This window comes from Phacochoerus africanus, chromosome 13, assembly GCF_016906955.1.
Source record: "Phacochoerus africanus isolate WHEZ1 chromosome 13, ROS_Pafr_v1, whole genome shotgun sequence".
Classification (NCBI taxonomy): domain Eukaryota; kingdom Metazoa; phylum Chordata; class Mammalia; order Artiodactyla; family Suidae; genus Phacochoerus; species Phacochoerus africanus.
This window is the reverse complement of record NC_062556.1, coordinates 3,179,416-3,322,389: the sequence shown is the minus strand read 5'-3', so window position 1 is coordinate 3,322,389 and position 142,974 is coordinate 3,179,416. Positions and strand designations below refer to the sequence as shown.

At 50.0% G+C, this 142,974-nt stretch overlaps 2 protein-coding genes across 5 annotated transcripts; one reads left to right on the top strand and one right to left on the bottom strand.

Moving 5' to 3' along the window:
- Window positions 1-58,792: 58,792 nt before the first annotated feature.
- NUP58 (nucleoporin 58) lies at window positions 58,793-93,353 on the bottom strand. 2 transcript variants are annotated; one of them, XM_047755626.1, is made up of 16 exons: window positions 93,100-93,353; window positions 87,978-88,120; window positions 87,008-87,043; window positions 83,999-84,145; window positions 83,262-83,399; window positions 81,038-81,148; window positions 77,577-77,601; window positions 76,404-76,469; window positions 75,672-75,846; window positions 75,085-75,164; window positions 72,696-72,814; window positions 72,002-72,084; window positions 69,255-69,456; window positions 63,859-63,957; window positions 62,218-62,313; window positions 58,793-60,976 (listed from the first exon to the last, which is right to left on the bottom strand). In XM_047755626.1, exons 1-16 carry the CDS (start codon window positions 93,204-93,206, stop codon window positions 60,807-60,809), a joined length of 1,797 nt encoding a protein of 598 aa, XP_047611582.1. In that variant the 5' UTR covers window positions 93,207-93,353; the 3' UTR covers window positions 58,793-60,806. The 2 variants fall into 2 exon arrangements, with proteins under 2 accessions (XP_047611582.1, XP_047611583.1); XM_047755627.1 differs by lacking the exon at window positions 87,008-87,043 and having other exon boundaries at window positions 93,100-93,351.
- A 7,851-nt stretch (window positions 93,354-101,204) lies between these two features.
- On the top strand, window positions 101,205-130,101 carry MTMR6 (myotubularin related protein 6). Of its 3 annotated transcripts, XM_047755837.1 has the most exons (15): window positions 101,205-101,367; window positions 108,193-108,309; window positions 109,102-109,264; window positions 110,133-110,290; window positions 110,482-110,610; window positions 114,959-115,093; window positions 115,727-115,840; window positions 117,221-117,353; window positions 118,127-118,236; window positions 118,926-119,051; window positions 121,942-121,991; window positions 122,716-122,916; window positions 124,744-124,875; window positions 124,988-125,114; window positions 127,958-130,101. In XM_047755837.1, exons 1-15 carry the CDS (start codon window positions 101,344-101,346, stop codon window positions 128,219-128,221), a joined length of 1,983 nt encoding a protein of 660 aa, XP_047611793.1. In that variant the 5' UTR covers window positions 101,205-101,343; the 3' UTR covers window positions 128,222-130,101. The 3 variants fall into 3 exon arrangements, with proteins under 3 accessions (XP_047611793.1, XP_047611791.1, XP_047611792.1); XM_047755835.1 differs by lacking the exon at window positions 115,727-115,840 and having other exon boundaries at window positions 101,206-101,367; XM_047755836.1 differs by lacking the exons at window positions 101,205-101,367; window positions 109,102-109,264; window positions 115,727-115,840.
- The last annotated feature ends 12,873 nt before the right edge of the window (window positions 130,102-142,974 follow it).

The window sequence follows — 142,974 nt, the reverse complement described above, 5'->3', positions numbered from 1 at the left end:
ACACAGGGTTACTTCCGGGGTGATGAAAAGTCCCGCAACTAGATGGTGGTGACGGGTGCATGACTTGCAATATAGCAAGACCCAATGAACTGTACCTATTAAAAGGGTAAATGTATGCAGGTTTCACTCAGAAATAACAAGCATGCACTTTTCTCTAAGTAAGCTATACTTACACTTCAATAACAACTTAAAAGTGCCACAAGCATTTGTCTAAGAAGCACCTCATACTACATTAGAAGCAATCAAGCTAGAGCTAAACTGCATCTCAGATACACTCAGGTTTTCCAGCACTCGGAGGGCGGGGAAAAAATCAATCTCTCTTTTGTGATGACTGCAAGGGCTGTCCTCCCAAAGCAAAAGTCACCGATAAGACCTATCTAGACAACACGTGTGAAATCAATGGTGTCGAGGTCTTGTGGCCCCAAGGCTTTATTATCAAAATTATAAAGAAAGATTAGATATATAAATACAGACGCTTGTATCATATATAATGAGTGTACATGATGTATTGTATGTAATACACATATACATGTATTTACACACACACACGTGCCCACTTTGTACAATACCTCTTCAGAAGGAATACACACGTGTGTGAGGAGAAGCTCCGCTCCCCAGGTCCCTCGTCCAACCAGTAAGCAGCCCACCTTCACCGTGAGCTGCCCCCTCACTGTCCCCAACGATCCTGTCCAGCCACTGCTCATCCCTCACGCCCCTGCAGTGGCCTTCCGCCACCACCCTCAGAACCTGCTCTCCCCAAGACCAGGGATGACCCCCCGCCACCGAATCCAGCCTCCACACTCCGGTCCCTACAAAACCTCCTGCAGCACTGCCTCCAGAACATCGCCCACGTTTTGCAGGGACCCTGCGTGGGCTCCTGGGAACCCCGTGCCCAAGTTGTTCTCATGCCCGTATGTCCTTCCTCTCTCCCACGAGCACCCCCGACGCCCCCCCCCACGTGAGCCCCAAGCTTCCTCCTCCCCCGCCTTCTAGTCCCAGGACTCTGTCCTCCACGCAAGCCCCCATCTCCACCTGGGGGCCCCTTCCTTCTCCGCCTCACTCCAGAGGGCGGGATCCTTCCTCAGTCTCCCGCGTAACTCGACTCACACGCCACAAGCACCACAGCCGCCGCTGATTTCTGCCTCTCAGGAGACTCACTGGCCTCCCCTCCAAAAGCCCGGCCCCTCCTCCAGGGCCCGTACCCCAGTCAGGACCCCCAACACCTGCGGACACCTGCCCAGAGCCGCCCCTGGCATGAAGAACATCCATCATCCAGCTGTTCTGTCCCTCCCTGGGGGCAATCGCCATCGCCGGATTTGGGGGAACCCCCCTCCTGGACGAGACTGTTCCTCCACCTGCCAGGGACAACTGGGCAATGTCCCTTTGTGGACCCAAAGCAGCCTTCTGATCTTTAAAGACCACGCCACAGGATCTTAAGTGCTAGTCACCCGCTTGTGTCTCTCCCACAAGAGACTGAGATCGCAAGAGAGAGATGTTGCCCGTTCTGAATCCGACCCAACCAGCACACAGCAGATGCTCAGTCCTCTTGCACCGAAAGAGCCAATCAACACCAAGAAGCAGCGTTGTGACAGTGGCACCAGCAGACAGGACTCAGTGGGAGGAAGGGGTCAGGAGCCAAGGTGCTTCCTGAGTGTCCCCCACACAGAACCAGTTAGATCTGCCAGCTCCCTTGTTCCACTCTTCATTCGGTTAATACCCTTGTTATGGTGGGGTGTTTTTGGTTTTGTTTTGTTTTGTTTTTGCTTTTTATGGCCACACCCACGGCATATGGAGGTTCTCAGGCTAGCAGGTTAATCGAAGCTACAGCTGCTGGCCTACACCACAGCCACAGCAACGCAGGATCTGAGCCTCGTCTTTGACCTACACCACAGCTCACGGCCACGCTGGATCCTTAACCCACTGAGTGAGGCCAGGGATCGAACCCACAACCTCATGGATATTAGCCAGGTTCATTACTGCTGAGCCACAATGGGAACGCCTACACTGTTTTTTTAGAGCAGTTTTAGGTTTACAAGAAAGTGAGCAAAAGGCAGAGACAGTTCCCATACATGCACTCACATTTGCTGTTTCCTAGTAACGGCTTGAATTGGCGGGTGTATATGTTACAGCTGATGAACAGAAACTGATCCATTGACCAGAGTCCATCATTCACACTGGGGCTGACTCTTGTGTTGTACATTCTATGGATTGGGCCAAATGCCTGATGCTGTGTACCCACCACCGCAGCATCACACAGAGTGGTTCGCTGCTCTAAGAATCCTGGGTTCCCTCTATTCATCTCCTCCCCACAACTCCCAAATCCCAAGACCCATGGATGTTTCTCCTGCCTCCATAATTTTGCCTTTTCGACGATGTCATATAGTTGCAGTCATACAGTTTGCAGTCCTTTCAGATGGGCTTCTTAGTAATGTGCATTTAGGGTCCCTCCCTACCTTTAGGTGGCTTGATAGCGCATTTCTTTTTACAGCTGAGAAAATATTCCACTGTCTGGATGAACCACGGTTTATCCATTCGCCTGCTGAAGGGCATTTGGAGTGCTGCCAGGTTTTGACAGCAATATTAAAAAGCTGCCATCAGCATTCATGTACAGGTTTGGGGATAGACATGAGCGGGGGTTTTTTGTCTTTTTGTCTTTTTTTTTTTTTTTTTTAAATGCACCCACAGCACATGGATGTTCCCAGGCTAGGGGTGGAATCGATGCTGTTGCTGCAGACCACCGCCACAGCCACAGCCACACAGGAGCCAAGACGAGTCTGCAACCTACACAGCTCATGGCAACACCAATCCTTAATCCACGGAGCAAGGCCAGGGATTGAATGTGCGTCCTCATGGATACCAGTCAGGTTCATTACCACCAAGCCACAACGGCAACTCCCAAGACCTAAGTTTTAAACTCACTTGGGTTAACGCTAAGGGCGGGAGTGCCGGATCCCATGGGAAGAGTGCGTTTACCTTGAGAGACACTGGCTGCAGTCCAGCCAAGGGGCTGCACCGTTTTGCATGCCCAGCAGCAGCGACTGAGCGTTCCTGCTGCTCCACAGCCTCACCAGCAGTTGACGATGTCAGTGGTTTGGGTTTTAGCCACCTGACAGGTGTGTAGTGATCCTGTTTTAGCTTGCAGTTCCTTAGCGACACGTGGGACGTCATTTCATACGCTTATTTGCTGTCTGCTTATCTTCTTGGGTGAGCTACCTATCAGATCTTCTGCCCATTTATTACTTTGACTGTATTCTTCTCATTGAATTTTAAGGATTCATCGTCCAGTTGAGAGATCTACGCCAAACAGCTGAGGGACCAACAAGCACAGAAAGCCATGCTCAACCTAACAGCAGTCACAACGCATCCGTGACAGCGAGGACCACGGATCTGACCCCCTTTAGCTGTGCACAGCCTCCAACAGCCGGGGACACTCAGTGGGCCTAGGGCTGTGTGGAAATGGCCACCCTCACAGATTCTCACAAACACATACACACTCGTACGGCCTTTCGAGAAAACCAACATGGGGAGTTCCCACCATGGCACAGTGGATTAAGAATCCTACTGCGGCGGCTCGGGTGGTTGCGGAGGTGTGGGTTCCATCCCCTGCCAAGCGCCGTTGAGTTAATGGATCAAGCATTGCCACAGCTGCAGCTCAGATTCCATCTGGGCAAGAGCACGTCCACAGGCACAGGTGCGGCCATCAAATTAAGAAACAACAATAACAACCAAAAAAAAATGGAAGTAATCGGCAAAATTCAAAACTCAATTCCCCCTTGGACTCTATCATACAAAAATATTAAGTGTGCACAGAAACACGTGGCCAAGGCTCACTCGGTGTGCTTTGTAAAAACCAGCCTTCCCCACAATTACCCAACGAGAGAACCATTTAGCCATCTTTATACATACTATGGGATATAATATACCATGAAAAAATTGAGTAGATGTTTACAGATAAGATATCACGGACAAATTAAGAGGAAAAAGTTGCAGATGGGGTAACCCGATCCAATTAACATCAGAAGAAGAAAAACAAAGGCTGACCGCATGTCAAGAGGCACAGAGACATCCTGCAGGTGAAGCTGACCAGCACAGTCAGAGGCGGGAGGGCAATGCTGAGCCCCTGCTGGGGCAGGGGTGTCAAAGAGGAAGCAGGAGGTCAACGCCAGTCTGACCTGCACCACGATTATTAGGGGGAGTTTCTGATAACATTCTAGCGTCTTTTAAGTTTTTTTTTAAGCTGCAGAGTCGGCAGGATGTTTCCTGACAGACGCCTACGATGCGGAGAAGGACTCTGACTCACTGGTCCGACTGGGGACATTTTTAAAGTCTCTGAGTGGCGTATGTCACCCGACTAAGCACTTTCCAGCCCCACTTGCATCCTCAGATGAGGTATGAACAACAAGTCAGTGCTCGCACATTAAGCATCCCTTCCTCTCTTGAGCCAAGGCTTATGCCAAAGCCCATTGTAAAGCCGAATGCAGGCTCTCCCAGAACCTGCAGGGGTGCTTTAAGCCTGTAAGGAATTCCTCACCTCACTCTTGACTCAGAAGAGTTTTGCCTGGTGAGTAACACCATGGTGGAGGAACAAGCCAGAAAAGGACAATGGCCGCTTCCTCGTCCCCGAAAACCTCAAGTCAAGGTTTAAGCCCCACACCTGTTTTTTATCAAGTCCCAGCTGCTGCTCAGTGTCTGTACTTTGTAACTGATGGGGCTGGAGGGCGGACGTAACGAGAACGAGTTTTCAATCCCACATGATATGGAAAAAATGGTGAGCGATTTAGAGAGAGCACAAAAAGATGCAAATCCCCTCAAAAAGACTGAGTCTGATGTTGTCTTTGTCAGCCCTGCCAGACCCCAGGGTCCAGCACTAAACACCCACACAGCTGCTTCATCTCAGATGTCCAGAGCACCAAAGAGCCGGCGATGGAACCCCACGGGCGCTTTCTTTGCCCTGCTGTGTATCGCCAGCTCTGTGCACTTAAAAAGTGCTAATTAAGGGAGTTCCCGTCGTGGCGCAGTGGTTAACGAATCCGACTAGGAACCATGAGGTGGCGGGTTCGGCCCCTGCCCTTGCTCAGTGGGTTAACGATCCGGCGTTGCCGTGAGCTGTGGTGTAGGTTGCAGACGCGGCTCGGATCCCGCGTTGCTGTGGCTCTGGCGTAGGCCGGTGGCTACAGCTCTGATTCGACCCCTAGCCTGGGAACCTCCATATGCCGCGGGAGCGGCCCAAGAAATAGCAACAACAACAACAAAAGACAAAAAAAAAAAAGTGCTAATTACCTCGGTAATTTTTAGGTCTACTCCTCCTTTAAAAGGTGATGAGGAGAGACCCAGAAGTTACTGTGAAATACGTTAACAAATGTAAAAAGAACCATCGCCGAGCCCAACCCCCACAGCGAGGAATGAGGCTCTGGATGGACCTGAAAACAGAATGCACTGCCAGGCAGTCACTGCCTCGCCAGACCTTAGAGGGGACATTCCACGTGACGTTAACAGGACCTGCACACATGTGACACCAAAGTGATGAGAAGCAACCTTTCCTCAAGAATGGGAGGTCTTGGAGTTCCCGTTGTGGCTCAGCAGTTAAGGAACCTGACTAGCATCCATGAGGATACAGGTTCAATCCCTGGCCTCGCTCAGTGGGTTAAGGATCCTGCGTTGCCGTGAGCTGTGGTGTGGGCCTGCAGCTACAGCTCTGATTAGACCCCTGGAAACCTCCACGTGCCGTGGGTGCGCCCCCCCAAAAAAAGACCAAAAAGTGAGGTCTCCACCTGAAGTTTTCTCACACTTTACAGGACAGGCAAAATACCTGACATTTCATATTCAGTCATGAACTTGAGGCAAAAGTGATGGAAACAAAGGGAGGGCACAGCTTAAATAAAATAACCCCAGGGATGTAATGGAAAGATAAACAGTGTCTGTGCAGAGGGGTCTGCAGCTCACCCAGCCAAGCCTTCAAACTGAAATGCATCCTTTCAAGTTCGAGCTCTACGAAGACAAGCTCAAGAGTCCCACGGTCGTGATCCTTGAAGCGTAACACTTGATAAAGAAAATGTGAAGCCCATTTCAGTTACCGCCCCGAACGTTCCTCGGTAACTCACAACACGGCATCAAAAGCATGTCTAGGGTTCAACGTCATACTCTTCGGCGCATCACACTGCGGCGAAAACAACGAGAGAGGCGTACCTTCCCGCAAAGCCGGGTCCTCGCGCAGCCCCGCCCACCCCGCTTTATCCTGCTCTCTGATTGGCCACTCGCCCCAGCTGGGGTCCTACCGGAACCAACCCTCTTCCCCGCTGAATCCTTCCCAAGTGATTCTGTGCAAACCGTCCCTGGGAGGAATCTCCCTTGGCCCTGTCCCCATCCTCAAAACGAGTCAGGTTCGGGATGCTCCCAAGCTTTAGGGTGAAGGCTGTGGCTGGGATGGTTTATCTCGAGAAACCCTGTGATAGAAAACCCTAGGGCCCTGGTATGATGATTTACGCGCGCCCCACCCCCACCCCAGGCAGAAGCGGGCGGACACACACACACACACACACACACACACGCTGCGCGTTACCGCTGATGATCCTTTCTAGAACTATTTACGCACCTGTTTCCATTCTTTGCTCGCCGTCAACTGGCAGCAGGATCCTAGCGGAGATGGCCCTTAATTTGGATTGTTGAGAAGTGAGAGAGAGCCAGGGCCCTTTGCCGGCCACCTACAGCCGTCATCACTTACTGACCCTCCTTCTCTTCCCAGGTCTCGGCTGTATTTCACCCCTGCAGAATTCCCTCCCCGTTAAGCTTGTGCTCCCGATTAAACACAACGGTCCTAAAGCAAGTGATCCTGTCTTCATTTCCCCGGAGGCGGCACAGGATCAATGCTTGCACTAAACTTATCGCCGTCGATGGAAGAAAACCGCCTCACTGGCGGTTCCTGTTGACTTGCAGCCTGCCTGCACACAGCGCAGGCTCTGTAACCGGGGCCTCGGAGCGCCTGGTGACAGGCGCCTTGGGTGGTCCAAATCACCAGCCTTCCACCTCGCGGCAAGACCGCCACCTCGCCTCCCACGGCCTCTGAGCTCTGAACGGACGGCGACTCAGAACAAGCATCCGGCAGAGGGAGGCGCTCTCAGGAGGCCGGTCAATTGACCTCCCCTCCCTGGCACCGAGCAAAATGTCTGTTTTGCCTCCTTGCGCCTTCATTTCAATAATCCTGATTCTGAAAGTGTCGGTCCTCTGGATTATGCTTTGAACCGATTATAACAGGCGGTTAAGGATCGGGAGAAGCCACAGCTGTGGTGCAGCTCACAACTGCCGCCTGGATCTGATCCCTGGCCTGGGAATTTCATATGCTTCCAAGCAGCCAAAAGAAAGAAAAAAATATTATGATAATAAAATGGGATATCTGTGAATGTGTTTGTATGCTATGAAAGCAAATATTATTACTAAGCTTTAAATTCTCCCTGGAACAAACTTGAACGTGGGTTGATGAATAAATGAATCAATCAATGAAAAGTTATCCAGAGTCCGAGAAGATGATAAAATCCATAACTATATTGATGAAAGAATTCTGTGACAGATGGTATATCGTCATACACCTGTCTCGTCTAATAGACGAAAAAACTGAGTGACAAAATGTCGACAGAGATGGACAAAGAAAGCACATGAAAATATGTGACTAATTGTTAGAGAAGTACAAATTAAAACTGCGACGCGGAGTTCCCGTGTGGCGCAGTGATTAACGAATCCGACTAGGAACCATGAGGTTGCGGGTTCGCTCCCTGGCCTTGCTCAGTGGGTTGACGATCCGGCGTTGCCGTGAGCTGGGGTGTAGGTCACAGACACAGCTCGGATCCCGCGTTGCTGTGGCTCTGGCTTAGGCCGGTGGCTACAGCTCCGATTCAACCCCTAGCCTGGGAACCTCCATATGCCGCCTGAGCGGCCCGGAGAAATAGCAAAAAGACAAAAAAAAAAAAACTGCGACAATGTATCGCCTCACGCCAGTCAGAATGGCCATCGTCAATAAACAAGATGTCAGAATGGCCATCTATAAACAAGTGCCGGAGCAGATGTGGAGAGAAGGGAGCCCTCTGACACGGCTGCCGGGAATGTCAGCTGGTACAACCACTATGGAAAACAGTATGGAGCTTCCTCAAAAACTAAATATAGAACTACCATATGATCCAGCAATCCCACTCCTGGGCATCTATCCAGAGAAAACCATCATTGGAAGAGATACACACACGCCTACATTCACTGCAGCACTATTTACAATAGCCCTGGAAGGAACCTAAATGTCCACTGACAGAGGAGTGGATCAAGAAGATGTGGTACTCATTCATAATGGACTATTACTCAGCCATAAAAAAGAATGAACCAATGTCATTTGCAGCAACATGGATGAGCCTAGAGAAGTTAGAGAAGGACACTACGTGAAGTTAGAGAAAGACAAATACCATGTGATGTCACTCATATGTGGGATCTAGTTTAAATGACCCAAAAGAACTTATTTATAAGACGGAAACAAACCCACAGATTTTGAAATAAAACTTACAGTTACCATAGGGCAAACCATGGTAGGGAGGGCTAAATTAGGAGGATGGGATTAAAATATACACATGACTATACAGAAAATAGGTAACTAACAAGGCTCTATGGTACAGCACAGGGAGGTCCACTCCGTGTTTGGCAATAACCTATACGGGGAAAAAAGAATGGATATAGGTACATGTATAAATGACTCACTTTGCTGTACACCTGATATTAAGACGCCTGAGGTGGTGCAGCTAGGGGTCGAATCGGAGCTGCAGCTGATAGCCCATGCCACGGCCATGCTACCACCAGACCTGAGCGGTGTCTGCGACCTACACCACACCTCACGGCAACGCCGGATCCGTAACCCACTGAACGAGGTCAGGAATCGACCCTGTGTCCTCATAGATCCTAGTCAGATTCGTTTCTGATGAGCCACAATGGGAACTCCAAAACAAATGTTTTAAACGTCAGTATAACTTGGCCAAGATCACGGAGCTAGAATGTGACAAAATCTTGCCCAGACCAAGACGGCAGGACCCCGGGCCAGGCATCTGGGAGGTGGGGGAGGAAGGTCACTAGGTGATCAGGGCACCCAGAAGACAGAGAGCCGCTTACACCAGCAGGGGGAGGGAAGGGAATGCTGGGTCCAGCTTAAACTGCGAAAGACAACTCACACCTGCCTCCAGAAACGGCCACAACTACATGGAAAACGGAGCACAGAAGGTCCCAAGGGACCAAGACGTGATCTCGAGACACGTGGACAGGCGCCAAATGCCCCGCCTTTGTGATGACAGTACCGGTAAAGGCCATCACTTCGTCTGGAATCCAGGGTGGTCCAAGTTGGGGGCCCCGTGGTGGCCCCACGCAGGAGGGGTGCCCCCAGACCTCACATGGCGGCAAGGAACACAGGTCACAGGGACATAGCACGGCCCTGGGAGCTGCTGCTCTCAAGGTCTTTGACTTGTATGTATCTCCCGGGAAGAAGCCAGGGCTTCTAGCGTCTCCCACGAATAAAAGGACACAGTGAAGTGACAAGAAACCATTCAGCCACTCATCGTAAATATCAGTGAAGTCAGCCACTCTGCGAGAATGACTGACAGCTCGTGCTCTTCCTGGGCAATTTAAATCACGAGATGCAAGCAGTTCAGCAAAGAACGACCGTGGTGGCCCCCCAAGGGGGCTGGCATCTGCCCACTTTGAGAGGATGGGGGTGGGGGATAAGCCAGACCCTAAGATTTCGGGAAAGGCGGTAAGCAGACAGCAGATGCCCAGAGTCCGCGCACAGTCTCAGCTTGCTGCCATGGATTCGGGGTAACCATATAACCGAGCTGGGCCCTGGGGGGGGTTCCCGGGCACAAAAGCCTTTCTGGGTCCCCCATTTCTTGTTGTTAGGAAACGGGCCTCATTCAGCCTCCATGCCCTTCCCTGAGCTCCAAGGGGCAGGTTTTGGGCATTGCTGATCATGGAAGGGGGGGGTGGGGGGCAGAGACCAGGGAGGAGCCGTCAACAAACAGCAGCGCAGCCTTGGGGCAGGGTCCTGGTTCCCCCTCAAGGGATGCAGTCATGATGGAGGCATCCTCTGCACCTCAGAGAAAAGTGCTCGTCCTTCTGCTGCTTCTAGAAATGAGCAGCTTAAATACTTTAAAACGGAACAGCTGGGAGCCCCACCTTGTGCGCCCCCCTGGCTTCATTGCCCCCTAAACACAATCACCTGCGCGCTGAAGATGAGGCGCCCGGAGCACAATGGCCTGTGGGTTAAAGATGAAAAGCACAGGACGTTTTTTCAGGAACATTCCTAGTTTGTTCAAATCTCTGATCAATATGCCCTTTTCACAAGTACTGTTATTCTAGGCAATAACCCAGAAGCCCACCGCCAGGCTCACGCCGAGATCCCCTGACACCAGCTTCCATGACTAAGATTCCCCCAAAGGAAGAAAGACGCATGTCTGCCCCAAGCCTGAGTCTTATCTGAAACCCTGTTTTTCTTTTAGACGATACAACTCCCTGCAGTTCTTCCCCAAGGGGGGGCAGGGCCTTTAAGGCATGAGCCTGCTGGGGCCTCCTTTGCCTGGCAAAGCAATCGAGTTATTTTTTCTCCTTCACCCAAAACTCAGTCTGCACATTTCATTTCGGCACAAGTGGACAAAGGCTGAGTTTTGCAACAATAAGAGGAAGGCCCCGGAGCTCTCCCATCACAGACCTGCCCCGGATTCTTCGAGAGATCATCTGAAATCTGTAGATGAACTTTTATAAGAGACATGGGGCTCAGCTGGGGATGGGGGAGGCAGGGCAGCACAGACAAACCCAGAGAGGGAAAACTCTCACGTTTTACCATCTGCAGGTGGCCAGTGACCTTCCAGGCCCAGCACGCAGCAAAGCTCCAGGCTTTAATTGGAATTTGCATCGTGGTGATACAATCTCAGGGTATCCCAATCCCTCCTTTCACAAATACTGATTTCCTGCAGCAGATACGGTGACCAAAACCTGATGCTGAGTTCCCGCTATGGAGCAACAGGATCTTCGGCATCTCCAGAGGGCTGGGTGGGTGGATCCCCGGTCCAGCAGAGTGGGCTGGATCCTGAGTTGCCCCAGCCGAGGCGTAGGTTGCAACTACGGCTGGGATCTGATCCCTGGCCCGGCAACTCCATATGCCGCAGAGTGGCCAAAAAAAAAAAAAAGATAAGGAAAAAAGGGGCGGGGCAAATAACAAACAAAGGCATGTATCATACATTCAGGGAAGGGCAATAAAGGCTTAAGAGTGAGCCGGGAGTTCAATCTCAGATGCAGGAAATGAGCCAGCCCTACGAGGACAGAGCACCTCAACGGGGGGGGGGGGGGGGGGGGGGGGGGCATTTGAAAATCAGTGGGGAAGCACAGGCTGCAGGTGCAGGCCGAGAGCAGGAGGCTGGCAGAGGCGCCCGTTGGGTCCCCAGGGTCCGACCATCAAGGACTTGCACCTGTGCTGAGCTTTCGACTCAACTGCAAACAGGACTAAAAAGACGTGTTCATATTTGAGCCGGAATGTACAGTTTAAGAGCATCTGCTCCCCCAGAAACCATTCATATTTATCATCCCCTCAAACGACAAAATACCACGCTCTTTTGCTTCTTCCCTGAAAGTTTCAACTCTGTAGGCTCTCCTGCTTAATTATTCAGTGTCTGCTTGACATGCCCGGGGCCACTAAGCGCTGATGAAAGCAGCAAATGAAGAGAGAAAATGACAACCGGGTAGTGGTGAGGGCACAAGAGCAGGGATTAGATAAAAAGAAACCAAGGGCAATTCTCCAAGAACAAAATGGACAGGAAGTAAATTAACCACAAGCCAGCATGTAATTCAGCATGTTCTGTGGTCTGAGACGCTGCCGCAAGGAATTAACATAGGATTAGGGTCATTAAGATGTAGGCAGCGTCGATTAGCTAGATGAAGCCATCATAATTTACGGGGAAAAGACACGTGAGATGATTCCAGGGACTGATGAACTCAGACATTTCCCATCATGTCCTGGGGTAAAGAACGGCCGGCTTCATCTCCTAAGGCTCATTATCTTAACGCCTATAGGCTAATGCAACTGGGAGTTCTGTTTAGAAAATACAGTCCTGGAGTTCCCATCGTGGCACAGTGGTCAACAAATCCGACTAGGAGCCATGAGGTTACGGGTTTGGTCCCTGCCCTGGCTCAGTGGGTTAAGGATCCAGCATGGCGGTGAGCTGTGGTGTAGGTCGCAGATGCGGCATGGACCCTGCGTTGCTGTGGCTGTGGTGTAGGCCGGCAGCTGCAGCTCTGATTGGACTCCTAGCCTGGGAACCTCCATATGCTGCGGGAGTGGTCCTAGAAAAGGCAAAAAGACAGGAAAAAAAAAAAGAAAAGAAAAGAAAATACAGTCCTTCGAGAAGACAGTCAGGGCCTCGAGTCTTGGGTCCCGCTCACAGCTCCGGTGTCCGACAAACCATTGGGTGTCCGTGGATCTCAGCGTCTCAGGTTGAAAATGAAACTGGGGCACAGGTCCCACTCAGCCTCCGTCTCTCCAACAAGTCTGCTCTCCGGTCACAGCCCAGATAGATTTTAGCTTAAATAAGAATCAGTAATAGTAACCAGACCCAGCTGTAAACACAGATGATCCCATTACCAAACCAGGTGGTACGTCCTTTGCAGAATGAGCTGAGGTCCCACGGCCCCTGTCCTAAGCCATCCAGCAGCCACCTGGCCAGCAGCATCGTGGACAGTGAGTTCTAAGCGCTGCCCTCCTTAAGTGGATCCCTTTGGCCTCTAACACACGGAGCCCAGCCCGTGGCTGCGGAAGGCAGGTGATCTCTGAACCATCAAATCATGCCTCCACAGGAAACAGAGTCTTTTTTTTCTTCTTTTTGGCAGCCCCGTGGCACATGGAGTTCCCAGGCCAGGGATCAGATCTGAGCCGCAGTTTCAGCCTAAGCCACAGCGGTGGCAACACCGGATCCCTCACCCACTGCACTGGGCTGGGGATTGAACCTGCGTTCCGGCGCTCCCAAGATGCCACCAATCGCATTGCACCACAGCGGGAACTCCAGAAGTGGCGTCATTACTATGAGAGAAACCCCATTAACCACTCTCCAGTGCCTGAAAACTGTGACTTAAGCTATAGTTTTTGGACAGTAAACAATTTCTTACTTTTGGGTCCTGCTTTATAGACATGGACCAGCCTGCAGGTGCCGTCAGGTAAACTGCTGCCTGTCATTAACTAAATCCCTGAAGGGCGCATGCAGGGACTCAGCCATTCCCTGTTCCAATCAGCTTGCCATCCCGATCTGCCCTGCCGTGGGGTAGCCGTCTGCCCTCGCAGTGCACCCTGACCCCACCCCAAGCCTGCTCAAGTACATGGTCAGTTTACAAAGGAGCCCATATTTTAAGTCAGGCCGCTCCAACGTGCCCCACCAACTTGCTAGATAGAAATCCACGTGGTCATTTTGGCCTCAGGCCAAAAGAGAGAATTCCAGGAGTTCCCACTGTGGTGGGACTGGATGGGTGGTGTCTCTGCAGCACTGGGACAGAGGTTCAATCCCCAGCCCGGCACAGTGGGTTAAGGATCCAGTGTTGCCACAGCTGCAGTGTAGGTTGCAACTGCGGCTCGGATTTGATCCCTTGCCCAGGAAGGAGAAAATTCTAGGTGGACACAAACTGCTTTTTATTCATACAGCACAAGGAGGAAAAGAGTTTTGTTAAGAAGATTTATGGGTTTTTTTCACCACTTGTTGTTAAATGTTTCAAAAGAGAAGGTAAAAGTGACCAGAACCCCACCATTCTCAGAAATGGAGTGGAACCAACGCCTCACCCCCTGTATCCCCTCCTAGGGTCGGGCCCTTCTCTTACAGTGTAGACACACACAGAGACACACACACACACTTTTCTTGCGTAAGAGAGAGTCACAATAGCACAGCCTGGGGGCAGGATCCTGGTTCCCCGTCAAGGGATAAACATAAAGACATAAGCATCTTACACGCATAAGAGAAAAGTTACACTCCCTGTGCTTCTACTCCTCCCTGCTTTACGCATAAGAAAATCAGGAAGGAGAAGGCTAAGGGACTTGTCCAACATCACGAGGCTGACGAGTGGGGAAGCCGGTGTCCCCCAGTCCTGGCCGCCTCTCCTGAGCCCTTTACCAGGTGCCACCACATCCTCCCCGCGGCTGACCAGGACACCGCGTGAGCTACACAGGGGGAAAACCTTCACCTTGGCAAATGAAATCTTCTTTCTTGAAACGTATGAATAGCATGAAGCGAAGAGGGTTTTTTTTTTTTTTAATATGTTTGACAACATTAAAAATAAGCCACTAGAGAGTTCCCATTGTGGCTCATCAGGTTAAGAACCCAACTAGTATCCATGAGGATGCGGGTTGGACCCCTGGCTGCACTCAGTAGGTTAAGGATCCTGTGTGGCTGCGGCTGTGGTGTAGGCTGGCAGCTGTAGCTTGATTCGACCCCTAGGCCAGGAACTTCCATGTGGTTCGGACACAGCCCCCCGCCAAAAAAAGACTAATAATAACAATAAGCCGTTATCTGTGGGATCACTGACCCATGGGCAGCACTCCGGGAAGACAGGGTCACCGGGAAGCAGAGAGGCCAAGAGCAGAGCCCAAGAGCTGGACGGACCTCAAGGGACCCCGACATGAAGGTGTGAACAGCCAGAAGAATGGTCTGGGAGCGGCCAGGGAACCTCGGGAACACACCGCAGGCCCAGGACAGGGTCAAAGCCAGGCCCAGGGATTTCCCCAGGTGGAATTCCTAGGGGGAAGTTAGCTCGGTCGGCGACAGGGATAAGGCCACAGCAGGGCTCATCAGTGGCAGAGAACCTCCTTCTGGTCCTGCCTGAAGGCTCAGCAGACCACACCCCACCTGGCGCCCCCGCTCAGTGGAGATGCTGAAAACCTGCGTGATTTAACGCCACCTGCCACTCGAGGATACCGATCCCTTTGCGTCATTTAGAACTACGTTATTCCACCCACGGGTATTTCCTGAGAGCCTCCTATGTGCCAGGAGTCTCTGAGAACTCACGGGAGGAGAAGACACGGGCTTTGAGTTCAACGAAGTCAAAACCCAGCGGGAGACGAGTCCTCTCGTGACACAGCGGGTCGAGGATCCAGCGTTGTCACTGCTATGGCGTGGACTACTGCTGTGGTGGGGGTCCCACGCCTGGCCTGGGAACGTCCACATGCCTCGGGCATGGGCACACACACACACACACACACACACACAAAAAAATCCAGTGGAAGAGACGGGAGCGTAAATAAACACAGGACCATGACAGCTCCCTAGAAATAGACCATGGCGCCCCCGGACTTTTCAGAAAAGTTAAGTCCACACTGATGAGAAGAAAGAGGAGGCACTTTCCACAGCACAAGGCATCTGGCCCAGGTCTTGAAAGCAAAGTGAATTCGGGACTCAGAAACCAGAGGGAAGATCGGCAAAAACGGAGAAACCACACGAAGCCAGTCTGCATAGACTCGCCTGCACTTGAAAGGGCTCCGAGGGCAGGAAGCTGGCAGAGGCCGCACACAAGCCCCACCACACACAACATCGCATTTATTCTGGAAAAGCGCTGCCGCTGGACGGCCGCTTCGGCCCCTGCTACTCGCCGGAAAGCGATGAGGCGCTGGTGCAACAGGAAAACTCTGCTGCCCCTGCGGGCAAACGTAGAGGCCTGTGGTCCTTCCCGAAGAGAAGCAGGACACCCCGTTTCCTTGGCGAGGGTTCATTTTCTGCTTAATGTGGAAGCTGTTTCCCCCCGTTACCCTCTGACCCAGAGGCAGGACCCCACTGGAGGAGGCAGAGACTTCTGTCTCTTTCTGAAGGTCAGGATTTATCCTGATGAGAACCCCAAAGACAACCTTATCAGTCCCCTGACTCGTCGTTTCCATTTCCTCGGCCGGGTCATCAATTGCCACCGTCTCCGTCTTACTTCTGCTTAGCGGTTTGCCAGGGGATTTGGACGTTTTCAGCTTAGCTCTCGGGTCCTGGATGCCGGAGAGCTTGTCTTTTTGGTTTTGAATTTTTCACGCCCTACAGCGATCACACTCAGATAGATGCACCAGGTTCCCAGTTTCCGTCACCCTCTCCTTTCCCCCCAAAGGAAAGGAGGCCCAGGCAGATTCCTTTTCTGTAAACAGACACGGCAGACACTGTCACTAAGCCCGCAGACATCGAGTCAGTACCCCAGTAGGCAGCGTGTATCAGGCCAGCGAAGGGATGAAAGCCAGCTGGCCTAGCCGGTGGGGTTATTTCCAGAAACTGGTGTTTGCAGAAAAAGGAGAGCTTTACAGGAATATCAGAATAGAAAAGAGCAGACACGGTACAGGCAGAGCACAGAAAAATAACAAAAGACAGATTCTCAAATAACAATTTCGTAACACGATATCGGCATTTGCAAACTATAATTGCAGATGCTAAAATCAAGGCATCACAACAACGCTTTATGAAAGCGTTATCATTCTTTGCATGTCTTCAGAAAGCCCATTATTTCTATATTTAAGCTGTTGCCTGTGCGACACTCCGAGAGGGCCAGAGCACTGTTCTGCATCTATAAGCAGAAATGAAATGATTAGGCATAAAATCAGTTTCCTTGACTCTCTGGTGAAGGAACTAAGAGAGTCGTCTCAAAGCCAGAGAGCAATGAGGATTCCCTAATTAAAGTCTTTTATTTTTGCCTTTTTAGGGCCACACCGGCAGCATATGGAGGTTCCCAGGCTAGGGGTCTAATCAGAGCTTCAGCGGCCAGCCTACACCACAGCCACAGCCCCGCCAGATCCGAGCCACGTCTGTGACCTACACCGCAGCTCCTGGCAAGGCCGGATCCTTAACCCACTGAGTGAGGCCAGGGATCTGAACCCGCATCCACATGGTTCCTAGTCGGATTCGTTTCCGCTGAGCCAAGACAGGAACTCCTTAAACAGTCTTTTAAAATGAGGCCAAGATTGTGGTGTAGGCTGGCGGCTGCCGCTCCGATTCAGCTCCTAGCCTGGGAACGTCCATATGCCACAGGTGCGGCCCTAAAAAGGAAAAACATAAAAAATATAAATATAAAAAGAAGACAATAACGTAAAATAAGGCCAAGATTATTGGGGGAGAGAGAAGAGTTTGAGGCAAGCACTTAGTATAGATGACCCCAAAAGAGGCCTCCTTAATGAGATGCTAATGCAGTAATGCCTGGAGACGGTTACTTTGCTGCCTCGCAAACCCGGCTGCCGGGGAAGTACCTTCTGCAGAAGCCCGAGAACAATGTCTTTCGGCAGGATGGACCCGCGGCCACCGCCGCCGCCACCGCCTGTGATCCTGCCGGGAAACAGGGCCTCCCTAGGGAGCAGGGCCTTGACCGCTCTCACCCTGCCCCGCAGGAAGCTGCGGGGCTGCGCCGACTGCCGGGCCCCGATCACACTCGTGAACTAAGGCGAGGGGGGCCCGCTGGCGCCAGCGGGGACATGACCTTTGGTCACAAGCGCCACCAGCGGCACGTCAGCAAAGGAGAGCGATGGCACCAGCGACGTCTGTGGCAGCTCCCACCACCCGGGCACAGCGCTCTCCTGGGACAGAGGCCACAGGACCCCTCTCCAGCTGAATCCGCTTCCTGCCAGGCCTTTCCATCACTTCCCCGCTGTGAAATGTCTTAGCAGCCGCTACCGCATTCCTCGTAAGGCCCTTGCAGAAGCCTCCTCTGGATGAAATCAGCCCTGCTTCCCGATCCCGTCCACTCCCCCAGACCTCAGTAGGGACAGTCCCGGGGCAGAAGAAGCCTTTCTCACTCCTCGTTAACTCCGCTGGGAATCTGGGATCCACGTTCCCAATTCAGACTCTGTTAATATTATCACAGCTGATTCGAACTGCACTTTCTAAAATACAGAAAGTTAAAAGCATTTGTTTTTTTTTTCTTTTTTTTTTTTTTTGGCCAAGCCCACGGCATGCAGAAGTTCCTGGGCCAGAGACCGAACCTGTGCCACAGCAGCGACAGCACCAGGTCCTTAACCCACTGAACCACCAGGGAGCTCCCAAGCTGGACTTTTTAAATCTTGTTTGGTGGATTTTAACTCTTGGTAATGAGCAAGGTTCTTCACAGGGAGCCCAACACTCAGCTGCACTCTCTTCCTCAGGAGACTGGGCCCAGGATGGGAAGGAAGCCCAGTGATGAGGCACTAGATCCACCTTCCTGGAGTTCCCGCTGCGGCTCAGCAGGTTAGGAACCCGACTAGCATCCAAGAGGATGTGGGTTCCATCCCTGGCCTCATTCAGTAAGTTAAGGATCCGGTGTTGCTGTGGCTGTGGTGTAGGCTGGCAGCTGCAGCTCCCATTCGATCCCTGGCCTGGGAACTTCCATAAGCTGCAAGTGCGGACCTAAAAAGCAAAAAAACAAAAACAAAAAAACAAAAACAAAAACAAAAAAACAAAAAAAACCCAGGAGTTCCCATCGTGGTGCAGCGGAAATGAATTTGACTAGGAACCATGAGGTTGCGGGTTCGATCCCTGGCCTCAATCAAGTGGGTTAAGGATCTGGCGTTGTGGTGAGCTGTGGTGTAGGTTGAAGACGCAGCTTGGATCCTGTGTTGCTGTGGCTGTGGTGTAGACCAGCGGCTACAGCTCCAATTAGACCCCTAGCCTGGGAACCTCCATATGCTGCACCTGGTGCAGCCCTGAAATAACAACAACAACAAAAAATCTTCCTGCTTCCCTGCTCTCTGCAGCCCAGCATCCTGTCCCCTCGAGCCCTCAACTGAGCTGCCCACGGGGCTCCAGTCCTCTCAGAAGTATGTGGGTTCTCACAGGGGTCCCAGAGCTGGAACATGGTGACACAGACCGAGCCGCTCCTGTAGCCAGGCTGCTGCCTGGGTCCCTGACACAGGCCTGGTCTGGACCTCAGGGTCCCCCAGACTCCCGGGAAGAAGGACATGGCCTTATCACAGTGGGACCAGTTCCTGAGCTGTCCAGGTGCGACCAGGCAGACCAGCCGGCAAGAATGAGCCAGAATCGCCTGTCAAGGCACAGAAATCCCCATGGACGTCTCGCTGAATGGAGCCCTTGTACGATTTGTGAAGCGTTCTGGGTGGTGAGCACAACTCGGGCTGCCCCCAAAGGCAGGGCTCCCTCGGTCCTAGGGTGGGAAGAAGAGCGATGTGGCGGAGGAGAGGGAGTCAGCCAGCCACTGAGGCTCGGCTTCTTCCTCGCCACGGGGACCAGGGCCAGAGGGGGTCCCCCCGCCCTTAATCCACAGCGGGAAACCCTGACCTGAACCGCCAAGGCCACGGGAACCTGAAACGTCCATGGGAGTTTGACCACTGCCGTCGGAGGAGGCGGCCTTTCCTTCAGGCTCTCTTTTATTAGCAGGTGTTCAGTGCCAAATTTGCCCCTGCCAATTTTTCGGTTCCCCATCTCACTGAAGCTGTGCTCCTCACCCACGTGGGTGCCTGCCTCAGAAGCCTGAGCAGCTGGCTTGCCTCCCCCACACCAAATCAAATCGAATCGAATCGAGTTTCTCCTGGGAGCACCACTTCCTTCCGCCCCAGGATTCCACCGCCCCCCCCCCAATTCCTCTCCTGTTAACCCTTTCCTAGACATAATCCCTCTCATCTCCAAGCCATTCCCCGCAGTGGAACCAGAGGCAAAACTCTCTAGTGCAAATCCCACTGCGGCACCTTAAAATCCCTCAAGGTGTCCTCCACCACCTTGGAGGTCAAGTTCAAACTGTTGAAGGAGGCTGGGCTTTCTGGCTCCCCAGACAGGTCAAGTCCAGCCCCCTCACCCTCCCACCTTAGGCTGTAGGCTCACTCCCCACCCAGCAGCACGTTCTCAGGACTTCATCGGCACCTGCACACAGCACGCACTCAGCCCGCCGCATCCCATCTGATGGATGAGAACACAAACGAGAGGCCCCCTCCATCCCTTGTGCTCCAAGGATGTGTCATCTGTGACAACTACACTGACAGCTTCCATGCAAATCACAGCATCACGCACATGAACGCCCCCAATTTCAAGTTCCCTACCCTCTAAACACCTGACCTGCAGTGAGTCACGGCCACAGCTCCCAAATGACTCAAATCCGTGGGCAATGGTTCCTTAAAGATAAATATGTTAGAAAAATATATTTCCAGACCGTATGTTCCCGTTGGACTCTGGGGGAACATGGTGGCCCCTCCTACAGAGGAACCCCCCCCCCACCTCACTATAGAGAAAGCTGGCCCCGAAAGAAGCATCTGGAAGCAGAGGAGCTGAAAACTTCCAGGTCACCCAGAAAGTTGCCGGCAAAGGTGGAGGTAGAATTTACAGCCCATGCGACTCAATCTGAATTCTGTCTGGAGAGGGTTTTTTCCAGATTTTCTCCAGCACAAGCTGATGCTGTGCGGGCACAGCCTGGTTCAGCCAGTCTCTTCCAGCTCAATGTTAGCAACGAAATAAACTTTCCTACGGGACAAGAACCCTCTCACCAAGGAAGGCTTCAAATTCCAAGGCCCTGATTTCCACTAGTCTTTTTTTTTCAAGGGCTGCACCTGTGGCATATGGAAGCTCCCAGGCTAGGGATCAGATCAGAGCTGCAGCTGCCGGCCTACACCACAGCCACAGCAAAGCCGCATCCAAGACACCCCTGTGACCTAGCCGCAGCTTGAGGCCACACCAGATCCTTAAACCAGTGATCGAGGCCAGAGATCAAACCCGCATCCTCGCGGATACTATGTCGGGTTCTTAACCCACTGAGCCACAATGGGAACTCCTCCGTCAGAGAGTGAACTGGTGCCCAACCAGATTCAGCAGCCCCTCCTGAAAGGCAGAGAAAGAATGAGATTAAGCCAGTAACTCCTGGGCTTGTTTTTGATGAAAACCTGGGAGCCAGCAAGGAAGACAAGCTACACTTAAAGGGCACTTGAACTCATTCCTGTCCTTTCAGGCACATAGAAAGTCACGCCCCCAACACACTGAGGCCCCACGGCCACGCCACCTGCTCAGGGCCGATGACCTGGTTCTCCCACGTGGGTCTGCAGCTTCCCCCTCCCAACCCAAAAGCACTTCTCTCTGTCACTCACAATCTAGCCTAAATTATATTCACTGCTAAAAAAAAAGGATAGCTTGAAGCAGGAGAATAGAGACGAAAAATGGTTATTTGGGGAGAAAACAGCTTTTGGCTGCCACTTAAAGGAAACAAGGGCCTCTCTACTACAGCCTGAGCAAGCAGTTAATTAATAACTGGCCCTTTTTTTTCAGATGTATAAGCTGACGGGTATAAGCACTTGCTGTAGCAGAACAGGCTGAAACTGTGTGAGAAAATGCCCCGTCCATTACGGCATCAGGCCATTTACCAGCAGATCCTGTTTTTTGGGGTGGGGGGCGGGGTGGTCTGCCCTCGAGGCCCGTGGAAATTCCCCGGCCAGGGCCCAACCCAAGCCGCTGCAGTGACAACACTGGATCTTTAACCTGCTGTGCCACACGGGAACTCCTGCAGATCCGATTCTTTTAACACCTTCACTAAAAAGAGTAACAATCCCTTTCGTCTGCACGATGCTTAACCATCCTAAAGGGTTTTTGCATACTTTTCATTTTATCCTCAATAGTCTTCAATGCTGCCAGGCTAAGAACACATTCAAACTGTACAGAGAAGAGGAGTCTCAGGAAGGTAGGGACCCCGAGTCATTTCCCAACTGGGCATTTTCCACTGTGGGCCGGATTCATCTTTGTATAAGCCCAGTGTGGCAGGTGTTCAATGAATGGATAAAAATTCACCATTCGTGACAGCCGAAAATGTGAAAATAAAACAAGAGCCAGTAAATAATAAGCTACCCACGGTCGAACCGGGCAGTCTGAGGACCCACGTGGATTCAGGCTGTCCCCAGAATCTCACCCACAGCTTTCCAGAAAATGTATCACATTGTATGAGAAATAAGTCTATGAACATCTTGCTCCTCACCTGGATTCTCAAGGCTACGAACCAAGTCACATTCCGATTTGTGTTTCCCGAACAGTATGGAGATTCCTCAAAAACCTAAAGACGGAATTACCATATGATCCAGCAATCCCGCTCCTGGGCATCTCTCCAGAGAAAACCATGACTCAACAAGATACATGGACTCCAATGGTCACTGCAGCACTATGTACAATAGCCAAGGCATGGAAGCCACCTAAATGTCCATCGACAGAGGAGTGGGTCCAGAAGATGTGGTACATACACACAATGGAATATTACTCAGCCATTAAAAGGAAAGAAATAACGGCATTTGCAGCAACATGGATAGACCTAGAAATGATCATGCTAAGTGAAGTTAGACAGTGAGACACCAACGTCATGTGCCATCACTTACACGTGGAATCTAAAAAAAGGACCCAATGAACTTCTTTGCAGAAAAGAAACCGACGCATGGACTTCGAAAAACTTCAGGTCACCAAAGGAGACAGGGGGAGGGGGAGGGATGGGCTGGGTGTCTGGGGTGGAAAGGTAGTAAAACTGGCTTATGATGATGGTTGTACAGCTATAAATGTAATAAAATGCACTGAGTTAAAAAAATAAAAATGGAAAAATAAAAAATACGTTGGCATTCATTAAAAAAAAAAAAGAAATCTGGGGGAGGGACCAACAACAATCTAACTGGGGCTGCAGGAGGAGGGGCAGTGGGGTTGGGGGGTAGGGAGACCATACTCAACAAGGGAACCGAGACGTGAGAATTTCCCCCAAAGAGAGACATGATTCTGAGGCTGAAAGAGCTTTCAGCACTGAGCATTTCACTAATGGAAAAAAACAAAACAAAACAAAAACACAACCTACTTAGGCTATGACATCAAAATGTGAGCCCATCAAAGACAAAAATATTACAGACTAATCAAAAAGAAAAACAGCTTAGTTGCAAAAGAAGGAGAGTCAGATTGATATCGATTCTTATCAGCAAATCTGGGTAGAGGAAGAGAGTGAAGTAGTATCTTTAAAATGCTGAAGGTGGAGTTCCCGTCCTGGCTCAGTGGTTGGCGAATCCGACGAGGAACCACGAGGTCGCGGGTTCGATCCCCGGCCTCGCTCAGGGGGTTAAGGATCCGGTGTTGCCCTGAGCTGTGGTGTAGGTCAAAGACCCAGCTCGGATCCTGCATTGCCGGAGCTATGGCTATGGCATACATCAGCAGCTGTAACTCTGGTTAGACCCCTAGCCTGGGAACCTCCATATGCCACGAAGCAGCAGAAAGACAAAAATAAATAAAAATAAAGTGCTGAAGGAAAAGCATTTCAAGCCTAGAATTCTGAATTCAGCAAAACCATCCCTTCATGGTGAGGATGACATGGCAGCATTTTCAGGGGCACAAAGAATCTGTTCAGCACTCACAGGTGGTCCCTGGGAAATCCAGAAGGAAGGGAGCGTTGGTGAGCCAATAAATTCTAAGCATCCTCTCCCTGCTGCTGGAGCCAACTGGCTGATGTCGGCAAGCAGGCAGTGGGGGAGGGGAAACACGGCCACTGCGGGTCCTCCTCTCCCCTGGGGGCTCAGACTGGCCAGGAAAAGGGTCTCCATGCTGATTCATCCTAGCCGTTGTGAGGGGGGGACGATAAGCAAGTATGTGTGTTCATAATTTAAAAGCCCCCTCTGGAAGAATAAGTTTACAGGTGTAAGTTTCAAAAGGTTGAGGAAAAATATTACCAAAGAAAACTTGAAGCAACAACAGCATAATCCATGAAAGAAAATATTGATAAACTGGATGCTTTTTTAGTTAAAAACTTGCAAAGGACACTGGTAGAAAGTGAAAAGACAAGCCACAGACCAGGAGAAGAAGCCTCAAAACACACATCTCATAGAGGACTTTATTCAAAACCTACAAAGAAGGTGGAGCGCCCCTTGCGGCAGACGGAAACAAATCCGACTAGTAACCATGAGGGTGCGGGTTCGATTCCTGGCCTCGCTCATTGGGCTAAGGATCCAGCGGTGCCTCGAGCTGTGGTGTAAATGGAAGATGCGGCTCGGATCCTGTATTACAGTGGCTGTGGCGTAGGTCAGCGGCTATAGCTCAGATTGGACCCCTAGCCTGGGAACCTCCATATGCCACGGATTCTGCCCTAAAGAGCAAAGCCAAATAGGTAAATAAATACATCAATTAATTTAATTAAATACAATACACAAAGAACTCTTGAAGCGCAATGAGAAAACAAGCAACTGGATTTACAAATGGGCAGATCTGACCAGATGCTTCACCAAAGAAGGGATGGTGTATACAGATGGCGTTTAAGCACAGGAAAAGATGCTGCACATCCCAGGTCTCTGGTAAGTGCAAATTAACACGAGAAGGAGATGGAGTTCCCACCGCGGCACAGCAGGTTAGGAACCTGTGGGAAAACATCTTCCCTCGTTCTGAAGTGGCTGCACAATGGCACGTGGCTAGTACATGGTCACCTATGGGAACGGGGCTGAAAGGGGCTGGAAGAAGGATATGCACCAACTGAGAGAACACGGGGTCGACTGGCACGCGGAGTCAGGCACTTGTTTCTCAAGATGCCCCGCATTGAGAGCGATGGCCAGTTTCCCTCCTGCCCTAGAGATGAGAACAGCTGCCTAAAGGCCGCAGGGGAAGAAGCGCTTTCCCCGTGACTGTGAGCAGCCACGTCCCTGAGCCTGCTCCCGCCTCCCATTTCCAAGGAGCACAGTGAAAGCGGTGAGGCACCAGCATCTGGCTCTGGATCCTTGAGGTCCTGAGCCCCGGCCCCGGCCCCGGCCCATCTTTAAACTTTACTCTGTCTGTGTATCTTTCTTCATCGCTGTTCAACTTTTAAGCTTTGCAGGGCCCGTGCTTCACCCTCCCCTGCTTGCTGAGCTGGTCTTGGCACGAACGCAACTAGTATCCATGAGGAGGCAGGTTCAATCCCTGACCTCACTCAGTGGGTTAAGGATCCAGCGTTGCCGTGAGCTGTGGTGTAGGTCACAGATGCAGCTTGGATCCTGAGTGGCTGTGGCTGTCGTGTCGGCTGGCAGCTGCAGCTCCGATTCAACCCCTAGCCTGGAAATCTCCACATGCCACAGGTGGGGCCCTAAAAAGCAAACAACAACAACAGCAACAAGGAGCTACCACTACACATCATTAGAATGGCTAAAACCCAGTGTTCTACTGACAACGCCAAATGCTGGTGGGGCTGTGGAGCAACAGGAACTCCCGTCCACTGCTGTTGGGAAGGAAAAATGGTGCAGCCGCCTTCCAAGGCTGGCAGTTTCTTAAAAATTAGATACGCTTTTTTTTTTTTGCCTTTTCTAGGGCTGCTCCTGAGGCATATGGACGTTCCCAGGCTAGGCATCTAATCGGAGCTGTAGCTGCCAGCGACAGCCACACCCACAGCAACACGGGATCCGAGCCTCGTCTTCAACCTACACCACAGCTCACGGCAACGCCAGGTCCTTAACCCACTGAGCAAGGCCAGGGATCGAACCCACAACCTCATGGTTCCTAGTCAGATTTGCTAGCCACTGAGCCACGACAGGAACTCCAAAAATTAGATACACTCTTACCATGTGATTCAGCAACTGTGCTCTTCGGTATTGGACCAAAAGAGGTAAAAAACTCATGTCTACACAAAAACCTGCACCCAGATGTTTAGAGCAGCTTTATTCATAATTGCTGAAACTTGGCAACAACCTTCAGTAGGTTAATGGATAAATTGTGGTACATGTAGACATATGAACAGTGCTCAGAGATTTTAAAGAAAGAAGGGAAGGGAGGGAGGAAGGAAGGAAGGAAGAAAGAAAAGAAGGAAAGAAACGAACAGGAAGGAAGGAAGGAATGAGCTACCCATCGTGAAAAAGAACCTTAAATGCACATCACTAAGCAAAAGAGGCCAGTACAAAAAGGCTACATTCTGTACGATTCCAACCAAATGATATTCTGGAAAAGGCAAAACTATGGAGATCGTTCAAAAGGTCAGGGGTTGGCAGGGGCTGGGGGGAGGGGTGGGGAAGGAGTTAGCAGAGCACAGCGGGCAGTGAAAAGACTCCTAATGAGACTGTGTGATGGGTGCATATCATTACACATCCATCACCGTGCGACACTACAGCACTGAATTCAGACTTACCATAGGCGTCATCACATCCCAATGTCACCTGCTGGGTCTCCACATAACATCGCTGGCATCGCCCTGCGTATATCCTGTCAACATACCATCCTCAGAAAAGAGCCGGGATGAGGGGCTTAGGAGCACAGACTACTTCTCCAACTCCGGAGCATTTTGCCATACTCCCAGCCACGCTCAGAACGCCCCATCTCTACTGAAAGATATCATAGACTACAGACCACATCCCATAGACTGAGAGTTAAATCACTTCCCGAAAGCAAAAGATCCGCACGCCCTGATACAACGTCTCAGGCCACCACACACAGCACAATCACCAACCTGATCACCAACTCTGTATCTATTATCACAGCCCACAATTTCATCACCGCAGCTTAGAAGAAATTCCCCAAAAAACTCAAAAGTCACGAGCAACCTAAAAAGTCTAGCCCTGGTCATAAAACTCACTTTGTTTTCTCAGCAGGACTCGCTGCCACTAACTGTCTGATGATCTTTGAACGCTGCCTACTTGGATTTTCTTTTTCCTTTTCTATTTGCTTCTTCCATTTGTTTCTGGGACACTCATTTAAGCAAGTAGTACCTTATGGAGAAAACAGACACTAAGAGGGAAACTTTAAAAATGTGTTGCTTAGGAGTTCCCATTGTGGCTCAGTGGTTAATGAATCCGACTAGGAACCATGAGGTTGCAGGTTCAATCCCTGGCCTCGCTCAGTGGGTTAAGGATCCAGCGTTGCCCTGAGCTGTGGTGTAGGTTGTAGAAGCGGCTCGGATCCCGCGGTGCTGTGGCTCTGCCGTAGGCCAGTGGCTACAGCTCCGATTGGACCCCTAGCCTGGGAACCTCCATACGCCACAGGAGCGGCCCAAAAATAGGCAAAAAGACCAAAATAATAATAATAATAATAAATAAAAAATAAAATGTGTTGCTTAAAGGAGTTCCTGTTGTGGCTCGGCAGAAACAAATCCGACTAGTATCCGTGAGGATTGAGGGTTCGATCCCTGGCTTCACTCAGTGGGTTAAGGATCTGGCGCTGCCGTGAGCTGTGGTGTAGGTCACACACGCGGCTCAGATCTGGTGTGACTGTGGCTGTGGTGCAGGTTGGTGGCTACAGCTCCGATTCAACTGCTAGCCTGGAAACCTCCATACGCCATGGGTGTGTCTCTAAAAGGAAATAAAACAAAATAAAATGTGTTGCCTAAAAAAAAAACAAAAAACAGGAGTTCCCGTCATGGCGCAGTGGTTAACGAATCCGACTAGGAACCATGAGGTTGCGGGTTCGGTCCCTGCCCTTGCTCAGTGGGTTAACGATCTGGCGTTGCCGTGAGCTGTGGTGTAGGTTGCAGACGCGGCTCGGATCCCACGTTGCTGTGGCTCTGGCGTAGGCCGGTGGCTCCAGCTCCGATTCAACCCTGGCCTGGGAACCTCCATATGCCGTGGGAGCGGCCCAAGAAATAGCAAAAAAATAATAATAATAAACAGTAAGAACAACAACAAAAAATACAAAAAAAAAAAACGCAACGAGAATTAATGACTGGCCTCTGGGAAGATGATGCCCACTGGTCATGAAGGAGGGTGATGGGCCTTCTGCTTTCCCTGGACAGTGCAGCATGTGGCCAAAACATTCCTCTAAGCATTAATGGCAAGTGTATAATGTGTGAAGATCCTCCATGCAAATATCGACTGATAATATCAGACATCAAAGACTCAAGCAACTAGGTTTTGCTAGAGATTAAGTTCAAAGAAATTAAATAGGACTTTGCAGTATTACAACCCTGTTCTTTTGCAAAATTAATTCTAGGTGGGTCTCTCAGATGTGTCCAAGAGAGATTTTCACTTAATGTAAGAGGAAGTGACATAACCCTTACAAGAGCACCGTCAGAGGAGTTCCCGCTGTGGCCCAGTGAGTTAAGGACCTGGCGTTGCCTCGGCTGCAACATAGGTCACAGCTGTGGCTCGGATTCAATTCCTGGTCCAGGTACTTCCATAGGTCATGGGTGTGGCCAAAAGAAGTTAAAATTAAGTATATTAAATAAAAGAGGACACAAATGAACTTACCGAGGAAACAGAAGCAGATTCACAGACACGGAGAACAGACCTGGGGCTACCAAGGGGGAGAGGGAGGGAGTGGGATGGACCGGGAGGTTGAGATTAGCCCACGCAAACTGGTATATATGGGATGGACAAAGAAGGTTCTACTGTAAGCACAGGGAGTTATACTCAATATCCTGTCATAAACCATAATGGAGAAGAATATGAAAAATGTATATGTATCAGTATGTCTACTGCGGTGACTCAGTTATATGTACAACTTGTCACTCTGCTATACGGCAGAAATTAACCCAACACTGCAAACCAACGATACCTCAATTAGGTTATTTTTGAATTGTGTAGTTTTAAAACCAATGTTATATTTCCTCAGTGCATGAGAATAAAGAAAATAAAAAGAAAATGGAAAAAAGCATCTTAAATAAGGCTAGTCATGATGAGGCTAAAAATAGCTGATAAGAGGCCCGATCCTGCGGTGCCCTGACCTGAATAAGTCCCCCGGCAGTGCAGTGTTTCTCCTTCTGAATATGAGTGGACCTCTCTTTGACAGGAAAGAGGCTCATCTAAGCCGAAGGACAGCAAGCATCTTTGCACTGAGGACCTGCAGGGAGATTTCCCACGTCCGAACAGAGATGTGCTGCCCCCGAGTACGGTTTGCTCACCCTAGTTCTAGTACGATCACTCTTGGTCACGTGCCTCCAGCAACCCCGGGCTCTCCCGGCGGCTGACAGCTAGCAGAGAAACAGAAAACGGAGAAGCACCCAAACGCTCCGCCAAAATGTGGGACGCGTGACATCTGCTTCCTATTTGGAAGAGGCCTGCAACACCATGGAGCACGTACTTGCAAATGCACAACCTCCAAATCAAAGTTAACCCGGATTTTTAGGGTGAAAATTGGTGATATGCGGGATTTGGGTCCTTACAGAAAGACAGTGAGCGAGGCCCAGCAAGAGACTCCGGCACAGAGACATCACACACAGGGGGGACGGCGGCCTTGCGCGCTGTCTGGGTGTTTGCAGGCGCCACCAACCAGCCCCGTGTGGGTGCTCTCCAAGGTCCCGCTTCCACGACTGCCCTTGACAGTGATGGGGAGAAACTCCCAGGGCACGGATGTGACATCACTTTTATTTTTAGCCTTTCACGGTTGTTAACATTTGTTCTGGGCATTTTTCTTTCCGCCTGAGTGGGTGTAAATAATACCTGTGCGCAGTGCGGGACTGGCCGGAGGTTATATTTAGTAAATGCAAAGATGCAGGTTGGAAAGGTGCTCTGAACGCATCCTCCTGGAAATGTGTGAAGACCTTTTAGTGAGGAATTTCAGCTTAACCCATTTGTCTAGCTGGCACCTCTGTCGGATGAGGGTTTAAGATAAAACATCCATTGTACAAGCAAAATCAATGAATGATGAAACAACAGAAGCCATCGACTGAGGGGCTTACTGGCCCCTGTCGGGTAGAGGGCCTACTTTTTTATTTATTATTGTTATCATTATTATTACTATTTTGATTTTAGGCTGCACCTGCAGCATATGGAAATTCCCAGGCTAGGGGTCAAATCAGAGCTATAGTTGCCAGCCTCCACCACAGCCACAGCAACACCAGATCCGAGCCTCGTCTGTGACCTACACCACAGCTCATGGCAACGCTGGATCCTGAACCCACTGAGCGAGGCCAGGGATCGAACCTGCGTCCTCATGGATACCACTTGCGTTTGTTACTGCTGAGCCATGACGGGAACTCTGAAGCAGGAGTGCTTCTAGCAGCAGGTGACAGCCTGCAGAGACAGGAGAAGATGAAGACTCTGCCCACAGTCAGAGTGACTACTGGGTGACCACGTACAGCTGGATAACGACACAAAAAGGACCTTAAACCCTCCAATGGCGGTCACCTCCTAGTGAGGCCCCCATCATTCGATTTAGATGGGACGGTGACGACAACTGGAGGTTTTGCCAATTCTGCCGCTATGCAGGGCACGTACCTGGGCGGCGGGGGCTCCTCTGGCTGAGGTGGGCAGCCGGAGAAGGATCTGACGCGCCGTTGATGCCAGCTTGAGCACTGCCACAGTCTTGTTAACAGGCGGAGTGATTAATGTCTGAAATTCTGTACACATGGCTCGCTGATCACAACCAGCCCATGAAATACGAAATGTCCTCTCATCCTCATCAGTAAGAGAAGTACAGGAAGCTTTCAGCAGAAATCATCACAACCCCGTAAATCAACTACGCTGCAATAAAACGTCTTTAGAATTTTTAATAAATTGATTAAATAAAAAAGTAAGGGAAGCTTTTTCTTTTTTTCTTTTTTTTTCTTTTTGGCTTTTTACGGCTGCACCTGCAGCATATGGAGGTTCCCAGGCTAGGGGTCTTATCAAAGCTACAGCTACCAGCCTACACCACAGCCACGGCAATGCCAGATCCTTAACCCACTGAGCGAGGCCAGGGATCGAACCCACAACCTCATGGTTCCTAGTCCGATTCGTTTCCACTGCACCACAATGGGAACTCCTAAAGGAAGTTCTTTAATATTATAGAGATAGTAAATAACAGGGTCAAAATTAGACCAAGTCCAAAAAGACCCCACGGCAGAGCTCGGTCAGATCTTTATTTATCGGATACCCACAGGACAGACAGCACAGAAAATGCAAGAAATTAGGCCCAGTCCTTGCTTCCTCCTTAAGGGCCGGAATAGAGGATGACTGAGCTTGCGCTGATCACACAGGTCTGATGTGGGGCAGGTGGCTGGGGACGGTGGCAAGCGCCCTGGGTCTGGGAGTTGGCTGGTCCTGCCGGAAGGGGACCAGCAAGCAAGTCCCGGCTGGGGATTATTTTTGTCTTCTGTGAAATGAGGGACTTAATCCCTCTGAAATCCCTTCCAGCCTTTACCTTCGAGCTGTTCGTCCTTTCAGCTGCCCCAGTTCTCCTCATCCTCCCCTGGAAACTCGGGCCAGGTTGTCAGGGGGGGATCCAGTCCCATGTAGGATCGAGGTTGTTTGTTTGTTTTTGCCCTTTAGAGCCGCACCTGCCGCATACGGAGGTTCCCAAGCAAGGGGGTGAATTGGAGCTGCAGTTGCCGACCTACACCGCAGCCACAGCAACACTGGGTCGTAGTCACATCTGCAACCTACACCACAGCTCAGGGCAACACCAGATCCTGAACCCACTGAGCAAGGCCAGGGATCAAACCCTCATGGATACTAGTTGGGTTCTTAACCCACTGAGCCACAGTGGGAACTCCTTTTAAATTTTGATTTTTTTTTTTTTTTCTAGGATCACGTTTTAAAACAGAAGAAAACAACCACCATGAGTGAAGACCAGGAGAGGGCAGAAGAGACGGAGCGGGGAGTGTGGACCCGGAGATAAACCAGCCTCCAGTGTCCGCCCTGGGTCCGTGCACTTCCTGCCTGCTGGCTCTTCATCGCTCACCTCTTGTCCTTTAGCCACATCTAAAAACTCGGTACGACAGGAGTAAGCTTGTACCCTGGACACCGCTGACGGCCTCGGACACCGTCATCCACAGGAAACAACTCCCCTCCCTGCTGTGCACGCCGCTTGTCCCCACCGCACGCCCACAGGCACACTCACCGCTTCTCTCCTTATTCACCCGTGTGCACTGCGAGGCCGGCTCTTACAGGGTCCAGGGCACCCTCGCCCCACGGACTGGCACACAGGAGGCCCTGCACACAGATCTGCTCAAATCAACTGCTCTGGTGCCACTCTGCCTCCCTCGCTAGACTGAACGGCTCCACCCTGACCAGGCTGTAAGCTCCATAAATGCTGAAGGATCACCCCCACTAGTCTTTGCATTCCCAGCCCCTGGTAAAAGGTCTGAACACACGCAAAGTAGGTTTGGGAGGAAAGGAGACCTGACAAAAGAACAGGAGACTCTCCAGGCTAAGACGGGAGTCTGAGACAGATCGTGGGCAAGAAATATATTTATATATGTGTGTGTATATATATATTTAAATATCATATAAATATAAATATAAAAATAACTCCAGAATTATTTTACCAAACAGCATACAGCCCAGCATGCACTTTTTTTAGGATTTTTATTTTTTCCATGATAGTTGATTTGCAGTGTTCTGTCAATTTCTACCGTAAAGCAAAGTGACCCAGTCATTCATATACATACACATTCTTTTTCTCACATTATCTTCCACCGTGTTCCATCACAAGTGACTGGATATAGTTCCCAGGGCTATACAGCAGGATCCCATTGCTTATCCACTCCACATGCAATAGTTTGCATCTATGAACCCCAAACTCCCAGTCCAGCCCACTCCCTCCCCCGCCCTCTTGGCAACCACAAGCCTGTCCTCCAAGGCCAGGCATTTCCTTTCTATGGAAAGGTTCATTTGTCGGCGCACGATCTTAAAGCACTGGGACTCTTGACCCTTTCACTCCAGGCTGGTGAAAAATGAGCAGCATACTTTGCAGCAAGCACCCCAAGGTCTAAGCCCCTCTGCCCCAGACCCTACCACGACCTTCACGCAGGAGGTAACGTGGCCAGCACAAAGCTTCTTAAGCTCAGAGGCTCTGCAGGGCTACAGAAATAGGTGACGGGCGATTCTATTGCCCTGAGGGATTTTGACTCATGTCTTCCACAGGGGGTAGACTGCCACGAGACCTGAAACATGAGACTTACTGACCTCGAGACCCGAAACATGAGACTTAACTGACCTCATTTGGTCAAAAACTACGATGGTCTACTTTTTTACATGCAACTCTATATATATATTCTGAGATCATCCTAGATGCACGTGCAGGTGTAAATGACCCTGAGATTCTGGGCAGCCTTCAGCCAGTGGCCCCCCAGGGCGCCATCCTGCCAAACTACACCACAAGCCCGCAGCCCGAACACTGATGGTAAGTCTAGGCCGGGACCAGCTCCATCACAAGCATCCGCTCGCGTGGACCAGTCCTCCTCCGTCCAGCCCCTCCGCCACCCCGGCAGCCACTAATCTGGTCTTCGCTTCTCTGATTCTGTTCTTGAGCGAAGGTTGTATAAATAGGATGAGAAACTTTGGGGACGGGACTTCCAGCACTCCGCACAGCTCTGCAGAGCCACCCGAGCTGCTGGGCAGTGTTCCCTGGGGGGCGCCCACCACAATTTTGTTCCATCACCCAGTGGCTGAAGGACATCTAGTTTTTTGGCTATTATAACTCTCATAAGTAGAGCTGCTATGAGTATTGATGTACCACTTTTTGTGGGAAGAGAAGTTTCTGTTTCTCTGGAAGAAATGCTCAAGGGTATAACTGCTATTCATCACCGCCATTCTGATAGGTGTGTCATGATTTACCTTTTTTCTTTTTCTTTTTTCTTTTTCTTTTTTTTTGTGGTCACCTCTGTGGCACGTGGAAGTTCCCAGGCCAGCGTTCGCACCTGTGCCACAGCAGTGACCTGAGCCACAGCAGTGACAATGCCACATCCTTAACCCTCTGAGCCAAAAGGGAATTCTAGAAAAGGCTCTTTTAAAAACACCTGGGGAGGGAGTTTCCACTGTGCTCAGTAGGTTAAGAACCCGACTGGTATCCATGAGGATGTGGGTTCAATCCCTGGCCACACTCAGTGGGTTAAGGATCCAGCATTGCCGTGAGCTGTGGTGTAGGTTGCAGATGCTGATCGGATCCCATGTTGCTGTGGCTCTGGCATAGGCCAGCAGCTGCAGCTACAATATGACCCCTAGCCTGGAAACCTCTATATGTCGAAGGTGCAGCTTAAAAAAAAAAAAGAAAGAAAAAGAAAGAAAAAAATTTTTAATAAAATGAAATAAAAATACCCGGGGAGGAGTATGGGGCTGCAAAGAGCAAAGACATTTTTGCAGGATGGTGACGTGCCCTAAGCTTTGGGTGCTGGTCCTGCTGATGGCACTATCCTGGCTCCACAGCTCCATCAGGAGCGGAGACCAGGAGGTCTCAGGGCAGGACCTCACAGCACTCCCAGTCCCCCCGCCCCGGTCTCTCCGCTGTCATCATCGACGTCATCGTCCAAACCAACCCTAGTTCTCTAAACCCAAGCTCTCCTGTGTGCCCCGGGGAGCCCCCCCTGTCCAGGGTCCCCCCTTCCTCACACAGTGTGAAAATCCTCGAAATAGTCCCCCGTCTCTTAAAACCATCCTCTCTGTCTTCTGGAACTCGCAGCCGATCCATCAGCAAGGTCCCCTCAGCCTCCACCCTGACTTCCCTCTCTGCCTCCCCAACGACGCGGCTCCTCTCTGTGGCTCTCAGGTCACTGCCCTCCTTTCTCCCTAAAACCCGCTGGCTTTGACCTTCACACCATCCACTGTATGACTGCAACATTCACCTTAAAGCAGTCTTCTGGGACTCGTTGCCTCTGCCAGCAACCATGCCATCTGCGCCGCCTCCCCCCGCTACAAAATTCACCCCAAAGAGTTTTCTGGGGTGAATGAGTTGTTCTTACAGACATTCTGCCCCGTGATTAGACAAACTCAGCTCCTTGCAAGGTCACCTGTGTCCTCTGGATGCTGGATAAACGGGCGACTCTCTCCCAAGTCGCCCTCCACCCAGCTAAACACCAGGGCTTCCTGGGTTCCCTCCCAGCTCCCGGGCATCCTTGATGCCCCGCCCCCCACTACTGCCCTCATCTCCCTGACCTTGAAATGAGGGGCAAAGACCCCTCTCCTTTTGGCCACATCTGTACACACTGGTTACATAATCCGCTTGTTCACAAACTCAGGACTCTTCCAAGAGTACGGTCATGGGGAAAGCTGTCACACACGCCCATCCTGGGGGCTGGCCTGCTGGGCACTCCCCAACGCCCATCTCTGGTCTGGAGACCCGCCTGAGTCTCTCCACCCAGCTCAAGGGCGTGTTCAAAACCAAATTCTCCACCCACCCCCAAAAGAGAACCCTGCTCTTTCGGCTGTTTTCCACATCGCAGTAACGGGCACGACCTCCCCGTTTGGAAGATCAAAAACTTCGGAGCCCCCTCGGAGTCTCCTCTTTCACTTACGCCTCCCATCCCAACCATGAGCACCCGCTGCTGGCTCTGCCTTCAAACATATGCAGACCCCCCCCCCCTTCTACCCGGGCACCGACGTGGGGACCATCTGGCACCGGGACGGCGCCGCCCCTCCCACCGGCTCCCCGCAGTCTAGTCTCAGCGGGCGGCCCGGGATCCTTTTACTGGGACTCTCCGCCAATGAATGTGAAGGTGCCCTTTCCATCCCTCATGTCAACTGCCTGATAAGCTGTTTCCCGCTCCCGTTATTCAAACACAGAAATAGAAAAGTCACTTCTTTTTACACGCCTCGTTTCTCAAAACGAGCCAAGCGCACGAAGAATACCAGTGACTCCCAGCTCCAAACCGCAAAGCGGGCACCTTCCTGGTATCCAAGATCTACCTACCAACTTGCCAAGAGTCCTGAAATAGCACGAAACCCAATCATGCTGAGGCTCCCTGTCAATTATTCATGACTAAGGGTGTCGATAACCCACCGCGGCTCATAATCACGACATCCAGCTCAACCAGACCGTGGTTCCCAAACACGTTACATAACAAAGAAAACGCGGTGCGGCTCCGAGGCCCAACCCCGGGCTCCCGCGGGGGCCGCCGGGCGTCCCCAGGGGGTGGGGAGGGGGAGGGGCGCCGGCTAGTGTGTCGCGGCGCGCGGTCCCAGGGCGCCCCCCTCGGGTGTCCCAAAGCCTCGGAGCCCCTTGCCCGCCCACCCCCAGCTCTGCGGCAAAACTCCCGCGGCGAGGCGGGAGGGGCGAGATGCTGGTGCGCAGCATCCTCCCCCCGCACCCGCACCCACACCCCCACCCCCGGCGGACTCCTGGCCCACGGCTGCGGGGACGCGGACGGGCGATAGGGGGTGGGCAATGGGGGAACGATGACAGGCAAAGGGGGCCGGCTGCCGCCCCCGCCCGCACCTGCACCTGCCAGACGCCCGGGCTCGGACTCCCCCCCTCCCCCCCGGCCTGGGTCTCCCGGGTGTCTCGACGCCCAGCCCCCCTCCCCACCCCCGGCGCGCGGGGGAGGGGGGGAGCGGGGTGTCCTGACCGCGCCCCCGGCCCCGACCCCGCCCCGCCCGCGCCCCGCACCCCTGCTCTCACCAACGGACGCGCGGAGCCGCGACCTCCGGGGCAGGGACATCGTAAGAGCCTGGTCGGGGCCGGGGCCGTTGGGCATCGCGCCCCTGGCGGGCGCTGCGCAGGGCTGGGCGCCGGCCGGGCGGCCCGAGGGCCATGGGGGGCCCGCCGGGCGGTGCGGGGGCCTCCTGCGCGGGGCTGCGCCGTCCGTGCCGCAGCGGCGCCCAGTGCGGCGGCGCCCGGGCTGCGGGGCTGCGGGGCTGCGGACGCCGGGCGCGGGCGGAGGTGGGGCCCGGCCTCCAGGGAAGCCTCTGGAACGTCACGCAGGACGAGGCGCCTTCAGGTGCGGAGGAGGCGGGGGATGGGGGCAGCGGTGTCTTAGAGGTTCGTCCGGGAGACGGGGGACCCTTTCTGTCCGCGCCCATCTGCTGTTTGGTTTACCTGCGAGCTCTGGTCGGGAGGCGCGGGTGTGAGTGGTTCAGGAGGAGAAAATGTTTTTTATGCAGGACCATAAAAAGCCCTGACCGTAGAAGAAAAAGCTAGGAGATGGAACATCATCAGAAATAAAACTTCTGGACTTCCCTGGTGGCCTAGCAGTTAAGGATCTGGCATTGTCGCTGCTATGGTTCGGGTCCCTGACGTGGCATGGGTTCGATCCCTGGTCCAGGAACTTTTGTGTGCCACGTACTCGCAGCCAAAAGCGAGAGAGAAGAAGAAAATAATAATAAAAAGCTCGTGCTCATCAAGACACTGCTAAGAACATGAATAGACCCCTCCTCCCCCCGACAGGGAAAAGCCATTCACGACGCATCCGTCAGAGGAGGACTTGTGTCTGGGATACAGGGAGTGATAAACAACTGCAAATCACCCCTAACAAGACAAGTCTAACTTGTCCATCCTCAGGAAAATGCCCATCAGAACACAACCTAGTCCCCTTCATACCCTCTAGGACAGTGAAATAAAGATAAGCAACTCCAGAATTCAGACTTGCTGCTGAGAGTGTAAAATGTTAGAACTGCTCTGGCAACTTGTAGGTGCCGTGGCAGTTAAAGCTCCATCTTCCTTAAACTCGGACACTCCGCTTCTGGGTATTTAGCCATGAGAAGTGAACACATATTTACAAAAAAAAAAAAAAAGGTTAAGAATATGAATAGGTTTTAATTTTTGTAGTTTTGTTGATGTATAATTGATTTACAGTGCAGAGATCATTTCTGCTGTACAACAAAGCGATTCAGCTACACCGAAACACACAGCCACTCTCATTCAGACTCCTTTCCCACATGGAGGATCACAGAATATTGGGGAGAGTTCCCTGTGCTACACAGCAGGTCCCCGTTGGCCAGTCATGCCATAGACCTCAGGGTGCACGTGCCAGTCCCCAACCCCCCGTCCATCCCTCTCCCGCCACCTGTCCCCTTTGGTGACCAGAACTTTGTTTTCAAAGTCTGTGAGATGAATAGTTGCTTTATTCCTAATACCTCGAACTAGAAACAACCCAACAGGTAGATGGATAAGCGAATTACAGTAGAATCATCTAATGGGAGACGACTCAGCAGTCAAGGGGAGTAATTTACAGTCACCGATGTGCGCAATAGCACAGATCAATCTCAAAAGCTAGAGATTTTTTTTGCTACATGAAAGCCAGGCACAAAAGAGACACGGGATGGTTTCCTTAAAGGAACCAGATCAGCCCCACATCAGCAAACTAAAACTTAACTCCTATGCACCAAGCCTGGCTGCCCCAGAAAAGGAAAGCCGCCTCCACCCGTCAGGGCTTGTCTGCTCAGCAGAAGCTTCCTCACCCCCTCCAAGACTTCCCTTTGCTCCTTATAAGAGACGTAATCCCGCCTTACCCAATCAGCAGGTGCCCAGGAGAGCGTCCTTGTTCCTGCTCAGCCGGGTCTATAAAAATCTCTTGCGGAGTTCCCGTCGTGGCGCAGTGGTTAACGAACCCGACTAGGAACCATGAGGTTGCGGGTTCGATCCCTGCCCTTGCTCAGTGGGTTAACGATCCGGTATTGCCGTGAGCTGTGGTGTAGGTTGCAGACGCAGCTCGGATCCTGCGTTGCTGTGGCTCTGGCGTAGGCCGGTGGCTCCAGCTCCGATTAGACCCCTAGCCTGGGAACCTCCATATGCCGCGGGAGCGGCCCAAAGAAATAGCAAAAAGACCAAAAAAAAAAAAAAATCTCTTGCAAGATGCTCAACATCAGCCATCACCGGAGGAACGCAAGTCAAAGCCACAGCAAGGTCCTGACGGGAACTCACAGTGTTTTAAAACCCTCTTGCCTTGATCATCTCTTTGGGGTTCCTTTCCACCTGCTAGATTGGCTGCTGCCAGACTTGTGAATTGTTGAATGAAAGCCTATTCCTTTTTTTTTTTGTCTTTTTGAGGCTGTACCTGCGTCATATGGAAGTTCCCAGGCTAGAGGCAGAATGGGAGCTGCAACTGCCGGCCTACACCACAGCCATAGCAACGCCACATCTGAGCCATGACTGCCACTAACTTCCAGTGGGGGGGTGATAGTTTCCTGCCTCTATTCACTTCCGTGCCCTTCCCCAATCTGCAGACTAAAAGCTGTGATTGCCACACTTGAAGCTATGTTCCTTAGTTCGTTCCTTCCTAAATACTTCTCTGTAGAATCCCAGAGTTGCACATTACCTCAAATGAAAAAGGAATTTATTCAGTCACATACAGGACAGTGAGTGGCCTGGGCTTCAGAAAAAGCTGCACCAAACAGGTGAAACAGTATTATCAGAAAATGAATCTCTATGGAAAGATTCTCCACTAGAGAGAGCATCCACAGGGAGCACAACCCATTTTAAAACTCTGACCTTCGGAGTTCCCATCGTGGCGCAGTGGTTAGCGAATCCGACTAGGAACCATGAGGTTGCGGGTTCAGCCCCTGGCCTTGCTCGGTGGGTTGAGGATCTGGTGTTGCCATGAGCTGTGGTGTAGGTTGCAGACGCGGCTCGGATCCTACGTTGCTGTGGCTCTGGCGTAGGCCGGCGGCTACAGTTCCGATTGGACCCCTAGCTTGGGAACCTCCACATGCCGAGGGAGCGGCCCAAGACGTGGCAAAAAGACAAAAAAACAAAAAACAAAAAAACTCTGACTTTCAAAATTGTAAGATAATACATTTGTCTTATTAAACAAAAGAAAAGAAAATGAACCTGTCTTTGCTAGCTAGACAGGGTCTCTCCTACTGGTGTCCGAATAGCTGCTGGAAACCACAGACTACGTCCTCCTTATAGTCCCCCCACAGCCCTTTGGTCCTCGAGCGTGTTATTCTGCAAAGCCCTCTGGCTTTTCCTGCTCACATCACCCACCCCACCCCCTAAAGCTTGGTTTCCACGGAGACTTGCTAGGTGGCCAGCCTGGTTCCAGTGGCCACGCTATGGGGTGGGGGCCGGGGGCGGTGGTATCGCTCGCCTCTCCCCACAAACCACCTGCACGGGAGAGACGGTCGCTCGTAAAACACGACAAAGCCACAGTTTGACTCCTAAGGGTCCATGAACTTCAGAATTTACTGGAATAGGAATTTTTACTCACATTGGATGTGAGGGTGCATGTGTTTGAAGCTCTAATTACCTTTTGCTTTTAAAAATTAAAATTCTTTTTGGCTAAACCTGAGGCACGAGACGTTCCAGGGACAGGGATCAAACCTGTGCCACAGCAGTGACAATACCAGATCTCTAACCCACCACCAGGGAACTCCTACCTTTCTAAAAATTGAAGTATAGTCCATTTACATTGTTTTGGGTGTCAAGCAAAGTGATATATATGTGTGTACGTACACATATATATATTCTTTTTTTATTCTTTTCCATTATAGGCTATTGTAAGATATCAAGGAGAGTTCCCTGTGCTGTAGAGTAGGCCCTTGTTTATTTTATATATTAAGGTATCTATCTGTTAATCCCAACGTCCTTGTTTATTGCTCCCCCCCAAGCCATAATTATCTTGTTGGCTTTTAATCAGCAGAAGTGAAAGAAAATACAGATGCTTGAATAAAGTCTTTCATTTTGTTTATATAAGACGATGCTTTTTGGAGTTCCTGTCGTGGCTCAGCAGTTAACGAATCCAACTAGGAACCATGAGGTTTCGGGTTCGATCCCTGGCCTCGCTCAGTGGGTTAAGGATCCGGCGTTGCCCTGAGCTGTGGTGTAGGTTACAGACGCAGTTCGGATCCCACGTTGCTGTGGCCGTGGTGTAGGCCGGCAGCTACAGCTCCAATGAGACCCCTAGCCTGGGAACCTCCATATGCCATGAGAGAAGCCCAAGAAAAGGCAAAAAGACAAAAAACAAAAAACAAACAAACAAACAAAACTATACTTTTTGGTTTGTGCTACTGTAACTTCTCGATGTTTTTCAACTTCTGTGTTGGAAGACCCCTTCAGAGATCCAGGGAAGAACAGTAATTCTGAGTGGGGCCCATGAGACACAGGTAGACAAATAGCTCCCCTTTGGGCTCCAGTTCCTACCTGCCTTGTGATCTTGGGCAAATGACCAAACTTCCCTAACCCTGTGTTTCCTCACCCACACCGCAGAGGTGACAGTGCTTACCTCTTCGCATTGTTTTGAAAATAAACGACTATGCAAGCAAAGCTTTGAGCTTGTTGCGTGACATAGCAGCAGCAGTAAGACGTGCCATCATGGTATTATGATGAAGCCAGGTGGTTCCTGTGATGCCAGCTCTTCTGTCACGGGGCTTCATGTTAGCTGCTGGACTTCCAGCTCTGGTGGCAGGGCCGAGCTCCCTGGAGAGAGGCTTCATTTGGGGTGATGACATCTTTCTGTCCCCTGTTCAGCCCGACCACCAGCACCACCAGTGCCTGGTCACTTTCTGACCATCACCCGGTGGAAGAGCCGAAGGGCTCACTTCCTTCCATAAGATGATTTTTCCCACTGAATTGTAAAAAATGGAAAGATATCAAATACACTAAGGAAATAAAAATCAACACCCAGATGTAGTTACAGTTAACATTCTAATTCCTCTCTTCTTACGTATAATACATATATGCACACACGTGTGTATCCGAAAATAGATCACAACCTACACAGTTGTAGGTTCCCTTTGTTCACTTAACATCTTAGAGTCATTTAACATGATTTTTCAAGCCAAGCCATTAAATTTCGTTTGTTTGTTTTCTTTTCTTTTTTTGGCTTTTTTAGGGCTGCACCTGTGGCATATGGAAGTGCCCAGGCTAGGGGTCAGATTGGAGCTACAGCTGCCGGCCCGGGCCACAACCACAGCAACGCCAGAGCCAAGCTGCATCTGCGACCTACACCCCAGCTCACAGCAACGCCACATCCTTAACCCACTGAGCAAGGCCAGGGATCGAACCCGAGTCCTCACGGATGCTAGTCAGGTTCATTACCACTGAGCCACAACAGGAACTCCTGAATGAGATAAACTTCTGTTCACTTCAAACATTTTGAAAGAATACTCCTCACCATTTACCATCTCATCAAAAAGAATAAAATACCTAGGAATGAACCTACCTAAGGAAGCAAAAGACCTATGCTCTGAAAACTATTAGGTGCTAATGAAACCCTCAAAGATGACACAAATAGACGGAAAGGTGTACCATGTTCTGGGATTGGAAGAATCAATCCAAAAGGACTCCAGTGCCCAAGGCAAGCTACATATTTAACGCAATCCCTCTCAAAGTGCCAATGTCGTTTTGCACAGAACTAAAACAAAACATGTTTCAACTTGTAGGGAAACACAAAAGACCCTGAAAAGCCAAAGCCATCCTGAGAAAGAGAAATGGGGCTGGAGGAATCAGGCTCCCTGACTGCAGACTTCACTACAAAGCTACAGCAATCGGAACAGTATGGTCCTGGCACAAACACAGAAATGTAGATCAATGGAACAGGACAGAAAGCCCAGAACTAAAGCCACACACTACTGTCAACCACTCTATGACAAAGCAAAAATATCTGGTGGAGAAAAGACAGTCTCTCAATAAGTGGTGCTGGGAAAACTAGACAGCTACACGTAAAAGAATGAAATTAGAGGAGTTCCCGTCGTGGCGCAGTGGTTAACGCATCTGACTAGGAACCATGAGGCTGGGGGTTTAATCCCTGGCCTCGCTCAGTGGGTTAAGGATCTGGCATTGCCGTGAGCTGGGGTGTGGGTCGCAGACGCGACTCGGATCCTGCGTTGCTGTGGCTGTGGCGTAGGCCGGTGGCTCCAGCTCCAATTAGACCCTTAGCCCAGGAACCTCCACATGCCGATGGAGCGGCCCAAGAAACGGCAAAAAGACAAAAAAAAAAAAAGAATGAAAATAGAATACTTTCTAATACCATAGACAAAAAACCCTCAAAATGGATTAAAGACCTAAACGTAAGACCAGACACTGTAAGACTCTTAGAGGAAAAGGCAAGCAAAACACTCTCTGCATAAAACCACAGCCATGTCTTCTCAGACCCACCTCCTGGAGTGTTGACAAGAAAGACAAAAATAAACAAATGGGACCTAATTAAACTGTGCAGAGCAAAAAAAACCATAAACAAAATGAAAAGACAACCCACAAAATGGGAGAAAATATTTGCAAACGAAGTGACCGACAAGGGATTAACCTCCAAGATACACGAACAACTCCTAAAGCTCAATAGCAAAGCAAAAACAAAGCCCCGTAGAAAATCTTTAGGCAAAGGATAAATTTAATCAGAGAAACTCGAGCACATGCAGAAGCAAAGGCAAACGGTCAAAACAGGACAAAAACATAATGATTTAGTCATTAAGCAAAGTCAAGGACCTTGAGTTCCTCCTCAGGGGCTGTAGGTAATATCCTCGAGCTGTTTTGCAGACCTGAAACCCCCACCGGGTGGAAGAAGTTAATCACGTGATGACCACACTGTAGCCAGGACACCAGCTGCCACAATTCTGAGAACTGGCCTCAAGGAGATGGGAAAAAATGGACCTTGGAACTGAAGACTCCCTGTACTGAAAACATCAGGATGCTGCCAGTCAGAGCACCTGTAGCCAAGTTCAAGATGACTGTCAGCGCTGACTGCGCCGTGTCTGCCTGTGCACCCCCCCACACACACACCCCCGAACCTCTGCTTTTAAAACTCTTGCCCACTGTTCATCAGCGGGGGGGAGTCCACCTTCAGACAGGAGTCGGCCCTCCCTCTCCCCCTCCCCCGGGTTGCTGGCCTCCAAAATAAACTTCCTTGCCACCAACTCTGCTCCTTCATCGACTTCAGAGCAGCAAGCCACAGGCCCTCACTTTGGCTAAGAGTTCTCCTCTGAGACTCCTAAGTGGTCCCCTCTCTGGCCCCACCCCAATGACGGACCCACTGAGAATCTGAGCACTGCCCCAAGCTGCAGTCCCTCCAGCCCCCAGGACCCTGCCCCTCGGGGGAGGGGAGAGGGCTGGTCACCGGGAAAGAGGGAGCCTCCCGCTTTAGCCCTGAATGGAAGGGGCCCAGGGAACCCTGGGGATGGGGAAGCGGCCACCCAGTCTCAGTATTTTAGTGGAAATGAAGCCTGTGCCTCTTTCCGAGAGGATTAAATTTTACCTAGAAACAAGGGAGGTACCGTAAGACAAACCGTTTAGTCCTGTGCTGATTCATTCACTGCAGACTGCAGAGTATTCTGTTCAAGAAAAGGCACAGAAACTAAGTATAGAACTACCATTTGATACTGCAAGCCCACTCCTGGGCATCTATCTGGACAAAACTTGCATTAAAAAAGATACATGCACCCCTATGTTCACTGCAGCACTATTCACAATAGCCAAGACATGGAAACAACCTAATTGTCCAGCAACAGATGAATGGATTAACATGTAGTACATATACACAGTGGAATACTACTCAGTCATAAAAAAGAACAAAATAATGCCATTTGCAGTAACATGAATGCAACTAGAGATTCTCATACTAAGTGAAGTGAGTCAGATAGAAAAAGACAAATACCATATGGTATCACTTATATGTGGAATCTAAAATATGGCACATATGAACCTATCTACAAAGCAGAAACAGACTCATGACATAGAGAACAGACTTGTGGTTGCCAAGGGGGAAGGGGAGGGAGTGGGATGGACCGGGAGTTTGGGGTTAGTAGATGCAAACTATTGCATTTAGAATGGACAAGCAGTGAGGTCCTGCAGGGAACTGTGTTCATTCTCTTGGGATAGAACATGATGGGGGATAATATGAGAAAAAGATGAATATATATATATTTATTCTTTTTATATTCATATATGTATATATATCTGACTGGGTCCCTCTGCTGTACAGCAGAAACTGGCACAGCATATTGTAAACCAACTATGCTTTAATTTAAAAAAAGAAAAGGCGAGTTCCCAATGTGGTGCATCCTGGCAGCATGAGGATGAAGGCTCAACCTCCCAACCAGCACAGTGGGTTAAGGATCCCAAGTTGCTGCAGGTTCAGCTTCAGTCACAACTGTGGCTTGGATCTGATCCCTGGCCCAGGAAATCCGTATGCTGAGGGGCGGCCAAAAAAAAGAAAAAAAATAATAAAAGAAGAAAATAAAAAATAAACAAAAGACCCAGAAATGCGATGTGCTCTGCCTTCATGAAAGCAGAGAAATGAGACAGCATTCCTCCTTATGGCTAATCGTGTTATGATAATAAGTATTAAACAGCGATTGTCATCCTATGATAGTAAACTATTACACTGCAATTACCATGGAGAAGCTGGGGGTGGGGGAGGAGAAAGGGGGACCCTGCCCTGGGGGAGGGGTGGTCCAGCTGGTTTGTGTTCTCGGATTTGTGAATCATCTTTTTTTTTTTTTTTGACTTTTATCTTTTTAGGGCCGCACCCATGGCATATGGAGGTTCCCAGGCTAGGGGTCCAACTGGAGCTACAGCTGCTGGCCTACACCACAGCCACAGCCACACCAGATCAGAGCCACATCTGCGACCCACACCACAGCTCACAGCAATGCCGGATCCTTAACCCACTGAGCGAGGCCAGGGATCAAACCCGCAACCTCATGGGTCCTGGTTGGACTTGTTTCCACTGCGCCAAGACGGGAACTCCTGCATCATCTTTTAAATGGTCTTATTTATAATGCATGACAGACCTTATGCATTGTCACTGATAGATTCTATCTTTCCTCATGCCAAAGGAGACTCTATGTAAGTGGCTAAGCCCAGGCTTACCTCGGCTGCAGGTCAGATACAGGTGTTGCAGATTCTGTCACTCGTGTTGCTCAGGGCAAAAATACTGCTGAAATTACAGGACTCAAAAGACACAATTTTAATTGGGAAAAAAAGCTCTTACCGCTTTACACAGTCCAGAATGGCTGTCCTCAAAGAGTCTACAAACAATAAGTGCTGGAGAGGGTGTGGAGAAAAGGGAACTCCATTACACTGTTGGTGGGAATGTAATTTGGTGCAACCACTGTGGAAGACAGTAAGGAGATGCCTCAGAAAACTAAGCATAGAACTGCCATTTGACCCAGCAGTCCCACTCCTGGGCATCTCTCCAGAGAGAACCATGACTTGAAAAGATACATGCACCCCAGTGTTCAGTGCAGCACTATTTGCATTAGTCAAGACATGGAAACAACCTAAATGTCCATCGACAGAGGAGTGGATCCAGAAGATGTGGTACATATACACAAAGGAAAATTCCTCAGCCACAAGAAGGAAGGAAATAATGGCATTTGCAGCAACATGGACAGACCTAGAAATGACCCTGCTGAGAGAAGTCAGTCAGACAGCCAGACACCAACATCCAATGCTCTCACCGATGTGCGGAATCTAAAAAAAGGACGCAACGGACTTCTTTGCAGCACAGATTGTGATTCAGACTTTCAAAATGCTATGGTTTCCAAAGGAGACAGGGTGGGGGGTGGGGGGGTGCGCTGGGGGGTTGGGATGGAATTGCTATAAAATTTGGTTGTGATGATTATGGTACAACTATAAATCTCATAAAATTCATTGAGTAATTTTCTAAAAAAGCTCTTAACGCCCTTCCCTCGTGGAGAAATCTTCGTGAAAACAATACATAGGTTATGAAAAACAGAAACAGAGAAGTGAAGCTCGGGGTCTGTGGCACATTCTCCTCCCTCCCAACTGGCCCCCCAAAGGGAAGGAGGTAAAATCAGAGCCCACAGGACCCCTTCTTGGCACCCAGGCACCTGAGGTTTGGACAACTGCTTGATGGGCAGAACCCAAAGGCAGTCCTTTGGAGATGCTGAAGCTTAATGTTGGGTTTGCTTCCTCACTTCCACGGGCTAAGAATATTTTAGAAGCATTAATGTTCCTACAGCATTAACTTCTAACACTTTTTTTCTCACTTTTCCCCACTTTTTTGTTTTGAGTTTTAAGAGGAGCAACAGCGACAGATGAATGTTCGGACCGAGGCTATTCCTGAATTATTTAACCACCACGCGCGCTTGCCTGCATTTTGGCGGAGTGGCCCAGGCATGTGGGCCACCATGCAAGCCACCGCGCGCAGTGCGGGGTCAAGAAGGAAAGGCGGGCTCTGCCCGGCAGGTGCAGGTGGATGCGGGGGCGGACGCTGGAGGACAGGGACCCAAGTCGCCGCGGCAGGTGTCCGGGCTGGAGGGGGAAGTCTCAGGGGCGTCCACCGCTGCTTTGAGCCCCCTGTTTACGTAGTTCCATCGCCGTCCTCCCAAAGAGGGCGGCAAAATGCACCATTTGTGCCCCAACTTTGGAAACGAGTCGTTCCAACACGCCCAGAGATGATGGAGAAGCGAGTGCACACTTCCGGTTGCAACGTAGCCCCGGGCTGCTAAGCGTGGGTACCCAGGTGCGCAGAGCCCCACGCGCCGGTGCGCCTCCGGACAGGTGGGCCCCGCGCCCCACGTGGCTTCCCTGGGACAGCCCAGCGTGGACGCACGGCCACCCCGCTCCCTCCGGCCCCCACTCGCTGATCTGACGGCAGGAGCCTGGAGAGGCAGTGAGGACAGGGTAAAGGCACGCGAGAACAGGCGAGGGGAGGGAGGAAAGAGCGAGGGCACGGGGACCCAAGCCCTTTCCGTCCTCCCACCGCCCGCGGCGCCCGGACCCCACAGCCGCCCGGGGGCGGCACCGGCTCCCCCGCCACCCGGCCTCCCGTGTCCCACACCCACACCCTCCGATGCCCGTGCACTCCCTCGGGAGCCGGGGCCAGCCGCACCCATCCTCGCCCTCCTCCTGGCGCCTCCAAACCCGCGCGTGGACGCGCGCACACTCTCGCCTGCGCAGGTGACCCCACCCCCAGCCCGCCACCCCAGGGCCGCGCCGCCCGGGACGCCCTCTGCCCTCCTTTCCTGCCCCCCTCCCTTCCCTTGCCTCCCGCCGCGGACTTGGGTCTGCAGCCCGCACAGCCCCTCTCACCCGGGGCGTCCTCAGGGGCGCCCGCAGCTCTTTCCGGGACCCGGGGCCAAGCTCCCTAAGCAGAGCCAGGTGAGGGCAGGCCCGCGCGGCCCGCGTTACCCGGCTGCACCGCGATCTGCTCAGGGCAGGGGTGCCCAACTCGCTAGAAGCTGGAGGACGGAAAGGTTAAGGGAATAGAGATGCTCGCGGAGAAAGATGACCCTGGGAGGGACAACTGCAAATACAGCCCATGGATGACTCTGCAGCGCGCAAATCTAATAGGAGAGGCTCAATACGTGTGTGGGGGAGGGAGGGGGGGGTGGTTTCTGTTTTTCGTCTGTCTTTTTAGGGCCGCGCCCTTGTTATATGGAGGTTCCCAGGCTAGGGGCTGAATGGGACACCAGATCTGAGCCTCATCTCACAACAACGCCTGGATCCTTAACTCACTGATCGAGGCCAGGGGTTGAACCCGCTGCGGAAGAGTGGGTTCAATCCTGGACCTGGTGCAGTGGGTTAAGGATCCAGTATTGCTGCATCTGAGGTCGAAGTGGCGGCTTGGATCCAATCCCTGGCCCGGGAATTTCCATATGCCTCCGGTTTGGCCATAATTGAATCAATCAATCATCAAAGGAAAAGAGGAGAGTAAAATTTTAAAGAGTGGTCACCTCTGCGGGAAGCTGGGGAGATGGGGTCGGGTAAGGACACACATTGCTGGTGTTCCGGTTTCTAAATTAAACGGTGATTTCATGAGTGTTTAGCATTAATACTCATAACTTACACTTTTAGCTTGTACTTATTTATTATGCATGTTATTATATATCACATGCTTGTTATTACTATAGACTTATATGATACCTGCACTTATTATCCCATATAACATGCACTTGCTTTTTTTATATGTATCAAATATTGTATAATACTTTTTTTTTTTAAGGCTGCACCTGCAACATATGGAAGTTCCTGGGCTAAGGGTCAAATCAGAGCTGCAACTGAGGACAACAGAGCTGCACCACAGCCACAGCAACACTAGATCTGAGATGTGTCTGAGACCTATACTACAGTTTGCAGCAATGCTGGGTCCTTAACTTACTGAGCGAGGGAGGCCAGGGATCAAACCCACACCCTCAAGGATACTAGTCAGGTTCTTAACCTGCTGAGCCACAACAGGAACTCATATAATACATTTTTTAAATGAAAAAACAAAAAACAAAAAAAACAACAAAAAAAAAAACCGTGGGTATTCCCTGGCAGCCTAGCAGTTAAGGATTCAGTAGTCACTGCTGTGTCAGGAGTTTGATCCCCAGCCTGGGAACTTCTGCATGCCGTAGGCGTGGCCACATGATTTCTGTACAGCAGAAATCAGCACATTATAAGCTATAAATTTCCTTTTTTTGTCTTTTGTCTTTTGAGGGCTGTATCTGTGGCATATGGAGGGTACCAGGCTAGGGGTCGAATGGGAGCTGTAGCTGCCTGCCTAAACCACAGCCACACCAACACCAGATCCAAGCTGTGTCTGCAACCTACACCACAGCTCATGGCAACACCAATTGTTAACCCACTGAGCGAGGCCAGGGATCAAACCAGAAACCTCATGGTTCCTAGTTGGATTTGTTTCCACTGCGCCACGATGGGAACTCTTTATTTATTTATTTATTTATTTATTTATTTTATTTATTGTCTTTTTGCCTTTTCTAGGGCCACTCCCGCACTGTGCCACGATGGGAACTCCTTATTTATTTATTTATTTATTTATTTATTTGTCTTTTTGCCTTTTCTAGGGCCACTCCCGCAGCATATGGAGGTTCCCAGGCTAGGGGTCAAATCGGAGCTACAAAAGCAACGTGGGATCCGACACCACAGCTCATGGCAACGCCGGATCCTTAACCCACTGAGCAAGGCCAGGGATAGAACCAGCAACCTCATGGTTCCTAGTTGGATTTGTTTCCACTGCTCCACGATGGGAACTCCCTCTTTTTTATTTTTTTTTTATTAAAAAAATTTTTTTTAATGCATCCAGGAGTTTCCTTCATGGCTCAGATTGTTAGGAACCTGACACAGCATCCATGAGGATGGAGAGTCGATCCTTGGCCTCACTTGGCGGGTTAGGAATCTGACGTTGCCATGAGCTGTGGTGTAGGTCGCAGACAAGGCTCGGACCCTATGCTGCTGTGGTTGCAGTGTAGGCCGGCAGCTGTGGTTCTGATTGGACCCCTACCCTGGGAACCTCCATATGCTGCAGGTACAGCCCTAAAAAATGTCTCCAGCATCATCAAACTTCATCAGCCCACCGCCCAGACACCTCCTTTCTCAGCTGGCTCACAGGGACGGGCCCCTCTGCTCGTTCCCTATTTCTTCTTTGCCCCAGGGTCTTAACTCGGGGTTCCTACTGATTCTGTGGAAGATCACTCTAAGTGGCAGTCCGTTTAGCATCCCTGGTCCCTGTAGCATCAACATGTCCACACACACATCTCCAAATACGTATGTGGGACCAAGTCACTCCTCTCCAAACTCTCCAGACCTAAGATCTCACAGCAAAAGCCAAAGTCACCATAATGGCCTCGTCTGGTCTTTTTTTTTTCTTTTTCAGCTGCACCCACTACATATGGAAGTTCCTGGGTGGGGAATGGAATCTGAGCCGAGGCTGCAACCTACACCACAGCTGCAGCAATGCCAGATCCTTAACCCAGTGCACCACAGTGGGAACTCCATCATCTGGTCTCATTTTTTTTTTTTTTTTTGGTCTTTTTGCCATTTCTTGGGCCGCTCCTGCGGCATATGGAGGTTCCCAGGCTAGGGGTCGAATCAGAGCTGTAGCCACCGGCCTACACCACAGCCACAGCAACTCAGGATCCGAACCGCGTCTGCAACCTGCACCACAGCTCATGGCAACGCCGGATCCTTGAGCCCACAGAGCAAGGCCAGGGATTGAACCCGAAACCTCATGGTTCCTAGTCGGATTCGTTAACCACTGCGCCACGACGGGAACCCGTCATCTGGTCTCATTTGAACGCTATGAAGTTCTCCTCTGTTCCTACTCTCCTCCTCCCCTTCGTCTGGCCCATGGACGCTCTTTGAACGAGCCCATTGCCCGTGTCCCTGCTCAGCTCCCTCCATGATCACCTCCTCTGTTGACTCCAATGTCATTTCGGCGACTTTCTTCAGCTACCTGATTGAAAATTGCAGGCCCCAGCCCCAGAGGGCTCCATCCCTCTCTACCTCCTTCTTTCCATAGCACGTCTCACCACCTAACATTCTACATATCTGGCTTCCTATTTTATATAGCATCTCTATCCCCCAAGTAGAATATATGTTGATAGGCTCCCTTACCTATTCCAGCACTTAGGAAGGTGTCCGGCACATGGCAGTTGCTCAACAAATACTCGTTAACAGAATGGACATAGGAGTGGATTGTGTGACACACAGATGGTCGACACGCATGTGCAAAGAGGCTCAACACGATTAGTCATTAGGGAAATGCAAATAAAAACCAGTTCACACCCGCTAGGGTGGCTATAACGAAAAAAGAGACAGTGGTTCCCTTGGTGGCTCAGAGGCTAACGAACCCAACTAGGATCCATGAGGATGCAAGTTCGACCCCTGGCCTCGCTCAGTGCGTTAAGGATCTGGCGTTGCCGTGAGCTGTGGTGTAGGTTGCTGATGCAGCTTGGATCTGGCATTGCTGGGGCTGTGGTGTAGGCCAGCAGCTATAGCTCTGATTTGACCCCTAGCCTGGGAATTTCCGTATGCTGCGGGTGCAGCCCAAAAAAGCAAAAAAAAAAAAAAAAGGAAATAATAGCCCAAATCCCCCCAAAAAACAACCCAACCAAAAAGTCACAATAATTTGTAGTTCCCTGGTGGCCTAGCAGTTAGGGACTCAGCGTTGTCACCACTGTGGCTCAGTTTGATCCCTGGCCTGGGAACTTCTGCATGCCACAGCCAAAACAAAAACAAAAAAGAGAGAGGGAGAAAGAGACAGATAAGAACAGGATATGAAGAAATGAGAATCTTCATCTATTTGCTGGTGAGATGTACACTGGGGCAGCTACTTTGGAAAAGTCTGGCCGTTGCTACAAATATTAAATATAGTCACCATGTGACCCAACAATTCTCCCAGGTGCATACTCGAGAGGATTGGAAGCAGGCGTCCACACCAAAACCTGTGCATGAATGGCCACGGCAGCATGATTCATGACAGCCAGAGTGCAAACACACACAAAGGCCCGTGAACAGATGAATGGATAAATAGATTCTATCCACACCATGGAATATTACTCAGCAATCAAAAGGAACAGAGCACTGATACATCCTAAACGTGGATGACCCTTGAGAACACAACACCAAGTGAAAGCAGCCAGCACCTTGACATGAAAGGACCCGAATAGACAAATGTGTGGAAACACAGAGCAGGTTAACGGTTCCCCAGGCTCGGGGTGGTGGTGACAGGGGATGCGAGGTGACAGCTAATGTGTCTGGGATTTCTTTCTGGGGGTGGCAAGAATGTTCTAGAACTAGATGGTGATAGTGTGCAGCTCCGTGAACACTCTCAAAACCATTGAAATGTACCCTTCATTCAGTGTAGGGTATGTGAATTATATCTCAACAAAGCTCTTTTTTAAAAAAGAATCGAGTTGCATAAAGTTAGCAAACATTTAATTCATCTACTTGCCACCTGTATTTTGCATTAACTTTCCTGCTCCATCTGTGAGTTTCCCACAATCCCTTCCATACACTGGCTTAGACCATATGCAACTGCTTTCAGTGCTCTCAGCATCTGCGACATGATCCGTTAGGTTGTCTTTAAACATCAGGGGCAGGTTTTCTTTCCTGAATCCTAAAACCCTTGACCAAACTCACTCTAGGACCCACAGTTCTGTTGGTAAAGAATGAGAGGCACAAAATGATCATCAGAAGTTCCTTGCCAAGCAGGGAGGTGCTGATTCGATGCCTGCTCAGAATTGGATTTTTCTTCCTATTTCAGTGGTTTCTGTAACAGTGGGTTTTCGAAATCCAGTTAAAAGGTGTGATTTGTTGCCTGAGAGAAAAAGAAAAATAGTGTATTATGACGAGGGTGGCTAATGCCTATCATGCGCTCAGCTTACGTATTTAAGCCTCTGGCACACGCAAACTCCCTTGCATCAGCACCATCCACCTGCAGCGTGGACTCCCTCCCTCTGTTTTACTAAAGAGGCACAGAGATGTTCAACTTGGCCAAGGTCGTACACCTGCTTAGGGGAGCGGAGATTCTACCAAGGGGCATGGTTTGAACCGAGACAGAGAAAGGCCAGCAGTGGGTCCCCAAGGGAAAGAACCCTTTTCCCATCGCATGAGTTACTTGATTCAGAGGTATTCACGGAGTCCCACGAGATGGTAAGTACTGATGCTACAAGAACCAACCAAAACGAGACTCCTGTTCTGGGATTCCTCAGTCGCAAGTGGGAGACACACAGGCCATCAGGGAACAAAGGCATTAACATGGGCAGCCTGAGGACCAAAGTCTAAGCAGAGTGACCAGGTGGTGTAACTGGCAGGGCTGCAGGAGGCAGGAGCACGAGGAGGGGCGAGGAAGGAAGACGGCCCTGGAGGCCAACATCCCCTCCAGACCAAAGACGCAGCAGGTGCCCAAGGCAAGCAGTGTGGGGGAAGGGCCTTGGTGTGTGAGGGGACCCAAAGGGTGGAAGAAGCAGGGCCAGAGGATGTCTTTCCAGAGCCCTATCTGCATTTCCAGGAGGCAGCGAGGAATTCTGAGGATGGACCGGAGAGTCGGCCAAGGCAGGAACACCAGGTAGGAATCTGTTACAATTGATCTAGAAGCTCCCATTGTGGCTCAGGGGGTCACGAACCTGACACGGTCTCTGTGAGGATCCCTGGCCTCACTCAGTGGGTTAAGGATGTGGCAGTGCCACAAACCACAGACACAGCAACGCCGGCTCCAATTCACCCTAGTCTGGGAACTTCCAAATGCTGTGGGTATGGCCGTAAAAAGGAAGGAAAAAAAAAAGAATTGAGGTATATCCTTGGATCAAATCCTCATGCATGTGTAGGAGAAAAAAAAAATGTTTTTTTGTTTTTTTTGCTTTTTAGGGCCTCACCCACAGCACGTGGAAGCTACTGGGCTAGGGGTCTAATCAGAGCTACAGCTGCCAGCTGGAGTTCCCGTCGTGGCTCAGTGGTTAACGAATCTGACTAGGAACGATGAGGTTGCGGGTTCGATCCCTGGCCTTGCTCAGTGGGTTAAGGATCCGGCGTTGCCGTGAGCTGTGGTGTAGGTCGCAGACGCGGCTCGGATCCCGTGTTGCTGTGGCTCTGGGGTAGGCTGGCGGCTACAGCTCTGATTAGATCCCTAGCCTGGGAACCTCCACATGCCGCAAGTGCGGCCCTATAAAGAAAAAAAAAAAAAAAATTCAGAGCTACAGCTGCCAGCCTACACCACACCACGGCAACTCGGGATCGTTAATCCACTGAGCAAGGCCAGAGATTGAACATGCAACCTCATGGATCCCAGTCAGGTCTATTAACCACTGAGCCAAAAAGGGAACTCCCGAGAAAAAAAATTTTAAGAAATGAAAAAAAAAAAAAAAAATCAGCTCAGCCTTGTAAAGACATCTTCATAACGACACACATGGAGTGTTCCGGATGTGCTCACACAGGAGACTTTGCAGAACTTAAAGGTCTTCCTCTCTCTTCACCTCCCGCTGAGGTCTCACTCATTCCCAGAGATCATGTTTGAAATTCTCATACATTTTGGCAACATAAGAAAATTAAAATTTCTACACAACCAAAACAAGTAGCCATAAGTGCAGGTGAAAAGATTCACTGTGGAGGAGTTCCCTGGTGGGCTAGGGGGTTAAGGACCCACCGTTCTTACTGCTGTGGCATGTGGGTTTGATTCCTGGCCTAGGAACTTCTGTGTGCTGCAGGAGTTGCCAAAAAAAAAAAAAAAAGATTAACTGTGGAACATTTGCCATATATAAGAAAAATAATTTAAATATTAAGAATATCTAAGAACAGGAGGTCCCATCACGGCTCAGTGGAAACGAATCTGACTAGCATCCATGAGGACGTAGGTTCGATCCCTGGCCTTGCTCAGTGGGTTAAGGCTCGTTGCTGGGAGCTGTGGCATAGGTCACAGATGTGGCTCGGATCTCGAGCTGCTGTGGCTGTGGTGCAGCCCAGCACCTGAGGCTCCTATTCGACCCCCAGCCTGGGAGCTTTCATATGCCACACCTGTGGCCCTATAAAAAAAAAAAAGACTTAAAAAAAATATATAGACATATGCTATGCAGCCGTTAGACGGAATGAAGAAAAACAAGACTTAAGATGAAAAGAAACTTAGAACGTCCTCTGGACAGTGAGGTTATCCGTTGCTTTTAATTTTATCCCTTTATATTGTTCAGATTTATGACTATTTTGAATTAAACAAATGTAAATACTTCATACAAATTATAAATACTTCATACAAATAAATCACATGCACACTCATTGCCCAAAGCCACCTTCTGTTGCAATAAAGTCGTGGGTCCCCTAAGCCAGAAGAACCTCTCCTCTGTCCTCTCGAGAATGTTCTTTGTATCTTTATCTCACCACTTGAGAAAGCCTGCCCTGGAGCGCCTACTGTGGTGCAGTGGAAACGAGTCCGACTAGTGTCCGAGAGAAAGTGGGTTCAATCCCTGGCCCTGGTCAGTGGGTTGGGGATCCGGCGTGGCTGTGAGCTGTGGTGCAGGTTGTAGAAGCGGCTCGGATCCCTCGTTGCTGCGGCTGTGGTGTAGGCCCCTAGCCTGGAAACCTCCATATGCTGAGGGTGCAGCCCTAAAAAGCAAAAAAAAAGCCCTCCCTACATTATACTAATTTGCATATATAAGTTAAAGGCTTGGATTCTGAAAAAGCTGCCTAGGTGTGAATTCTGCTCCATCCACTTCCTAGCTGAGTGACCATTAAACGTGACTTAACTTCTGTGCCTGTTTCCTCATTTGTAAAAAGAAGTAAAGTATCCACCTCACAGGAGCGAAGAAAATGAGTGAAGCCGGGGAAGCTCTTAAGAGCAGGTGCCAGCCCCTCCTCAGCATTGGCGGACCACCTCCTGCCCGTACTTGCATCTTCTAAGCGCCCCCCAGCTGCTTGCTCCCAGAAAACACTAAGCGACTTGGTACCAGGGGGTGCAAAGGGGAACGAGGACAAGAACAATAAATTCTCTGCGAGTCCAAAGGGCAGCCCACCCCTCAGCACGGCAACCTCTGTGAGTCTGGGGGCTTTTTTTTTTTTGGTTTTTTTTTTTTTTTTTTTTGCTTTTTAGGGCCACACTCGTGGCATATGGAGGTTCCTAAGCTAGGGGTTGAATCGAAGCTATGGCTGCTGGGCTACACCACAGCTCACAGCAATGCTGGATCCTTAACCCACTGAGCAAGGCCAGGGATCGAACCTGCGTCCTCATGGATGGCAGTTGGGTTTGTTAACTGCTGAGCCATGAAGCGTACTCCTGGAGGCTTTTTTGATTTGACTAATGGAACAATTAGGTGGAGGAAAAATATGTGCATCGATTCAAAAACCAGTGGGAAACGGCAAACAGCCTCCGGGCCAGGACCAATCCTCCAGGAATCCAGCCCGGCCCTCGCTGCTGTCTCTGGGCGCCTGTAGCTCCCTGCCTGGTTCCGTGGCTTTCTCGGGCCATCGAGGGTGATGTCGGCAAGGCGGCAAAGGCTTTAGCGGCACTCAGCCTGAGCTTCCAGAAACCACTATCCTCCTCGGCCAAGTCCGAGCCCTCAGCCCTCACCTCGATGGGACCTGGGTGGTGCCATGCGTGTGATTTCCCGCAGGAACTGTGCCGTCTCATTCCCTCCGGGCCTCTCAGAGGTTGGGCGTGAAAACCCGTGCGCCACTTCTGCAGCACAGAAAACCCAGCCCTTGAGTAAAGGGCTGAACGTGAGCCTCGGTTCCTTCAACGTCTGCCTTCCGGGGAACTGCTGAGATGCAACCAGATGAAGCGGAGGAAGTTCTGAGTGTGCTGCCCAGAAGAGACTCCACACTCGAACAAACAAGATCCCACTGTGCGTCTGAGACTGAGATTCCACCCGACCCAGACCTCCCACAGCGGCCCAGGCCTCCGAGCCCAGGCTCGTGGTCCCGAGAAAGCCCGGTGGTGTGTGCTTGGAAGGGGCAGTGCCGCCGGGCTACCTCGCCAGCAGAACAAGGGGATGCTGCGCCCTTGTGAGGAGCAGTCAAACCCAAATGTGTCTCACACGAAAATATCCCCTTTCAAAATTTCTAAAGACTCTACTCAAATGCCCTTGCTGCCAGAAGCACTACTGAGATCAGCAGCAGGTGAGTTTGAGCTTAGTCCACATCACAAAAGCACAGGCAATCTGCATTTGTGGTGACGTAAACGACCTCCCAGAACTAGAGGAGGAGCCCCTGGGAAATAACACCCACCCGGGCACTGCGGGGAAAACCCCCAGGGACCTGACCCTCGCTGTCAAGACCCTGCTGAAACCAAAGACCTCAAGATGCACATACCATGCTGTACAGAGGAAGCTGTCAATTCTCCCCAGGTCACAATATGTTTTATTTTTACGAACCTCATCAAAATCCCAATAGGGTCCTTCACGAGGAAAATCAACCTTGATAACAGCAGGTACATTGTAAAGAGTAAGGGGCCTGGAACAGCTACCCACACAGAAACAGAACAGAACAGAAGCAAGCAGGGCAGCTTCCCTGTTTGGAAGCGCGACAAAGCAGCCGCCACCAAGGAGCGCTGGCTACCAGCGAGGGAAGGCTGGCCGCCTCCACCGGGTCAGGGGCTACACACTGGGCGCCTCAACAGAGCCTGTATCCTTCTTCCTGCCACTCGCCCTGATGCTCCTCGCTTCTCAGAGCAGGAGCGTCTAGAAAAGAAACCTGCTCAAGGAGTTCCCCTTGTGGCTCAGCAGTAACAAACCCAACTCGTATCCAGGAGGATGCAGGTTCAATACCTGGCCTCACACACAGGGTTAAGGATCCGTGAGCTGCGGTGTACGCAGGAGTCGTGGCTTGGATCCTGTGTTGCTGTGTCTGTGGTGCAGGTCGGCAAGGGCAGCTCTGATTCGACCCCTAGCCTGGGAACTTCCATATGCTGCAGGTGCAGCCCTAAAAAGACAAAAGAAAAAAAAAAGAGACAAACTTGCTCTAGATCACACAGGTTCAGGGCAGGGGTCTGAACCCAGGTGCTTCCAGGAGCCCAACCCATCTCCTAAGAAAATTAGCAGCATACCTTATCTACAAAAAAATCAAGAAAGAACTCCTTAAAAAACAACAACAACAACAAAAAAAAAACGGAGTTCCCATCGTGGCTCAGCAGTAATGAACCGACTAGGACCCATGAGGATGTGGGTTTGATCCCTGGTCTCACTCAGAGGGTTAAGGGTCCGGCACTGCCGGGAGCTGTGGTGTATGTAGGTGGCAGATGCGGCTCCCATCTCCTCGAGGACCTGGTGTAAGGATGGACACAGGACCCACCCACACACATGCAAACGGCCGGCCACCTCAGGAGAAGAGTTACAAGGGCTGAGAATCCCTGGGCTGCAGACAGGAAGCCAGGAAGTGGGGTGTCACACAGACAGCAGGAATGTCTGTTCACACAGCATTTTTGGAAGCAGTTTGATATTGAAACATACAATGTGTATGCCTTTTCCGCAACTCCTACTGCGGAATCCATCCCAGAGAGACGTCAAACGTAGGCACGAGGGCCGAGTTCAGGGAACCCGCTGCGGCGCGCGGTGTGCAGGTGCCGTGGGGAGGAGGGGGCGCAGCGGGGCCCCCCACCCGTGCGGCCCTGCGAGCGTGAGGGGTCAGCACCGGAAAGCGCGCGGCCCGGGGGCCCCCGGAGACGCCGGGGCACGACACCCGCGCGCACCCGCCAGGCCCGGACCACGGCCTGCGCACACCGCGGGGAAGCCAGGCGGCAGGGAGCTGGGAGAACAAACATGGGATGTGAGGCGACGCGCGAGAGAAAGGCGACCCCTGCGCACGTGTCAACAAGGGCCTGTTTGTACAGGGCCAGAACGGCTACACCGCGCGCCGCCCGGGAGGAGCGGGCCCGGGAGCAGCGGGCCCGGGAGGACGGGCGCGGCCCAGGCCAGCGGAGCAAGGTCCCTTCCGGTTCCCCTCAAAGGCCCTGGTGCCAGCGTTTTCATCACCTTGGGGAGACCAAAGAGCACGGGACCAAGACCTCGCTATGCTATGTACAGCCTTTCAAAAGAAAAAAAAAATGTGTAAAGCAGTGAAAACAAACCACTAAAAACCAACCAGAGGATAAGAGAGGACCAGGAAGAAAAGGACGTATTAACAACTACTGACACCTACAGAGATTCGAAGCAACCGACACAGTCGACTTTATTGTTCACCAGTGACAGGCTCTGGACAAGGCGGAGACAAATGGACACGGGGACAACACGTTCAAACTCTGTCACAGGTCATCCGTTACAAAGTCCCAGAGGTCAACACAGGAAAATGTGGAATACATAAAGAAAAAAGCAAGAAATGTAAATACCCAGGTTTTTGCAGCACAATGCAATGTCCTTTTTAAAAAAAGCTTGTTGTGACTGTGTACTTAATTCTGACAGGAATGCAAAACACAAAACCCCATGTTTTCCTACCCTTCCCCAAAACCTGGGTCTGGGAAACTGCAGTATCAGAGAGGTGCACAAAAGTAAAAACAACTCGAGTGCTCGGAAACAAAGCATTTTCCTCATTTTAATGCATCGAGGTGCAAACATTTCAGTTCCAAAAGCCAATCATCGCTATGTGCAGATAAATAAAACAGACTGGACAACACTTCTATAATCAAACCCAACTAACATTATGCTAAAAATATATGTGTGTGTGTGTGTGTGTAGATATATATATATATATATATATATATGTAATACCTATTTTAGAAAAAAAGGTGCCTTGGTGAAAATGATTCTGAAAATATTCACTTGATGCACATTATGTACAAAACCTTCGATATAAAAAAATTAAATTATTTTCAATGACATTCCATCTTCACATGCCACCTGAAGACTATACTTGAAAGATACATAGGTCGACCTGACGGTTTCCGTCCGAAGTCATGGCTAAGGCAGTTCTCCCAAGGGCGCGCTCACCTTTTCACCTGCTCTCTGGGCCACTACTCGTACGAGCATCACAGAGGCCACCTGACATGTCTACGTGTTCTTACCTGGAGCTCTCTCTTCACTGCTAAGACAGGGGATCGTTTACTGTTACTACCAAGAATATTGTCTTTTCTTAAAATATATTGTTTCTCTATTCCAAATTAAGCACTTACTTAAGACATAAAGGAAAGAGGCTGATAAGCCCCCCCCCTCTGGTGTCAGTAGCAATAGCCCTATAAGAAAGAACTCTGTGTTGGAACAGCGAGAAGTTGCCACTCACCTAACAGTGCATATCCTTCACCTGCATAGAATCGATTTGGCTTAATAAATAGCTCTTTGCCCCCAGCACACCAGCCTGGAGCTCAAACCTGCGCTTGAGGGTTCATCTCGGCTATGAAAACACGGCTCCTATGGACAAGATGAGGGCAGGTGGGGGAATGGGGTTGCTGAAAGCTGTCTGAGGGGTCTTACAGCAGCCCCCCTCGTTTGCAGGAGCTGCTGAAGGTTCGAGTGGAAACAAACACGGGAAAGACTGGGGGCAGTGAAGTTGAGCTGGTCAAATATTTACACTGGCAACCATTTCACTAACTCTTTAAGCAAACAGCTACAATGACCTGGCACCTCTAAGCTCCTCATTCTACCAGCACTGAGGGTCTGAAGCACAAAAGGTGAGAGACAGAATACCCTTAGAAAAAGGGGGACAGTCTGAGGCGAGAGCTGTAGGTCTGTAAATATGTATTCCTACGCACACACACAGCTGGGTGTGATCCTGTATATAGTTTACATACATACTCACAAGATGCCCTGCAGTGCAGGTCAAAAGGCCTTTATCAGGGAACAAACTGATTCTAGGGCAGGCCCTGGAGTTCGAACCGTCTCTGTAAGCAACAAGTGTGCATAATTCACATAATGTAAACCTCGTCAGCCCAAACACTGCGCTCCCACACGCTTAAACAGTAGTCGTTTTTTCCCATCAGCGGTGTATCACAACATTCTTACACTGAGAATCAAAGTAACGAAAAAATTCACAACTAGGTTTCAAATTCACAAGAAAAAAAGTTGTTTAGCACGGCCAACAAGAACAAAGTTCAAATTCCAGAAGTAAGGAAAAATATCAAAATTTTATAAATCTCCTGGGATGCAAATTAATGACTGCATCAACTTTAGAAAAATAGACTCAGAGAAGGAACGCTGCTACAGATCCTCGCACCACGTCAACCCACGTTTATCTCTTTCCTCTTTTGTTTCCAGCTGGGGGTTTCTTCAACTGAAGGAGCTGTCCTCCCGTCCCAAAGCCTGCAGAGGCAGGATTGGACACCCCAAATGTCAAACCAGCCGACGCCGTGATGCCAGGATTGCTGAAGTTAAACCCAGATGTACTGGAGCTGCCAAAGCCTTATGTTTGGGGAAGAAAATAGTCACATGAGAAGTTAAATCACAAAAACAAATGTAACGAGCGGGGATGAGAGAGGCACATTTCTAGCTGAAAGAACGTATACCCCACAAAAACAGCCAATCATCTTAGGGCCCTTCATTGGCAACATGGAATTTTACAGGAAATTAATTCCGCTGGCGACTAAATGGCACCGTGTCAGACAGAAGTTTAGTGACCCAGGCCAGGGAGAAAGCCTTACGCAAACGGCTGAGGTCGACAGACGAGCTCAAGCTGCAGCCACCGTCGTGCGCATGAGACAGACCAAGGTGCCTTCTCCTCTGCCCCCCAGAAACAGTCTAGCAACGTGGAGAGGAGACCCTCACCAATGCTGAACCCACCTCTGGAATCCCAAGTCCCCCCAGGAGGCCTCAACCCCCAGCTTTTAGGACAGGGGATGCATGGGAGAGGGTACCTACCGTTCTGGTTTTATAAGCCCCCCCCCCCCCCCCCCCCGCATGATTAGGCTCAAATATCGCCGAGCCGACTAGTGTGAACACAGTCCAATCCGGATGCTGCGGATTTCTATCACCTTCCGCTGCAGGAAGTACTGATTTTAAACAGTACGTAATATGAAAGGGAATTTCTTTCAAATTCCTCAATGAAATTTAACTGGAATTCCACTGTCGCTATGATGGGCATGCTATCTCTCCTTAAGCATCGCACCTTAACACAAGCCATTATTTATGTACAAACAGAGGGAAGAGTGCACGAGGAGATGGAATTGGCGCATTTCTAACTAGAACTGTCTAGAGACTACGCCTACTGCAAAAAATGAACGAAGAACCCAGTTAATCGTTTGTAAGCCTGGGAGTCTTCACATCAGACGAGCTTACAACGAAACCACCTCTCTTTAGAAGAGAAGTTACTCTCCTGAGTAATGACAAAAACTGGGTTAAAACGTTCACAGTGGGCTCATTTCATAAAACCACTCTGTGTTCAAAATAACCGCTCGTTTAAAAAGGATATGACCGTGCGTTGCATCCGCCGTGGTGAGCTGGGAGACACGTGGGACACGCCTGACCTGCAGCTCGCAGGAGAGAAAGCTAGGACTCAGCAGCAAGGCGGGTGTGCTTCGTCCAGGGGGTGGGACCTGAACCGGGTTCTTCGTGGATGATGGAAATAACAACCCTTACATACACCCGTTTAAATGAAATCATTCGCACCTTAAATGGGCCTGAAATTCAGGCCAAAACACACAAACCTGCGCTAAGACTTCCTGAGGGTTTATTGGTTGTTCCGAATCCAAATGTGGACGCCCCTGTGGTGCTGCATCCAAAACCAGAGCTAGTTCCAAATCCTAGTGGGGCACAGAGAAACACACAACGCAGGTAAAACACAGGAGAAAGGTACTGTCGGTGAAGCCCCACCACCACCGAAGGTCTAACGACGAGGGCTCAACACCGTGGCCTTACTAACGAAGCCTGCCCTGTACTCCTGCGCACGGAGGCTCCTGGAAGAACCAAATCCACCCTGGAAGAAACTGTTTCTATCTACTTAGACTGCATTTATGACCCGTGGGTCATCGGGAAAGAACAAGGCCCTTTCTCTCCCAAGGAGACTAGAAATTTTGGTGACCAAGGCAGTAGTTTAGTCAAAACGGACACAGACACATCTACTTAGGGCTAGTTCATTTGGGGGCAAAAAAGACTAAATTCATAAAAAAGCACGGCATGCACAATTTGGTCACAAACTGCCACAAGGTGAGTTTCCTCTGCTTTACATTTACAAAAACATGTTCCCTTCAGAGGTCCACCCGCGGGAAAGCTGCAGGACCACACACTAGCCAATCACTTTAATTCCCCTCACCCGAGAGTGGCCTCCTGCTAGAGCGCCCGGGGTGCAACCGTGAGACATCGAGGGGGCCGTGGTGTTTGACCTCTTAACAATACTACAGGCACAATTTCAATCAAGAAAATGTTTTCATCACGTAAATTTCAAGAGGAGGTTCTCTTAAGGACCTGAGACTTGTTTCAAGGGCTCTAAAAATGAAGTTCAAATTTTTCTTAGGCTACTTGGCAAGAGCTTATCTCAAATATTGAGGTCACGGTATTACTGCCTGCAGCTCTACGAAATAGGGCAACAAAGTGGGTTATAGACCATCGGAATGATGCTGGCTGCCTCAATCCCAGGGATTCCCAACAGAGTCTAATAAATTAAGTAACCGTAATAGCGTGCAGGCTTTCCCCTTATGGCGATGACATATTTTAACAGAAACAGAGGAATCCTATTCACTTCGTGACAAGGCACCTGTCAAAACACAATCAACCCTCAATTATCCAACCCAGAGAATCGGGAATCCATCTGTATTTAGCCTGACGTTTCGGCAGAAGACTTACCTTTTTCCTAATTTAATGCACGAAACTATCGAAATCAACCTCACCGCTTACGGAGACCAGGCCCCAAGTGCTTAGCAACGAGCAGAAGCCGTGCCGTTTCGTTTCTAATGCAATTATTTCCCCCCTTGATGTGTTCGCTTTCAGGAAAAGAGGAGGATTAGGAGGATGACTGTCCAGAAGCAGTTTCGACTCCGACTAATTTTTTTTTAGGTTCATTTAATAAAACGAAGTCGCTTTCGAGTTCACAGTCAAGCACCACTGCTTTGAAAATGTGAACACCCGACCATTTAATTTTACTACCTTTTCGTATCGACTGTTCACCGGAGACAGTAGGGTTTTTCCAGTTCTACATCTACTACTAGAATGCACGGAGGATGCCTGGAGAGTCCTTTCTGTCCAGGCAGAACCTTGACTTCCAGAAGAGCAGATCCTCCTAGAAGTTTTGACAGGCTGGTAGCAATTCAAATGTATCAGAGCCCAATCAACAGAGAAAAGTGAAAGTGTACCTCCAAGGTTTGAAGAACCTAGGCCACGTGACTGCAGGCCAGTGCCAATACCTGAGCCGAATGGCGCTCCAAAACTAACTCCCAGAGGTGGCTGTGGCCCTGGTATGAAAAAAAAATGGGGGGGAAAAAGAACAAATTTGCCTTACTCTTTCGAGATTAAAGTTTCTTCATGAAATTATTTTTAAAATGAACAGTAACTACTTTCAACAAAGTCCATTTGCTAACCACTAGCTTTCAGGATGTCTCCTCCCCAGCCTACTTTACCTGTCCCAATGGTCTGACCTACGCAACAATAGATTTTTAAGAAATTACCTTCTTCACACTAGACAATTACGAGAGGCTTACCATACTGAAAGATGAATGTTAGTTTACCTATGAAATCATCTGAAATCTTTAATGTACTGTAAATGACAGTTCTTTCAGGGGTACCTCTAGAAGGATTTTAGATCTCCCCACTTGTTCTCTGGTAAAATTAGCTGGTGTCATTGGTAAAGGTTTTGCCTTTTTTTTTTCCTTCTTAAAAGAAGCTCTTTACTGGTAGAGCCGAGTCTCGATGGATCAAGAGAGACCGACACTAACAGGCAAAACCATCACGTTACTTCCTGAGAGTTACGGACCAAAAACGAGGCGTGATTGCTTACAGGAGATGTAAATGATATGTGCAATAAATAGATAAAAAAACAAGACAATGTTTTATTTTATTAAATTTATTGTTCATTTGAAGCAAATCCATTACACAGTAACATGACAATTCCAACGCGTTCACAGAAGGTGGGAACTGAGTTCTACTGCTCAGCCGCGCGACGCCACTCGTCCGGCCCTGACGGAGTAAGACCCACGAGCAACATTGACAAAGGCACCGCTGTGCCCCTTCACACGTCCCATACATTCAAGATTTCCAGTCCCAAGTCCCTTTCCAACAGTCGGGAAAATGTACTCAGATGCGGAACGATTAGCCATCCTTTGCCCACTTGCTACTTTAAAGATTTTGGCTGAGTTTGTTTGGCAAGATTCGCATCAAACTTACTAACCTCTCTTTTTAACTACTTCTTTTAAAAACTAAGTGGAATACAAAAATCTAAAAATCTCTCGTTTGATAAATAATTTATGAAAATTATTTGATAAATTTCATAGTACAATCTTCAGCCTTGTCTTTGTCAAGCACAGTGATCAGTGCATCTCAACGTTGAGGGAACTGCCCAGGTCATATACAGACAGATAGTTAAACTTCTCAAAGAAATCAACGCCTTCAAGTTGTTCAGTGAAGAATGAGGTTTGTATATTCAAAAGGTAGTGTGAAATTATAAAGCAGTAGAAGGAAAGCGAAACTGAGGACCTGGATTCCGCTACGCGGGGACAGAAACTGGACTTTTCAAAGCATCTACCCAGAGAATAAAGACGAACTGACAGCAGCCAGAGTTCTTAACCCTACTATTAAAAAATAAATTAAGAAAGGATTTAAGTTTTTACATCCAGTTTGAGTTCAATTTCAGAATGAAACACCTGCCCAGCAGCTCTTTTGTAAAATGTTACCATAGCAAAGAGAAATGAAGCCTATTACCTTCTTATTTCTAACAAAAACAATACGTAGCAAACACACACCCAGTCTCTAAGTGTCACGTGTTACGGAGGAGGCACTGCTGGCGGAAGACCCTAGAGAACCACGCACACCACGGCCCCCAGGTCACGCGCGCGCGGCGCCGCAGGCCGGTCTGCTTCTAGGAGCAGCCCTGGCATCCTCAAGACTCGGGCCGTCGGTGACCGAGACCTCTCACAGTGACAAGCCTTTCACTGCACAACAGGTACACGACACGCTTGAGTTCTGGACCCTCACACAAATTCTGAAGGCAACATCTTTATAAAACTAGTAGGCAAATGTATAACATTTTTGTCATCGTAAAAACTCATGATAAATCTCTCCCATGCCAAAGTCTCAGCATATATTACACTCTGGCCACCAGGTCAATTAGTTTCACTCTTAGAAAGCAGAATCTTCATCCTTCAGGCAGAGGTTACGTAAACAATGCGAGAAATCGGTTTCAGACTCGGAGGAGTCAGTCATTGGTCATTCAGTGAGAGGCTCTCAGTGCCGCCAATGAAGTAGCAATGTGTCCCCGTGATTTTGGCCCAGAGGAAACCTTCGTGTAGAGTAACATTTTACAAGAGTTACTGCATCGTATATTCACACACAGCGAAACCAAGGTTAGCACTGCAATTCACTTTTTCCAGAATAAATTCTACTTTCTCAAAAGTAAAACTGCATTCACAGGAAAAGGACTAAAGTGCTAAATTTTTCTTATAATTCTCAGTGATCACTCAAAATACCTAATGTATGAGCATGGTTACTCCTAAGTCATTATTTTTAAAATAATTTTTCTTAAAAACAAACAAACAAACAAAAAGTGTCTTTTCCCCAATTTGAAAACTCTTCCTCTTACTGATTTAATGGGGAATGCTCCTTTGGTTATTAAATACAACAAAATCACAAAACCACAAAATGAAATACCTACTTGAGTTTCCTATTTAACACTACACCTTAAATGTCCAAACCTGCTTCCTCCAAAAGCCAGAAAGTAGGAATTCCTAACAAATGTCTCAGCTCTCCTTAAAAACAGCAGCTAAGTCACAGGAAAAAAGTCTTTTTATGTAAACATCAAGAACTTTTAAAAGTGTCAAAACACCAGCAAAACTTAACCCCAGTACATTAGCTTAAAACAATCCATCCTAAGGAAAGGTCACGCTGAAAAGCCTCATGTCAATGTCCTAAGCGCTCCAAGAGGCCTCGGAAGCGCTGGGGGCAGGTGTGCTCGGGATCTGCCGCCGGGTGACGCACCCACCGACTGATGCTCGCTCCCTGCGCACACGGTCCCCCATCAACTCTCCTCGGCCTTCAGAAGCAGTGACCATAAATCACACACACCTAAGCTCTACTTTATATATATATATATATATATATATTTTTTTTTTTTTTTTTTCATTACAAGACACTGAAGAAGGATCAAGAAGTCACTTAAGTCCATACTTCCACCTCCAAGAAAGACGACAAGAAAGCATCTTCGGAAGGGAGCAGCCCAAGAGGTTATACGCTTTTTTACACTAATCAAGTCAAGCATCCATATGCAAAGAGAAGCAAAACCCTGACAACGCAAACCCTGCACCGGCCAACAGCACACGAGCTCCACCCAGCTTCACATAGATGGTCTTTAAAATGTGTTACTCACACTTAAAAAGATTTCATCAAGTTACAGGACATAGAGAGTAAGTCACTGGGAACAAAGCGAGATGCAACAGAGACAGGCATTTCCCCGAGGGCCGGACCGACCTCCACGCACTCCCAAACCTCGCATAATGCTGGCCTGACCACAACAGCTAACACCCGGCCCAGGACGGCACAAGGGAAAGGGCTAGGACGCCTGGGAGAGCTTTCGGCAAACAAGAGGAAACAAGAATACAGAATGATCACTATTTAGCTTCCGAGTTCTAGAAACCCACACAACTCAAAATGAAAAACGCTGTAAGACTGTTTTGATGACTAAGCTGCAAATCCTGCCCCCTAGTTAGAAAGCTCTCCCGTGAGCCTCAGGACTACAGGGCATGTCCCAGGCAGGCAGTTTCTCCAAAGCAGGGCAAACGTTCACCACGCCTTGACGGTCGTGAGCAAAGCGCTCTTCCAGATGCTTACCCGCAATTAAGGAGATGCTCTCCCGGCTCCCGACGCCCCCCAGACAGCAAGCTGCACGTCTCCGCTGTCCACCTTTACACCCCGGGGCCTGGCACACGGGAGGCACGCGCGTCTGCAGGCTGAACACCCACCTTCACCTGCCCACAAGCCCAGAGTGGACGGTGCAAACCTATACACCTCCAGACGGCCTGCACAGGCACGCTCCTCCTAAGACACGGACACAGCTGTTGGCAGACAGGTGGGCCTGCTGTCTTTTCGGGGTACACCACGCAGACCACAGAACACAACGCACAGCAGAACGTTTCAGATAACTGACTCTTCCCAAGTCTTACTGATGAGAATGAATTCCCTTGTTGGAAGAACACTTAGCCAAATCCTACTCATCTGATCCATTGGAAGATTACCACGTGCTCTGAGAAGTAAGCTGGTACCAGAGTTGGCCTGACCGGCTGGTTCATGGTTCGCAATCCTAAGAACGGCTGACCCCCGACTGACTCTTCCCTCTGGAACTTGAGAAGGGGCCCTGCGCTCCTGCCCGTGCAAGGACTGCCACGCGTGCTTCGGCGCCCACGGTTCCAGCCAGGGAACGCAAAGGAAGTGGACAAACCCATCATCAGCCGTGGACTGACGGTCCGTCAATTCTGTCATCTCCAAACGCGAAGAGCAATTTCTCACACTGCCCAAGTTCAAAAGCTTCCCTAGCAGAGGCAGCCTGAACGCCACCTTGAGATGGATGGTTTTCGGTTTTTTGTCCTGTGATCTACCGCTGGACTAGATGGGAGTTTCAGAAAGACACACGCCACAATGTAACTAGTAAGTGCTACTCAGAAATCTACCAAAGAGTCAAGAAAAGAATCAATATCCACTAAGACTACCCCTTTCTGTCACACTTCGAGCCCAACAAAATAAGGACTAGGAAAGTCCAAGCGAGGTAACAACCTCTGAAGGACGAAGGACCAGGCTAAACACTGCAGAACCAGACCAGGACGTGGCTCTCCGGAACAGACGTTACACCGAGGACTAAACTGCCCTGCTCTCCCGTCTCTCACCAGGGAGGCTACACTCAGGGGCTCAGCCTGCAGGTCACGCTTCCGGACGCACACTCACCCGGAGCAGCGCCAAGCACGCCTTCCTGCTCGGCCAGTGCTGTGCATCCTGAAGGACGCCAACAGCTCTGAGCCGCACCTTCTTCCGAGTCTGGGTGAGAAGGCCTGCGCGGGCTCTGCTCATCATGCAAAGAAGCGCACTACCTTCGACACACCTTCAGCCAGGGAAGATACGCCGCACCCTGCCGGGGGCGGCAGGGGGTGGGGGGGTGGGGGGCTCTGCAGTGCCTGTGCAGCCAGCACCTTGGGCTGGAGCATCTCTGACTTTGAAACATCTGACACAATCACAGTTTCAGAGTCCGTTGTTGTTAGCTGTAATTCAGTAGTGAAACGCCGTGTTCTCAAGGGCAATGCTAGCAATGCAGCAAATAACATTACGTCGATTCACAATGTTCAGTATCTCATGGATGGATCATTATTGCTAAGACTCCCCTGTGGGATCGTAGGGTATGTGTTTTGTAAGTGTGTCCATCACAATTTTTAGACTGTATTGGGACAGCTAGTCATAGAAACTTCTTCAGTGCTAACACGAAAGGAAGACTTATAAAACTGCACACAAATGCCCTGCATTTTAACAGTAAGAAGCTATAACTTGAATGCATCCAGACCTGTAGCAGGCTGTTGCTGCTGGGTAAGTGTTGCAGCCATGGCAACGGCTGCTGCGTTTGGCATGTTGCTGAAAGGGGTGGGTCCAGTGGTGACTCTGGGCGCACTCTGCCACTTCTTGGCTTCTGCCCTCCTGGCTTCAAACACATCCACAGCGTCTCCCAAGAACATCTTCCTGTAGCCAAGGTACTGTTCCTTGAGCACCTACAGGCATGAAGAAAAGGTTAATCAACTCTTGTGCTAACTTTGGTATTCTGGGAATGAACATACCCGTGAAATGAGACAGCAAAGACGGATCAAAAACACTGCCAGTATCATCCACGTCCTCTAAGCTGCGACGCCAAGCGCTGAGACTGCGTGTGCGTGGAGTGGGAAGGGATGAACCCAAGAGTTCCATCACGCCTTGAGTGCTTTCCTTCCTGTTCTAGTCCTATGTTTTGACAATCAACTGCCTTAAATGTTCTGGCTTCGTGAAGCCCTCTTTAAAACAAGTTAGCTAAGGGAGTTTCCGTGTGGCGCAGTGGAAACAAATCCGACTAGGAACCATGAGGTTGCGGGTTCGGTCCCTGGCCTCGCTCAGTGGGTTAAGGATCCGGCGTTGCCGTGAGCTGTGGTGTAGGTCTCAGACACAGCTCGGATCCCGAGTTGCTGTGGCTGTGGTGTAGGCTGGCGGCTACAGCTCTGATGAGACCCCTAGCCTAGGAACCTCCATAGGCTGAGGGTGCGGCCCTTAAAAAAAAAAAGACCAAAAAAACCACAAAAAAAACCCAAGTAGATCAAAACGCCACATGAAGTCCATCCAACACAATCTGGGGCTGTTTTGTGTGAATCTGCCTCATTATTTCATGGCTATGTCACTGGAAAAGGCAGTTTCCAAACCAGAAAATTAAAAAAATATTCCCCGGGGGGGGGGGGTGGAGCACGTCTGTGTGGCAAACTGATAAAACAACCTCAAGAGGACCCTGACACTGGCTGGGGCGGGCGCGTGGACATGCGTTCTAACAGCGCCCCACTTTTGGGTGTGTTGGGAAATTTCCACAATAAAAACTGAGGGGGAGAAACATCTGCACAACACAGACCTCAAAGTGCCAACAGAGAATCGCCCTTGGCACTTTCAAAAACTAAACTAATACTTATTATAGACAAAGTTTCAAGAGAATTTAATACAAATTCCTCTTTTAATACTAAATTATTTTAAAGATTTGGTTTAGTGTTTTTTTTTTTTTAGGACTGCACATGTGGCATGTGGAGGTTCCCAGGCTAGGGGCTAAATTGGAGCTGTAGCCGCCGGCCTACACCACAGCCACAGCAACATAGGATCCAAGCCACATCTACAACCTACACCATACATAGCTCACGGCAACGCTGGATCCTTAACCCACTGAGCAAGGCCAGGGATCAAACCCACAACCTCATGGTTCCTAGTCGGATTCATTAACACTGTGCCACAACGGGAACTCCTTGGATGCTTTGAATTTTAAAGGTTTTCTGTAACCACATATAAACTCCAAGAAAGACTTAAATTCTATTTGCTTGGTGGGACAAAACGTACTCATATTTAACATCTCACCCCAATATTAAAAATTAACACACTGGAGTTCCTGTCATTGGCTCGATAGTTAACGAACCCAACTAGCATCCATGAGGACTCAGGTTCGATCCCTGGCCTTGCTCAGTGGGTTAGGGAGCTGGTGTTGCCGTGAGCTGTGGTGCAGGTTGAAGATGCGGCTCAGATCCCGAGTTACTGCAGCTGTGGTATAGGCCAGCAGCTACAGCTCCGATTCAAACCCCTAGCCTGGGAATCTCCATGTGCCACAGGTGCAGCCCTCAAAAGACCAAAAAAAAAAAAAAAACAAACAAACAAAGAAAACCAAAACAAAACAACAAAACAAAAATGTTGTACCAGGTTCAAAATATTCAGTGACAATTTTTTGTTTAATTACATAATAAATACGAACAGCTCTCTGTATTTAGAAGGGACAAATGCTATAAGCAAGTTTTTTAATGCAGGGGCCAATAAACATTTAAAACACACATAAAATTAAAGCAGTGAGAAATGATATTGCTACTAAGAACGTTTATTGTCTGTAGTACTATGTGTAGTGGTAAAGAGATGGAAGCAACCGAAATGTCCAACAAAAGACGACAGGTTAAACACCCATCGCGCAGTTAAGCCCCACAGCGAAACCCTGCACAGCCTCTAACAAGGACGTTGAAGCAGCACGGGGGTGACCGTGCCAAGCTGTTCACCACATATTGCTGAAAAGTTCAATTAAGAGGGAGTCGATGTGGGGCAGTGGAAACGAATGCGACTAGGAACCACAAGGTTGTGGGTTTGACCCCTGGCCTCGCTCAGTGGGTTAAGGATCTGGCGTTGCCATGAGCTGTGGTGTAGGTCGCAGATGTGGCTCAGATCCGGATCCTGCATTGCTGCGGCCGGCAGCTGTAGCTCCGATTCAACTCCTAGCCTGGGAACCTCCATGTGCCACAGGTGCGGCCCTAAAAGCAAAAAAGAAAGGAAGAGATGAAAAGTCAAAATAACAGATTACAGAGGATTTTCTTAAACAAAAGAGGTCTGATCTGCGGGTGTGTCTTGGCATGATTATATATGATTTTAGCTTCAGCCTTTTTAACTCACATGCCATTTTAGCTACTTCTGCCATAAGCATGAACACTTCTGTCCTGCAAATGAACAAACGCCTCACTCGGGTATGATGTCCAGGTAGGGGAACAGGCAATGAAATCTTACCTTCACGTTTTCATGAACAGACTGAAGCTGTGCAGCTAAAGCTACAAAGGTTTGATAAATTTTCTGCATAGCCATTGACAAATCTATAAAAGAAAATACATTATCACACAAACACGAATACAACACAACCAATGGTATTTTGCTATTACTCGGGTCCAATTCTTGGCACAACAGTGTGTAGGATGCAAAAACCGCACTGATCCTTCCACGGAGCGAGAAGACAGCAGGGCGGACTGAGGGGAGGCTGGGAGGCTGAGGGAGGAGCAAGGAGGGTGCGGGACGTACACGGGGACACCTCACGAGAAAGTGCCTCTGACTCACAGGGTGAAGACCTCCTCCAGGACGTCTACGGAAATTTCCCGACGGCGCCTGAAGGCGACTACTAGGAATAATCTAGAGTATCTGCCATGCAACAACAGCTTAAGCGCTCTTACTGAAAACACAAGGCTATTAAAAAATGTACCAGGAAAGGGCTTCCCGCTGTGGCACAACGGGATGGGTGGTGTCTTGCTCGGGAGCGCCAGGACACAGGTTCGATCCCCAGCCCAGGGCAGGGGGTTAGGGATCCGGCACTGTCATAGCTGGGGCTTAGGTCGCAACTGCTGCTGGGATCTGATCCCTGGCCCGGGAACTCCATATGCTCCAGGGCAGCCGAAAAAGGAAAGAAAAGCAACTGGCCGGGAAAGCGTGTTACCTTGCGGGGTGATATGTGAGCTGCTGGCCTGGCTGGCGAGGTGGTTCTCCAGTTCCTCAATCTGCTGCCTGTACTGCTGGAGCTGCACTTCAAACTGCTGCACCAAGACTCGGAAGTAGCTACGCAGAAACATTACAAAGCACATCACAGTCCAAAACTCTGTCTCCTTTGGATTCAAAACACCAACACATAAAAACTGATTCAGGTCCCCAGTTCAACAGGGCCTTTGAATCAGTCTGATAACATAACGTATCTTTAAGTGGCAGAGATGTTACTGAAACAAAATCCCAATGTGCACGTTACCGAGACATCAAAAACAGGTGCATACCCTTATTCCAATCATTAAAATCCCAATTAAGGGATAATCTACAAAATAATTTAATACTCTTCAAAAGGATCAAGGTCATCAAAGAAAAGGAAAGACTGAATCAATGCTACAGACTGGAAGAGATTACGGGAAAGTAACAAAACACAGCGTGAAAAGGATGCCAGGACAGGTAGAATATGCGCGTGGAAAAGTCAGTAAAATTTCCTGAGCTCGGCAGTTTGGTTAACACAGCGCCGATGCGCATTCACCTTCCTGAGAATGACACTGGGCGACTACCCGTTGTGCTCACAGGAGAGGAAGCAGGAAAGGAAGAGAAGGAAATCCTTTGTACTAGCCCTGCCCCAACTTCCCCGTACACCTAAATTTCAAAAGAGAAAGTTTCAAAAGTGTTCTTGTCAGTGAGATTTTACAGCCTAGTACTTACAGTTCTTATACCCAGAACCTGAAAAGACTACAGCCTCCAAAAGCACATGTAATTACGATGACTATTCTGAGAACTGTAACCAGAGACATGCTACAAAGACAGAAAGCAGACCATGCAGTCGGAACATCGCCCTGTAAGCAAGAGGGAACTGGGCAAGATTTCAGCAAGGGAAAAACCAAACACCTCGACCCATCCCAAGATGAGCTGTGGTGGCAGCATGAACAGTAAGACAGTGGGAGCGGGTCCAGCAAAGACCCTCATCCACCATCAGGGAGGGTAACACGAGTGCCACTGGCATTTCCCTACGTGTAAGAAATACACTCTAGGAGCTCCCACTGCGGCACAAGGGGATCGGCTGCACCTCTGCAGTGCTGGGATGCACGTTTGACCCCTGGCCCCGCACGGTAAGGCTGAGAATCTGGCGCTGTTGCAGCTGCGACGTAGGTCGAAACTATGGCTGCCGGGATCTGATCCCTGGCCCGGCCTCTCCACACGGCGCAAGGCAGCCAAAAAAGAAGGAAAAGGAGACAGAGCAAAAACCTACACTGCATGAGCACGGAGGGCATGATGTCTGCAAACCGCCACCTGTTCAGGGGAAGCGTGTTTATCCAGAGAACAAAACAAGCAGAGGGAAATGTTAGCGGGCAGGGCATGTGGATGTGGGAGGCAGAACTGCTTTAACCTTGAAACTTGCCTGTAAATCTGAAAAAATCTTTTAAGTTTTTTTTCAGGGCCCAGGAGTCAAACACCCCTCCGGGCACAAGCCCAGAACGTCACCTCTCCCGGCCACGGGCCCTGTTAGGCAGGCGTTGCGGACAATCAGGGACAGTGGTGTGGCGAGCATGTGACAGCCTCAGCCACGGTCCTGAGCAACAGGAACAGATACAAAAACACAGACAGGATATGTATCACGGGGCTGGGTATACAAGCTGGGTACAGATGGATTTTTCCGTTTTACTTACCTACACACTGTCATTTTTCTTTCTGAAGATTTATTATCCCAGCAAATAAAAGTTACAGAAGCAAAATAAACGGTTAAACTATATTTAGCCCTGGGTAAGGAAGGGGCTACCATAAAATTATTTTTAAATTGAAATTCCTTATGGGCAAAAACATAAATTTCTACTATCTGCAAAACTTAATCAAATGAGAGTTCTGTTGTGGCTCAGCAGAAACAAAACTGACTAGCATCCATAAGGAAGCAGGTTCGATCCCTGGCCTTGCTCAGTGGGTTAAGGATCCTGCACTGCTATGGCTGTGATGTAGGCTGGCAGCTGCAGGTCCGATTCGACCCCTAGCCTGGAAACCTCCGTATGTCACAGGTGTGGCCCTAAAAAAGCAAAAAAAAAAAGAAAAAGAAAAAAGAAAGAAAAATTAATCAAGTGGAATACACCCTCTAAGTAATACAAAATGCTACTGCATAACAAAGGTTAAAAGCTCAGATCTGATCCTTCAATAAAAGGGGGATTATATACCTTCTTAGAATTATTATGAAAATTAAATTTAAATATCCACATAAAGTGAGCGGGCTTGCTACAAAGTAAACTAAACACTTCTAGCCTGTATGTTGTTTTTACTATTCTGCCTTTTTAAAGCAAGAAATATTTGTTTAAAAAAAAAAAAATCCAATGACTTACTCAGCAGGAGCTGTATTTTCATGTTGGAGTCCAGGTGGTGTTTTCTGAGTCCTTAAAGCTATTTCAGCATTTTTTAACTCCTAATATAACAGAGATTTTAAAAGAGAAAAAAGCCAGTTAAAAATTGGGCTAAAAATACCAACTCTCGCACAGGACTGAAACTTCACCAAGGCCACTCTACGGGCTTCGTGCTGTACGGGCCTACTGTGGATGAAGCCGCTCTGCAGGCTGCTGAAAGCTCTTTCCAGGGAAGACAAACTGCACTTTCAACAAACTTCATAATAAACTGAGAATGGGCTCTACTGATCTACTAAGAAACTATGGTTTTCTGTAGGACTCATGCAGTTAAAACAGCTATTTCTATTTGAAAAAAACAAACTGGAAAAAAAAAAATCCTACAATAAAATGACAGGTGAGACAGGAGTTCCCAATGTGGCACAAGGGGTTAAGCATCCAAGTGCAGCAGCTTGGGACTGCCCTGGCCCAGAGCAGTGGGTTAGGGGATGCAGCGCTGCCACCGGCCAGGAACTTCCACATGCCATGGGTGCGGCCACAAGGTTTTTCAGAAAGGCCTTCGGCGAGCTTACCTGAGCGGTCTCTATTTTCAGCTTGTCGATGCTGAGGGTGTTTCTCTGCAGCCCACTGGCAGCCAACGACAAGAGCTGCTTCAGGGCTTTAATATCTTCTTGTACCTTGAGCATCGCTTTTGAAGACATTCTACTAATTTCTTCTTGCACCTGTTTTTGTTCCTTCACAAATTTCCTTAAAAAATAAGTAAAACTGAGTTTAAAAAATGTACCTCTGGGGAGTTCCCGTCGTGGCTCAGTGGTTAACAAATCTGACTAGGAACCATGAGGTTGTGGGTTTGATCCCTGGCCTTGCCCAGTGGGTTAAGGATCTGGCATTGCTGTGAGCTGTGGTGTAGGTCACAGACGTGGCTTAGATCCCACGCTGTGGTGTAGGCCGGCGGCAACAGCTCTGATTCAACCCCTAACCTGGGAACCTCCATGTGCCACAGGTGCGGCCCTAAAAAAGACTAAAATCAAATAAAATAAAACAGGCCATTCAGAATTTTAAGGCCAAGTGTTTCAAGACGCAAACACTAAAAATTCATTTACAGTTGACATTTTACAGCAGCGCATTTACAGAATTTCACTTCCTTTACTTCCTTAAGTCCATTGTTCTGCCTCCTACTTTCTAAGAGCATGAACCCGTGCAGCCAGGCTACAGTGTCGAGGAGCAGCAGCGACGGGGGCCCTGACACCCACCCGAGCAGCTCCGAGGACGGTTTACGGATGGAAGACACTGGACACACTTACTGCAGGTTGTCGACGTCCTGGCAGATGACAGGAGGCAGACTCTCATCCTTGAGCGCTTTGCTGTCCCTAGGGAAGATGCCACAGGGGCGTGAACACGGCTGCCCGCATCAAAAGCAGACGGCTGAGTTTTCCTAGCATGTGTGTGAAGACACAACAGAGCAAATACACCCCATTTTCAGCTTTGCTGGAGGGCTTTAAAGTTCTTTATAAAGAACAATACATGTCCTGTCCTATAAAATAACCATTCACCTGACACGGAGGCGTCTTTTCTAAGACTGGCGTCTCCTACGATACACACAGATACATGTGACCCCTTCTTTAAGAACAAAATGAGAAAAACCACAGAACGGATGAGACAGGACGCTTAAGATCCTGTCTGTACTCCAGGGCTCATGAAAGAAGGTCTGCAGAAGCCCTCGTAATGAGACGCTCAGCACACTCTATCATTCTACAACTGCACGGTGTTCCTCAACAAAAGAAGACGCGGGAGGAGCCTTAGGGCATCACAACTACCCAAGAGCAGCGGCACTGACGGTTAAGACTCGGCCCCAGGGCTGCTGCCGCTGCTGCCGGGACCTAACCCCAGGCCAAGCGCAGCCTCTCGGCTCCCTCACCCAGGCAGCGGGGCTCAACTACACCCGGGCGTTCGGGAGGCGTGAGCCTCATCACTGATTCACAAATGCTTCATTGACAGTCCTACAATGGAGAACACACGCGGCCAGAACCACCTGCAAACACTACAGGACGCACAGCGAGTCTCCGCCCCCCGGTCATCCCCGGGAGACGGAGGCTGCTGGCTCAGGAACGCATGTATCCGACAAAAGGCATCTACACATACTTTTAAAATGTGTGTCTGTAAAGAAAAGGTGCTCCGACAATAAAGGCCCATGAGTTGTTCAATACGTAATCATTTTAAAATACGTACTTCTGTATTTATTTATCACTTGTGGAGAAGCCAACGACTTCCTAGAAAGAAACTGTTAGAAACTGCCTCAAAGACCTGACCTTTCAGAGTCTCTCCAGAGCCCGTGCTTACTATTCTATTTTCAAAACTCAAGACATTTTCTTCTAAATGCATACAGGTTCCATTCACGTCCAAACATACCACCTGTTTACAATTTAACATGTGCAACTCTTTAATTAAATATGGTAAAAGTTAAATGGTAAACTTACTCTGGTCTTGTTCCTGTTTTATCACCTAGAAAATTCAAGAAGCTCTGTGTAAAAATAGGTAACTTAGCAAATGTATTTCAAACACAAGTGTTAAGTGCACACACACAGACTGAAGTACAAACAGAAATGGTTAAGGGTTTCTTAGACGGCCTCTCCACATCATGTGATGTCACGACCTGTCACAAACCCCAAACACAGAGCATGACTGAGGCGTGTTCACACACAGGTAAATGCGACGACGGAGCTGACCTGCACCTACTACGTTCAAGGGCAAGAAGCTTCCTCTTTCAACGACCTTCCTTGAAAAATGTCTTGCCCAGCGAAGAGTTTACCTCCTGAGAGCTTTATTTGACGGCTTTTTAAGAACCTATCAGCAGAGTACTAGCATACTGCAAATTACCTACATATCTTACAAAAGCAGCGAACCCTAAAGAATGAAGCTCGTTAAGGCGGGCCCAGCAGTAAGACCTATCCGGCAGTTATCACTAACAGCACGCATCTGAAAGGAGAAAAGCAAAACGCGCCTTCAGCAAAATGCCAGGGACTCACTTTCTGCTTTTCTGAAATTTACTTCTGGATACAAACGTAAGAACTCCTTACGTAACAAGGTACAGAAAATACAGAAAGCCACAAAACTTCAGCCCACCAGAACCGCCACGGTCCCTTCCAGCCTTTTTCTGCACTTACAGGTGCCCTTTAAGAGCAACCAGGACTCCGTCATATTTTAACATGTTTTCTCAGCTTGTTGTATTTTCCACGTCACTTGAAATGACTCTGAATGACCAGAGTACGATGACGCAGCGGTCTGAGAGCCTTTATGCCCACCCCCTTCCTGAGCACACGAGCATTCACCATATAAACAGTGTGACCGGCCGCAGTGACTGCCGACCTAAGGGGCTGTGCACTGCTCTGTCTGCAGGTCAAGAGGAGGAACTGCAGGTGAGGAGGGGACCAGGGACGGCACCTGCCGATGAGCAAGCTCATCACGTAAACAATTCACCGTCCCGTCCACTACAAACCAGAGTGCCTTTCCCAATCCACTCTCAAAAGCGATAAACAAAGCCTTTAAAACACTGCTGCAGGGTATGCAGGTAAAAAAGCCACTTCATTCTGATGTGAATTCATGTTTCTGATACATTAAGTAAAACATTTATTTCAAATGTTAACTAGACAAATGTATTTCTCCTTTTGTGAACTGCCTCTTCTTGGTAGTGACACTGGTTTTTCGAGGGACGCACCTGCAGAATAAGGAGGTTCCCAGGCTAGGGGACTACTCGGAGCTACAGCTGCTGGCCTACACCACAGCCACAGCAATGCAGGATCCTTAACTCACTGAACAAGGCCAGGGATTGGACCCACGTCCTCATGGATACCAGGCAGATTCATTTCTGCTGAGCCACAACAGGAACTCCCTACCTTTTACCTTGGCACATGGGGTTTCTTTCGGTTTACTTCTTTAGTAGAACTGCGATTTATTTTTCCGTGTTGTGTTTCACTGAGTCTAAGGTTTTTTTCTCCACGGTTTATCATTCCTGAAATTGGTACCCATGTTCTATAGACAATGTTTTAGATTAAATGAAATACAGTAATATAACAGAGATTTTATTTCATAAGTAATTCAACTTTTTGATGACTGATTACTGTTTTGCTTTTTTTTTTTTTGTCTTTCGTCTTTTTTTTTGTTGTTGTTGTTGCTATTTCTTGGGCCGCTCCCGCGGCATATGGAGGTTCCCAGGCTAGGGGTTGAATCGGAGCTGTAGCCACCGGCCTACGCCAGAGCCACAGCAACGCAGGATCCGAGCCGCGTCTGCAACCTACACCACAGCTCACGGCAACGCCGGATCCTTAACCCACTGAGCAAGGGCAGGGACCGAACCCGCAACCTCATGGTTCCTAGTCGGATTCGTTAACCACTGTGCCACGACGGGAACTCCCGTTTTGCTGTTTTTGATATTCTACTTTTACCATATGTTACAAGAATTTAAGTGCTCCCAAACGTGTATGGAAGCCTGCACCTATTTCTAGATGACCACGGAATGCTAACGGGTCTCCACACCGGATCCTGCCTGCCCGTACAACACCTTCACGTGGCTGTCATTTTAACGATTTTTAGGCTAATAATTAACCCTAACACAGTATCTCCTTACAATAAAACCCACGTCCAGTCTTTTAAATTCCTCTGCGGATGTGGGACACCTTCGCCGCCAGGTCAGCCGAAGTCCTTCAGGGCATCAGTGCAGAGAGCACGCGTGCACTAGCGGAGCACGGGAGCATGAGGAGCAGAGGAGACGGTGCAAAATGTAACAGCCACACACGTGGACCTATGACCCTAAAAACTTCCAGGCGAACCTGGATGGGAAAATGTCCTGAGGAATACGCAGCATGGCAAGGGCACAGAGGAAAGGGCATTCTCACACTGGCTGGAGAGTAAATACATCGGTGAAAGCATTCTGGAAAGCGACATCACAACATACACCAGCAGTCTCCAAATGTCCCTCCCTCAAAGCCTGGACTTCAGTTTACAGGTATTTGCCCGAGGAAAGAGCCAAACAGGAACACAAAGGGACGACAAAAGCCAAGCTCACTGCCTGGGTGCCGGGCCTGGCCAGTTTGGCGAACAGTAATCCCCAGGCCCAGCCCTGGGGCGGGGCGCTTCCCTCCCCTAGGACCGAGAGGACAGATAACCGGAAAATGTCATAGAGTGGTGAAGCGGGGCTGGGACCTGCAGCCCCGAGCTGACCCAAACCACCACCCGCCCCTCTCCACAAGGACGCCCGCAGCGACACTTCCCAGAGGGAAGAACGGGAGACAAACACTGAGATGCTGGCTGCCTCGACGATAACGCATCCGCTCAAAAAACTGCTATCAAGCTGCAATGAAATATTTTTAAAGAATTACTGAAGATCCCTTTGTGGCTCAGCAGTTAACAAATATGGTTAGGATCCATGAGGATGTGGATTCGATCCCTGGCCTTGTGGGTTAAGGATCTAGAATTGCCGTGAGCTGTGGTGTAGGTCGCCGATTCAGCTTGGATCCTGTGTGGCTGTGGCGATGGTGGAGGCCGGCAGCTACAGCTCCGATTTGACCCCTAGCCTGGGAACCTCCATATGCTGCAGATGCAGCCCTGAAAAGCAAAAAAAAGAATTATTGACACTGATCAAAATTTATGACACTTTACAAGAGAAGGAACAGCTACAAAGCAATGCATGTATCCTGGTCCCCATTTGAAAGCGTTTATGAACACATGCGCTGAGATGGCTCCATGAGCATAAGTCATGCAAATCTGAGTTATCTACAAAGATAAAACCTTAAATGCACACCACACACAGTATTTGTGAAATATAATGCAAATTTTTAAATAAAAACTTTACTACTGAATATTTAACTCTCAACCTCTCAGCCATGGGAATCTAAGCTCCATCGACAGGACGGGGAGAACCCAAAGTTACAACAGGACTTACTCTTTTTATCTGATGAGCTACTGAAGTCGATGCCGCCAAGGCCTTCGTTGCCTGCAGTCGAAGTAGCTGCCGTGGTTCCCAGGGTCAGGCCCAAAGCATTCTGTCCAAGGCCTGCGGACAAGCCAGCCGTCACTCACCAAGGCTTCTAGATGGTCTCTCGCACCCCACCCCCACCCCCACCCCCAAGCGCACACAAACGCTCTTGGCTGGACCCCAGGCCAGGCGCGTCCTTGACTGGGACAAGCAACAGGAAACAAGCCCAGCGCGTGCTGCGGACACACACTAACGGTCCAGCTTGGATGCGACAGCACGTGCAGCTTGGATGAGGTGACTTTTACTCACTAAAAGGGCCGGAATCTATTCCTTCACTATATATGGAAAAGTATTTGCTGTTCTTAGACCCTCTCTACCAAAGTCATTTTGGTTCGTGTATTTTTAGGGACTCTATCTTGTCTTCCAACCATGCTCTGGAATTATATACTCTTAAAATACTCTAGTACTGGATGTATTCACTGGATGGAGGAAAACAACATATTCAATATTCAGGTGAATCTTCATGTCGTATACTTTAAATATTTTACAGTTTTACTTGTCAATTCGACCGTAACAAGGCTGGGGAAACATAAATAAAACAGTCCAGTGTGAATTTCTATTCATTTCTATACCATATAAAGCAAAGAGTTTTACTATTAATGAAACTTTAAAAACTAATAATTAAAGACTTAGAGTTTGAAAATCATCAAAATTCCATATTCTCAAGTTCTTTCCATTACACGTGGAGCTGGACTGTAATTAAGTAAAGCCACCGGGTACACCAGCGAGTCAAGGAGGGGCGTCTGAAGGACCTAAGCTGTTAGAGCACGCCAGCCGGGGCTGCCGCGACAGACAAGAGGCTATGTACTTCAAACTGAAACCAAGGCAACAGCAGGATGGACTGGATACCAGCACGAGATAAATGAAAACTACATTTAAACCACGACAGTGTGTGAAAAAAAACACAGCTGAATAAACAACAATTACTGGAGTTCCTGTCGTGGCGGCTCAGTGGTACGAAACTGACTAGAATCCGTGAAGATGTGGTTTGATCCCTGGCCTCGCTCAGCAGGTTAAAGATTCTGCATGGCTGTGGCTGTGGCTGTGGCTGTGGCTGTGGTGTAGGCCGGCAGCTGCAGCTCCAATTCGACCCCTAGCCTGGAAACTATGCCATATGCTGCGGGTAAAGAGACAAAAAACAAACAAATAAAAAAACCTGTTACTAATTTTTAAAAAGTGGGTAACACCCCGAGGTTAACGTGACCTCAAATTAAGCACTGTGTGTCGGGTCAAAGAGCCTAATCGGAAAAGACCTAAAAAGCTCGGTAACGACACACAAAGCAACACTGAGTCCTCTACTATGTCTGTGTTTGGCTCTCATGGGACTCTTCAGGGAAGATGTTTAAATACTTATCCTGCAAAGAAATGCACAGCACAGTCTTCCAGCGACTTGATTAAAGACACCTCCAGAGCCTCTAAGAAAATTCGTTCTACCTGTTTTCACTCTTGCCTTCAGGGCACTCGCATGCCCTTTCCTGACATCGGCAGCAGAAAGCCACTCCCGGAATCGCTTAGCAGCTCAAACTCTCTCACGATGAATTCAGAGGCTACCTGATTCACGATCATTTGACTGCCATTTTATTTATTTATTTGTTTATGTTTTGTCTTTTTATGGCCACACCCACGGCAGATGGAGGTTCCCAGGCTAAGGGTCCAATCAGAGCTACAGCTGCCGGCCTACACCACAGCCACAGCCACGGGGGATCCAAACCGCATCTGGGATCTACACCACAGCTCACAGCAACCCTGGATCCTTAACCCACTGATTGAGAACAGGGATCAAACCTGCCTCCTCATGGATACTAGTCAGATTCGTCTCCACGGGGCCATGATGGGAACTGCTCAACTGCCATTTATGAAAAAGACAAGATTCTCTAGAACAGCTTCCTGAGTCCTTAAACAGGCCCTTCTTTGTCTCTATCTAGTCAATCAGTACTGAGAAAATGTATTTCTAAAACATCGCTCAGATATCCAATTACGTATGGAAAACTTTAATTTACAGCTGTCTTTATACTAAAAGGAAAACATCAGAGTTAAAAAGAAACACAATCTGCTCAAAAGGCCAAAATAAAGATGACATAAATTTAAATATAAACAGCTACCATTTGGGGAGTTAAGTATCGGCTATTACCTGATGCTGCTGTGTTTGTATTCTGGAAAAGCGAACCTCCCAGACCAGCCAAGGCTCCCCCTAAAGAAAGGCCTGTGGACGCAGTGGTCGTCGTAGCTGTGGTTCCACTCAAGTTATTGAGAGTAAATCCTGTGGATGCTATAAACAGTGAACTGTGAGCCTTCAAAGGGAAACATCATTTCTAAGACCATCACAGAAAATACGTAACACTCTCCAAAGAACTGATGTCATAATAAAATAGTCTGGGGAAACTCTAAACATAAACTTATGCACACTTAAGAATAAAGAGAAATAGTACCTTCCATGAGAAAGCAGGGACAGAAATAAGGGCTTTGGTTACTATTAGCACGATACAGGTGACTGAGTGCAGCCTGGAATTCTGAGACTTCAACCCAGGCCACCAACCCTACACTCAACACTGGATGACTCTCCAGCCAGGTAAGGTCCATGCAAACTTCCTGGGGCCAAAGTGGCCTTTGAAAAGCCAGCAGACGGGAAGAGTCCTCCACAGGACCTCTCCCCTGCTTTGCTGCGCAGAGACCAGCTTCCAAGAGCACGTCGGCTGTTCAGTGCTCAAGGCTGATCTTCCACCTCGGGCGCCGGAGGTCGCACTGCTCAACGATTGAGAGACCCATGATCCCGAACGGGAGGTACCTTCACCCAAGGTGCTACTCTGTTCACTAACAAGGGAGATGGGAATTCAACCAGAAACCAGCCCGCGCCGCTGGGTGTCTCACCGGCCGGAGTCGACGTCAGCGCAGAGGAGAGAGAGAGGCTGCCCGCCGAGGTAGAGGAGAGCAGCGAGAAGGGCGTGGCGGAGGCCGCGGGTTTACTGAAGCCCAGACTGAAGCCCGGCGTCGACGCGGTCGTGGTAGCTGGCGCGCCTGTTGAAAACAACCTCCCTTTACCGGGGCTGTGTATGCGTCATTCTATCCCCACAAGGCTGCCGTCCTACAGTCTGCAGACAGAACAGGGATGTGTGCGGCTGCGTGTGCACCAGACAACGACCACACACCAGCCCTGGCAAGCGCTGCCAAGACGGCCGGGGTGTAAAGAAAAGCAGGAAAACCCCATCGATGCCGCACGACCGCCACGCAACTTCCGTTCCCCCTCCAGAGTGACCTGAGGCTACTTCACACGCCTTCTCTGCTGCTTGCACTCCAGCGCCCAGCTCCTTCCCTGCTCCTCCCTGTGCTCCTCTTCCAGGCCACTGGCGTCTGTCCACCCCTGTCCTCCGCTCACTTGCTAAAACCCCAAGCACTGGTGACTTACGATGATTCAGGTGCGCGGCAAAGTGATACACACACACACAGAGCCCCCTGTGCCAGGCCGCAGGGGTTCACTGCCCACCTGTTTTAGACGCGGTAACATCTCTCTTTAAATGACACTTCCTAGGGCTCCATTCCTGAGCTCTCGCTTCCCAAGCACCTCAGTCACTTTCAGAATCTCAGCTCTAGGTCGCAGGGCTCAATCTACCCGCACAGGAGTCGCCACAGGCCTGTCTTACCTGGGTGTGTGTCCCTCTGGACGCCTACACGTTCCCCTGTTTTATAAACGTTCCTAAAGCCTCGCCACGGTCAATTCGGTTGCTCAAACCAGAAGGCACCGTCACGTCAACCTCCCCCTGTCCCCTGCGTTCTATCAGCCACCCTCAATCCTCCATCAGAGGCACCCCTGGGTTACAAGCATCCTCAGAGCCTTAGCTCAGGCCATCTCTCACTCAAGAACTATCACAGTAACTTCTTCATTTGTTTCTCTGCTATCAAGTTCCACCAACCTCTAATCTACTCTTGGAATTACCTCCGCTACTTTAAGAAAACAAGAAAATAATACACTGGAGATTTCCCTGGACTTGAAGTTTCCATCAAATCCATGCACTGTCTCTAAAACGCACGGCAAAGGCCTGGCGCCCAAACACCTCTCCCGTGTGGTCGCACGCGGCTCCTCACATGTCCTCTTCCTACCAGGCCCACCCTCGGAACCCTAAACTCCCCAAGAACAGTACTCTTCCTGCGCCCCTGCATCCTGTCACGACTGGGCTGCTGCACTTCCCCCTCCGGCCCGAATGCTTCCGCCCCCAGGGCACCCTGCTCCCCTCTGCCTTCCCTGCCCCTCTCGGAGCCTGTACCAGGCGACACCCCATCCCTCACCCACCAGCCTGCTCCTGGCCTCACCAGGACCGCCCTCACCGCAGCCCCACCCACCACATTCCCGAAGTTCAAGGCATCACAGAGACCAAGGCCAGTCAGGAAGCAGCACCTGCTCAAAACAATCCACGAAAAACTGTCTGAATGACCGGTGTTTGGGCTTCTCTGAAAGCACCGAGAAAAAAGCAGCCAGACATTATGCCTCTGGGTTGCCGCTGCCACAAGTGGAAGTCCCTGCCTGAGTCACGTGCTGTGGAAATGGATACAGGTTCTAAAGGCTCAGCAGAGGATCCAACGGCTCACCCTCCCAACTAACGCTGGCCGAACTTTGGTGGTAAACAGACGTGTAACAAGCAAGCGGCGTCCCAGGGAAACAATCCCCCCAATTCCATGTCCCTTTGCAACCGACATGGATTTTAGCTGAGGTCCCTGGGGGTCCTTCCTCTCCTCCTCTGCCCCTTCCACGTCGTCCCTGCCATCCAGCTCAAGGCAGCGGTCGCCCTGGTCATCCACAGTCCCTGAAGACATCGCTAGAGAACTATGGTATTTTTGGGCTGGAACGGGATCCAAAAACCTCAGTCCTACACCCTCACGTTTCATAAATGACTAAAGCTGCCAGATATAACATGACTGTCTAAGGTCTTACAACTACCTAGAAGTACAGCCAGGGTTCACTTCCAAGACTTCTGGCCTAAGTTTGGGGCTGTGTCCACTCAAAGGGCTAATATTACCACAAAACATAATGTGAAACAAAATTCTACAGAAAGCTCATTTTACTATTTAACATCTTTTTAGAATTAAGAAAGGATTATGGGAGTTCCTGCCACGGCACAGTAGGTTAAGAATCCAACTGCAGCACCTGCGGTGGCTATGGAACCATGGATTTGATCCCGGCCCCCGGCAGTGGGTTAAAGCACCCAGCGTGGCTCACAGCTGTGGCACAGGTCGCAGTTGCAGCTTAGACTCAATCCCTGGCTTGGAAACTTCCATACGCTACAGGTGCAGACAAAAAAAAGAAAGGATTGTGTAGTCAGTGTTTTGTTTTGTTCAGGGCCGAACCCACAGCATACGGGGGCTCCCAGGCTAGGGGTCCAATCGGAGCCCCAGTTGCCGGCCTACAGCACAGCCACAGCCTCACTAGATCCCAGCCTCATCTCTGACCCACACCGCAGCTCACCGCAACACCAGATCCTTAATCCACTGAGCAGGGCCAGGGATCAAACCTGCGTTCTCATGGATACTAGTCAGGTTTGTTACTGCTGAACCACAGTGGAAACTCCAAGTCATTGATTTCTCAGTCTTAAAATTCTTTTAAACTTTATTTTTTGGCCTCACCCGCAGCATGTGGAAGTTCCCGGACCAGGGATCGAACCTGTACCACAGCAGTGACAATGCCAGGTCCTTAATCCACGGAGCTACCGGGGAACTCCAGTCACTGGCTTTTTAAGTACTCAAAACACTGAAGGGCTCCTGATAAGCCAGTGTCTGTGATCTACATTCGTTCCTTCCACACCTTCCTCTGCACCCCAGCTCAGGGACACAGGAGGAAAGAGAGGAGCAGAAAACCACTGATCTGGGATCTCCAAGCTTCACTCTTACCCAGCGTTAATCCCGTAGCTACAGCTGTTGCTACGCCTGGGGACAAAGAGAGAAAACGGAACCATCAAGGGAAGACGGCCTTCGTGTGGCTTGTGTTCGGGGAGTGACAACCCTGCCGGGACGCCCAGAGGAACCAGGCGACCTCCGCCATCACCGCTGCCGGCAGCAGCACCCTCCCCACAGCGCTGGCTGTCTCGCTACGAGCTGCATGTCACTGAGCTGTAAGATGCAAACAACATCAGGCAGGGAGGGAAAGAGCTGCTCCAAGCCAAACCCTGGCACCACGTCAAGCAGCCCTGCAGCTGGTCTGGGGCTGACCCCTGCAGCTCTTCCACACACAGGGGGCGGCTCAGCGCAAAAGGTGCTAGCAGACCAACAGGCTGAGGACTCGGAGGAAAGGTAAAGAAGGAAGCAAACCTGATAAACAGGGGCTCCAGTGAGACATATTTTTGGCTTGATAGTAACAAAATATCTTTTTTTTTTTTTAAACTTCTACTATTGAAATATCCACCAGAAACCTTTCCTTCTTGCCCAATTTTCACTGAAACAAGTGTCTCAATAAATAAAAATCTACAGCAACTCTTAGGGATATAAATTATGTTACAGCAAAACAGGAAGCTGACTGTCCCATATGCACTAAATTAACATCCAAACTGTAAGCCTGACTTAATCTTCAATAAGGTAAAACGCTGTTTGAAGTTTTAATGATTTGAACTCATTACATCCGCAGAGCTTTGTCGTCTTCAGTCCTTAAATGTACGCGGGTGCTGTCCTTCCTTATGCCCAAGTACAGCATACCTGACGCTGGGCCTGTGGCTGGCCTTGAACCGCAGCTCACGGCATTTCTCTGCAGCTCAGCATCCTCCGTTTCTCAGCACAGCGGCACCTCGCGAAGGGTGGAGACACAGGACACAGAACCCACGCCCAACATCCCACACCGACTCCCCGAAAACGCAACAGTCCTCCTTACCTGTGCTTGTTCCTCCCAGAGTGAACCCAGTGGCAGGTTTGGATCCAAAGAGGCCGGTTCCAAAGCCCCCGGAAGGAGCCGACGTCGTCGCTGGAGTCGAGGTGCTCCCCAGAGTTCCGAAACTGAGCCCCGCAGACGGGTTGCTTGTGTATAGGAAACACAAAATAAAGTCTACTAGAGCCAAGACTTGTTTAAGGAAAATGCGAGTTAGCTCCTCTCGGGGATGGATGGTTTTCTCCATTTACCGTGCCATACATCTCCCGAGGACACAATTTACGCTGAACTAAGTTCAAATACGTTTCTGTTCTCTTTAAAAAAACGAATCCACATGCAAAATTAGCCTTAAGACGCCAACACCAGTCTTCAAGGAAAGCCTCACCTACAGACAGCAGTCAGGGTTTCGGGCCCCAGGTGATCGCAGGCAGGATCACACACACTCTGCTTCAGCAGCTTCCCCTTGAAAGCTGAGCACACTGTAAAGCGACCTTAAGGAAATCCGATGAACGCAGACCATTTTCTTCTGAACGACTCGTTACAGTTCACCCTAAATGCATGTGTCCTCCCCCGGCTGCTCACGCAGAGACACAACCAGAAAGAGACACGTCACTCCAAGCTGTCCCCACCGCCCCCACTGCTACGCTCCCGTCATGGGGGTGGGGCGTGGGCCCGACGCGGGTAAGTGCAAAGCAAAGCTGCCCGCTTCCCAGGCCACGTGCACTCAGCAGACCTCCTCCCCCCAGGGCTTCTGAAGGCTTCAACAGGGCTGCCGCTAACAACACGGGACGTGCGCAAAGCTCACAGCTTTTCAACTGTTAGCAAACGTCAGAGCCTCAAATTTGCTATTTATAGGAGGGAGAACAAACAATGACAATTACCCAAAAAATCTGGACAACCTGACACTTCAAAAATCATGTAAGTGTGGGAGTTCCCACTCTGGCTCAGCGGAAATAAATGTGCCTAGTATTCATGAGGATGCAGGTTCGATCCCAGGCCTCGCTCAGTGGGTTAAGGATCTGGCGTTGCTGTGGCTGTGCTGGGGGCCAGTGACTTTAGCTCCAATTTGACTCCTCGCCTGGGAACACCCCTATGTTGCGGGTGCGGCCCTAAAAAGACAAAAACAAATGAACAAACAAAAACAACCACGTAGGCAAGTTAACGTGATAATAACAACACGGATAACGGAACAGGAAGTCCTGTTCTTTCTGTATACGTATCTTTATGAAGTCTCTCCTTGCCCCTGCACACAGACGTACACGCCACAACAGAGCCCAACCTCAGTTCTAGAAAAGCTTAAAAGCCTCGGGGGCACTTTAGTCCAAGGGGCAGGCAGGCTCCAGCGCCAGCTCTCCAATGTATGACCTAACCTTTCTGTCAAGACTAAGAGATTACACAGGGCAAGTTAACTTCTCTCAATAAACCGTGTTGTTCCAGTTACCAGAAGAGCAGGCACAGGTTCAACAATACACAGTGTGTGACAAGGTATTCGGCCAGCTCATCCCCGGGAGAGGAATGAGAGGGGATCGGTGGCCCCGCCAAGGAGCAAAAGGGACCCTGACATGCCCTGCTTTACCACGGACCTGAAAACAGCCCCTGCGGGCACAGCCATGTGCTCCTGGTGTGTAACAACGGGGGGCTGGCAGAGCCGGGCTGCAAGGTCTCGCCTACATTAGAGCACAGATCTTTAAACCCTTCATCGACTCAATCAAAATGTACTGTAAGAAACTCTACCAGCAAATTTTGAAGAGTCAAAATAAGAAAATGCTTGTTATGTATCCCTTCTTCCCAAACAAGTCAGGGATCCCACTCTTACTGCTATTCCATAAACACACAAAAGATACACAGTGAAAGTATGTATTTCAAGGCAATTAAAATATTTAAAATTTCTTGACAACTTAAAGACACAATAAAGTGTTGCACAACTTTATAAAGCTGAAAATGTTACTGAAGAAATAAATGAAGATGAAATCTTACTTCACCCAGAGAAGCAAAGGAGAAATTTTATCTGGCAGAGAAATTCACTTAAAGAAAAAGAAAAAGCTCCCCTAGACCCAGCCAACCCCTCAACAGGACGTGCTGTGGAAACGCCAAGCAGACCCCACAGGTCAGGGACGGAATCTTGACTCTCGCGCTGGCCTTACTGAGGACGGAGGCGCGAACCCAACAGGCGACATTCCCCAGGCAGACACCAAGTGACAGGCACGATGCCCAACACTTAAGTGGCTTTACCTTACTCAACAACCTTGAGGTAAACGGTCTACTATTGGGGCCCTTTTCCAGGTGTGGGAACTGAAGCTTGGAGAGTGACTTCCGCAAAATGATCTACTAAGAGACCAAGTCACAGTGGCATTAGGGAAGTCAGCCCTCCAAACCAGGGGACAGGGGTGGGGTTATTGGGGTTTTCTTAATTCCCAAGCCTTTCTAAAGCCCGTATACATTTCTCTAATAGTTCATTCACTCAACCATTCAACACGTATTTATAAAAATAAAGTAAAAGCCCTTTTTATAACGCCAGGCATCATCACAGGGACTCAGATGGAGTGGGAGATGGTAAGACTCAGACGCTGCCCTCAGGAAGTTTCCAATCCCAGAGAGAGATCTCTCAATCATTCATTCATTCATTCATTCAAAGAAGAGGCATCTCCCTCCGTCCAATGTGTCTCCTGGAAAACCAGCATGAAAAAATGTCGACCATCATGGGGCTTACACTGTACTGCTGGGATCAGAAATAAAAGTCAACAAAAAAGGAGTTCCCGTCGTGGCGCAGTAGTTAATGAATCCGACTAGGAACCATGAGGTTGCGGGTTCGGTCCCTGCCCTTGCTCAGTGGGTTAAGGATCTGGCGTTGCCGCAAGCTGTGGTGTAGGTTGCAGACGCGGCTCGGATCCCACGTTGCTGTGGCTCTGGCGTAGGCCGTTGGCTACAGCTCCGATTAGACCCCTAGCCTGGGAACCTCCATATGCCGAGGGAGCGGCCCAAGAAATAGCAAAAAGACAAAAAAATAAAAAAATAAGTCAAGCAAAAATGTAACAAGCTGACTACAAACTGGAGGTGCTATGTAGAGGGTGGAGGACGAAAACCTCCCCTGCGCTGAAAGGAAAGAGAGGCCTCCCTGCGAAGCAACACCGAGGCCCAGGAGCAGGCACCAGTGCCACGCAGGAGGTGCTGGGGAGCTCCAAGCAGAGGGAACTGCCCACAGGTGGGAAGAGGTCTGGCCAGGTCCACCTGAGGAAAGGCCCGCTTCCCTTGCTAGAGCAGTGGTTTTCAAACTAAGATCCCAAGCCATGCGAGGAGTACAAAATCAATTAGGTAGCTCACAACACACATTTCTTAAAAATGAAATGGAACAGAATAAAAAACATCAAAGTGCACTGTCTGAAATAAGGGTAGTATCTTCCACTGAAACTTTGTTGCAGTTACTTATTGGAACTGCTGTGGATGTTCTTTTACAGGGGAGCTGGGTCACTGAACTGGAGCACACAGGGATGAGACGATGGGGAGTTCCTGTCATGGCTCAGCAATTAACGAACCCGACGAGCATCCATGAGGATACAGGTTCGATCCCTGGCCTTGCTCGGCGGGTTAAAGATCCGGCGTTGCCATGAGCTGTGCTGTAGGTCCCAGACACCTGGCGTTGCTGTGGCTTTGGCGTAGGCTGGCAATTACAGCTCAGACTGGACCCCTAACCTGGGAACCTCCTCATGCCTCAGGTGCGACCCTAAAAAAAAAAAACCCCAAAAAAAGAAAAAAAGAGAGAGAGAGAGAAGATGGGCTCAGGATGTCTCAAGAGGCTCCAGGGCTGTCTGGGTCTTGCAGATCATAAGATTTATTTTTACGGCATTCTAAGAATAGTGGGGAATCACTGAAGGGAGGCAACGGGAATTTTTTTCTTTCTAACTACTCTGGCTACGATGCTGTTAAAAGTTGACGTCAAGGCAGTGGAGACAGCTTCGGAATCCATTGAACCAATCAAAATAGGAAACGATGGAGCGGTTTTCCTCTCACACCAGAAATATCACTGGTTGGGAACCTGGCAGGAACCGTATTTTCCTAGGAATGTGTGCTTCAGGAGGGCAGGACTTACTCCTGCTACCAGATAAAAAGAGCCTGCTACCTCTGAGTGTGAATAAACCCTTATTCCACAAACAACAATGGCTTGCGGCAGGGTGGCGGCACTGCAAATGAAGCAAAAGGGAATCGAGAAATTAAAGTGACCGGGTCTTGCTGATCAAGCACGCAGGGTGGGAGAAAAGGCCGGGTTAAGGAAAGCTCCAGATGTCTGACTTCGCTGTGTAGTCTGTGTCCCACCTCCGTGTGACGCAGACAAAAAAGGTATTTTTGCCTTGTTAACCTACAAACTCATACTTCGAGCTTCAGGTGCTGCCTTGTAACTCGTGGTCTGCACACTTAACGATCTCCACGTTTCTCTTCACAAGATCGGGTTCTAAAGACTAAACCTTGCGTCTGTGCAAGGATCTTTGTTTTAACTGCCCGCTTCTCCACGTCTGCTAGCCAAACGGTGGTCACACCTGAAGGGGTGCTGTCGCAGGCGGCCCCAGAACGATGGCTCTGGTGCCTCCGGCTCTGCAGCTGAACGGGAGTCAACACGATATTCTCACCTACGACGTACAAACGGGCGAAGTGCTCTAAATTATCACCCGTACGTGCCGTAACGAGTATTTACAACAAAAAAGGACACACAGGATCCCAGGAGGCACCAAAGGTGTGAAAATGCGTGACGAAATTTATTGACGTCCCAAACTGAACACTCCGCAACAGCATCTTACCGATCGGGGGAAAACTTGTCATCCTCCCCCTTAAAATTTCCTAGTGTCTTTCTCTAAAACCCCACAAGCCGAGTTCCAGCCGCCCGCTCGACGTTCACCGCGCGCCGCAGCCTGGGGCCTGGCTGGGCCCGGAGAAGCCGCGAGCTCGTGGCGGGGCCTCCGCGGGGAAGCCCGAGCCCCCCGCCCCCACCTGCCCACGTGCAGGCCCCCCCACCCCGCCCCCGACCCCCTCGGGCCCCCAGGTCGCCGGCTGCCCCCAGACCCTCCCGCTCCCCACCCCGCCCGGAAGCAGGTCGCCCGCAAGGAGGAAGTGGCGGGAAGGCGCCGAGCGCGGTTACCTAGACGCCGCGGTCCCGAAGGAGAAACCGCCGCCCGTGCCGCTCCCGCCGGCGGCCACGGTGGAGGAGCCCAGCGTGCCGCTCCCGAAGGAGAACCCCGCGGACATGGCTGCGGGCTCCGCGCCGTCGGCAAGCTGAGGGGTCGGCTCGCCGCTCCCGCCTCAAGGCCGAGGCGGGTCGGGCAGCATCGCTCGCGCCCAGCGTCGACCTGGCGCGAACCCGTGGGCCGGCGGCCGTGAGGACAGGCCCGAGGGGGTGGAGCCCACGCCGCGCACGCTGGCGCCGGCTGCACGCACGCAGTCCCGGGAGCGCGCCCGCCGCGCAGGGGCTGCTGGGAGGGGCGGGGCCGCCCGCCGCGCAGGCGCCCTGGGGCGGGGCGGTGCCTGGAGGTCCCGTGGGAGGGCTGGTCTGTCTCAGGTGTGTCCTGCCCCGTGTGCTCTCGTGGCCCCTGCATCGTGGCTGCTGAGCCTCAGTTATTGCTTACATCCTGCCTGCTATCAAGAGGGTGTGCAGAGTCCCGCGCTGGGAACCGTGTTGGGGCCCCAGAGAACCGCAAAGTGGACGGGAAAATAAATGTACAGAAATAAGAGCAATGTAAGGGTTTCGTGAGCAACCCTTACACCTGAAACAAATGGGGTTTAAAGAGGAGATGCCTGGCGTTCTCGTCGTGGCTCAGTAGGTTAGGAACCTGTTTAGTACCCATGAGGATGCCGTTGGATCCCTCGTCTGGCTCCGTGGGTTAAAGGATCTAGCGTTGCCGTGTGCTGTGGGGTGGGTCGCAGTCGTTGCTCGGATCTGGATTTGTAGCTGAGAGACAGGCCGGCAGCTGCAGCTCGGATTGGACCCCTAGCTGGGGAATTTAAGTTTGCTGCAGGTACGCCCCCAAAAAACGAGTCGCTGCAGAGCTGTGGGTTGGAACTGGAGAGGGTTGCACCTCCTTTAAGGATCTGAGACGATCTGGAGGGCCCAGAGGATGGGGGAAGGGTGCACTTACTGACTTACTGCAGAAGGGAGAAGGAGGGGGTTTGCCGGCATCCGCGATGCCAGGTTATAATAGGGCTCGCTGAGCATGACCGGATTCCGGAGACAAACAGGAGATGGCAAGCAAATGGGGAGAAAGTGGGACAAGCTTGTCAGAACAGATTTCCCACGCCTGTGCCCCCTTCTCCATCCCCAATGTTATCAAACCTGACAGAGACAGGGAAGGAGGAGAAGCTTTGAAATGGATACAGCACGCTGGGCAATCTTTCGTTGTAATTTAACCGGATTCTTTGACTCCCAAAAATTAGATTGTTGTAAAAACCCCAGCGTGACCTGTACTTCTTCACGAGCTCAGGCTCCTACTGAGGAGAGGGTAAAGAAGAGCAGACGAATCAGGCTTGAAGGGCAGCCGGGGAGAAAAAGAAATCTGCTGCCTGCTTGACCCCATTAGAAGCCAGTGTTCAATAAAACAGTGACACAGATAGGGCATGACCGGCCGCTGTATGGACCAAAGTCACCAGCAGGTACAAACGGACAGAGAGCAGACCTAGATGCCCCTTGGGTAAATCCTGATTGTTTACTTCATGCTTTTTGTGTACTTGTTATTTTTTGATACCAAAAAACCTCCCTCCATCTTTAAATGCAAGGTCAATCAAAATTATATTTTATTAAAGTCATCAGTAACCAGTATATCATTTTTAAGAAGTCTTTCTAGGTACACATAGGCACACCAAGATTCACTTAGGGTAACAAATCCAACTAGTATCCACGAGGACACGGGTTTGATCCCTGGCCCCACTCAGTGGATTAAGGATCCGGCATTGCCAGTGAGCTGTGGTGTAGGTCACAGAAGCAGCTCGGATCCCACATTGCTGCAGCTGCAGCTCTGATTCGACCTCTAGCCTGGGAACTTCCGTATTCCACAGGTGGGGCCCTAAAAAGACAAAAAGCCCTGTGTGTCAGCCAACCCAGTTGTACGCCCTTGGCTGGACCAGGTGCGTCTCCCTGGTTGCAGGTTGTAGACTAAGTCTTCTCCTTTACTCACTCTCCCCAAATGAACACAGTCTAGTCCAAATAGATGTCTGAACTCGGTGCTGAAGAATGAGGCTGAGGATCAGCAGATAAACAGACATTTGTGGGGACCTCAATGCCCTTGACATGATACACACCAGTAGAAACTGTTATTTACAGAGCATTGGTTGAGAACAGCTACTATGCTTACAGATTTCAGTTCATTATTTCACTTAACCAAGACACATAACTCCATGGAGGAGATACCGGTAAGGACTGCTAGTTACAGAGAAGAAAACTAGGAGTTGGAGAGATGATTTTGCTAAATGCACACAGTAAGTGGCAGACATGAGATGTGAATTCAGACAGCTGTGATTCCAGGAAGAATTCTGAGCACAGGCTTCATCTTCTGCAGCAACCCACCTAAAAATAAAATAAAAGCTGAGAACTGTAGCCAAGAGAAATATTATTGCTCTTGTAATGATTTACGTTCATTGAAGAAGCACCCAGATTAGGAAGTGTGATTGCTTTTATATTATCCCATTCGATGGTAAACAATACATATAATTTAAAAAGCATCAACATTTAGCTTTAAAATAATGAGATGTTTTCTCACATGAAAATCATAGCCTCAGACATCTCTTGTGTATTTTACAGGGAAACTAAGTTTTTTTTAAGCAGTGTAAAAATAAATATTAGGAAGAAATGAATGCAGAATCCTTATTATTTCAAACCATCATAAGTGTTTACTTAATGCTTTTTGTGTTATTTTTTGATGCCAAAAAACTCTGTCTTTAAAGGCAAGGTTGAGAGGTCCCTTGTGGTGCAATGGGTTAAGGATTGTGCTTTGTCACTGCAGTGGCTCAGGTCACTGCTGGGTGCAGTTTCAACTCCTGGTGCAGGTGTGGCCCAAAAAATAAAAATAAATAAAAGCAAGGTCAATTAAGAAAATTAAATTTTATTAAAGTCAGCAATAACTAGTATATCACTATTTTAAGTAGTCTTTGTAGGTACCTATAAGGAAAAATCTAGGTGTCCCCTAGAACTTAGATAATAAAATTATAAATGCACACATCAAAACAAAATCAGAACATAGGTGTTTTTAAGACTTCTTAAAAAGACAACATGGTAACCAACAAGGACTTACTTAGGGCCTACTGCATAGCTCAGGGAAATATATTCAACACTTTGTAAAAAGCTGTAGCTTTTTCTTTTGTTTTCTTTTTAGGGTTACACCCGCAGCACGTGAAAGTTTCCAAGCTACGGGTCGAATGAGAGCTACAGCTGCTGGCCTACACCACAGTCACGCCAGATCGGAGCTGCGTCTGCGAACTATACCACAACTCACAGCAACACCGGATCCTTAACCCACTGAGCGAGGCCAGGGATCGAACCCGCAACCTCGTGGTTCCTAGTCAGATTTGTTTCCGCTGTGCCACAATGGGAATTCTGAAAGCTGTAGTTTTTTCGAGGGCTGCAACCACGTCTGTGGAGCCACCCAAGGAGTGGCAGCTGACCTTCATCTTCGACCTCCCATTGCGAACAATACAGCCCGTTCATAGGATAGTTAAAAAAAAATTAAAAAGCTGTAAAGGAAAAGAATCTGAAAATGAATCTATATATCCATACATATATACGTGCATATATCAACTATGCTTCAATTACAAAAATCAACTATACTTCAACTAAAAAAAAAGAAAAAAACAAGACAGCCTGGCTTCCAGACATCTCGATAGGAACTTAGTTGACTGAGGACCATTTCTAAAGGATTGAGGTCTCAGAAATGGAGTTGTTCACAACAGACCAGGGATGTCAGATACAGCCCTACCATGATGAGCCTTCAGGGCTGCCTGCAGAGACTCTCCTGGTCCAGAAACACTACTGCCTTGTCTTGAAGTGAGTATGTTCCAGGAGAGTTTGTGGATGCATCACGATCTTGGCAGAATGACCACAGCCTTTCATTTCATTCAGCTCATGTCTCTTGCTCTGAATGCATGCTAAGGAAGCGAGCCTCTCACCTGTAAAGGGTCTACTGAGCTTCACAGGAAGAGAATACCAACCCTCACTCCTGCCAGCTTTAGCTTGTGTTTCTTGTGGTCGACAATTAAGTCGGTGTTTTGATATTCAGGTTGACCGAATATCAATCAGGAAGAGAGAACTCTTCCTGGCTGGCAGGTCTTCCTTTAGGTTAGCTTGTAAGTCTTGGGGACGCCTCCTTTGATTCTGTAACTGTGTCAAGTGACCTATTTGTGTAAGTTATGCGATTAGCACAGCAGAAACTACTTAATCGGATCGCCTTCATTGATCCAACATTTTTAAAGGAGAGGACCTAGGAACACTGGTACACATCGGGGTTCTCTTAGATTGGACCGCGTGCTTTATGAACATGGGTAAGAATAAAAACAATGCTCAATGAAGGAAATTCTCCTTCATGGTACCTCTTTTCCTCAAGGGCTCTTGCCGTGGCAGAGGAATTGGAGCTCTTTGTTTCTTGCAGTGATCACCAGGGGGAGATCTAGTGACCGAGAAGCCGACGGGCTGGATCATTTGGATCCTGCATGTGGAGTCCAACCTGGGTGTCTCCTCAGGCTCTGCTACTGCTGCTAATAGGACACCCGTCTCCAGGGTTCCTGGTGCCCATTCACACGCACGAGATCTTCGCCTCATGATGTGGGAGATCCCCCAGCAAGAGGGCCACATCCCCGCTCCATCAGTGAGCCTGACCAATCCTCAAGCTCTCCTGAAAAGGTTTTTCCACTTAGCATTTTATGGCTTGAAAGGATGGTCAGAGATGATCTGATGTTAGAGAAGACGTCTCTCATGAATGTCAAGAAATGAAAACAGCAAACCTAGGAAAACCTAGAGGAAATAGAGATCATTTGGGAAGCAAACACAATCAAACCAACAAATAGCTCCCGTTCCCGTTCCTGTTCCCGTTCCCGTTGCGGCTCAGTGGTTAATGAATCTGACTAGGAACCACGAAGTTGCAGGTTCAATCCCTGGCCTTGCTCAGCGGGTTAAGGATCTGGCATTGCCGTGAGCTGTGGTGTGGGTTGCAGACGAGGCTCAGATCCCGCATTGCTGTGGCTCTGGTGCAGGCCAGCGGCTACAGCTCCAATTAGACCCCTAGCCTGGGGACCTCCATGTGCTGCGGGTGCAGCCCTAGAAAAGGCAAAAAGACAAAAAAAAAATCCAAAACATTTTATATACCTAGACAGATGAAATAAACAAAATCAGAGCAACATGTGACCAAAAAAACAAAAATAAAAAAACCTGACAGGAGCACCCATTGTGGCGCAGTGGTTAACGAATCCAACTAGGAACCATGAGGTTGCGGGTTCGATCCCTGGCCTTGCTCACTGGGTTAAGGATCCGGCATTGCTGTGAGCTGTAGTGTGGGTCGCAGACTCGGCTTGGATCCCAAGTTGCTGCGGCTCTGGTGTAGGTCAGAGGCTACAGCTCCGATTGGACCCCTTGCCTGGGAACCTCCATATGCCGTGGGAGCGGCTCAAGAAAAGGAAAAAATACACACAAAAAACCCCCAAAAACTTGACAAAAAAATTACATAAACAAAAAGAACTCTTGCTAACATTCCAGTAGGAACAGTCACACCTCGTGCCCAGATTTTGGATTCTAATGTCATTCTTCACTACAAGAACCAGAGTCCTTGGATAAATGGTTAGTTCTGAGTGTGGGGGTGGGAAAGACGCAAAATGAGGTGGGAGCATCTTGTAGGGACAGAAAGTAAGGAAATGCTAAAAACCAAACCAAACCAAAACAAACCACGAAGCCCCACCAATACTGATGGGGGTATGTCAGAGGGACCAAGGAGCCAAGTGAAAGAGCTGCTAAAGGCCAAAGCTAAAACAATTTGAGCCAGAAAATAATGAAGACCTATCAGATTATTGTTCAAAGTATAAAATGAATATTAATGAGTCCACACTGGTAAAAACAAATGATGGTATAAATAAGGAAGTGGGAGAGAATAGAACATTTTCTTGTGCAGAAGAATTTCAAACGACATGTAGAAACTGCCCTCAAAGAGCAGGTACATAACTCCTGACTTTTAAGTGTGGACTTTGGATAGCGATTGCCTTTGAAAGACAACAGGATAGAAATGGGTGAAAATAGCACACTTTGCAGTGGAGAAACCTGACAAACACTACCTCAGTCAGGCAATCGAAGTGAACATAAACAATGATAAACCATTTTGATAGTATGACTTGATATTGATATGATGTGATAATGGCATTTTATCTGTTGAGTCTCTCCCCTACCACCCTCCCAAGCCCTTAACCCCGGTCTAACTATGAGAAAAACATTAGAGAGGCATTCAACAAAATATCTGACCAGTATTACAAAAAATTGTCAAAATTAAGATTTCTACTCCATGAACATAGTATGCCCCTTTATTTATTTTTATTTATTTAGGTCTTCTCTCTCTGTGTGTTGTCTATCTATCTATCTATCTCTCTATCCATCCATTTATGTAATTTTACAACATGCATTAAAAAATCTGACACACATTTTGTAAAATTGATTCACTGATACTTGATATTCTTTTAAAACTGCAGCAAATATATCTTTTTAAGTTCCATTTCTCCTTATACTAACTTGAAACTTATATGCTGTTTCTATTATTTTAGTCGTTACCCTAGAAAGTAAAACATGTAAATATAACTTTTTTTTAGGGCCACACCCATAGCATATGGATGTTCCCAGGCTAGGAGTGGAATTGGAGCTCTAGCTGCCAGCCACAGCCACAGCAACGCAGGATCTGAGCCACATCTGTGACCTACACCACAGCTCATGGCAACTCTGGATCCTTAACCCACTGAGTGAGGCCAGGGATTGAACCTGCATCCCCATGGAGGCTAGTCAGATTCGGTTCTGCTGAGCCAGGAGAGGAACTCTGTAAATATAACATTTTAAGGCTAAAAACTATTCTCTTCCAAGATAATATATGGATTTTAGGATATTTTATCTCATGCTGAGCTCATATGTTTGAATTCTTTTTAAACTCCATAAAACTTGTTATTATACTTTTATGCAGTTAATATTTATTCGCATTTACTTAATTTTTACATTAAAAAACTATTTTTTTATCTTAGATCATCCATCTGCGATCATTTTCCTTATCCTTAAGCACACTTTAATAATTCGCTTTAATATAGGTCATTGCAAAATCTCTCAGTCTTTACTTTTTGTTTGAAAATGTCTATTTTTTTCCATTTTTGTTTTTTGAAAGGTATGTCTAGACTGTGAGTTGTCTTCTTTCTGCATACCGAAGATACCATTCCAATGTTATATGGCTTCCACTATTTCTGAGAAGTCAGCTGTCAATTGAATTGTTGATGTGCTAGAGGTAATTTGTTTCTCTTCTGCCCTGGATGCTTTTAAGATTTCCGTTTGTGCCTTTGCTGTTGCCATAGTGAATTCATCACAGAGAATCCAGCTCGCTATGATGTACCTAGATATGGATTTCTTTTTATTTATCCCTCTTGGAATTTGTTGAGCTTCTTGATTCTGTGAATTATTGTCCTCTGCATTCTGAAAAATGTCAGGTATGAGCCTGTGACCGTTCTCTCATAGATCTATACAGAGTTGCTGATTTTCAGTTTGTTCAGTTTTTTACTCGTTAGGACCTACCACATAAATTTTAAAGGGTGCTGGTATTAGTGTGTGGACACACCACGCTTTACGTAACTGTCGCATAATATTGGAGATTGTGATTGATTCAAATAAGGCTACAGTAAATGCATCTATCTCCTTAGAATAGATTCTTGTGAGTAGAAGTGCAGCTCAGACTAAAGAGGAAGAGTTGAAATTTGGTACTGGCCACTGGTAGGGTGAGGCACTTCAGGGAGACTCTTGTCTTGCCTTCACTCACCAAATTCTCTTTGCACAGCATGGGCACACCCTCTGCAGCGGGAAAACCTTGGCCAGCTGCGCAGGAGAGGCTCGCGCTCTCGCAGGGCTTGGAGGGCCTCCACCTGAAGGGGGCGCTGAGGAGCCCCCGGCAGCCCGGGTCCATCTAGCTATTGCTCTTCCGGCGCCGCCGCCGCTCTGCCCGCCGCGCCGCGCCCTCTCGACGGCCCGGGTTTGCGGAAGTGTTTCCAGGAGACGGTGGGCTGGCTGCGCGTGCGCCTGGGGGCGGCCGGCCGGAGGTGGTCTGCCGGGTCAGGGGCGCCGCCGCCCGGGTCCTCCGCTCCATGGTGCGCCGGTGCGGTAGCCGGCGGACGCGTCCTCGGGATGGAGCACATCCGTACGACCAAGGTGGGCGCGCGGAGGCCCTCAGCCCACCGGCCGGTCTGACGGGCGGAGGCGGGGGCGGCGGGGCGCGGCTGGCGGGCGGAGGCCTGGCGGGCGGAGGACCGGCCGGGGGCACCGGGCGGATGGCGGAGGGGCGGCCCCGGTGCCCGCGGCGTGGGGCGGGCTTGGGGTCTGGCGTTGGGTGCGGACATCTGGGGTCCGTCCCGTGGAGCCGGCGGCCGCCCTCCAGCGCTGCGCCTTCCCGGGCGAAGTCGGGGCTGCTGCGGCCTCAGGGCCCGGGGCCCATCTAGGCGCCGAGGGCGCCTTTCCTGCTCGCGTCCTGCTGCCCCGCGACTCGGATGTTCGGTGCGGCCTCGGGGGAGCGAGGCTAGCGCTCGGCTCCGTCTCACTTTCCCGGGGCTTTAGGGTTTCCGGCTTCCTCCAAACTTAGGTGTTTTTAGTATCAAGAGGCAGCTGCACAGATGTTCCCCCACTTTTTAACGTGTCTGATGGAAGTGTTTGTTCGCCAGCTGTGCTCATTAAACTCCGTGCTTCACTTTGTGTGTGAAAGGCGTTTACTTTGAGAACACGCAAATATTCGTATGATTCTTGTACAGCTGGATAAACCGACGGGAATTACATCAAAATATTGCCGATTTCCCTGACCGACAACCTTTAAGTTCAGCTGCAACTTTGGGGCAGGGGGTGCGGGCGGGGCGGAGAAAACAAAGGGGCATCAAAATAGCCTGCTTTTAGGATCGCGCAGAATCTAACAGAATCGCTCAGGGGACCCACTGTGAATCTGGGCTCTCGGGTTTGCGCAAACCATCACTCACTTGCTGCCTATCCTCAAATTACAGTTCCTTTAGGGAAAAAGCAGACATACGTCTGTCTTCTTCATTTGTTCCTGGGAGAATTTGAGGTCTCTGTCGTTAAAGTGGTTCACAGGCATTTTAAAGGTGTACACAGGTTTGTATTAGAGCTTGTTTTTGGTTTGTTTCTGTTTTTGCTTTTTAGGGCCGCACCCGCAGCATATAGAAGCTCTCAGGCTGGGGGTCAAAGCAGAGCTGCAGCTGCCGGCTGACACCACAGTCACAGCAAACACAGGATCCGAGCCATGTCTATAATCTACACCACAGCTCAAGGCAACACTGGATCCCTCACTCACTGAGCGAGGCCACAGATCGAACCCTCATCCTTATGGATACTAGTCGGATTCATTTCTGCTGTGTCTATTCAGTTTTATTAGAATTGAAGATGCAAAAAAGTAACCCCCTTAAAAAAATCTCTCTCTCTCTCTCTCTCTCTCTCTCTCTCTCTCTCTCTCTCTCTCTCTCTCTCTCTCTCTCTCTCTCGCCTTTTTTTTTTTTTTTGCCACACCCTTGGCATGTGGAAATTCCCTGGGTCCAGGAATCCAGTGCAGCTGCAACGTCTGCCACAGTTCTGGCAACCCCCGAGCCTTAATTCACCGCACCACCGTGGGAACTCCTTTCTGTGTTTTTAAGAGACAAAAGATAAAGTAACGCTAGGATTCAAGTTGCTGCCACTTAGAATTTGAAGATAGAAGTGACAGAGTAAATAACCAAACCAGTAGAAGGGACAGGGTGGAAAAGAGGACTCAGATAGGCATCAGGTCAGGTTTGTTCCCGGTGGTGTTCATTGGTACCTCTTGCATGGGACTTCTTTCTGGGCCCCTCGGAACCTCACCTTTGCAACTTTCATCATGCTTGCTACAGTGCAGAGCACACAATAGGGAAATGGGAAAAGTGAGCTGAATTGAGTCGATTAGAGCAGACCCTATTTCTTTACTTTTTTTTTTTTTTTTTGGTCTTTTTAGGGCCACACCCGCAGCATATGGAGGTTGGTTCCCAGGCTAGGGGTTGAATCGGAGCTGTAGCCCCTGGCCTACACCACACCCACAGCAACACAGGATCCAAGTCCTGTCTTTGACCCATATACCACAGCTCACAGCAATGCTAGATCCTTAACCCACTGAGCGAGGCCAGGGATCAAACCTGCGTCCTCATAGATGCTAGTCAGATTCATTTCCGCTGAGGCATGACAGGAACTCCCAGACCCTATTTCTCCTTCCTGGGGGTTGGTAAGAGTGAACAGAATGTTAGAAAATCTTTAGGATCCCTTGGCTTATTTGAAGTCTTTTCGCCTTAAATGTATGATGAATATATATCTTTGTTTTTATTTCTATAGCTGTAGGTCCCCTTATTTCCTTAGGATTCTTTTTTCTTTTTTTGGCCACGCCTGCAGTATGCAGCAGTTCCCAGGCCAGGGACTGAACCTGAGCCACAGCAGTGACAATGATGGATCCTTAACCACTAGGCATTGGTTAAGGGAATTCCTCCTTATGATTCTTCCTGGTGACTTTCACTTGGTCTGCTGTTCTCTTTAACTGCTAGTTGGTGGACTTCAGTTTTCTGCACGAATCTTTCCTTTCCACAGTGCCCATGCTCGTGGTTTAGTGAGGTGTTTTTAATGCCTGTTTAAGGACTGAAAGGCTTCTGACTCGTTTTCTGATAAAGTCACTTCTCAGGTGTGCTCCTCTAGTACCTTGGGTTTTCATGTAGTATTAGCCCACTCCTGCTCTGGAATAATCTACAGTGGCTGCATGTAAACTGCAGGTTAACACATACTTCCTAGCTCCCTGTTCCCTGTCGGGCACCATGCAGACTCTGGGCAGAGAACAGCGAGCACACCTGGTCTGGATGTCACAGTGCATTCTGAGAGTTGTTGGGGCGAGGTGGCGCCGTGGGCGGTGATGCCAGCGTGCTCCTCTCAGCTGGTCCAACCCCGCCTCCGCGCGTACCATCTCCTCGGAGCCCTGGGTCGGGGGTCGGTGCCTGCCGGCAGGGATGGACGCGGGTCATGCGGGTCAGGGCTGCAGAGAAGGTCTGGCCCAGAGACGAGACCTGGGAGTGGTCGGTGTTGAGGGATGGTTGAGGTTTTCGTGCGTGGGTGCCGGAGCCTGTGGAGAAGAGGCCGAAGCAGAGGGAATGAGGGGAAGTGGGAGGGGCGCCCCGTTTCCAGGGCCTCGCCCTGTTCTAGGCGCTGAGGGATGGGCAGCGGGCTCATCACAGACCCCTGCCCGCGTCAAGCTCATTTTCTAGTGGGGGGAGACCCGGAGCAGAATCCATTGGGCGGGCGTGATGGATGGAGACGCTGTGGAGAGAGCCAGGTGGGGCTGGGGAGGACAGCGGAGACGGGGGCCAGGGACCCGGGGTACAGACCTGGGAGGGCCGGGCCCCACCGAGGGAGCGGCAGGAGCAGAAGCACATGGGACTTAGGGACACGCGGTTGCTGAGAACCAGCGAGGCCCTGGTGGCTGGAGCGGGGGCGGGGGAGGGGGGGCGCATGGAGGGTGGCAGGTGTTACCGTGGGGCCTGGAAGGCCAGCCTGGGCTTTGACTGAGTGGGTCCGAAGCTCTTCCTGGGTGTCGCTGCATCCAGTGCTGCAGAAAGCAAATCGGGGTGACGTGGGGCTGGGCGGTGCCGGATCTGCCATCGCTTCCCGTGGTGCTTTACACCGTCAGAGGCCCTCGTGGGAGCTGGGGAGACCCGCACGGAAAAGACAGCCCTCTGCCCACGCGATGCTCCCCGACCGCCTCACACAGGTGACGTGGGATCTCAGGTCCCAGCCCAGGGATTGAACCCGGGCTGCAGAAGTGAAGGCGCCAAGTCCTGCCCACCCAGCCACCAGGGAGCCCCCGCTCTTTGCTTCCTTCCGACAGCTGCTCCTTGGTGGGACGTGGAGTGAGGATGCCAGGAGTCCCAGGTGGACGCCCGGCTGTAGGGAGGGACCACACGGGGCCAGAGGAGCCTTGCCAGGACCTTCCTGCTGTGGTGGCCTCGCCCTGCGTCTGCGGAATGGGTACAGGTGGCGGTCACGGACCTTTGGGGAGGGGCATTGGTCCCTGAGGCCACTGTTCCCTCTCGGGGTGGGTGGGGGTCTGAAGGTTGTGACTCCCTGTGTTTTTCATTTCCAGCTTCGCGGTCAGCTGGCTTGTGACCCCCCGTAGGCCACTGGGGCCCCTCAGGGCAGGCCCGGGCTTGGCAGCCGTCCCACTAGACGGCCGTTTAGGGCCTGCGGTGGCCGTTCTGCCCCCACCCCCAGCTCTCTCCTCCCAGCTTCCTTTTCTCTTCCTTCTTTTCCCGTAACCCCTCCGTCTTCCCCGGTTCCTTGGTTCCTTTCTGCCGGGGGTGGCGGTGCCTGGATCGAGGGTCCGATGCTGGAGCCCCCGAGGCCGGGAGCTGCTGCGGCTCCCCTGACCCAGAGCACCTGCGGGAGGCTCGGGCCGCCTCGGGAAAGTGCTGCCAGGCACATGAGCCACTGCTGAGCAAACTGGGTCTGTGGTTGGAGAGGCTGATGATGTGAGCAAAGAAAAAGATGCGACCCCTTCGGTTTTTTCAGCTTATCTTAGGATTTTTAGCAAAGACGACCGTAGTCTAGGATTTCTCAGAAAATCTCTTATTTTTTTAGAGCTTTAAGTTTTAAGCAAATGTTTCTGAATGGATTCAGGCTTCTTTTATTGTCTCTCACACCCACGCAGAGATTGCCAGTGTTGCTGGTCTTTTTAAAATCCTCAGATGAAAACACTTCATGTGGACTTTTGTAAAAAACAGAGTTCACGTTTAATTAAATAAAGGGAAATAAAATCAGCCCCCTTTGTAAACCCCTTGGCTTTTCTCTCTGATTCGAGTGGCCTCCGAGTCAGCCGATGTTGACACAGTTCTGTGCACCCCTTGTCTTTCTTTTAGAGCCATTAACTCTTTGTTTTGATGCTTCAGGAAATGAGACAGGTGAGGTTTATGTTCTGGTGGTGGCTGTTGTTGGGCCAGAGTGTCTGAGCCTCGCACAGTTGAGTCAGCGGTGTTCATGTGTTTTAAAAGTGTTTAAGTTTTGGAGTTCCCATGTGGCTCAGTGGTAATGAACCTGACTCGTATCCATGAGGATGCGGGTTTGATCCCTGGCCTTGCTCATTGGGTTAAGGATCTGGTGTTGCTGTGAGCTGTGGCGTGGGTCGCAGATGCAACTCGGATCTGGCTTGGCCGTGGCTGTGGTGTAGGCGGGCAGCTGCAGTTCTGATTCAACCCCTAGCCCGGGAATTTCCATATGCCGTGGGTGGGACCCTAAAGAAAAAAAAGGGTGTTTCTGTTGATGGGAAGCACGTGGTATAATAAAGTTGGGTTTCTGCACAAGGTAGAGATGGACCAGATTAGCGGAACACGTGTTGACCTCTGAGAGAAATTGTCATTCAGGTTATAAGAAGGAAGTTTTCCTCTTGGCTGAAGGACAGTGTGTCACTTTTGTCTTTCAAATCAGCTGTCATGCCTGAGCTGCACAAGTTAGATCGTGTCTCTAAGTTTCTAGAGGCACCTGTTATAGATCAATTCAGTGCCTTAGCTGGTGCAGATGAAGTTTTGTATCAAAACCAAATATTTACATTTTAACTTATTTGAGCAAGGGCTGTTATAAATTAAAAAACAGCAACTCTTTATCAGGTTGAGTTTCTCAGGGGGCAGAGCTAATAGCCTTTTTTTTTTTTTAATGTAATGCCAATTTGTTTACTTCTGTTTCTTTTTTCTTTTTTGTCTTTTTGCTATTTCTTGGGCGGCTCCCACAGCATATGGAGGTTCCCAGGCTAGGGGTCCAATCGGAGCTGTAGCCGCCGGCCTACACCAGAGCCACAGCAACGCGGGATCCGAGCCGCGTCTGCAACCTACACCACAGCTCACGGCAACGCTGGATCGTTAACCCACTGAGCAAGGGCAGGGATCGAACCTGCAACCTCATGGTTCCTAGTCGGATTCGTTAACCACTGTGCCACGACGGGGACTCCGCTAATAGCCTTTGAAAAGGTGATGATTTGGGAAACCGTAACTTCATAATGGCGTTTTTCTTCAGTTTTAGTAAAGAGAAAAGAAAACATGCAGTGAAAGTGTACGTTTAACGAGATCCTAGCCACTGTGTGGTTTTGCAGACACCCAACCTAGAGAACTAGCTATAATCAGCTTCTCTAGCTGTGCGTTCACATTTTGAAGTTGCTAATGGTTATTTTACACCCCCCACCCCCGTGAGAATGGGTAGCAATAAATACTATCTTCTCAAAACAGCAGCTTCCCGCACCTCCTTGGCCCACGATAACCCCGATCTCTGGTGGCACCCGTGTGTGTGTGTGTCTACTCTCCATGAAGATGTGTTTCTCGCTGTCTCAGTAGAGGGCAGAGAAGCAGCCTGTGACATGGTGGGTGCACGTGAATTCAGAGCCAGGAAGGAATTCAAAGCTGACATTAGTAATTAATCCATTTCCCGGGAAATGAGAAACAGGGCATCAGTGCGCCCTGAAGGATGCCTGGCCTCAGGGAGGCAGAAGAGGCCGTGTCCGGGAGGGGCCCGCGTGATCCACGCAGAGTCCTGGGTGAGGGCCGTGAGTCAGAGTTTGCTGTCGTTCAGCGGTTCCCTGGCGTGTTGTTTCTGGTCGTTTACTCTCGTGACTCTAGACCGTAACCTTATTTGTTTACTTCTTGATTTGCCAACTTCGTGTATGTTGCGTGGACTATGTTTATGTTTGTTTATGTCGCACCCCTTCTTCCCCACTCCTTTTGTGTTCCTGGTAATTTTTTTACAGCGTTCCTCTCTGCTGGTTCTGTTTGTAACATTGCCTGTGGTTTATGAATGTCCCACGAGAGGTGAAATGGAACTTGCAGCGTGAAGTAAGCTCATGTTTTTGAACCAAAGGAGGCAAAACATTGAAAATGGGCCTTTTAATGCCGGGGTCACGGAAAAAGCACTTATACTGCTTTTGAAGCGAGCACTCACCCCGCTTCCTTTTTTCAGGTTGAGCAGGTGAAGTTACTTGACCGGTTCAGCACCAGCAGCAAGGCCTTGACGGGCACCCTGTACCTCACGGCCACACACCTGCTGTTCATAGACTCGCATCAGAAGGAAACCTGGGTAAGGAGGGGCCTCGGTGCAAAAGAGGCGCTGGCGCGTGGACTGTGGACCTCTTTCTCGGTGATGGGTTTGAAGCGCAGGCCAGAGCTCACACCTACAGGTTCCTGGGCGAAGAGGCAGAGCGCCTGTGTCCCGGGCAGTAGGTGCAGCTCAGTGTGTGCGAAGGAGCTGGGCTGAGGCCGGTGTCCCGGGGCTTAGCAATGGGGGCAGGAACCGGAAATGAGGCTACACAGGAGGGGAGTACCATGCCTAGGTGGCTTTTTTTTTTTTTTCTTTGGGGGATTGCTTTTGTGTGTGTGTGTGTGTGTGTGTGTGTGTGTGTGTTTGCTATACCTGCAGCACGTGGACGTTCCTGGGCCCAAGGATTGGACCCACGCCATAGCAGTGACCACACCAGGTCCTTAACCACTAGGCTACCAGGGAACTCCTTGGGTTGCTTTTTAATGGTCAGTCCTCTGCCTTGTAGCAGATGGCCTGGGGGGGGTTCCGTGTGGGTGGACACGGAGAGAGCATGTTCAGGAGGCTGTGGCGAGTCACTAGGGTGAGAGCCCACAGGCAGCGCCCGGTGGGAGCAGGATGTGGAGCCTTTGGGGCGGGGGAAGGAGGGAGGGTGGGCGAGCGTCTCCGGCCGGGGCGTTTGGTCCTGACGATGCTGCCGTGTGCGCGTGAGGCGTGGGGCACCGAGGCTGAGTTGGAGAGTTGGAGGGGGGCGTTGCTTAGCACTTGGCCCTCCGGAGGCAGCGATGCCCAGTGCCTCCGTGCAGCCATGCAGGAGCTTCTGTCATGCCCTAGATCCTGCACCACCACATCGCCTCGGTGGACAAGCTGGCTCTGACGACGGCCGGGTGCCCGCTGGTGATTCAGTGCAAGAACTTCCGCATCGTGCATTTCGTCGTGCCCCGGGAGAGGGACTGCCACGACGTCTACAACTCCCTGCTGCAGCTGTCCAAACAAGGTGCCTGGCTGGCCCGCTTCTTGCCAGGGGTCCCCCGCCGTGCTTGATCTGATGTGTCCTTGTTGTTGTTTTGCGCTTCACGCTTCGGTCAAGTATGTTCAGCGGTTAGCGATCTCTCTGAAGCTTCTTTATAAGTGAAGGGGTGAGGAGTTCCCGTCGTGGCGCAGTGGTTAACGAATCCGACTAGGAACCATGAGGTTGCGGGTTCGGTCCCTGCCCTTGCTCAGTGGGTTAAGGATCCGGCGTTGCCGTGAGCTGTGGTGTAGGTTGCAGACGCGGCTCGGATCCCGTGTTGCTGTGGCTCTGGTGTAGGCCGGTGGCTACAGCTCCGATTGGACCCCTAGCCTGGGAACCTCCATATGCCACAAAGAGCGGCCCAAGAAATGGCAAAAAGACAAAAAAAAAAAAATGAAGGGGTGAAACTGAAAAATACTTGCCTTTGTCATGTGCATTGAGTCCTGCACATTGCATTTTTTTTTATTTTTGTTTTTGTCTTTTTATTACTCAAGGGGTTTATTACATCTATAGTTGTACAATGATCATCACAATCTATAAAGTGCATTTGAGGGGAGTTCCCGTCGTGGTGCAGTGGTTAACGAATCCGACTAGGAACCCTGAGGTTGCGGGTTCGGCCCCTGCCCTTGCTCAGTGGGTTAAGGATCCGGCGTTGCCGTGAGCTGTGGTGCAGGTTGCAGACTCGGCTCGGATCCTGCGTTGCTGTGGCTCTGGCGTAGGCTAGAGGCTACAGCTCAATTCGACCCCTAGCCTGGGAACCTCCATATGCTGCAGGAGTGGCCCAAGAAATGGCAAAAAGACCAAAAAAAAAAAAAATTTGCATTTGAACGCTTATGTATTTTCTGTGTTGCAGCTAAATACGAAGATCTGTATGCCTTCTCTTATAATCCCCAACAAAATGAGTCTGAACGACAGCGAGGCTGGCAGCTCCTGGACCTGGCTGAGGAGTACAAGCGGATGGGGCTGCCCAATTCCAACTGGCAGCTGTCTGATGCCAACCGCGACTACAAGGTAACCTCGTGCCCTGGTGGAGAGACCCCGCGTCCGTGCCGAGCGGTCAGACCGTCCTGGCAGCCCCTCGTCCACACACCGCGCGCTGTTCTCGCTTTTAAGAAGTTCTAGAGGATTTCAGAGGTGATTCTTTTCGCCTCTTGGCTTCTCACCTGTGAGTAGAATGGTTATGTCTTGACTGGTTTTTGCAGATTTGTGAGACTTACCCCAGGGACCTATACGTTCCGCGGATAGCAAGCAAACCCATCATTGTGGGCAGTTCCAAGTTCCGCAGCAAGGGTCGCTTCCCGGTCCTGTCCTACTACCATCAGGCCAAGGAGGTAGGGGCTGTCCTCGGACTTCCCAGCACAGTGGGACCCGTCCCTGGGGGGAGGCTGCACACAGCACACACCTGCGCCTTAAGAGGTCGGGGTGTTAAATTGCCAATGGAGAACTGCTGCTTTGTCCTTTGCTTGTCTTCCTGAAATTTTATTTAATTAATTTATTTTTTGTTTATTTAAGGCCGCAGCTGCGGCACATGGAGGTTCCCAGGCAAGGGGTCTCATCGGAGCTGTAGCTGCCAGCCTACTCCACAGCCACAGGAACACAGGATCCGAGCCGCATCTGCGACTTACGCCACAGCTCACGGCAACACGGCATCCTTAATGCACTGAGCGAGGCCAGGGGTCGAACCCACAACCTCATGGTTCCTAGTCAGATTCCTTTCCTCTGCGCCATGACGGGAACTCTGTCTTTCTGAAATTTTAAAACACAGTGACCCTGGAATCCAGAAACCGTCATACTTGTCAGCTTCCCGATCCATCCATCCATCCCTCCTTCTGTCCTTTCAGCAGCCGCCTGAAAATAGTGTTTGTGAACAGGTGGCTGCTTCTTTCTTCCTTTCCTGTGCTGCTTTTTGGATCCTGCTTGCTTTGGGGGAAACCAGATAGTTCTGACAAGCCAACTACTGGGCAGAGGGTCTCTCCAGGCTCCCAGGGCACTAGTAAGCGCCTCAGTCGGGCAGCGTTTGTGGTACAAGGAGGTGGAGGAGGAGCCCAAGGACCGAGACGCTGGAGCAGCGACTGCCCGGCACGGGCAAGTTCACCTTTGTCGTCCATACGGCCGGCCAGGCCGTGCCGAGTGTTTGGTGCTTTTATGTGCCTGGCACGCGCCTGTGATTTTATGAGGCCGACGACTGATGACTGACTCCCGGCACCACGTGAACGGGGAAACATCGTTCAGAGAGGGCGAGTCCCTTTTCCTGCATCTCACAGCTCGTAACGTGAGGAATCGATGCCAGTTCTGACTCCCACTCCTCTGTGACCTGATTTTTTTTCTCTTGGGAAGCTTTTAGGTTTTTTGTTTGTTGGTTTGCTTTTTAAGGCCACACCTGCGGCATACGGAGGTTCCCAGGCTCGGGGTCTCATCGGAGCTGCAGCTGCCGGTCTACACCACAGCCACAGCTGCACGGGATCCGAGCCATGTCTGTGACACCTGTACCACAGCTCATGGCAGCACCGGATCCTTAACCCACTGGGCAAGGCCAGGGATTGAACCTGCATCCCCGTGGTTACTGGTTGGATTCATTTCCACGGCGACATGACAGGAACTCCCGGGACTCTTTTTTGATTTTTTTTGCTGGTATTCTGAAATTTCCCCATGATGGGCCTTGCCGTCTTGTCTTAAGCTCTGTTTGGAACCTCAGGGCTCCGTTTGGGGAAATTGCTTCTCTATTTCTTTGGTAACTTCCTCTCTTCTCTTGGTTTTCTTTGTACGTTTGTGTGGGCACGTTGACTAGTGGGCTTCCTAGCATAAACTTCCGTTTTTCTTAATTTGTCTCCTATTTATCTCCTTCTAGAAGATAAAATCTCCTCAACCTTTTCTCCTGTCCATCTCCTGGCTCCTTTCTTCTTGCTGTAGTGTTTTAGAAATCCAAGAACTGTCTCTTGTTTTCTGAACTTTGTAGAGACTGTTTCCTATCCTTGGGTATGACTGTGCAGGCATTAAAAAGAATTTTAAAAAGAATTCTTGGAGTTCCCGTTGTGGCTCAGTGGAAACGAATCTGACTATCATCCATGAGGACGCAGGTTCGATCCCTGGCTTCGCTCAGTGGGTTAAGGATCCAGTATTGTCGTGAAATGTAGTGTAGGTTGCAGATGCGGCTCGGATCTGGCATTGCTGTGGTGTAGACTGGCAGCTGCAGCTCCAGTTGGATCTCTAGCCTGGGAACTTCCATGTGCCACAAGTGTGGCCCTAAAAAGACCAAAAAAAAAAAAAAAAGCCCAGAAAAGAATTCTTTTGTTCCTTGCATTCGTAACCTGTTTGCTCAGTTCTTTCTTCCTCTTTTTATTTTGGTCTGGTTGTTTTCCATGTCTTTCGAGGGTCTGCGTCTCGGCTGGCCTCTCCTGTTTAAGCCTGAGGTCTGGGAGTTGGCTTGTGCGCGTGAGGGACCTCTTTCCTTGGATTTTTCCTGGTGTGATTTTCATGCCACCGTGTGTAGAAGTCTGCCCAGGACCCAGATGTGGGGGCGGGTGGGCGGCTCTCATGTTGCCTTCTGTAGGCTTTACTTCCCCCTCTGGCTTGGGTGGGTACGGCTGTTCGGAGTGACACCCCATCAGGCTTTCAGAGATGTCGGCTCTCGAGCCTTCCTGGGGTTTGCTGCTCAAAACACCTTTCTTCGTTTATCTGACTAACTTGTGACCAGTGGTCAACTTTCTTTGCTCTGGTAGATAGGTTATTACTGGTCAGTCTACTCGGATTTCCCCACAGTGTTTTTTTTTTTTTTTTCCCTTTTCAGGGCCTCACCTGCGGCATTTGGAAGTTCCTGGGCCAGGGGTGAAATCAGAGCTGCAGCTGCCTGCCTACATCCCAGCCACAGCCACATCAGATCCGAGCCTCGTCTGCGACCTACGCCACAGCTTGTGGCAACACCGGGTCCTTAACCCACTGAGCAAGGCCAGGGATTAAACCTGCATCCTTAAGGACACTGTGTTGGATTCTTTTTGTCTTTTTTTTTTTTTGCCATTTCTAGGGCCGCTCTCTCAGCATGTGGAGGCCCCCAGGCTAGGGGTCTAATCGGAGCTGTAGCTGCCGGCCTGCACCAGAGCCACAGCAACATGGGATCTGAGCCGCGTCTGTGACCTACACCACAGCTCATGGCAATTCGAGATCCTTAAACCAATGAGCAAGGGATTGAACCCACGTCCTCAAGGCCACCGTGTCAGGCTCTTAACTCCCGACTTCCCCACGTTTTATTGACGTCTCTCCCTCCGTCTCTGATTGTCTCCGACCTTTCGTGTCATATGTTTCAAGTTCCTCTGTTGGAAGTGTAGCTGGGTTTTAGCAGGAGCCAGAGGTCAAATAAAACTTCCAACAAGTTCCTAATCTACTTTTCAGACACGGTTGTGGGGACTTGGACTTTATCCCTGGGCATGGCCTCTGACACACCCAAGTTCGTCTGTATTTTTATTGGAAAGCCCAGCTGAAAATAGACCTTCAGGAGTTCCCACTGTGGCTCAGCAATAATGAACCTGACAAGTATCAGTGAGGACAAGTATCGATCCTGGACCTTGCTCAAAGGGTTAAGGATCCAGCGTTGCCCTGAGCGGTGGTGTAGGTCGAAGATCCAGTTCTGATCCTGTGCGGCTGTGGCAGTGGCTGTGGCGTGGGCTGGCAGCTGCAGCTCCAATTCAACTCCTAGCCTGGGAAATTCCATGTGCCTTGGGTGTGGCCCTAAAAAACAACAACAAAAAAAGTAGAAAATAGACTTTCGGTGCCCAGCTTAGAAAGTAGGTCTGAAAAAATAAGGTTATCACTTCTCTTATATTTTCATGATTTCATTTCGTGTGTGAATTTTAAATGTAGATATGAATTGGCATTTCCTTTTTTCCCTTGATGACACAGTGGTTGGAGTGAGTAGGGTTGATGGAGCTGGTATGGACAGGATTGGAGAAAAAGTATACATGTCTAGATCTCTTAAATCTTTTTTTCTTAAGACTTCAAACAACCCTAAGTATCTCATCCAACATCCACTGCTTTTTATATTGTTGCCCCATGTTCTCTTCCGTGTGGTTTCTCTCGGGGTGCTGAATCCGGTTCCCCGAGCTCTCGGGAGGACCTCGTTGTTAATCCCTCCTCTGCGGAGCAGTCTGCGTCTGGGGATCCCCCACCCCTCATCCTGCCCTCCTCCGCCCCTGCCCCTGCCCTCGGCAACCGCACATCACCGGTTCCCCGCGTCTCTGAGTCTGTTTCCGTTTCGTAGCCACGTTCATCTGTGCCGCGTTACAGGTTCCACACACAAGGGACATCTGATGGTGCTTGTCGTGCTCTGAGTTAGTGGGGTTACCTCTGGTTGCATCCGTGTTGCCCTAAGGTGTCCTGCCAACCTTTAAACAGGTGGCACATTGGATTGTAACTTTCAGTTTCTGGGTGGTCTTTTGTTTTGGCTGCCCTCACGCCATGTGGCGTTCCCAGGCCGGCCAGGGATCAGATCCAAGCCCCAGCTGCAGCAAGGCCGGGGCCCTGACCCGGTGTGCCCAGCCAGGGGTCGACCCTGCGACCCAGCGCTCCGCAGAGGCCCAGGATCCCGTCGCACCCCAGAGGGAACCCTCTTTGATTCCTCGTAGGCGTGTTTTTGAGACATGGTTTCGACGCCTTCGGATAACCTGTGCTCTCTGTGTTTGAAACCAGGCGGCCATTTGCCGGTGCAGTCAGCCGCTGTCGGGCTTCAGCGCCCGGTGCCTGGAGGACGAGCACTTGCTTCAGGCCATCAGCAAAGCCACCCCGGCCAACCGCTTCATGTACGTCGTGGACACCAGGCCCAGGGTACGTGTTCTGAGCGCCGCCCCGTGCCCTGGCTCGGTCGTCTGGCCAGTTCGCTTAGTGGGAGTCGGTCCCTCTGTCCAGCTTTGAAACCTCTGCATCCTAGTTTTCAATGAGCCGAGGCTCCCGATGCCAAGGGAGTCAGTCTTTTCAAGGATGCCAGCCTCGGAGACCCATTTCCAGTGCCCCAGAAGGCCTTTCTTCTGTAAATAAAGCAGCTTAGGAAAAAGCCGAATTTCATATTGGGCACACGCGATGGTAGACGCGGCTTGTCATTGCGAAGAAATACCGAATGGTGTGCGTGTTGTGAAAATGAGAGATTCCTTGTGGGAGAATTTTCCCTCGGCAGAACAGCTTAGCGTTAGTTGAGAATGTTCAAGACGATCGGGAAAAGAGGTGGTGAGCTTACCTAGAGCACCTTGAACTGGAGTATTCTAAATAGCGGGGGGTGCAGCTGGCTGTTCTGTTAGGTGTCTGTGCTGTCAGGATAGCTTGTGAGCATTGGGACCAGACCGTCAGAATCCCTTTTTCTTTTCCTAAACACAGGTAAGCAACCACTGCCTCGAGGATCCTAAAACTAAAGCCATCGAAGTCCTCCATTCGTCAAGCTAACATTACTTTTAATTTTTATTATAGCCTCGCGTGCAGAGCTGGTGGGCTACACAAAAGGACATTGGCAGAATTGTAGTGAGGATTTCTTCAAAAATCTGGAATGATGAGAAAATAAGAGAAAGCGATGAGAAAAAGCGAGTGAGCGATACAGTCCGCCGTTTTAGGCAGCAGTGTTGAAAGGAGTGGTAGCCGTTTTAGAAGGATTCTCATCATTGTGCAGAGTCCCTCAAGAGATACTGGAGAAAAGAGAAGATAAAATTAATTTGAGTAAATTAAGAAGTATCAAAAAGTAGACATCGATAATTTGATCACACTGTGTTTATACAAAAAGACATGCTTGCGAGTCAAGATCTTGGGTTGGTGACAGCTCTTGGGAGAAAAATTGTGGTTTCTTTCCTTGTGTAATCGGGGGGGAGGGGTTCATTGGTTAGAACTGTTTTTAGGTGACGTTAGTTACAAAGGATGATGGCAGTTTAAGGCTTTCTGAATGGGAGGTCTGGGGGTGATTTGTTCCTCAGGCCCCCATCGCTCTTACTTGCATGATTGACTTGCACCCAGAAAACGTGTCTCCCTCTGATGGCTTTGATGCGCTGGCCGAACTCAAGGAGTAACACCGCGGGACATGTTGCCATCTAAGCCGTGCCTTAGTCCTCATAGGGGGTGCAGAGCCAGGGAGTCAGGGGCCACTCTTCACTGTATTTCTTAGCAGCCTGGGCCCTAGCCCGCTGCACGGAAAGCAGCGCGCTCTCCCAGTTTAGATTCTGTGTCATCCAGGGCCGTCGGAATCCTTCGCAAACTGTAGGAACGTGCTCTGGGCAACCCTGGTCTGGAAGGAGCAAGCCTGCCAGTGCTAAGTGCACCTCTGCTGGCATTTGCCCTCAAACCAAAGACCATGAGCCCGGGGCGGTCTTTTCTCCCTAGAAACCAGGGTAATTGAGGCCCAGGCCTTGCAGGTGTATCAGGCCCTGTCGTATACTGTGTGGCGCTCCAGGAACCTCACGCAGTCCCGCGTCTCCTTCAGATCTGATTTTGGGGGCCCCTGGGGCTTCTGATGATCAAGGGCTCCGGCTTGTTCTGAGTGACTCCCCTAGATTCATTCTGTAACCCCCCCCACACACACACACATCCCACCCCGCTCATCTCAGAATCACGCAGGACTTGGGAGATATTTCTTTCTTTTTCAAAAAATGTGGAAATACTGCAGACATATGGGAAACTGACTGAAAACATCAGTGAATTCGTTTCATGAATTTTTTGTGGGGAACCTCTTGTCTGATCCTGCTGTTACATAGCACTCAGGTTTTACTCTTACTTCATAGGGTCCTTCTGTACTGTTGGTGACCCATGTGAGACGTCTCAGTTATTAAAACATGCCAGCATGCTCGGGTCTGATGGGTTCCTTCAGACACCTCTCGCTGTAGTGCGCTTTATTGAGTGTTCTCGTGATATTTTGGTAAGCGAAATAAGTTACAAAACCAAAGCACCTTGTGTCTAAGTTTCTGAAATTTCAAATTTTAGCTGAATGCAATGGCCAACAGAGCAGCGGGAAAAGGTTATGAAAACGAAGACAACTATTCTAATATTAGATTTCAGTTTGTTGGAATTGAAAATATCCATGTCATGCGGTCCAGCCTCCAGAAATTATTGGAAGGTATGATTTTTGCTTTTACCTTCTCGGCAGCTTTGCTAAAGTCACATTACAAACCTCACACCCGTATCAATAAAATTTACATTCAAAGAGGTAAAAAGAACCCTTGAAATGATTCTAATACTCTTCTTAACCTAATAGATTAAAAGCATTGTGCTAACGTGCAATCCCTATAAAGAATTAGTAGTGCTGTATTTTGCTTTTTTCTAAGTTCTAGAAATTGGCTGGTGTGTATTTTATACTGCCACACCTCTCCGTTTGGACCAGCCACATTGACCTGTTTCATAGCCATATTCGAGTCGTGGCCGTTGCATTGGACAGTACAGTTTTAATGGTTTTAGGAAGAATTGCCATCGCCAGATATTCTTGATTAGTCAGTACAGGAGGGATTCATTTATGGTCATGTTCTGTTTAAATATTAAGCTAACTTGCTCGTCATGACGTGCAGTGAAAACAAGTAAAATATCAGACTCTTTTAAACTGTTTGGAGATTATACTCTTTCTGACGATTTTAAAAATCAAAACACTCGGGCTTCATTTTGGTGTTTCATTTTCATTTTTTAACAAAGGGAATTGGAACTTTCTGCGAAGCCCAGGGAATCGCAGCAGATGTTCCCGAAGCGCCTCCGGGAGCTTTTGAGATCAAGTTCTCTGTTACAAAGAGTCTGGCCCGTTTGGCTCGTCCTCCTCCTCCTTCCCCGCCTCGCAGGAGGCTTCTGGAAGAGCAGGAGGGCCGCCTCGGGCCGCGTCCTAACCCGGCGTCTCTCCCCTTGCAGTGAACGGTACCAAAGGCCTTTCCGTCAACGATTTCTACTCCGGCCTGGAGAGCTCGGGGTGGCTGCGCCACATCAAAGCTGTCCTGGATGCTGCGATCTTCCTTGCCCGAGTAACCGTCGCCCCTCGACGTGCTTTGGGGGCTCTGCATCGCTGGGAAGGAAGGGATGGGTTATTCTGTCGGGGCTGGTGGCCTTTCCTTTCCAGTCAGGTGGCTGTTACTGTGTTTTACCTCTTTAATGAAGTTCCTTTCACCTGAGCCTTAAAAATACCGTGCAGGGCGTTCCCATTGTGGCTCAGCCGGAACGAATCTGACCAGCATCCATGAGGATTCGGGTTCGATTCCTGGCCTCGCTCAGTGGGTTAAGGATCCGGCGTTGCCGTGAGCTGTGGTGTAGGTCGCAGACAAGGCTCAGATCCTGCGTTGCTGTGACTGTGGTGTAGGCCGGCAGCTATAGCTCTGATTCGATCTCTAGCCTGGGAACCTCCTTAGACCACAGGTTCGGCCCTAAAGAAAAGCAAAAAATAAAATAAAATAAAATAAATAAAAAATACCATGTAGTGCCTCCTGTAGGGACTTCAGAAGGAATCCCACAGCTCTGTGACCTATATAGTGTCTATGATTTTTGCGGATTTGCTCTGTTGTGTGTCTTGTGTCTTGTCTTGTTTTTTTGGCCATCGTGCTGTGGCAAGACTGATGCGGCTGCCTCTTCTTTGTCATGTGCTTTTGGGTGAGCAGCACCTACTGACTCACTCACCTGCAGGGTGTGGCTGGGCTCTCAGCGTGTGGTCCCTTTGCAGGCCATCGTGGTGGAGAGCGCGAGTGTGCTGGTGCACTGCTCCGACGGCTGGGACAGGACCGCCCAGGTGTGCTCCCTTGGCTCCCTCTTACTGGACCCCTACTACAGGACCCTCCGAGGATTCCTGGTAAGGACTTGATGGCCAGACCCAGGTCTCAAATGGGCGTGACGTTGTGGAGTTGTGACAACTGCCGGAGAGGGTGCAGTTGGTGGAGGCCCGGGCTGCTGCCCCTTGCAGTGCCCACGGCAGCCCCTGCAGAAGAGGGCAACTGGCCCCAGGTGTCGTAGCGCTGAGCTCGGGACCCTGAGGTCCCGGATTTCATCTTGGGACATGTCTTTGACAACAGTTTTAGATGCACCATTTTTTCCCCCATAAAATGTTGCAGTAGAAATAATCAATATTTCTCCCTTACTGATGTCTCAGTGTGAATAACGTCGGAAGAGAGGGCATAGGTAAGGGTCCTTGGAAATTACACTCTGCAGGACCCTTTCGCCTTAGAATGGCTTCATCTTCTGGAGTTCTGGCTGTGGTGCAGCGGGTCAGGAACCTGACTGCAGCAGCCCCGGGGGGTGCTGAGGCGGCGCGGCTTTGGTCCCCGGCTGGGCGCAGTTGGTTAAAGGATCTGGCATCGCGGCAGTTGGGGCATAGGTCACAGCTGCAGCTCAGATTCAGTTCCTGGCCCAGGAGCATCCATACGCTGCAGACGTGGCTTAAAAAAAAAAAAAAAAAAAGTCTTTCATTTGTTGATTGTACTTGCATCATAGGAAGCATGTTTTAAGTCTAAAGATGAAATTTCTAGCAGCACACATTTTTCTGCTTTGCGATGCCAGAGCCGGGCTCCCGGTTTTTGTTTGCTTTTTAACGTCCGACAGATGAACTCGGGTTTTCAGAATTTACACCCTGACCCATGGCAGGTAAAGTCACTGAAGAGCTGGTGGACCATGGGCGCCGTCGTTTAAGCGGGGGAAGGCTTGACGCCCCCACGTCCCTTTCAGAGCCATCCTCGTTTTCGTGGTGCCAGCGTACTGAATCTGGGACAGATTCCAGGTGGAACTGCTGCTAACGAAGGCTCGCTTGCCTTGAGTGTGTGAGACGAGGGTGCCCTCTTTGCCAGCTTTAGCTGTAGTTGTGTCTGCTTGGTGGCCCAGTGAAGGCCTGCCGTGTCCTCGTGTGTGACCAGAGACCGTGCAGGAGCCTCCCCGGTCAGAGGAGCGGTGGGGACCAGGGCTCGGCTCCTTTAGGTGGCTGCAGCCGGCGTCCGACGGGAGGGTGGGAGGCGTTGGTGCAGAAGAAGAGCCGGCTGAGGCCCAAGGAAGAGGGGATGCCACCCCCTCGGCTACTGGGAGCTGTTGAAGGGCGTTGACGCAGGAGACAGTAACACGCTGAGAGCTCTTCCTTACAGGACGGCTCAGCGGCTTCGGGGCAGAGGGAGCGGAGACCAGGACCCCCGTGTAGGAGCTGCTCTGAGAGGAAGAAAGGGCAGGGCAGAGGCCGTGCCTGGGGCATGGACGACAGAGGAGGGAGGGGTGCCGGGTCCGCCCCAGCCCCCGGGGACGGCGGACCCGCACAGTGAGAGCTGTTCACAGTGTGTCTATAGGTGGAAGAGAAGACGCCTCTCCCAGGGCCATTTCCAGGCTCTGGGCCCAGTTGCCAGAAGGACTGTGTCCTCCTGCTTGTCGCTGAGCCAAGCGGGGGCTGCGTTCAGCAGGAAGGATGCAGAATTGTGGCCGTGGGTGGGCACAGGCTGGTGGAGGCCTGCAGGCGGGTCTCGGGCTCCAGCCCGAAGGCCATGTGCCCGAGGTCGAACAGGGGTGGACAGGGGAGCTGGGATTTGAGTCCAGGCCACGTGACTGCAGATGCCGCGTCTTCAGCCACATGTTCTGTGGCCTTCTGGAAAGCCGTGAGTCAGTCCCGGGAGCTGGGAGTGGGGATTCGACGTTGGCCACGCGGTGCTTGGTGATGATACGATGAAATTACCAAGTGGGTTAAACACGGAGGAGACGACAGTGTTTGGGTTAGGCTGAAAATAACGAAGAGCCTGTTGCTTGAGCAGAGCTGGGACCGAGAAAACAGGCCATTCGTCAAGAGGTTAGACAGCAGCATGTGCACTTGCCCATCAGCCTTTCACTGGGTTCTTTATCACTCTTCCTAAAAAGTACTTTGTGGATAATGTGCGAGTGAGCCAAAAGGTTTAAACCATCCACCCCCAGCTAGTACCCACCTAACCACTGGGTAACCTTTGGATTTACAGTTGTTTTTTTTTTTTCTGTCTTTTGTTGTTGTTGTTGGTATTTCTTGGGCCGCTCCCGCGGCATATGGAGGTTCCCAGGCCAGGGGTGGAATCGGAGCTGTAGCCATCGGCCTACGCCAGAGCCACAGCACCGCGGGATCCGAGCCGCGTCTGCAACCTACACCACAGCTCATGGCAACGCCGGATCGTCAACCCACTGAGCAAGGGCAAGGACCGAACCCGCAACCTCATGGTTCCTAGTCGGATTCGTTAACCACTGCGCCACGACGGGAACTCCCGGATTTACAGTTTCTTAACCTTTCATCTGTGCATCATCATCATACGTGCCAAAGTGCAAATGCAATAGTGTTTTATAACATGCACTTTCCACTTAAAAGGTAACAAATGCAGCTGAAATAAATGTCAGTCACGAGACTGCTGTATTTCTTTCTTTTTGGTAGCATGCCCAAGTTCCCTGGCCAGGGCTGGAACCCACGCCACAGCAGCAACCAGAGTCACTGCAGTGACAGTGCCAGATCCTCAGCCCTCTGGGGCACGAGGGGACTCCCTACTCTGTTTCTTTTGATGCCTCATTTTCACTCTGTTAAGCCAACCTCTAACCAAGTCCTTGCCGTCTCTTGCTTATAATTTAAAAGTTTTGGTTTTTATTTGCAACTGTAGGTTCCAAGGGTATGTGCCGTTTTTAAGATAGTAGGATTTAATCCGTTTTAGACAGAAAAAAGATTGAAAGGGGTTATAAAATGGATTTTCTTTTTTCTCTTGAAGGTTTTAATAGAAAAGGATTGGATCTCCTTTGGACATAAATTTTCAGAGAGGTGAGTCACGGTTATACATTTAGGTCTTGTGTAAGATGAGTTTAGACTGCCAGAATGTTCCTTTTCTTCATGAAACCATCTGTCTGACGGGAGGTGAGAGTGCCGTGGCTGTTTTTTGGCATGAAGACTGGCTTGATTTTTTTCTGTCGCTTCTTTCAAACATCATATTTCGGCCCGTCTTCATGGCCATTCTTCTTCCTTTTTGTCTGGACTGTAGTGGTTAGAAGGTCACCAACCCTTTCAGATTGTAGTTGAAAAACTCAGAGGTATGGATGGTTTCCACAAAAGCATAACAGTTTTTTTTTTTTTTAATGCCAGTGTGTCATTCTAGGATTGTCCCGGGGGGGGGGGGTAAGTGATGTGTAGTTAAATTTAACACCCGGGAGTTTCCGTCGTAGCTCAGTGGTTAACGAATCCGACTAGGAACCATGAGGTTGAGGGTTTGATCCCTGGCCTCGCTCCGTGGGTCAAGGATCCGGCGTTGCCGTGAGCTGTGGTGTAGGTCCCAGACGCGGTTCGGATCCTGCATTGCTGTGGCTCTGGTGTAGGCTACAGCTCTGATTTGACCCCTAGCCTGGGACCCTCCCTATGCTGAGGGATCAGCCCTAGAAATGGCAGAAAAGCAAAAAAATAAAATAAAATAAATAAAAAAACAAATTTAGCACCCACACAGTCGACGTGTCTCAGAGCCCTTTGCTCAAGCCTGTGCTCTCCGGGGGCTCAGGTGTGGCCATTTGGACGGCGACCCGAAGGAAGTGTCACCCGTGTTCACTCAGTTCCTGGAATGCGTGTGGCACCTGACCGAGCAGTTCCCACAGGCCTTTGAGTTCAATGAAGCGTGTCTCCTCCAGATCCACGAACACGTTCACTCCTGCCAGTTCGGGAACTTTCTCGGAAATTGTCAGAAGGAACAAGAAGAGCTCAAGTAAGACAGGGGATTCGAGTGGGCTTTTTTTTTTTTTTTTTTCCTGTTTACAGTTAGAACAGAAAAATCCTGCAGAAACACATCCTGCAGAGTGTTGGTCGGCGGTTCGACGTGCAGTGAAAGGTGGAAACATTGGGTTTTGCAGGATGATGCCGCCGCGCGTTTCCAGCAGGCGGTTCTTGGGGGGAAATCGTTCTGCCTGTGTTGGCTGCCCCGTGTCTTCCCTGAGCTGGGTCCCTGCCCATCCCTCCCGAACCGGCCCCTGGGCCTCGGGCCTCGGGCGCAGGTTCGATGTGAGGGTGGTCTGGGCTGTGGCTGCCAGAGGGCCCCGCGTGCGTGTGTGGACACACAGGTCACGTACGTACATAATGTGTGTATGTGGGATTGTGGGATGTGTGTGTATGTTTAGGTTGGGCTTCTGGGTTTCAGGTTTTTTTTTTTTTTTTTGCGTTTTAGGGCCGCACCTGCAGCGTATGGAGATTCCCGGGCCAGGGGTGGAATCAGAGCTGTAGCTGCCGGTCTACACCACAGCCACAGCAACGCCAGATCCGAGGCGGGTCTGCGACCTACACCACAGCTCATGGCAACACCAGCTCCTTAACCCACGGAGCGAGGCCAGGGATTGAACCCCCACCCTCATGGATACGAGTCGGATTCTTTTCCACTGCGCCCCGACGGGAACTCCTGGCTTTTAGTTTCTTACCGTCGTCCGCCCAGAGCAGTGGGGGATCCCCGAGCACACAGGGCTGTTACAGATGCTGCTGAGCCTTGGAGGCAGCACGTGCCCTCTCTCGGCCGCCTGGACACAGAGCCCAGAGCTCGTGAGACTAGGGCTGCGTAGAGGGAAGGCCGGGGAGCAGATGAGAGCAGGAGGCCGTGTGCTCTGGGCCGCAGGAGCCACCGCGTGCTCTAAACAGTGGCTCATCGGAGTTCCCGCCCTGGCGCAGGGGGTTAAGAATCCGACTGCAGCAGCTCGGGTGGCTGCAGAGGTGTGGGTTCGATCCCCGGCCTGGCACAGGGGGTTAAAGGATCTGGTGTTGCTGCGGCTGCAGCTCAGATTCGGTGCCAGGCCCGGGAACTCCCGTACGCCGTGGGTGCGGCCGTCAAAGGGAAAAAGGGAAAGCATACACAGCGGCTCATCGTCATTTGGCGCAGGCGACTGGAGCTGTTTCAGGACAGTGTCTCCTTCCCCTGTTAGTGCCAGACGCCTCCTAAGGAGGAGGACGGTCAGACACGCACGCTGCTCCCCGGGAGTCTTTCCTCCACTTGCCGTCTGGCCCCCTCGGGGGTCGTGGACAAACGGAAGGACTCCCCACGCCCCCCACCCCCCGTCTGTTCTGTGATGATGTAACACACAGACCGTGCACAGCTGGTCCTCGCCGTACCCGCCCACGCCGGCTCCGATTTGCCGTGTGCCACTGGCGTCTTCCGACTCTGGAATAAGGTCCTGGCTTTTCGTGACTCCCTGTTGTGTACCCACTCACGCCAGGGTCCCCGCCCTGGAACACGGGCCCCACGGGCCAGACTCAGGGCCCGGAGACGCGGGCCAGGCCAAGGGCCGCGGTGGTCCCTTCATCTCGGAACAGGGGTGACAGCGGCGGCGCTTAGCGCGTCGTGTGTGTGTGTGTGTGTGGTTGTGCCAGGATGCGCGAGGCCCGTGTTGGGTGCAGGGCTTGGGCTTCTGTACAAGGTGACTGAGTGACGAGGGCCAGAGGGAGGATTCCGAAGTCAGAGGTGAGGTGGGACTGGGAGGAACAGCTGGAGCCGGGAAGTCTGCCCGCGAGACTGTCCCTGCTTTGATGCGCGCGCCGGGCCCTGTCTCGCTAGGCTGAAGGAGAAGACCTACTCCCTGTGGCCGCTTCTCCTGGACGACCAGAGGCCCTACTTGAACCCCCTCTACAGCCCCCGAGCCCCGGTGGCGGCCGCTTTGGAGCCGAATACAGTGTCCTTCAATTTTAAGTAAGTTGCCGTTACTGTGGGTCCTCGATTTTTCTCAGGCACACGGCACTGTTTTTGCCATGTTTGAAATAGGCCCGTGTTGAGGTTTTCTCTTTCTTTTCCGGTCCTAAAGGTTTTGGAGAAACATGTACCACCAGTTTGATCGAACACTGCATCCCAGGCAGTCTGTGTTGAATATAATCATGAATATGAGTGAGCAGACTAAGCAGCTGGAGAAAGATCTCACAGACTTAGAATCCGTAAGTATTCCCAAGCACCCGCGGCGGTGTAGCTGGAATGTCCACTTAGCTTATTTCCTTGTGCTCTCGGCACAGTAGGATACATAGAAATCTTTTTTGGTTTGGGTTTGGGTTTTTGTTTTTTTTTTTTGTCTTTTTAGGGCCACACCTACAGCATATGGAGGTTCCCAGGCTAGGGGTCGAATGGGAGCTGCAGCTGCCGGCCTGCACCACGGCCACAGCCACGCGGGACCTGAGTCCCATCTGTGACCACGGCTCATGGCAGTGCCGGATCCTTAACCCACGGAGTGAGGCCAGGAGTCGAACCGGCGTCCTCATGGGTACTAGTGATGTTCCTTACTGCTGAGCCACAGTGGGAACTCCTTAGAAGTCTTCTAAGTACACGTGGTTGCTTCAGAACCTGGTCTCCTCTGCTCTGAATAGGTAGTTTAAATCACTTACCCTGAATTTTCAAATGTATTGAAATATTTGAAGTAGATAGAAACATAGAGATATAAATATAGTAAATATGAAGGGCTTTGGGAGATTCAAACTTTTTTTTTTAATTTTTTTAAATTTTTTTGTCCTTTTGTCTTTTCTAGGGCTGCACCTGCCGCATATGGAGGTTCCCAGGCTAGGGGGCGAATCGGAGCTGTAGCCGCCGGCCTACGCCAGAGCCACAGCCACGCCAGATCTGCGCCACATCTGTGACCTACACCACAGCTCACGGCAACACCAGATCCTTAACCCACGGAGCGAGGCCAGGGATCGAACCCACAGCCTCATGGTTCCTAGTCGGATTCGTTAACCAGGGAGCCACGACGGGAACTCCGGGGCCATTTGAACGTTTGTCGTATTTGATTCAGATTTTGCAAGTTGGTTTGAAGAAAGGAAACATCACGGATCTGCTTGCAGACCCTGTAAACACCCACTCACTCTCCCCCACCCGCCGTCACGCCGCTGAATGTGGTGTGTGTTAGTCGTTCCCCTGCGCGTTTTTACGCTTCCTCTGTATATGTTTGTATCCATGGACAATTTATAATATTGTTTTGGATGATGTAAAACATTATTTTTATATCTTGAAGAAATGCAAAGGAAAAGAGTTTTTATATAAGCTATAAAGGGCAGCAGACCACACAAGCGGCCCGTGTAGCCTTCACTCAGCTGAAGACCCCACATGTTTTATTTTTAAAGTTCATTTATTTTCTTGTTCCGGCTACGCCTGTGGTCTGTGGAAATTCCCAGGCCGGAGGTGGAACCCACACCCCAGCAGTGACAGTGCCAGATCCTTAACCCGCTAGTTCCCCAGGGACCTCCAGACACCGACCGTGTTCAGACTGTGTCCAGGCTGCATTTTGCTCGGCGTGGTCCTGGACCTCTCCACGCTGCTGCGTCCACCGTCCGCATCGTCTTCTCAGCCAAGCAGGACGTTGCAGTTCTGGGTCCCCGACCGTGCGTCCGGCTCTGACGTGCATGTTTGTTGCCCCTTTGATTTTTGCCTTTCTGCAATCGGCCTCTTCAGACCGCTCCTCGTCTTCCTCTTGGCACACTGGCTTTTTCCCCCCCGCTGTCTGAGACTTCGTCGTATACCAACCTTCGATGCATCCGCAGTGGTGTGTCCCGTTGTTTTTTGTCTTTGCCGTTTCATTTATGGTATGTTTTCTGCAGATGTTGTGAGTTTTAATGTAATTGATCCGTCTTTGTTTTATGCCTTTTTAAATATTTTAAGGAGTCCCTCTCCATCTTAAGACTTTTCTTTACCATTAAATATACTCAAAAAGGAGCAATAAGGATATGCTTAAAAAAGTCCCACCAGTTGTTGTAACTCGTGAGACTGTCCTGTCACCTCTCAGGCAGGATGCTCCTGTCATCCCTCAGGTGAGGAGGGAATGCCCACACGGACTGGAGGAGAGCCCATCCCTGGGTCTCGGCCTCGGGAGGCCCGTCCAGAGATCTGGGGAGCGTGGAACTGCCATAGGATACTTTCACATCTGTTAAGGATTTCCCTTGTGCAGCAGGGTTAGAACCCAGCATTGTCACTGCAGCAGCCTGGGTCACAGCTAGGGTGCAGGTTTGATCCCTAGCCTGGGAACTCACATATCCTGTGGACACAGCCAAAAAAAACAAAAACAAAAAAACAAAACCAAAAACCTTCTGTTAAAATAAAAAAAAAAATGGGAGGTCCTGTCGTGGCTCAGTGGAAACGAATCTGACTAGCATCCATGAGGACGTAGGTTTGATCCCTGGCCTCACTCAGTGGGTTAAGGATCCCACGTGGCCCTGAGCTATGGTGTAGGTCACTGATGTGGCTCGGATCTCACATTTTTGTGGCTGTGGTGTCGGCCGGCAGCTGCAGCTCCGATTGGACCCCGGGCCTGGGAACCTCCATATGCCGCCCGTGTGTGGCCCTAAAGAGACCACAAAGTAAAAAAATTTTAAAAATGCATGTGTTCGTGTTCTGAAGCCTGTCGTGCTCACCTAACAAACCATTGTAGGAAACCCGCAAAAGGAAGCTCTGCAGGCCCTGAAACCTTTAGCCAAATGCGTGTGTGTTTGCTGCACTATACAGCTGTGATTTCACGGTTACCTTTCATACATTCAAGGAAAGAATGTGCTTTTCCAGTATGACAGCCTGGAGGTCTTGGGCAGTCGAATATAATAACCACTTTGCATTGCATTTTAAGCAATTAGGATTTGCGGTCATGTCTTACCTACCCTAGGTTTTGGTATTTTGAGACTTCATTTTATAGCACCCGTGAAGAGAACTGTTGCAAAAGTGTGTTTTTCCTGTTTACTTCTAGCAGGGGGTGAGCATGTCGTGTGTGCAATGAGTGATTTCTTTTTCAAATTTGGATTTGTTCTAGCAACTTAACAAGCAGCGTAAAAATAAGCACACAGATGGAGTTCTCACCAAGGAATTGCTGAATTCGGTTCGTCCTGAATCACCTACCCTCAAAACCTCCTTGTGTTTTAAGGAACAGACTCTTCTGCCTGGCAATGCTGCCCTTCGAACTATAGAGGGCAGCAACCCCGCGGATAACCGCTACAGCGAATATGCCGAAGAGTTTTCCAAGTCGGAGCCTGCGGTGGTCAGCTTGGAGTATGGCGTGGCCAGAATGACCTGTTAGGCTCCGAGGGTGTTTTCTGGACCGGGTGCAGGGCGAGCTGTGCGCGTGCCCCAGAGGGATGTGCCCAGCGGGAGGTGAGGAGTTGGAGGAAGAGAAAACTGCTCTCGGGAGAGACGCCCGTCACGGTAATTGCATTTCTAGCAAGGAATGAATGACTTTTGACTCTTGAAGAAGCAGCTGGTGTTGGCCAGTTGACTCCAGACGCCATCTGTACTGTATACTGGTGCGCAGACACGCCGGTGTGATTTCCGGGTCATTGGCAGCCACAGCGCCCAGCCCTCCCGAAGACCATCCTGCCAGAAGGCGAAGCTGACGTGCGAATTGACGTGGCTTGTGCTTTCAATGATGTGACTCAGACTCTTTGCAAAATTTGCCTCTTAGCGATGTTTCATGTCCAAGTGCCAGGGAACGTGTTTCTAAGAAAGCCTTAAAATCTCAGCGTGTTTGTTCCATGCACTGTTGAAGTTCCGTGGCCTGCAGCAGGACGGGTTTGTGCGGCCCCCCTCCCCGCCGAGGGGCTGGCTCCCATGCCAACGGTGGACGACCTCACCTGCCGAGCCCACCTGCCGAGCTCACCATGGCTCCTCCCACTTCCACAGTCAGAAAGAGTGAAACCGCAGGTTGTATTCTGGTTCTGTGTTCCGTGACTTATTATTTACAAGATAGAGGATGGCTTTCTTGAATATGTAAAGCCCACTTGACGGTCTTGTACGAGTGCATTACTGCATCCTGTCGGATCCTTATTTTGGGGTTGGCCTTATTATTTTGAAAACTAAGTTAAAAAAACGAAAGCTCTAAACTGTGCTTAGAAGCAATGACGAGTACCTGTATGTACTAAGGGCACATCTATATTTTTAAACTGTTGTCTCTCTCAGTGAATTGCTCTTCCTGGAAGAAACTTTCAGTTTACCTAACAATTTCTGGGTTAAAAAAAATAGTACAGTTAGTTTAGATTTTGCTTCATTGCATGGATTTTTCCCTGTGAAATATTTTTTCTTCTCTGTTAGAAGGGGAAAAAAAAAAAAAGAATTAAGGGCCGCCTAATACAAAGTTAAATGTTTTAATGAAAACCCTTAAATGCTAGGAAGTTTCATCTGGCCATGTTACATTAACTGTTTATTCTCTGTACATAGCATTAACTTACCAGGGAAAAGAGAATGAGAAAAGAAAGAAAAAATCGCTTTCAATTGATAATGTCACCAAGCTGGCTTTCAAATGGAAAATTTAACCCGGGTGGCACAAGATGGGCTTAAAGAGTACGAGGAAATCTGCTTCGGATCCCCTTAGGCTTCTTTTCATTACCCCTCTGTCTCTTCTATTAGTTTCGAACGCGAACACATATCTTTTTCAAAGGGAAAAAAAGCTTTATTGTATGAGCTTTACCTAATCCTATTTATTTTTGCAGTACTTTTCTGTGACGCATTATGGAATAAGAAAAATAGTTCTTTTTAAACAGTAAGAGAAACATGCTATAAAATACAGTTTGTGACTTAGCCAAGCCTGTTTCCATATTCAAGCCCTGGGACAGGGAACTGAATCTTTGTGACCACAAGGGAAGCTCTCGTGCCTTGTTACTTGGTTCCAGTTACTGATTGTGGTTCTAGAATCTGCCATGACAGGCTTCTCATGTTCAGCTCTTTGGTTTATTTTCTTACTCTTCACTTCGAGGCGTATACATGCGTGTCTTCATGCTCACACGTGACCTGAGACACTAGCTAACATCCGAAGTGACCTGCAGGCTCTGTGTTGGCAAGACACAGATTGATGGTGTACATGTCTTAAAAGATTGGATTTGTGTTCAGTGTGTTTGGGAGGGTATAGCATGTACATTATTACATATATTATTTAATGGTCATTAAACACTCACGTTTTACTTTGGATTTGTGTGTGTGTGTGTGTGTGTGTGTGTGTGTGTGTGTGTGTGAACGGGATGCAGTCGTGGTGGGCTTTCCCCTCATGTGGGCAGATGGACCACACCACACCAGTGGAAGAGTTGAGAGTTTTCAAGTGGGTTGTTGGTAAATAACGACTTAGACACAAAAATAATTTCTAAAATATTTAAAATACGTCTAGTGGGTTCCGCAGACAGGAGGTGATAACGGCGCTGCATGTGCCTCTTGAGCCTGTCTGTCCCCGATGTCATCAGTGCCTCGTCGTGGCCCGACCCCCTGGTGACGGGAACGGCAGCCAGGGAGTATGTGCAGCGTCTCCGCATGGGCCGTCGAGGATGGAAGCAGGAGGAGGAAGATGCTGGGCAGACCAGGCGGGACTTGACTTGCCGGAGTTTTCAACACGCGAGTTAGGCTAGAGGTGGCTCGGGGACTCTTGACCACATAGAGATGGATGGAAGGTCTTTACGATTGTGTGACATTTATATGGTGGGGTGGCAGGGCAGGGGAGGTAGTGTCAGGTTCACTTTGTTTTTTAAGACCATTATTTTTAGGCAGTTTTAGGGTCACAAAATTGGAGGGTGCAGAGCGTTCCCGAGTCCCCGCTGCCAAGCATAGGTGCGGCCCCCCCACCCCTGTTATCAACAGCCCTGCCGATGGCGCACCTGCTTGGTGACGCTACACTGACGCATCAAAATCACCCAAGTCCGCACTTGACCCTGTGGTTCACTCTTGGCATACATCCTGGGGGTTGGAACAAATTGTCTAATGACCTTGATCGCACCATGCGGAGTCTTTTCACTGCTTTTGGCAATTATGAAAAAAGCCTACTGTTGGGAGTTCCCATCGTGGCACAGTGGTTAATGAATCCGACTAGGAACCATGAGGTTTCGCGTTCGACCCCTGGCCTTGCTCGGTGGGTTAAGGATCCGGCGTTGCTGTGAGCAGTGGTGTAGGTCGCAGACGCGGCTCAGATCTGGCATGGCTGTGGCTGTGGTATAGGCCGGGGCTACAGCTCTGATTCGACCCCTAGCCTGGGGAACCTCCATATGCTGCGGGAGCGGCCCATGAAAATGGCAAAAAGACCAAAAAAAAAGCTACTGTAAACATCTTTGTGCAGGTTTTTAGGTGGAGAGAGTTTTTCAACTCCTTTTGGTAAATGCAAGGCGCGTGACTGCTGGCTTGTATGGTCAGAGTATGTTCTGTTTGGGAAGAACCTGCTGGTCCATCTTGCAAGTGTCCGACCTACTCTGCAACCACCCCCCCCCCCCGCCGTAGTGAGTGAGGGTGCCTGCTGCCTCACGTCCTCCCCAGGGGTTTGGTCCTTCTTACAGACAGGTAGCCCGGCCTTCGTGACTTGTTTCCCTTGTGCGGAAGGCCAGCTTCGGAGCCCTGGGCAGTTTCCCTCGGGTAATTTCAGGTCGGATGCGATGCCTGCAGTCATCTGAGACTCTGCGGAGCGGTTGCACACTGTCATGCTGTTGGTCCACTTTTATGACCCAGATTTGAGCTGCTTCGTTGGCTTTTCTGTGTGTCACCCAGTTGGCATTAGCGTGGCTTGATTAATTGAATGCAACGTAGAACCTATTTTTTTTTTCGCCTTTTTGGGGCCGCACCTGCGGCATATGGAGGTTCCCAGGCTACAGGCTGAATCGGAGCTGCAGCTGCTGGCTTATGCCACAGCCACAGCACTGAGGGATCTGAGCCTCGCCTGCAACCTACACCACAGCACATGGCAACGTCAGATCCTCAACCCACTGAGTGAGGCCAGGGATCAAACCCACGTCCTCATGGATCCTAGTTGGATGCCTTAAAACTGCTGAGCCACAATAGGCACTCCAGAACCTATTTTTAAAAATGCATACCTAGGAGTTCCCATTGTGGCACAGTGGAAACAAATCCAACTAGTATCCATGAGGATGTGGGTTCAATCCCTGGCCTCGCTCAGTAGGTCAGGGATCCGGCGTGGCTGTGGCTGTGGCATAGGCCAGCAGCTGTAGCTCTGATTTGACCCCTAGCCTGGGAACTTCCATATGCCTCGAGTGCGGCCCTGAAAAGAAACGAAACAGGAGTTCCCGTCGTGGCGCAGTGGTTAACGAATCCGACTAGGAACCCTGAGGTTGCGGGTTCAATCCCTGCCCTTGCTCAGTGGGTTAAGGATCCAGCGTTGCCGTGAGCTGTGGTGTAGGTCGCAGACGTGGCTCGGATCCCGCGTTGCTGTGGCTCTGGCGTAGGCTGGGGGCTACAGCTCCGATTAGACCTCTTGCCTGGGAACCTCCATATGGCGCGGGAGTGGCCCAGAAATGGCAAAAAGACAAAGGGAAAAAAAAAAAAGGAAAAGAAAATAAACAAAAAAAACCCACCACACCAAAAAAAAAAAAAAAAAACCTATACGCTTTAGGAATCTATAGCTAGAAAAAAAAACCCTGTAATTCAGAATGATTGATTATCTCTAAAAGTATATACTGTAGTACTTGCCGTCTTATAAAGAAAGAAACACAGGGTTCTCTGGTGGCGCAGCAGGTTGAGGGTTCACTCACTGCAGTGTCGTCACTGCAGTGGCTTGGCTTGGTGCTGCAGTGAGGATTTAGTCCCTGGCCTGGGAACTTCTACCTGCCATGCATGTGGCCAGAATAAAAAATAAACCAAACCAAAACAAAAAAACCATGAATTTCTGTCATTTTTATAATTAAATTTAATGCTACCCTAGTTATTGCTGAGCAAGTAAAACATCCTCTTGCACAGCAACTTTGATAAATAGTGGAAAACGACTTTCAGAAGGCAGTCAGTTGTGGACTCTTAAGGCCCTGGCATTGCATTTCTGCTTCAGCAAGCATGAGTTGAGACTCTGGAGTTAAAAACATTTACATAGCAGCGTTCTCTCATAGGGCAGCGTTGTTACTGCTGTGATACAGGTTTGTTCCCTGGCTGAGGTATTTGTGTATGCTGTGGGCACAGCCAAAAGAAAATTTAAAATAAATAAATAGAAACATTTACATAGCAGTAAAGCACTTGCATCTAACTATTTTGGAGGGTTTTTTTGTTTTGTTTTTAAGGGCGGCACCCGCGGCATACGGAGGTTCCCAGGCTAGGGGTGGAATTGGAGCTCTAGCTGCTGGCCAGTCACAGCAATGCGGGATCCTTAACCACTGAGCAAGGGCAGGGATCGAACCTGCGTCCTCATAGATGCTAGGCAGATTCGTTTCCACCGAGCCACGATGGGAATCCCAACTGTTGAGGAGATTCTGATGCAAGATGGTAGGAGCCACATCCTCGGATGAACACTGCCCTACGTCTCAGTAAGCACCTGTCTTGTTCTCGAAGGAAAAGCAGAAAAGCTCTTGCATGAGCAGTGGGTAGGGGGGCACACTTCTGAAACACTGCCGCACACGTGGGAGTGAGAAAGAAACCTTTGCTCCGCTCAGCGTGTGGGCTCCTCTTCCTGTGGCATAACCTCGTCCATCCTGAGTCATGACACCACGGGCACACCCAGGAAGTTCTCAATTCTGATTTCATCTCAAGACCCCTCCCTCCTTGTCCCCAGATGGCCTTTTACGGGGCGCGCACGCCCTCGCCTCCAGTCAGGGTTCCTGCACTGTGTTTGGCTGAACCTCATTAGTCTCTGTCTAGAGCTGTCACTTCAGCTTGCCCCTTGGCGTTGACTCTGAACCAGACCAGTTTCTGCATTTGACCAACTGTTTCCTCGTGTGCTTTAGCCTGTTCCTCTAACCACTGGGCCTCCATCCACGAAATAGCCAGTGGCTGAGATTTAGATTGAGCCTTTTAGGAGAGATGCCATGGACTTGGTATTGAATCACTTGGGGTGTGACGTCAGGCTGCTCAGTGTTGTGATGCTGAGTTTGCTCGTTGGGCCGCTGTCTCCAGTGGACACAGCCACATTTCCCCCTTTGGACTCTGAGCAGATGCTCTGCGGGTAATGCTTTGGCATCAAGATGAATAATAACCCATCTCCCGTAACAACCCATCTGTTGATATTTGCCTGAGTCAGTTATTTCACTGGCTCTTCCAAAAGGATGGTTTTCTTTCTTTTTTTTTTTTTTTTGGTCTTTTTGCCATTTCTAGGGTCACTCCTGCAGCATATGGAGGTTCCCAGGCTAGGGGTCTAATCGGAGCTGTAGCCACCGGCCCACGCCAGAGCCACAGCAATGCAGGATCCGAGCCGTGCCAGCGATCTACACCACAGCTCACAGCAACGCTGGATCATTAACCCACTGAGCAAGGCCAGGGATCGAACCCTCAACTTCATGGATCCTAGTCGGATTTGTTAACCCCTGCGCCCTGATGGGAACTCCAAGGATGGTTTTCAAATTTTTTTTTTTTTTTTTTTGCTATTTCTTGGGCCGCTCCCGTGGCATATGGAGGTTCCCAGGCCAGGGGTCAAGTCGGAGCTGTAGCCACCGGCCCACGCCAGACCCACAGCAACGAGGGATCCGAGCCGCGTCTGCAACCTACACCACAGCTCACGGCAACACCGGACCCTTAACCCACTGAGCAAGGGCAGGGACCGAACCTGCAACCTCATGGTTCCTAGTCGGATTCGTTAACCACTGCGCCATGACGGGAACTCCCAAATTTTTTTTTTTTACCCAAAGAGTTCAAAATGTCTTTGTATTTGCATGTAAACATATATGTATGTATGTGTATATAAATATAAAAATATACTCATAAAATATAGATACATTAAAAGTATATATGTGGTGTAAAGATACTGTGGCAATGCTGGAAAAGATATCAATCTCTTTACTTTTTTTCATATATTTAAGGTCATGTTCATGTTCTCAGAATTGCCTGTTCATGTATTTTGCTCATTTTTTTCCCTGAACAGGTTGTGCAATCCTTTTTATTTTCACATTTTCAATGTATTTATATTAAAGTGAACTCATGTTTTGTATTAGCTCTGCCATATTTTATTATCTTTTTGTTGTTGTTGTTCTTTTTGTCTTTTCTAGGGCTGCACCCTTGGCACATGGAGGTTCCCAGGCTAGGGGTCTAATCGGAGCTGTAGCCGCCGGCCTACACCACAGCCACAGCAACGCTGGATCCGAGCCGAGTCTTCCACCTACACCACAGCTCATGGCAATGCCGGATCCTTAACCCACTGACCGAGGCCAGGGGTCGAACCTGAAACCTCATGGTTCCTAGTCAGATTCATTAACCACTGATCCACGACAGGAACTCTTATTTTCTGTGTTATGTGTATTTTCACTGCAACTTTCTACACTTACTATGTCTTTACTTTGCAGTCTTTTTATTTAAAATTCTTAAAAACATTTATTTTGGTAATTATATATTTAGACTTTTATTCTAGTAGTTGTCTTTTTACTTTTGTTTTCTTCTTTTTTAAATATTGTTTTGCTTGTTCAGGATCCCTTGAGATTCCATGTGAGGTTTTGAGTGTGCTTTTGTATTTCTGCAAAAATGCTGTGGGATTTTTGATAGGCATTGCGTTGAATGGATGGATTATTTTGGAACGTATTTGTATCTTAATATTCAGTCTTCTGATCGATGAAATCAAAGGATTTCCATTTATTTGTGTTTTCTTTAATTTTTTTCAGCAACATTTATAGTTTTCAGTGTATAAGTCTTGTGTCTCCTTGGCTAAGGCTATGCCTAAGTTTTGTGTGCTTTTTGATGCTATCGTAACTGGAATTATTTTCTTAATTTCTTTTACATCTTGTTTATTTCTGGTATATGGAAACATGCCTGCTTTGTGTGTATTAATTTTGTATCATACAGCTTTTCTGAATTCATTTATTGGCTCTCACTGTTTTTTGTATGTGGAATCTTAAGGTTTTATACATATAGGATCATGTCATCTTTTCCAATTTGATACCATTCATTTCTTTTTCTTGCCTTATTGCTCTGGCTAGAACTTCCAGTTCTATTGAGTAGTAGTGAAAACAGGTATCCTTGTTTTGCTCTTGATCTTAGGGGAAAAGATTTCAGTCTCTTGGTGGTATGAGCTGTGGGCTTTTCACATTTGGCCTTTATCATGTTAAGGAAATCTCTTTCTCTTCCTAATTTGCTGGATTTTTGTTTGTTTTATCATGAAAGGGTACTGAATTTTGTCAGATGGTTTTTGTGTGGTAAGAATGACCACGTGGCTTTTGTTTTCCCTTTTTTTCTGTTCAGGTGGTACATTACATGATTGATTTTTCTATGTAGAACCATCTTTGCTTTCTGGAAATAAATCCCACTTGGTCATGGTCTGTCATATCTTTTTTTTTTTTTCCCCTTTGAGCCACACCCGTGGCACATGGAGGGTCCCAGGGTAGGGGTGTAATCGGAGCTGTAGCCGCCGGCCTATGCCAGAGCCTCAGCAATGCAGGGTCTGGGCCACATCTGCCACCTGCACCACACCTCAAGGCAACACCGGATCCTTAACCCACCGAGCAAAGCCAGGGGTCAAACCTGAGTTCTCATGGATGCCAGGTGGGTTCACTAGCCGCTGAGCCACGACGGGAACTCCTGTAATATTTTTAATGTGCTGTTGAACTTAGTTTGCTAGTATTTTGTTGAGTTTTGTATGCTTCCATAAAGCATATCGGCCTGTAGTTTTCTTCTCATGGTGTCTTTGGGTTTGGTCCAGCTGTTCGTTATTGTTGGCGTGACACGGGTTGATAAACGAGAAGAGTGACCACCACAAAAGCCTGACACTGCAGCAGGAGGAGGAGGGAAAGCCTTTCACAGCTTCATAAACTAAGCCATCACCCTTCAACTTGTCTTGCATGTTTCTTTTGATGTGGTCACAAAAATATGAAAATTAAAATAAATGTGGCTAACACGATTCTAAAAAATACATGAGAAATTCTAGACTCATAACAGCCACGTGGAAGCAAACAGAATATCGTAAAGGACGTGAAGGTGGCGACGCACTGAATAGTGTCAGGGTGAGGTTGGCAGGTGAGGTCTTACTCCGGTTGCGAGATGGTCCTGGTTTTATCAGAGCCTGTTCCTTTGGTAAAGTAGTGGCTGAAAACAGCGGTAGAAAAGTCCAGAGCATTGTCTTTAATAGAAACGTAATGCAAGCCGTATATGTAGCTGAGTTTTTTTTTTTTTCCCCCTAGGGCAGCACCTGCAGCATATGGAAGTTCCCAGCCTAGGGGTCTAATAGGTGCTGTAGCCGCTGGCCTACGCCAGAGGCACAGCAGCGTGGGATCCGAAGCGCATCTGCAACCTACACCACAGGTCAGGGCAATGCTGGATTCTTAACCCACTGATTGAGGACAGGGATCAAACCCACAACCTCATGGTTCCTAGTTGGATTCGTTAACCACTGTGCCACGACGGGAACTCCTATAGCTGAATTTTTTTAGAAACCACGTTGAAACAAGTGAAAAGAAATGGGTGATATATTTTATTTAACCCAATGTATCCAAAATATTATTTTTGATAAAAAAAACATTTTAAGTGATATTTAAATTTTTTTTTTTGCACTAGGTCCTCAAAATCTGGCACATTTCACCCTTAGAGCACACATCACCTTGGACCTGCCACATTGTATGTGCTTGCTTGTCACATGTGCCTACTGAGTTTTTTTTGTTTTGTTTTGCTTTTTAGGGCCACACTTAACAGCATATGGAAGTTCCTGGCCAGGGGCTGAATCCCAGGGCCACAGCTGCCGGCTTACGCCAGAGCCACAGCAATGCAGGATCTGAGCCACATCTGCCACCTACACCACAGCTCACAGCAACGCCAGATCCTTAATCCACTGAGCAGGGTCAGGGATCGAACTGGAATCCTCATGGATCCTAGTTGGGTTTGTGACACGCCAAGCCACAACAGGAACTCCCTGTTTTTGTTTCTTGGGGTTTTTTTGATGAGCTAATTTTTTCGAAGTCGAGGCACATTTAATTTACAGTGTTGTGTTAAGTTTCCCGTGTACAGCAAAGTGATGCAGTCATGTGCGCGCGCGCGCACACACACACACACACACAGAGTCTGTTTTAGATTCTTCTCCCTTATGGGTTATTACATGATCATGAGAGTTCCCTGTGCTGGACGGTAGGTCCTGTGGTTTACGGTTTTAAGTGCAGTTGTGTGTATATGTTCATCCCGGACTCCTAATTTATTCCCCTCCTCCCCCCTGCCTGCTGTTTGGGGGCAGCAAAAACCAAAACATTGGGATCCTGTCCAGATCTGTGCCTGGTTTACTTTCCCAAAGCGTCCAGATGGGATTGTCCGCTTTCCTGCCTTCTGTTCTTATGTGACCCAACTGCCCGCTTGCAAACCAGACCTTGTGGGAAGAAGACATTAACCCAAAAGTCTTTGGTTTACGTGGTGACGTGGTCTTTATAGATAGCAGACCTCGGACAGACGGTCGAGACACAAGCCCTTGGCAAGTGATCTTGGCATCTGGGGAGGGGCGGGAGGGCTGCAGCCCTGGTGGCAGGTGAGGGCCTGGGGGCATGGAGGGAGCCAGCAGGGGCGAGGGCTTTGGAGCAGTTGGTAGATGGCAGAGCACAGCATCAGGGACTTTGGGAACAAGAGTTGAGCGGGCAGAGGCTGGCCTGCCCCCCCCTTCTGTGTGTGCGTGCTCGAGCGTGACGTCTGCGGGGTGGTGAGCATCTTGGATTTCAGCTACACACCGCCACCAGCTGCTCATGTGCCCAGGTCACGGTCACATTCTGTGTGGCCTCTCCCCTTGCCTACATTCCCTCCTCGACAACAGCTACTGTCTGCATTTAACACCTCTCGAGGTGCCTGCCTTCAGGGGTGTGTGTGTGTAACTCACACAGACATGTAGCCCCCGCTTCTGCCTCATTCTCCTACGGGACCCCCCCCCCCCCGGATGCTTCTTCCACATCGGTTCCCTCCCTGGCATGTCCCTCTGGCCCCTTGGCCTTGCTCAGGTGCCCAGCATGTGCCGAGCAGGCTGCCAGCTACATCAGAGGCTTGTTGCCTTGAGGTCGCATGGGTGCCCTGCGAGGCTGCTGGCGTTTTCCTCACTTTGTGCAGGAACCAGCTCCGAGCAGCTCCCTGCCCGCCGTCACACAGCCAGCACTCTGGATGCACACTTCCCCGTTCTCGTTCCAGACCCACACTCTTCCGATTATTCCCAGCCCTTCTCCTTCTTCTTGAGAACAAAGCGCACAGCTCCGTCTCTTCTTCTTTTTTTTTAAATTTTTTTATTTTTTTGCTTTTTAGGGCCCCTCCCGCGGCATATGGAAGTTCCCCAGCCTAGGGGGTGGAATCGGAGCTGCAGCCGCCGGCCTACACCACAGCCACAGCAAGGCGGGATCCAAGCCACGTCTGCAACCTACACCACAGGTCAGGGCAATGCTGGATTCTACACCACAGCTCAGGGCAACGACGGATCCTTAATGCACTCTGAGCAAGGCCAGGGATCGAACCCGCAACCTCAAGGTTCCTAGGTGCATTGGTTTCCACTGCGCCACAAGAGGAACTCCAGGTCTTGGCCTCTCATTGAGGGAGGAGCGAGTATCTGTGATAGTTAAGAAGCCATTCGGAAGAGGCTGACAATATAAGAGGAAAGGGAATATTGATCAGAAAGTTGTCAGGAGCCGTTCATGTGGCGGGGGCGGGAATAGGGAGCCAGTCGTTCTCTCTTACCACGTTGGCCGGGGGCGTTAGGAGGAGCCAGCCGGCATCATTACATTCCTTCATTTCTGCTGATATTTGAAGGCATCATAAAGGGTCATGTAGCATGCAGTGCAGGTCTTTTGCGGATTTCTGTACACGGCTCACCCCCCCGACCACCAGGGCTCTCTTGGCTACTGGAAAGCAACTCATTAGCGCCTTTAAATCTAACCAGATTAGAGAGAAAATTCCAAAACCCTAAGAAGCCATTCAGAAAACTTACCCTTAAAATTCTGTTCCTCCAAAAATCTCTATCAGTTAGGACTCTCGAGAGAACCGCCAAGAGGGGCTGTAGCGTAGGAAGTGGCTCACGCGGTCACATGGCCAGAGAAGTCCACCCTGAAGCCGGAGAGCCGGGAGGGCCGGTGGTGGGATTGAGTCCACGCCAGCGGGGCTGAGAAAGGGGGGGAGGGAGGCGGATGATGTCAGGCCCCGTGGCCCCAGTGACATCCAAGGGCAGGAAGGGACGTCCTGGGTCAGAGGCAGTGACAGGGAGCTCCCCTCCTCTGCCTTGCTCTGTTCTGGCCTCGCGGGGACTAGCTGCTGCCCGCCCACACCGGGCGCCCCCCTGCCTTTCCTCAGGCCACCAATCCACATACGCGTCTCTTCTGGAAACACCTCCCGGCTCTCCGGGCACCATTCAGCCGGTCAGGTTGACACAAAAGGGGAAGAGTCACATAGGGGCTGCCTCTCAAGGGCCCTCGAGGCCCAGCCAAGGATTCCGTGACCGCACCACTGACAGGTGCGGTCCTTGCTTTTACAGAGTGGGAATGACCCAGGCTGGAGCGCTGGCCCGGGCCGTGCTTGCATCCCCTCCTTCACTCCTGTGTCTGACTCTGGTCCAGGAATCGCTGTGATCTTTTGTTTCTTTGTGTCGAGGTAAGACCAGCCTCACTGGGTTTAAGTCTGTGGACAGGTATGTGTAAGGCCCCTAATCCTGTCTGGTGCCAAGTACTTGATGTTTTAAAATTATAAAAGCTGTTCTATGCATATCAATTAGGTGGCAGCGTGTGGGGAACCAGTAGTTCAGTTTTTCAAATTCGGTTTCTGCATCGGCTGTGTCAGAGCTGCTGAGAATAACTGTTAACGACCTGGATGCCGCATCCCAGTCCCAAGTCCAAGGACTCTGACTCTTGGAATGGGCCCTGGGGAGTGTCATTTACCATATTCCCGGGTGACTCTATGCACACGGAGGCCCGAGGTCCTCCTGGACGGCCAGACCCTCAGTCAATGTTTGTTAGTTTTTGCTCCCGCTGCTGGAGGTTATCACAGCACTGAGAACTACTAACCCGCTGGGGGCGGGCTCTTCAAAGGCTTCCTCTTGAACTGTTTGCACTAATGAGTAGGCTTGGCGACAATGCGTAGGCCGGGTCAAGAAAAGGGGAAACTGATCCCTTTAGACCAAAAGCACAGTGAGTTCCCATCCTGGCTCAGCAGTTAATGAACCCGACTAGCATCCATGAGGATGCAGGGTTGATCCCTGGCCTCGCTCAGTGGGTATAGGATCCGCCGTTGCCATGAGCTGTGGTGTAGGTCAAAGATGTGGCTTAGATCCCGGGTGGCTGTGGCTGTGGTGTAGGTCGGCAGCTACAGCTCCGATTCGACCCCTCGCTTGAGAGCTTCCATATGTCGGCGTGGGGGTGCAGCCCTTTAAAAAGAGGAAGGAAAGCACAGAAAGAGGGGAGCACGTGGCTTTGCGGGGAATCGAGGGTGGTTCAGAACGTGGCTGTAATGACAAGCCTGAGAGAAAGCAAGCAGCAAGCGATGACTTTGGACGTCACATTGAAGGAGGGGGAGGGGCAGCGTGAAGTTCGGGGTTTAAGCAACATTGACAAGGGATCAGCTACGTATTTTGGAAGGATTTCTACGGCCTGGAGAGGATCAAAGGGAGGCTGCTGGGGACGCACCCCCCCCTCCCCCGCCGCCCCAAGAGAGAAGTTCTAGAAGTCTGAAGCCAATTTATGGGGGAAAGGGGCGGGGCCAAGCAGGTGGCGAGCTGGCGGGGGCGGGGCTTGCTGAGGGCTGGGCTGCGCACGGGGCTGAGTCCGGTGGTGACTTCCAGGTTTGTCGTAGGGTCACTGGGTCGGAGGGACCACCCTTCACCCCAGCAGAGAGTAGCAGGGGAGAAGCAGGTGGGCGGGGGCTTGGGGTGTGTGGAGAAGCTCTTGGTTTTAGGCGCATTACCCTGGGGATGGGATGTCTAAGTGGAGCTATTTTATAAATCCTGGAATATGGGACTGGTATTAAGGGAAGGGGGGTCTGAAGGGCACCACTTGCTAGTGGAAGATGAAGCTATGGGTGGGCATACGATTTACCAGGAGGTCTTAGAGATGATAAGAGATCTGGAGAATGAAAACGAGGAGGAGAAAAGGAGCCATGAAAAAACAGCAAGAGAGTGGGGGCGGGTATGCACTGGGAAACCACAGAGTCAGACTGGCCCCAGTGAGGAGGAGTTTGAGAATGTCATTAATGATGTGAAATGCCACCTCGAAGTCGTTTAATTAATGAGTTACTTTTCCAGCCACACCTGTGGCATGCAGAAGTTCCCGGGCCAGGGATCGAGCGTGAGCCACAGTGGTGACAATGCTGGATCCTTAACCCACTGAGCCACCAGGGAACTCTGAGGTCATCGAATTTTTTATTCATTTTTTTTTGCTTTTTAGGGCCACAGGTACGGCACATGGAGGTTCCCAGGCTAGGGGTTGAATCCAAGGTGCACCCACCAGCCCACACCACAGCCAGAGCAACTCCAGATCTGAGCCACATCTCACCACAGCTCACGGCAACCAGATCCTTAACCCAGTGAGCAAGGCCAGGGATCAAACCTGCGTCCTCACGGATACTACTCAGATTCGTTTCCACTGCACCACGACAGGAACTCCCTGAAGCCGTTTAAGGAGCAGAAATTCTCTGTGCCATTGTCCCTCAGCAAGAGCAGGGTCAGTATTAGGTGGCAGAGGCGAGGTTAGGTTTCAAGAGCTTTAGAGTTGAACGTGGGAGATGAGTAAGCAGAGCACAGATGCCTAGACGCTTGTCACTAGGATGAAAAAAATGGCCTGAAGCTCCCATCGTGGCTCAGCGGCAACAAACCCGACTAGTATCCATGAGGACACGAGTTCAATCCTTGGCCTCGCTCAGTGGGTTAATGATCCAGCTTGTCACTGCCGTGGTGTAGGTCACATTGTGGCACAGGTTTGATCCCCGGCCTGGGACCTTCTGCCTGGTGCAGGCACGGCCAAAAAA

Bases quoted from the DNA above. Each gene is read 5' to 3' on its own strand.
- NUP58 (XM_047755626.1), bottom strand. From the start codon at position 93,206: ATGTCCGCGGGGTTCTCCTTCGGGAGCGGCACGCTGGGCTCCTCCACC. The intron at 77,602-81,037 runs GTAAGTCCTGTT...TGAATTTTCTAG, and splicing joins TAGCTCATCAGATAAAAAGA to GTGATAAAACAGGAACAAGA. The intron at 75,847-76,403 runs GTAAGTGTGTCC...TTATTTTTTAAG, and splicing joins CAGGACGTCGACAACCTGCA to GAAATTTGTGAAGGAACAAA.
- MTMR6 (XM_047755837.1), top strand. From the start codon at position 101,344: ATGGAGCACATCCGTACGACCAAG. The intron at 109,265-110,132 runs GTGCCTGGCTGG...TCTGTGTTGCAG, and splicing joins GCTGCAGCTGTCCAAACAAG to CTAAATACGAAGATCTGTAT. The intron at 125,115-127,957 runs GTAAGTATTCCC...GATTTGTTCTAG, and splicing joins ATCTCACAGACTTAGAATCC to CAACTTAACAAGCAGCGTAA.